This window comes from Raphanus sativus, chromosome 6 (assembly GCF_000801105.2).
Source record: "Raphanus sativus cultivar WK10039 chromosome 6, ASM80110v3, whole genome shotgun sequence".
Taxonomy (NCBI): domain Eukaryota; kingdom Viridiplantae; phylum Streptophyta; class Magnoliopsida; order Brassicales; family Brassicaceae; genus Raphanus; species Raphanus sativus.
The window spans coordinates 28,433,283-28,571,006 of record NC_079516.1 but is presented as its reverse complement, the minus strand read 5'-3'; the positions used below and the strand labels follow the sequence as shown (position 1 = coordinate 28,571,006).

The following is a 137,724-nucleotide window of genomic DNA, read 5'->3' as shown; positions in this document are numbered from 1 at the left end:
GGGATGAAGTTGTTATTTTTATTATGTTTTGGAGAATGAAACAATAGTTCGGTTTCATTTGGATTAGGGGTGTTCAATCTGGATATCGGGTTGGTTTCATTTCGGTTTGGTGTTTTCGGTATTTTGGTTAGTAAAATATAACTATTATTCTAAATCTATATTTACTTCAGTTCGATTTGGTTTATATACCGTCGGTTTTCAGTTTATTTGGATTTATATAAAAAACATAATTATTTAGTTTGAGATCATATTATATATTATACGAATTTTAGAGTCATGTTGCCAAAAAGTCATTTATTAAAAAATATTATATATTTAAATAAAAGAATAGAAAACAAAAAAATGCTTTTATCATCTAATAAAATAATCAAATCTAGAATTAATATCAAAGCTCTAAATTTTGAAAATAAAAACAAAAAAAACAAAACAGAAGCATGAAATAAAAGCTTTTCTATTCTTCCATATTTAGTGTTCATCAAATTAATATGTCTTCTATTAAACACAATTCTGTTTGATTAAAGATAAAAAAAAATTGTAAAGAATTTCAACTAATTGTTGTCCATCAAATTTATAATATTTACTTTAATTTAGCTATTGTTAAAATAAAGCAAAAATATCAAAAAAGAAAGAATAAGAAAATAAGAAGCCTCAGTTGCAGTAAATTTTTACTTAATTATAATTCAAATGATTCAAGTGATTTACAAATTATAATTATAGTTCAATACATATAACAAATAGATATTCATGCGTCGTTATAAATATATACATATTTACATGTTTCAGTTTAATCAGTTATAAATCAAACCATATCCAAATCCTACGGTTTTTATAAAATCACATCCATTTGGTTATGATGATATATACCAAGACAAAACCATATTATCTATTTATGTTCGGTTCGGTACTCTTTGGTTTTAGCATACTGAACAGCCCTAGTTTGGATATTAGTTGGTTTTGGATTGTTTTTTTATCATGTCTCAATATCCTATTGTAGAATTAGATTTTAAATTCATATTTTTTAGAACCTTACATGTGAATTTTATATTAAAAACAAAACATAAAATACATAGTTTGAACACATTTGTGTAGAGTGTGAAAACATGTATGAGAGTGTGAATGCTCATTCTCAAATCATTGTGAGACTATCATGTCCATTATAGTGTGAACACGTTTCTTAGAATGCTTCTCCTTTAATATATATAAGGGATATGTTGGGCTAAACATTTGTAATTGTAATTGTGGACCGAAATCTATTTTGAATTTATGATAAAAATTGTAATGTGGTCAATAAGTCATTTTAATTACAAAAACATGTTATGTAATTTTTTTAATATTTAACTTTCACATCATTGAGAACCATTTTAATTATTTTAGAACCATCACATTATTATTTCCAAAATTGAATTACTTTGACTTTAGTCTTCCACATAGTTTTGAAAGGTTTCAACTGAACGACTAAAATTCATGCAGCCAATTTCGTTGCTTTAAATCGTTAGTATATATATAATTTGAATATTTATTAAATAAAAATTCATATTAATACAATTTTTTGATTATTTGTATCTTATTACAACAAAACAAATTAAGTTATTGATCACAAAATTTTCAAAGTGAGATCTTCAAATTTCTAATAATCTTTAAGCGTATTAAAAAATTCAAAAAATAACATATAAGAAAATCTAAATGTTTTTATTATATAGTTAATGTGATTGTTTAATATCTTTTAATAATATAAAAAAGAACTAAGATACGAAAATTGTTATCAAATATTCATTGTTCATAATAATTAATTTTCATATATATGTTAATCATATTAGGTAATTTCATAGTTTTTATTTAAGGAAAGTGCGAGATTATTTTTTGTATATTATTTATCAATTTGATAGTTAATTTAATAAAAAGTGTAATATAAGTTAAGATGGACCAACTTACTTTTCTAAGAATAGTATATTTTTATATTATATTTTATATAGTTATTTATTAAATGAAACTTCATAATCATACGGTTCTATGATCATTCATATCGTTTTATAACAAAATATTTAAATCATTGATAACAAAATTTTCAATGTGAAAAATTTACTAAGCTTATAATTTATAAATGTTCTTGAAAATTCATTGAATTTTTTTAAATTAAAATATTTATATAATCTTATATGATATATAGTTTAATCTATATATATATATATATATATATATATATGTTTTATTATTAAATGATATTTTTTTACTCATATGGTTTTAAAATCATGTGTATCTTTTTATAATAAAAGTGTTAAACCATTGATCATTAATTTTTAACATAATAATTTTAATAGTTTTATTCATTTATTGTCATTTTTTAAAATTCAAAATATAACATATACGAAAAAATCTAAATTTCATATTATACCTAATTCAATTGTTTAAATTATTTTAATAATATAAAATTAACAAAAAATGATGGAGGAGATATAAATTGTTATCAATTTTTATTATTGGAAACATTAATTGTCATATATATATTAGTCATTTATGGTAATTCCGTAGATTTTATTTAAGGAAAGAAAAGAAAATAGTAATTATATCTAGCGGAACAATTATAAATGCTTATATATCGTAAATATCATATCATATCATCATATCATATGTTTGACCAACGAATGTATCTAGCGACATATAAAAATCAAATGTGGACCTACTTATTTTTCAATTGAATGTAATTGACTACCTAATTGAGTGACACCTAAGCATGAGATCTTTTTTAATTATTACAAAATTGAGGTTACAACTTTCAAATGTTTCTCCTTTAATATATATGAGATATTTTGGAACATAAGAAACTCCTAACACCTCTTATATAATGGGACAGAAGAAGTATTTTCCTATCCCCTAGATTACATTTGCCGAAGTGATTTTGCCATATGTCCTCTCTATAATGAATTTTTATTTTTTGCTTAAATTTTGTTTTTCCAAACTGTAGAACGTGAAATAAGTACATTTCCTCCTTTAAATTTAAACCAGATTTAGTCTACCAAAAAATAACCCATTTAAAGAAAAATCAAGCCAGCTAATAAAGAAGGTCCATCTGAAGTAATAGATATATTTTAAACATATATATTCCACATTATATTATTTAAAAACTTACACATACGTATTCTGTAATAAATGACTTTAGCAAATGACTTTAATAATATTGTTAAAGTATAGCGTGTAGTATTGTTAATAATATAAAATGTTTATTTGTCCGATTGGTGAACGAACTTAAAACAAAAATATTTAGTAATTAACGGAAGTGATAAACGGTTACAAAATAGTGTAAATCTAATTATATAAAGTGGTGTCAAAAAGCTGAGCTAGTAACTACTGTAGTGTTTGGTAACGCTATTGATAACAAAAAGATAGAACAGAGCGAATCAGTCACGGTTTAACATCTTATATTTTGGAACATAAAAAACTCCTAAAACCTCTTTTATAATGGGACAGAGGGAGTATTTTCCTATCCCCTAGACTATATTTGCCGAAGTGATTTTGACGCATGTCCTCTATATAATCAATTTTACAAAACAAATATGACATTGCTACTGAAATTAATGACATGGCTTCCGGAAAAAATGATATGGATAATTTCATTTAATGTTGATTTATATAGAATATGGAAATAATATATATTATTACATTTAATATTGATTTATATTTTAGGTAAACTTTTTAGAATATGGTAATAACTCATAAATCTTAATAAAATAAAATATTCAAATATGACACTATTGATTTCAAAACAATATTCAATTTTATTTCTATAATTATACAATTATTGTTACTAAAAGTTTCAAAATTTCTACAATTTTTTAAAACTATAAATTTTTAATCGTAATATCGTTAGTTTCTTTAGATATCTAAAAATTTTATAAATATTTTTAGCTTTAAATTTTGATAACTATACAATTTATCTAAGATTATAATTTTAAGTATATACATATATATTCTTAAATATAATTTAAAATAAACAAAAAAATAGTTTTCTTTTAGTTTTATGCTTAACTAAATCAAATTTATTTGAATATTGGTGAAAACAATAAAATATATAATATTTTTAAATATAATTTAAGTTTACAAAATTTATCGCTGCACATGGTGCAGGAAAACACCTAATACTTATAAAAATAAAATTTAGTTAGTTTAAAATTGATTTAATAATAGAAAATATAGTTGTCATATTATATATATATATATTTTACTTTTTTGATAAAATAAATATATTTATTTCTCATCAAGTAGAAGAAAATTCATCCTAATGAGTTTATTGTTTTTCTTAAAATTTCTCCTCTCCCATTTTCTGTTAAGACGTACCACCGTACGACGATAAAAAAGTTTTCTGTTTAGTTGATCCAATGTTACATAATATTTGTTGTTATTTTGAATTTTACTATTCAGTGTCTGTTTGTTTTGGTATCTATATGAAAACAATTAATAATATTTTTTTGTTAAACACCATATCAATATTTCAGATAACTAAATTAAGTTACTCAAGCAGATGAAACTACTATAGCTGGAATACATTTTTATTGCATTTAGGCTACATTTTGTAATAATCCATCTTTCATACATAGTATTCATACGTATAACACATATATATATTATATATAGGTATGTATATATTACATATATGTACGGTTTATTCAGGTTAATCGGGTATTACCTGACCCGAACCCGAATCCGACGGATAGATATAAATCATACCCGAACGAATAGATAAAAATCATACCCGAACGGGTAATTAGGATTACCAGAATTACAATAATAAGATTACCCTGATTGAACACCCCTAGTACTATTTCTAATAAGATTTGGTTAATTAGTTAGTTATAATGTGTTTACACGTGTCAAAATCTAATCAGTTGAAATATGACTGACCAACTGACATGTGTCACCATCTTAGGTTTATACTATTTTAACACTTGTCAATATCTTATCGGCAGATTGACACGTGATATTACGTGTATACGCACACCAATTAACCTAATGTGCACACTACCACAATCAAATGGTATCTTGATGTAGCACTTTAGGATCCAATCCCTAGAGACCAACGATTGCATTTTATTTCTATGGGATCAAAATCAAGCTAAGACAAATATGGGGTTTTGATTTTGAGTAGTGATGTGCAAGTAAAGTAAATGATTGCAAAGAGTAAATTCAAATTAAAGAGAAGCCAGTCTAGGGTTACGGGTGCTAATACTTGTGAGCTGAACAATTATTCAAGCGCTAATAAGAAAAGGTCCAGAACTCGGATCACTCAAGTAGAACAGTCCACTGTCGTGGTACTGCTCCGTATGCTGATCGATCTTGATACCTAAACTCTTGTTTGGATCAAGACGCGACAGCAAGCAATAGAGATCAAGTCTGACAGGTTCACTAAACACCCTAATATCTACTTTCGCTGATTAGAGATGCTGGGCTTATTCATAACATGTCTAGCAACCTATTACACGGTTAATGAATAGATTAAACCTAAGTTCATACAATAAATGGCCAGATTAATGCAAGCAGTAAGGATGGATATGAATGAAGACAATATAATGATTCACTTATCTATGTGTTAGCTCACGTGATTAACACACAAGAACCCTAGACAAGCTAGCTGACTACTCAGCCATGACACAAGAGATCAAAGACATGGATACTGAATAATACTGTATAAAAATAACAGAAACAAAGAGAGGGTTCAGGATAATCTTCTCTAGGTGAGAGAGATGGAACCTTCTCCCTTTACAAAGTAGCAAATCCTCAAATCCTAAAGTCTCCAATGGTTTCTTGTGTCTAGAATAGCGTATAATAATAATAGAAAACAGAAAAAGAAGTTATATGAAAGCCACAGGCGGCTGGGAGAAAAAGATGAGTTAATTAGGGTAAATCCCGAGTGTCTTGTAGTTTCCTTAAATATATCTGCCGCTGGAACAGACACTCGTGTGTTCCGCTCGATGTGGAACAGTCATCAGATTGTTCTGCGTGAAAATCACCAATGACTTTAATATATATTGTGAAAATCACCAGATTTGTAAAATTTATCCTAATTGTCGTATGATTTAAAAAAATTGACTCCCAATCTCAAAACAAGAGATCGCCATCTTCTCTTGTGCGTAAACGATGCTGAGGCGATACAAGGAACCTTGGATAAACCTTTATTTGCGACCCCGAGATACAATCAGTATGGCATCCAGTAATTTTAATCCAGATGTTAGCTCTTTAGAGAACCCCATGTGTAGTGTTTTTCTTTCACCCATTTACTCCTCTCCAATAACTCCTGAGAAGAATCGAAGAAATGGCAAAACTATCGCCGAAAATTGTCCATATCCATCGAACCTTAGAATATATGTATTCTTTTCAATTGTTAGACTTCAGAAATTTAAACAAATGGTACAATGGTGGGAAAAAACTTCAAGAGGGAATATTAAACTGCCACCAATATCACAAAACGATTCTTCGTAACTAATCTCATTTTACAATTGAACTTGTAAATTAATAAATTTAGTTATATTATCAACCATTGACCATCGAATACCGTTTCCCATTACGAGTATTTCTGTAAATCGAATGAAGAAACTGACTAGTAACTTCCATCAATATAAATTTAGTTTTGATTGATATGGTCAATCTCCCAAAAATAATACAAACATACGCACCAACAAAGCTTTTTCCGAAGCTTGGCTAAAAAGTAAAAGATATACATTTTCACATTATATTATTTAATAAATGACTTTAGCAAATGACTTCAAAATATATTTTTAAAGTCATGCAAAATTATTTAAATCCAAAACCAGACTGGCTAATCTTGACTTGGCTTAACGCCAGACTTGTTTTGGTCTACATTTGGTTTTTCTTTTGTATCCTATAGTGTTTTTATTTTTTGCTTAAATTATGCTTGGCTTAACCTCCTTAATTTTTATTTTTTGCTTAAATTATATTTTTCCAAACTGTAGAACGTGAAATAAGTACATTTCCTTCTTTAAATTTAAACTAGATTTAGTCTACCAAAAAATAACCCATTTAAAGAAAAATCAACCCAGCTAATAAAGAAGATCCATTTGAAGTAATAGATATACTAGATTTTGATCCGCGCTTTCAAAGCGCAGGTTTATTTTCCTTTATTTTTTTTAAATTGACAAATATTTAGTAAATGTGATATTTTCATATATTTGTTTTTTTTATAAAATACTTAAATTTTTATCTTTCTTTATCGTGTTTCATTTTAAATGAGTATAGGCCTGAGCACAATATCCGGACCCGAAGAACCAACCCGAAACCGACCCAAAAATCAGGGTACCGAACCGATCAGAATCGGGGTAAATATCCGAATGAATTCTGAATTGCTATATCCGAAGAACCGGTCCCGAACCCAACCCGAACTTATAACTGAATGAGTACCCGAAGTTATCTGAAATGTGAATATATATCTAAAAATATATGTTATAATTATATTTTGAATTATTTTTATTTTAAATTAATATTATAAGTTAACTATAGTAGTTATTTTCAGTACTTTTGAGTATTTTTGATAAAATATGATAGTTTGGATAAAAGTTTACCAAAAACACGGTATAGAATGGATATTTTTGGTTACTTTTGGTTACTTTTAAGTAATTTGGATACAAAAATTTGAACCGAATCGGATACTTTGGTTACTTTGAGTACAAATAACCGAACCCGTTTTAGATTCTTTGGTTATTTTGTTATTTGGTTATTTTTCAAGTTCTTATGCATGAGAACCGAACCCACCCGGACCCGGAAAGACCTGACTCGAACCCGACCCGAAATTTTATAATACCCGAATGAGGTTTAATTTCAAAACCCAAAAAGCCCGATACTAGAAAGAACCGATCCGTACCCGAATGAGTACCCGAACGTCCAGGTCTAATGAGTATTTTTGTTTAGAAAATTAAACTTTATTTTTAATGAATTAATTTGGTATAACTCTGATAAATTAATTTTATTATGTGGTTAATTTTTTAAATATAAAATTATATACTTTTAATAAAGATTTATACTTTTCAATGAAAAATGTAATTTTTTATGAATGTTTAAATTATATTAAAAAAAAGAAAAAACATAATAATTAAGTGATTAATTTTTGTTTATTACACAAAATATTAAAAACGGAGGAAAATAAATTATTTGAACTTGTAGAAAAAAATAAGAATTGGATCTGATTTCTTAATCGGCCCAAATAGCCCAAGAGAGATCTGATGTGGGCAGTGGGCTGTAACAAAAAACAATGACACAATGTAGAAGTGTTATTAATATTACTTGATTGCCCTTAATGAAATATGCAATGTTAGTAAAGAAAATGGTATTTTTAATAAAAAAACCAATAGGATCATGCTATAATAGTATAGATTTTAAACATATATATTATACATTATATTATTTTAAAACTTACGCATATGTATTCTGTAATAAATGACTTTAGCAAATGACTTTAATATATATTGTTAAAGTATAGCGTGTAGTATTGTTAATAATATAAAATGTTTATTTGTCCGATTGGTGAACGAATTTAAAAAAAAATTATTTAGTAATTAACGGAAGTGATAAAGGGTTATAAAATAGTGTAAATCTAATTATATAAAGTGGCGTGAAAAAGCTGAGCTAGTAACTTCTGTAGTGTTTGGTAACGCTATTAATAACAAAAAGATAGAACGGAGCGAATCTGTCACGGTTTAACATCTTATATTTTGGAACATAAAAAACTCCTAAAACCTCGTATATAATGGGACAGAGGGAGTATTTTCCTATCTCCTAGACTATATTTGCCGAAGTGATTTTGACGCATGTCCTCTCTATAATCAATTTTACAAAACAAATATGACATGACTACTGAAATTGATGACATGACTTCCGGAAAAATATGACATGGATAATTTTATTTAATGTTGATTTATATTTTTGGCAAACTTTATAGAATATGGAAATAATATATATATATATATATATATATTACATTTAATATTGATTTATATTTTAGGTAAAATTTTTAGAATATGGTAATAACTCATGAATCTTAATAAAATAAAATATTAAATATGACTATATAGATTTCAAAATAATATTCAATTTTATTTCTATAATTATAAAATTATTATGTTAAAAGTTTCAAAAATTTCTACAATTTTTTTAAACTATAAATTTTTAATCGTAATATCATTAGTTTCTTTAGATATGTAAAATATAAGATTATAAACAAAGCAAAGCGATTGACTAGACATAGTAATTGAGATAAACATTTTTGTTGCATTTAGGCTACATTTTTGTAATAATCCATCATTCATACATAGTATTTATACGTATAACGTAAATATATATATATATATATATTACATATATGTATATATTATATATAGGTATGTATATATTACATATATGTACGGTTTATTAGGGTTATTCAGGTTAATCGGGTATTACCCGACCCGAATCCGAATCCGACGGATAAATAAAATCATATCCGGACGGGTAGATAAAAATCATATCTGAACGGGTAATTAGGATAACCCGAATTACAATAACAATACTCTATTTTGGTTTGTGTCGGTTCGGATCGGTTCGGATTACCCAGATTGAACACCCCTAGTACTATTTCTAATAAGATTTGATTAATTAGTTAGTTATAATGTGTTTACACGTATAAAAATCTAATCAGTTGAAATATGCCTGACCAACTGACACTTGTCACCATCTTAGTTTTATACTATTTTAACACTTGTCAAAATCTTATTGGTAGATTGACATGTGATATTACCTGTATACGCACACCAATTAACCTAATGTGCACACTACCACAATCAAATGGTATATCCATGTAGCACCATAGGATCGAGTACACAGAGACCAACGATTACACTTTATTTCTATGGGATCAAAATCAAGCTAAGAAAAATATGGGGTTTAATTTAAGTAGTGACGTGCAAGTAAAGTAAATGATTGCAAAGAGTAAATTCAAATTAAATAGAAGCCAGTCTAGGGTTACTTCATCGGGTGTTAATACTTGTGAGCTGAACAATTATTCAAGCGCTAATAAAACAGGTCCATAACTCTGATCACTCAATTAGAACAGTCAACTGTCGTGGTACTGCTCCGTATGCTGATCGATCTTGATACCTAAACTCTTGTTTGGATCAAGACGCGACAGAAAGAAATATAGATCAAGTCCGATAGGTTCACTAAAGACCCTAATATCTACTTTTGCCGATTAGGGATGCTAGGCTTATTCATACATGTCTAGCAACCTATTACACGGTTAATGAATAGATTAAACCTAAGTTCATACAATAAATGGCCAGATTAATGCAAGCAGTAAGGATGGATATGAATGAAGACAATATAATGATTCACTTATCTATGTTTAGCTCATGTGATTAACACCCTAGAACCCTAGACAAGTTAGCGACTACTCAGCCATGACACAAGAGATCAAAGACATGGATACTGAATAATGCTGTATAAAAATAACAGAAACGAAGAGAGGGTTCAGGATAATCTTCTCTAGGTGAGAGAGATGGAGCCTTCTCCCTTTACAAAGTAGCAAATCCTCAAATCCTAAAGTATCCAATGGTTTCTTGTGTCTAGAACTATGTTGCACGGAAGCGTAGATAAGCCCACGATTCATGCACCGGAATCGGAAGCTGGGACGGAATCGTTCGGAATCGTTTGGAATCGCTAGGGAAATGTGATTCCCAAAAGCAAGCAATTGGAATCGCGAAGGGAGCGGACGATTCTGTGTTGGAACCGTGACTCGTCGTACGTCAGAACAGTCGCCATTCCGATGATACAAAAGAAATAAGACGATCATGTGTCTTAGTTTTATACCTTTTGTTTGGGCTTCTATTTCTTGCAATATTTGTTCGATAACAACCACAGCCTCTTATAATATTTTTTTTGTTAACCAGCCTCTTATAATATAGAAATGGGTCAAAAATATTAAGATATAATAAGTTCATGCATATCGATAAAAATACACAAATATTAAAACATATACTATAAACTATCTTTATGCATTGAAATTTTTATTAAAGATATAAAAGATTTCAAATATATTGTGTCAATTATTTATAAAGTATTAAAAATAATTAAAATAATAATTTCTTTTACACTTAATTTATGTGCATCTCAAAGTTTTAATATAAAACCATTTCAAAATTATTATAAAATTTAAATTACATAATTTTTTAATAAATCTTTATTTATATATATATATATATATACGAATATACGCTTCCAACACGTACCCGCTTCCTAATTTTTTTTTAAATTCTCGCTTCTGCGCTTCCATACGCTTTCACTTCCACGTACCTGCTTCCGTTTCCATGTAACATAGGTCTAGAATTGCGTAGAATAATAATAGAAAACAGAAAAATAAGTTATAAGAAAGCCACAGGCGGCTGGGAAAAAAAGATGAGTTAATTAGGGCAAATTCCGAGTGTCTTGTAGTTTCCTTAAATATCTCTGCCGCTGGAATAGACACTTGGGTGTTCCGCTCGATCGGGAACAGTCATCAGACTGTTCTGCGTGAAAATCACCAATTTGCACTCTTTTCTGCCTCTTTTGCTCCAACAGGTCCATCTCCTATCCAGTGCAACTCCAGACCTGTAATGACTCGAAAATGACTAGAAAGACTCAATAAATACTTGAAAACCAATTGGAAAACATTGTTAGAATGTGCCAAAAACACAACATATCAATTCCCCAAGACTTAGATCCTTATTTGTCCTCAAAAAATGACAAGTATCAAGAACAGGGAGAAAGTTTTGAAAGTGTGAGAACTCTCCTATCATCAGCAACTATACTTTAACAACGAATCTCTGAACCATACAAGCAGTAAAACTAGGACAACACACCCTTACCGAAACCCCACTGACTGCTGTTCAAAAATCGGCTCCATACTCTACATCTCAAACCTGAAAAAGCAACACTATCGAGATAGAACTCCCTAGATTCATTTAAGAGCAGCGTGAGCTTCTCATCACAGGCACTATTCAGGGTAAACGGGCTAGGTATGGAACAGGCTAATTTAGTGGTGGAGTTAAAAAGTGTTTAGGGGTTCCCATTTTTGTAGTGGATGCAGGATATCACGCAAAATAGCAAGAGAGGACGGATCCATTGATGTCCACAGCCCCTTACTCATTTTTACTCTCTCTGGAACGACTGTTCTTTGTTCGGGAACAGTCATCAGACTGCTCAGCTCGTTTCCCTCTACATGCTCTTCAAAAATTGGTACCAACTCCTTACTCGTCCTTCCCAGTGGCTCGTGTTCCTTTGAATTCATCTCCTTCTCCATCACTATATGATAAATAAAATGAAAGACATAGAATTTTTTTTATTCTTTTTATTTTTATAAGTACAAAAAGAGATAATTAGGTGACGAAGAAGGAGCTAACAAGTAATGTTAAGGATGCCACTGGTGAATCTGATTTGCACCATTCTGGTTCTCCACCCCTGCTCTTGCGCAATTCATTGGTTATGGAGCGGTTGCTCCCTTAATCTGCTTGTTCTCCTTTCTGACTGAATTTCTGCAGCAGTAACGAGTACGAGGCTGCGTTGATCCTTTCCTCTCCGACCTTTTTGCACATATCTCCACATATGAAACTGAAAAACAAAATGCATGAAGGTGGAATAAAGGCTTAGGTACAAAGTAGGAACTAGCTAAAGATGAGCTAGCCACTCAGAACATCAAGATTGGTAAAAAGAATAAGAAGTCCTGAGTGTAGGTCTCGTTTCCCTGATCTGGTGCCCATAACAAGAAGAATTGCAGTCATTATTATGTTGAGTTAAGTCTACCCAGTGTAACCTGATAGGCCGAGAACTTCTGGAAAGTCAAGTGAGATATGTCAGGGTGTTTCAGGTCCACATGTGTGTCTTTCGTCACTGCTAAGGTCACTGAATAAGATAACTAAAGCACGAGGTGGTTAATTGCAAAATAAGGTCCTAATTCCCACAAAGTTTTGACTAGATCCTAAAAACTGACTCAAGCTGACTCAAAAGGAAAACAAAAGAATGAAACGAGTTAGTAAACGACGAAAACCCTCCCCTAGACTTATTTCACAACGTCTCGGTGTGAAAATAAATCAGAGAGAAGGTGAAAACAAGAATAAATATTTTTTTGGTCGAGAAACTTACCTAAGTGGAGCTGGCAAGTGGAGCGGCGCTCCACAAAAATTCTGGGTGATCTGTCGTCACATTGGCGCCTGGAGCGGCTGCTCTTGACGGAGAACATGATGTTCTGTTTCTGCAACCCAGAATTTTCCGAAGCATCTCGGACTTTTCTTCTTTTTGACCTGAGACTCAATAAACCAAAACCAAAAATAAGAAAAAACGAAATCATAATGATATTTACACTCACCAGTGGGTTGCCTCCCACCAAGCGCTTGGTTTAAGTCACTAGCTTGACTTGGTGACAGGGATCAGTCAGGTTGAGCATGAGGGCTTGTTTCAAAACAAGCTCCACAATCAGACATGTTCAGCTTCAAAACTCTTCCCAACAACCCTGGTCACGAATGGTGCCATAAGGGACTGTTGTGGAAGAATTTGCAAAAGCTAGAGTCACCTGAGAAGGCTCATCATCAACAATGCCCAGCTTGTCTACAATCGCCTTTAAGACAAGATTCAGACTAGACCCGGAGTCACAAAGAGCATCCTTGAATTCCACTCCAGCAATGTAACAAGAAAAAACAAACTTCCCAGGGTCATCAATCTTAGGCAACACCTTCAGTAGGTGTAGACAGTGCTTTGGTATAGAGGACTTTAATCTCCTCTTGAGCCTCTCTGCCGAGCATCTTCGAATGCAAGATCCTTAGGAAGCCTTCTCACCATCTTGTTAAAACCTGCCAGCTGCTCTTCACTAATGGAATCCATCAGATGTCTAGGTGGAACTGGATAGGGAACCTTTGGAGCATAGACTCGCACTGGTGGAGTATCAATAGATTCGTCGGGAGCAGTCAGTTCAGATCTAGCAGGGTACTCTGCTCTTTTTCTACGCCTAGAGCAGTCTCAGAAAACGGCTGCTCCTTTTCTTTTCCCTTAGCTTTCTCATGTCTCAGCTCTGTTGCATTACAGTGCTCGGTCGTAGGATTGATCACACTCTTTTCCCGAAGAGTTTGAGCAAGCTGAACATCAATCCTCCTTATGTGGCACCACACAGTATCATATTTTGTATTCAGCTCAGTGTAAATGTTGTCCATCCTGGTGTTGATGTCTGTGTTGACCTGATTCAGTGCCTTGACCTGATTCAGTGCCTTGACCTGAATTTTCTGGCTCTGGAGCATCTGTTGCATCATGATGTTGAGGTTTTTGAGCTCATCTTGCGGAACACCCGCGGCTGGAACAGCTTGCTGAAAGTTCTTCACATACCATTGTCCTCTGATGTAGCTGATCTCTTGTTGATCGTTCCTTCTTTTCAGTCTCGGGAGCAACCTATTGGATCCTATTAGCTGAGCTGGGAGCCACGTTCTTAATCACCTCAAACGCTCCATCAGTGGTCTGAGTCATGAAGTCTCCATTGCTCGAAGAATTTAGAGCACTTTTGTACTCCCAGTCTACTCCATCATAGAACACGCCCAAGAGGTAATCATCTTCAAATCCATGGTGAGGGCACTCTCTGCGATAGTCATTGAATCGCTCCCATGCGTCGTAAAAAGGTTCATCAGTGAGCTGTCTGAAGGAGGTGACTTGTTCCTCAATGCAGCAGTTCTTGCCTTCGTGTAGAAGTTGCTCAAGAACGATGACCTGACCTACTCCCACGAAGTAAGAAAGCCAGGAGGGACCGAATTTAACCACTGTTCTGCTTTTCCATCAAGGGAGAATGGAAAGAACATGCATTTGATGTAATCTGGTGGAACACCATTCGCACGACTGAAGTTGCAGACATTTTCAAAGCTCTCAATGTGCTCTATTGGAATCTCTGCTGGGAGTCCATGGAACACTTTCCTCTGCACCAGAGCAATCCAAGCGGGCTTGATCTCAAAGTCCTGCTGAGTACAGGACGGAGGAACAATGGCAGAGCTCATAGTAGGGATGTCACACGGAAGGTTTCTCTCCCCGATCGGAACAGTCTGCGCTGCCTGTTCCTGCTGTGCGAGAGCGGCCTGTTGTTGAGCTAGGATGGTCTGCTGCATTTGATGCATCTGTTGTTGCATCAGTGCCATTGCATCAGCGAGATCATCCTGATGGCCGTGATCACTCATGGTGGTGTTAGTCGGTCTTGACTGTTGATTGTTCTGTCTTTCTAACCTTGCGAGCTCCTGGTTGCTGAGTGTAACTAAATGTACTTGTGAGTTGCTCCGAGTATGTCTACTGGTCATGCACCTGGAACATTAGCTGCAACAAAGAGAAAAGAGCAAGTTAGAGGTCTTAGACTAAATAAATAACCGAAAAATAAAGGTAAAAATATGGTCCCCGGAAATGGCGCCAAATTGATATTACGTTTGGTACTGCTCCCTATGCTGATCGATCTTGATACCTAAACTCTCGTTTGGATCAAGACGCAACAGCAAGTAATAGATGATAACCCATCTTCATGTTTGTTGTATATTAATTTGGAGACATCGGGTGTTGTGCATGTTAGTAACAAAACTAAATTTTTGGGTAATATTAGATTACCCATTATACTACTTTACTAGATGATAACCCGCGCCTTGCGCGGAATGAGTCAATTAAAGACGGGTATTTGGGTATCATTTGGTTTAGTTTGGTTATGTTCAATTTGAATTTTTGTAGAATTAGTTTCGTTGGGTTCGGATCTTTGCAGATTCGGTTTGGGTTCTGATAATCCATTTACATTTAGAAAAATAAAGTTCATATATACTTTTAGTTTCTCAAAATCTATAATAAAAATAATATGTAACATATAAATTTGAATAATGTATGCCAAAAAAACTTAAACTTAATATAAAAATTGGTTTAGTTTAAATATTTAGATATAAAAGCATTAGATATTTTAAGTATTTTTGGTATTTTAAGTATAGTTTAGGTATTTTAACAATGACTTTATTTGTATATATTTCCAAGTATTTTGGAAAACATAGAAAATCTTATATATTTTGTATATTCTTTTAGATATTAAATTTAAAAATAATTAATATATTTAAGTATATTTTGGTTCAAATACACTTGGACATCTGAAGAATTTTGATTCGGATCGTATTTGGTTTAGGTATCTAAATACCAAAAAATTTAACCAGTCTGGATATCTAACCAATTTTTGTTAAATTTCAGTACTACTTTTCATATTGGATTTGGTTCGGTTTGATGGATTCAGATTTTACCAACCATATATTTTTATTGTAACAAAATTTTAAACGAAAGTGATGATGGTAATATTCATTTTGGGTATGCAACAATTTATAAACCAAAACACATTATACTATGAACTAAAAAAATGTTACTATTTTAGATTGTCAAAATCAACACTTCTAAATTATTCTTTCTCGGTGTTGTGACGAAGAAAAAATAGGTTAGGGTTAGGAAAGCAAACTCATTGTACAATCCATGTTCTCGTTAGGTGATTTCAATAGTTTCTAAATAAATCTTCGATGTATCGATCTCTTGAATTTTTTGAAAAAATTAATTAATAAGATCTTATACCTGCCAAATTTATTGTTCTTTAAGCAGGATGAATAGTCAACTTTTGGACAGCAAAATATCTCTCTAAAGCCGGGAAAGAAGTCACGATTAAATCCGTAGCATCAGCTACTCCGACTTTTCCAATGTCGTGTTACCTCCTTCCTAAAGGACTGTGTAAAAAATATCCAGTACAAATGCAAACGTTTGGTGGAGCTCTGGCTCTAACTCAAAAGGTATGCATTGGATATCATGGGATAAATTATGTCTCTCAAAGAAGGAAGGAGGAATCGGATTCCGATCTCCCGAAGAATTTAACCTAGCCTTATTGGCTAAACAACTTTGGAGATTAGAACAGAATCCAAATTCCTTACTTACGAGAGTCCTTAGAGGAAGATATTTCAGGAACTCTGTGGGAACCGAAATTTGCACCGTCAAATTATCGTATAAATAAGGAAACTAGGAAAACCCTAATTTCCTAGAGGTCATGGATTTCTGCGGAGCCAACGACAAGTGACCAAATAGACGCAGAAAATATGAGAAGATAACAAAACGAATTTAAAAAGAACAGTAGATCTTATTTTGAATCTGCGTAAGAGCATTGCGGGCATTACAAGGGATTATAAGGGCTTTAGCCGCAAGTGCTGTCAGCGAGTTATCTACCTCTAGCGACCTAAAACCTTAAACCTAGTTGAGTCGCAGCTCGATAACAAAATACGAAAAAGATACAGAAACGGTTTTTGATTGATTTCGGACTGAACCTTATTAAAGGCTGCCTACATACCCCTTTCAAGGATCAAGCCGAACGTAGTTCAATTGATAGAGCTGGACAAGAGATCGAACTGCCTGGGCGAGTTCGTCTAGTAATTGAGCGCCAGTCATAGAAACCGAACTTGTCGAGAATAAAGCCTAAGTTTCCAAGTGCCGAGAATTATGAGTCTAAAGGAGTTGTCCCCTCTTTTTATGCCTCTCGCCTTGAACTCCTTATATACTCCCTTCTAGGTTGGTTTACGCCTTCCTCTTTTGCCCTTAAGCCGTCATAGTCCAAAAAATGGAGATATTCCATTTTTCCGATCTTCATGATTATCTGCGGAAACTTTACATTTATCCGTGGAAACTGATATTTATCCTCCAAGCATAAACCGTCGCAAGGTTTATGGGTTTTTCAAGAAATCGTAAGTGGGCCTCGAATCAAGTTTAGGACTCTTTGGGCCGTCTTTTGATTCAAGACGTTTGTCACGATTTCTCCGATAAAGTTAATTTTCCGCGGTTTTATCGTAAACCAAACTGATGATCCCATTTGATCGAGAAATCAAGAAATGGTTAGTCGTGGCTTGTTTCTGAGCTCGGTCGCTATAGCGACCGAGCTTGTGTTTGAGCTTCGTCGCTATAGCTACCGAGCCGGACGTTCCCTTGGTTGCTCTGTGATGACTGAGCTGTGTCCTCGCCGTTTATCGATCTTTCGTTATTTCAAATGATCGCGCTTTAACGAGAATACGATTTAGTCGTAGAGTTCTTCGTAAGGATTCGATCTTTACGATTTCTTTCGTAAAGAAAACAAATATGTATATTTTTATCGAATGTTTTGATATTAACTTCGTCATCAACACGAACCACTGGAGCTTGTTTCGATGCTGCGGACAAATCTTTTCAAGAATTTTATCGTAAAAGTTAGTTGAAGTAATTTTTACGAGAATTATCTTTTTCGAGAAATATTTTCGAACGTTAATTTCGTTGTGACCGTTTTCGTTCCGAGCTTGGTTGCTATAGCGACCTAGCTTGTTTCTGAGCTCGCTCGCTATAGCGACCGAGCTAGTTTCCGAGCTCGGTCGCTATAGCGACCGAGCTTTGTATGGAGCCCGGTTTCTATAGCAACCGAGCTAGTTTCCGAGCTCGGTCGCTATAGCGACCGAGCTTCGTATGGAGCCCGGTTTCTATAGCGACCGAGCTAGTTTCCGAGCTCGGTCGCTATAGCGACCGAGTTTGTTTCCAAGCTCGGTCGCTATGTGTTCGAGCTTGGTTGCTATAGCGACCGAGCCGGACGTTCCCTTGGTTGCTCTGTGATGAATGAGATGTGTCCTCGCCGTTTATCGATCTTTCGTTATTTCAAATGATCGCGTATTAACGAGAACACGATTTAGTCGTAGAGTTCTTCGTAAAGGTTCGATCTTTACGATTTCTTTCGTAAAGAAAACAAAGATGTATATTTTTATCGAATGTTTTGATACTAACTTCGTCGTCAAAATGAACCATTGGAGCTTGTTTCGATGCTGCGGACAAATCTTTTCAAGAATTTTATCGTAAAAATTAGTTTAAGTAATTTTTACGAGAAATATCTTTTTCGAGAAATATTTTCGAACGTTAATTTCGTTGTGACCGTTTTTGACCCCAACAAACTCCCATCCATTCAAAGCACCCAAAGCCTCGAGACCATCCTATGGATGGAGAAGTATTATGGCAGCAAAGGACCTAGTCAACCAAGGACTTAGACCTACAATTGGAACAGGGGAACATACACTCGTTTGGGAGGACCCGTGGTTACCAGATGAGACCGCCAGGCCCCCCGATTAGAAACTACTATTCTGTAACAAAACTCAGAGTGTCTGATCTAATCGACCCGGTCAAAAAGGAATGGGATCCTGCCAAACTCAGGAACCATCTACACCCCAATAATATCCCATTGGTTCGTAGCCTACACCTCAGCAGAAATCCCAAACCAGATGGATATTGCTGGAACCTGTCCACATCTGGGAAATACTCTGTCAAACCAGATAGTGAGACTGTATTTCGTAATCAACTTCCTTCTCTTAATCCACTGAAGCAAAAAAATCTGGAAAATTAAAACGGGGGAAAAACTCAACCATTTTCTTTGGCAGATTTTACCGGAAGCGGTTGCGGTGAACGAAAGACTCTTTAAGAGATATATTGGGAACAATCCTAGCTGTCCAAGATGTGGCCATACGGAGGAAAAAATTAATCACATGATTTTTACATGCCCTCCAGCTATGCAATGCTGGGCCCTCTCATCAGTCCCATCGGCACCAGGAATTTTCCCTTCAGAGAGCCTATACTCAAATATGAACTACCTAATTTCCAGGGCTAATATTGGCGGAGATATGGAGGAATTAATCAGAGTCTTTCCTTGGCTCATTTGGTATATATGGAAAGCACGGAATGAAAAACTTTACAATGGTAGAGAATTCTCACCAGTGGATACAACAGATTTAGCACTAAAAGAGCGTAATGCCGGGTTCCTGGCCAACGAGACCAATTATTTACTTGCCGTATAGATGGATCTTGGAAGAATGACAGTACCACAAGTGGAGTAGGATGGATTCTACAGCTCCAAGATGGTTCTATAGACCTCCTCGGCCTTCATGGCTGTCATAAACTAATTTCGCCACTACATACAGAACTAAGAAGTCTGGTATGGGCACTGAAAGGATTATCTCGTCATCAGAGATTCTATGATTACTTTGTCACTGACTCTCAAGAGTTAGTAATAATGATTGCAAACCCGGAAGATTGGCCAGCTTTTGCAGCTGAGCTCAATGAATTTCATGCCCTGTGGACGTCCTACCAGGGTGGAAGAGTGGTATACCAACCCAGATCCAGCAATACTCAAGCAGACTTCCTTGCAAGACAATCTCGAGCAAGGAACCGTGTTTTCTTGTATGTTAACACGTCGGTGCCTCATTGGATAGACACCAGAAACTCGTCCTTCGCGGATTCGTACTAAGATTATTCTTTGTACTCCTATTGTGATAAAAAAGCAGGATGAATATTATGTACAAACTATTTTACGTATTAAATGTTTTTACATATTATGAAATAATAAAAATATATTGAATAATTAAAAATTCAGTAATTGTTACATATATAATTAAATTGGTGCAAATAATAAATAAATTTATTAATTCAGACAAACACTTTTTCTATTTTTTATCAGTTGTATTTTCTTATAAAAAACATTTAGAATCACTGATAACAAAAAATATTTTGTGAGATGTTTAATAGCTCTAGTAATTTATAAATTTAAAAACATTCAATGCAATGTTTAAAATCTAAATCTTAAGTTGTCAATATTTGTTCAAACTTTTTCTCGAAAAAATTCAAAGAAAATGTTGAAATCAAAATAATTATGTATTTTTATATGGTATATAATTTATTTCAAACAATATATATATTAATATATATTAAATAAGGTTGCCTACTTACATAATTTTGTAATCATTTGTATCTTGCTATAACAGAAATTTTAGACCATTGATCACAAAAAATTCAATGTGAGATTTGTAACAACTTTAGTCATTTATAGTCGTTTTTAAAAATTCAAAATATAACATATACAGAAAAATCTAAATTTTTATTATTTAGTTTATGTGGTTGTTTAATTTATTTAATAAGTTATAATTTTAGGAAGAATAAATTATTTTAATCAAATATTTATTATTCAAAATCATAAATTGTCATATATACTTTAAGAGTTTTTAAGAGTTAGTTTAATTATCATTAACTGTCATATATATATGGGATTTTGTATGTTACATATTTAAACACCTAACATAAAAATATCATTGGATAAACTCATAAGTTCCAGCAATAATTCAAAGTACATAACAACTTCTACTTCATTATTGTAAAAATAAATAAATGAAAAAGCTTCCAATATAACAAAATTTCAATTAGTCTACAATGTATGGCGTCCCCTTTTGACCCTTTTTTTTCTTTTCGCTTATGTACTCTCATAGTCCGTCCTTTTTTCTGAACAAACTCTCATAGTCCGTCCCATTTGTTCTTTACGTCTCTCATTCATATACTTTCTAAAAAGTGCATTTGGCTTAATTTGAACAAAAATGAAAGGAATTTGTAAAATATATTGAAATCGTTTTTTTCTTCATGTAGAATTTAGTTTAAAGAAAGCTTTTGACGTATACATTCATGAAAACATTTTGAATTCGACTTCCTGCATAGAAAGAAACTGTCTTTATACGTCTACATTCATGGTGCGGGTTATTACCACTGTCCACTTCGAAAACTCCAGTCACCAGATTCAGAACTCTTTCTACTATGTCTCAATACTGTCTTCTCCGCGAAGGTACTTCTCTCTACTCATATTCATTCACCATTGTTGAAACTCACTCATCTCCATGTTCCTCATCTTCTTCAACCTCCTTTCGCTGCTCTCCGTTTAACTCCTCTCGACCGTTCCCATTCTCCACCTCTCCGGTATGCGGCCAACCAAACTTCCAGATCCAATGCTCATCTCCACCCGCAACCATCTCAATAAAAAACCTCACTTTCTCTCTCATCCATTACCCCACCCTCTCCTCCTCCCTCACCCTCTTTCCACAGCTAGAATCTCTAACCAAAACAACTGCTCCTCACTCTGGTTCTTCTCCTCCTCCTCCCCTAACCGGTTTATCAACTTAACTGGTTCTCCTTTCAGAGTCTCTGACTCTTCTTGCTCCCGTCTCTCTCTCTCTCCTCCGTCCTTGCTCCCCTCTAACGCTCCCAAACTTCAGCCGCTGTCCTCAAGACTGCAAACTACTAAAGAACCCAGGCGGATCCTCAACGGATGAGAATCAACCCACGGGTCGTTATCCTAGAAAGGCTAGCAATTCTCTTGACCTTCCTCCAAGTTTCCTCAGCAGATTCGAGTTCCAAGTCGAATGGGACGAGTCTCAAGACCCATACTTCGCTAAATGCAGAGACTGTCGGGTTGGAGTCTGCAGGTTCAACACAACCCACCCGAATCAAGACTTCATCTGTTACTCCTCTCAAAGAGAGACAACAACAACAACAACAACGACACAGTGCTATGACTCATCTTCGATTTAACATGTCTCTTCTTCGCTATCTCCGTCGAGGTAGCCATTTTCCGATCAAGAAGAGCGAGCTTTTGGGCGAAGAAGACCCAGCCGCTCTCTTCTTCCTCCCTCCTCCCCCGTCTTCACCTTCGAGGAGTTCAGTTTGTTATGTATTGAAGTTTACGTGATTTGTTTACATGATTTGTTTAAGAAGATTTTTAAGGAATGTAATGTTTGCATTACTCTCATCTCCAATTTCAGAGTTCTTCACATGAAACGAAAACGCCGATTCATCTTCCTTCTGATTACCACCCACCGATCCTCTGTAGAATCCTTCTTCTTCTTCTTCTTCCACCTCTGCTGCTTCGTCTTCACGCCCTTCTTCTACAGTCGGAGTTGGTGGAAAACAATCCCAATCCAAATTTCAGGCTCCAGGCAACGCCTCATTTCCCCTTTCTCCATCGCATAATTTTTGTGACAAACGTTCTCTGCTTGACACGTATGCAATTTCTTAAATAAAAGCTTCTCAAGAAGCCACGTCAGACGCACCGTTAAGGAAACTCTTAAAAATGCTTCTCCTTTAATATATAGGGGATACCCTTTTCAGGTAATTCGTAGAATAGGATAGTCAGTAGTTGTCGAAACGTTAAAGTCAACCAGAGTAGATTTCACACACTTTTAAAAATACCATTTTCAAGATATATATATATATATATATATATATATATATATATATATATATATATGTAAGATTTTCTCTGGTTACGGACCGTTGCAGCATGTATAAATAATTTGTGTTTTCAAACTCATTGTTGTAAAATAGATGCTGTGAAAGCTTATTATTACTCATGACCAGAGGTCTATATTTATACAAGTATTAGACCGTCATAGTTAGACCGTCATAAGATAAATGGAAAACTAGTTTTTCCTAATACAACAAGGAAAAGGTAAATACAATAATGGAAAGAACACATGAAATAGAAATATGGAAACTATCTATTTGCTGCCTCTCTCCTCTCCTTGGCGCCTAGAACAGTATCATCGGGCCTGGTATTGGATCGTCCACCAAATGATTTATAACACTCCCTCTTTGACGCCATAACCGTTCAGGATTCGTAGTATGCTTAATGGTTCCTCATTAAAACCTTACCAAGAAAACCAAGTGGGACAAAACCTGGTGAAGGAAAAAGAGTACAACACAAACTACTCCCCCTGATTTGAACATCACTTGCTGAATAGATCTTCTGAACTGTTGATGTAGGGATACCTCTTGTTGAATTGTAACTTGAGTTATCTTGTAGCTCTCATATCTTCTGGAACTTCATTGAGACATGGTCAAGACGTGCATTTTTGCTGCTGACCACTCTATGTCCTGATCGGACGGATGGTACTCGACCAGTACTCAGATGGACCTCTAATATGCGATCGAACTTTACTCGCAGGTCCTCTCATGTCCCACGGATCCTTTAATCACATGGCTTTGCCATACCGTGGACACTTTAATATATATTTAGTCATCGACCCAAACACATACGAACCACTTGGCTTCTCACGGACATGCCTTTGTCCATTCGGACATACATCACCCGTATGTGCTAATGTCTTATCCATTATAGTCGATCTTTCTTTATTTTTCGATCCATGTTGAGTTATAGACCTTGTCTATACTCGTCAATAACTCATGAGTGTATAAGGTCATGTCATTAATAATCATTGCTGCAATGAGTTTTATAATCTCATCAAACTATAGATCTGCAGTCAAATACACTCATGGACCTTATACATGGATATCGATCTTTCTTGCTTTCAGCAATGCCATATCCATTTGGCCTCGACCATACATACTTTTGGTCACCCTCTTGGGTCATTATGGTATGTGTGCTGCGATGATGTTACATGTTTTGGTGTTAACATATTAGTCATCTTTCATGGGCGATTGGGATGGATTGGAGCCGGACACAACCTTTGATTGGTATGGTCGTGAGCCTTAATGGTTTTCTTTGCCTTTTTCATATGACCATCTCCCATTACACTATGTAATTTGTGGCGTGCTGATACATACACACACACGGCTATGATCTCTACTACAAATCATTGTAGTCCCATCATATATAAAACATAGCCTGTCTAAGAATCAATCGATAACTTGTATCATTGATAACACTTAACCTTTTTTAGGTTGGTTTATTATAAACACAAGGAATTTCTTTTATAATGATATATGGGCTGATTTGGATTTTTTTTATAGAACTCCTTTACTAAGTATTACTTAGTCTATCACATTATATGCAGCTGCTTTTGTTTTAGTCCATAAGCAGCTTAGGAACGATGTTGTTCTTTTAGAACTTTCTTTCTCATCTTTCTGGTACCTTGATACGGCTCAAATTACCCTATGAGTGCCTTACTCTCTCAAATAAGAGGTTCAGCTGTAGTACTTAGGGATCAGATCACGAGGAGCTAGGGAACCAATTAAATCTAATTAATTAATCAATCCTAGGTGAAGTTGGTTATTATCATGGAAATATAAATGACAATCCTAAAATGAGCAAGGTAATTGCTCTAACTAACAATATGATAGTTGTTTAAATGATAATGAAGAGTTCTAGACTTAGGGCTATTATTTAGGAATGGAGATTATAATATCTATAAATGCCTAATAAGTTGCTTGCATGATATTAAAGAACTCAGCCGCTTAACACCCAGTGATGTCTCACTGGTTAAATAAATAGATCTCTGATCTCAACTGTCGTCTGTTGACCAGAAAAAGAGTTGATCGATGTCCTTTAGAGATATCGAGCGATACACCTTTCGCAGCGCCGATCGATTGTCCAGTTGAGATATCGATCGACGGCTTCTAGAAATGCCTAGGCGCGAGCCGATAATGAATACTACGTCTCAAGGAGGGCTGTCGCTTTTCTCAACAGTAGACAAACTAGTTCAAACAGATAATTCAAGATATAAAGATCCTAGTGATCTATGCTCTAGTTAGCTACTCTAGAACAAGCATAGGGTGCAATCCATTTGATTAATATCACAACTTAGCAAATATAGTTTGGGGCTAATCTCAAACCTATTTAAACCCTAGATCTAACAAGTAGACTACTCAGACATAGCTAAGCAATTCATAACACTAGATAGGTAAAGAAATTGCATTAGATAGAATCACAAATCTCTCAATGATCTCTCCAATCTCTCAAAACAAATAAAACTCTAGCTTTCTCTCACACTCTCTGCTTGCTTTTCTCTCTGGTTGCAAAAGCTTGCTTGCCGTCAAAAACACTTAGCAGGATATTAAAGCATTTCCATTAGGTTAAAAACTCGTTAGGGGCAATCTCGTAATTTGGTGAAGTCTTGGTGAAGTAGTCGGCTAAACCATTTCTTCCTCGCTATCGATCGACAATACTAGATGTGTATCGATTGATTATAATCTTCTAGTATGCGGATCTTCTCAGCTACATCGATCGACAACTCTGGATGAGTATTGATCGATTCTTATCTGAATGTTGACTTCCGACTTGGTCTTGAATGGTCAACTCGGGTGTATTATCTTTTGTACTCCAAAATGCTCCAAAAGTATCACTTTATCACGAAACACTCATGAACCTGAAAACATACCTAACAGGCTAGAAAACACATTAGTTATATAATAAAAATATCATTATACCATGGTAGAAAATGGGTGAAATCCATGGTATATCAACTCCCCCAGACTTACTCATTTGCTTGTCCTCAACCAAAAACTCAGTAGTCTTTGGAAAATGTTTGAAAATAGTAGGGACTCAAAGATTCAAAACATTGAAGTCATCACTCTGTGGGTTCGCAATTCATATCTAAACATCCTAATCACAGAAGTTCATTATGCATTATCTTAGCTTAGCAACCAAATTCATCTAGTCCACAACTTAGCAAATCTTATATGACATTCCCCTCTACTAACCTCATTTCTTAACATAAAATAAAAGTGCATGCTTTACCTTGGGAGTATCAATCAAAGATCACATGGATTCAACTCAAACAAGTATATGAACACACATGTAGTCTTCTCTGATCCCTTTCTCCCCTCATCTCTCTTCGCCGGATCTCTTATTAGTTTCAATTTCAATAGGTTTTGATGCCACAAAGGTCATCTAGTCTATCTCATTGACATTGCATTTGTAACTCATACATTTTTACAAAGTGTAGCGAATAATGGGGTTGCATGTAATTTACCTATCCCTCGTTTTCACAATGTGTGATCATCCCTGAGATTTAGAATAATGGGGTCGTAGGAGACACTCCTACCCCTCTGCCTCTCAAGAAATCATTTCAATCTTTTATAACATAAACTTAGATCTTTGAGATGCCGAAGAGAGAGAAAGAAGGGAACCAGAAAAACACAGACTTTTTACCTTCCAGACTTGTAAGAGGATTCCGATCCAGTAATTACCAAGCCCCAAGACAAGCAAATAAAGTCAGTATTAGTGTTGGAGGTCAGCTTTGGTTCCTTCAAACAATCTCAGCTAGTGTATATAGTTGACAGGTTGATCCACTTTAGCATCTTTAGTACTATCTGCAATCAGTAAATCTAGAATGATGCTAAAGAGTGGTTAGATAATCAAGTATAAATCAATATCAATGTCCCCATTTTAGTACTTATGCGAAAAATAATTTTGAAAACATTTTAAATAAAAACCAAAATAAAAACACATATTAGTAAACCTCCCCCCATACTTAAATTACACTGTCCCAGTGTAACACAGCCTGAGTGAAGTGAAGAAATAAATCATAATTACTTAATGTAACAAGGTAGAACGACTAAACCTGACCGCGATGGCGTCGATCGATAAGTATAGATATACATCGATCGTTAGTGATGGCCGTGTGGTGTCGAGCGATGTGAATGGATTGTGTCGGTCGACGGAATCATCATTCTACTTGGATATTTAAAATCTGCAAAAATCAATGCGAAAAATAAAAGTAAAAATGTAAAAATAACTTTAAAATAAAATAAAAGAAAACCTAATAGTGGGTTGTCTCCCACTCATCGCTTTGTTATAGTCATTTAGCTTGACTCTGGTGGTGTGTGACTCAGTTGGTGCAGAAACTGCTACTTGTTGGACAACAAGCATCAATTTCGTGTCTCCTCCTATCAAACCATGTGGCAATGAAGCTTCTTGTGGCATCATCACTTCTGAGCTGTTTCTCATCCATCTTGAGGACGGCATCTGTGAGGTTCCTCAGAGTTCTTTCGTTTGATTCGATGCTGCCAACATTCATGTAGACGGTGTTGTAGGAGTATTCTGACAGTTCCCTCAGTTCATTCTGCATTGCGTCGATCTTATCATGAATCAGCTGATCTTGGTCTGTCAAGGACTCGGTGTTGATCGATGCTACAACGTCTGCGTCGGTCGTTTCGCTGGGAGTTATGTCGGTCAATCCAGTGGTAACTGTGTCGATCGATTCTGAAAGCTGTCCTTGGTACTCAAGAATTCTCTGAATAGCGAGTATCTCATTCTTCAATAGACCAGTAGCTCTGCAAAGGTTGGTCACTCTTTCGTTGAGAGGGTCGTCAATGTCATCACATCTCCTATTGAGCCTCTCCTCCATAGCATCCATAGCTTCGTATAGCTCATGTTTGATCTGATCAACTTCTGCTGCTGTGCATGTTGTCTGCGCTGGTGGTTGCTCGATGTCGATCGATGTGGGTCTAGGCCCGTCGATCGATATCACGTTATGACTTTTAGGTTGATCCTTCTGGCGAATTTTTTCCAAATCTTGCTGCAGAAGATCAATCCTTTTGCTTAACCATTTGACATTGTTGTTGGGAGGGCTGTAGACGTCTCCAATCCGTGTATTAATGTAAGCAATCTCCCATTCATATCGTTTAGGTGATGAACATTCTGGTTGGTCATTGGATGTAGTCTTGCCAATATCGATCGATGGCGATGGTGCTGTGTCGATTGATACTGGTGGCGTAGCTTCCTTCTCAAGCATGGTTCTAATGCTCTCAATCTCCATCATTAGCACTGCCATATCACTTTGAAGAGCCTCATAGCTGCGATCCAATGGCTGGTAGGTGTCTTCCACCAATGTGTGAAATTCTTCCTCCAGGTGTGCCTGAGCTCCCCACACATCAGTCACCATATCATCTATCTCCTCCTTGCTGTAGGGTACTGGTGCTGGTCTGTATGCATGGTAAGGGTGTGCATGTTCTGGAAGGCGTAAGCAACTATTCTGAAAAAGAGATGCTCTCTCCAGTATTCTTCTTATGTGCTATTTGGTGACAGGGATGATTTCACCATCAACGCCCCTAGCATGTTCAAATTCATCTCTGTGGACACCAAATTCGTCCCTCTCTTCCCATTTGAATCTTCTAGACCCATTGGCATCAAAGGCACGTCGTCCAAACTCAAGACGTCTGTCAGTCGATCTGGATCTTGTGATGTCGATCGATCTGGGTATCTCGCCGTCGATCGATGGTGAGTTTCCATGTTGACCGAAACATTAAGGAACTGTATCCTCTGCCATGGTGATGTGGTGGTTGTCTTGGACGTGAGTTAGGATGTCTGGATGGCCACGTTGCTGTGTGAACAGGTTGTCTGGTCCATTGGCAACTTGAAGGATGTCTGCTATGGCCTCTCTGGATATGTGCAGAACCCTTCCATCCATGGCTCTTGCAAAGCCATATATGTCCCTGAAAATACCAAATTCATCAGGTGTTAGTGAAGCATTCCTGATATCATATGAATTATGAAATCGAGATTGAGCTCTGGTAAAGGAATCGATCGACGGTGCAGTGGTGATGGCGATCGATGATGATCGTCTAGCTGCACGGTTGGATCGATTGTTCTTGGTGTTGCAGGTCTCCATGGTGGTGTTTCTAGTTGCTGGAGGCTGCTGGGTATGTGTTGTTAAAGTTTGAAATTTTGTGGTTGATGTTGACAACTTTATATACCCATTTGTTGCCCTAATCGGTGAAATTCCGATTTTTTCCTTTAAGTCGTCTGACTCAATATCGATCAATGTGATGCTGGCGATGTCGATCGATGGACGATGTTGTTTTGCTGGATGAGGTAGATAATTGATCGATGGTGGGCGGTGGATGTCGATCGATTTGGAGCAGGTTGTTCTTGGGAAACGATTTGCAAATCTGTCATTCTCCATGTAGTGTTCCCAAGTTCTTTTTTCCCAATAATCTTCATCATATTCTTCGATGTGGTCTCCACTGTGGGAAGATCTAGCTGTATCTACTGCAAAACATTCATGAAATCCGCTATCTGCCCAACTCCTTACTGAGTAATCATCTTCTTTGATGTTGGGTTGGATGGTGAAATTCGGTTAGCAATGATCTGGTAGATCGAGTTCATCATCTGGTGTATCTCTGTCGATCGATATACCACGGTTGGTGTCGATCTCTTCTGACTCGCTGGTGGCGATCGATGAAGTAGTGATGTTGTCGATCGATCCCGAGTACTCTGTTTCGTACTCAACTTCACAATGACAAACTGCAATGATACAAAGATCATCTTCTTTTTCCACGGTTTTGGCTGGTGGTTTGCCAAGTTTGACAGGGTCGTAGTGGATATCTGGATCTATCATAGTCAAGCACATCCTGTTGGTGTTCATGTCACATACAACTCCTACTGTAGCCAGAAATGCTCTTCCAAGTAGAAGAGAAGAGTTCCAATTTAACTTGATATCTAGGACATGAAAATCCACAGGGACAATGGCATTACCAATCTGCACTTCCAGGTCTCTGATCAAGCCTCCAAAATTTTTCTTAGTGTAATCCACAAATGTGAAGATCTCTGGTGAAGGCTCTACTTTCAGACCCAGATGGTTTGCCATAACATTTGGTAAGATGCTGACTGAAGAACCAGTGTCACATAGTGCATGAGGAAACTCAATTCCCTTTACTACACAGGGTATTGCAAACTTCCCAGGATCACTCTTCTTCTTCAATGTGATCCTCTTCCTCATATCTTCTCTGACATTATCAAACATTCTCCTAATGTCATTTTCAGTCTCCCTTGTTTCTCTGAAGAACATCCACAATCTACTTGTGAAGTAAACCTCCTCAACGGGTTTTTCTAGTGGGATTCTGATAACTCTCTTAGTGAAACCATCTATATCCTTCTCATTATCTTCCCTCTTAAGGTTCTTAGGAGTTTTCTCCTTCCTACTCCTTAACCTTCTTCCTTTAGTTCCCTCTGATATTGGTGTAGTGTCCGATGAGTTACTAGTAGTCTTTGCAGGGTCAGCTGGTGGTTTCGGTGTGGGTCGGAGTGCATTGATTCGGTTGCTGTCAATTTCTGTAATTGCACTCGGTATGTGAGAGGTGCGTGTCGATCGATAGGTGGAGAAAAGGGTCGATCGATGTGTATCTCATCTTTATGTTGATCGATGAGTGGCTCATCTCGTCGGTCGATATTTTCGTAGGTGGGGGTGGGTAGATGTGGATGCGAAGCCGTGAATTCAGCATGTGTCAAGATCCTAACCGTGTTGCAATCTGCAGTCGTATCTGGAAGTGTCATCGATTGTGTCGATCGATATGGACTAACTGGTGTCGATCGACACCATTGCGATCCACCAAAACTTAGTGAACTTTCTACTTCGAAATCTCCTTCTTGAAGCTTTTCATGCTTCACCACTTTCCAGAATTCATCATCTATGATGGCATTCACGTGGTGTTTCATGCTTCCTTCTCCTACTTCCTTAGAAGTTCCAATTATCCTGATAGAGTCTTCAGTTTGGAAAATTTGTGTCTCAAGCTTCCTAACTTGAGTACAAATGGTGTTTATCCTTGTGTTCAAATTGTTGAAGACAGAGTCAATCTTTCCATTGAAGTCCACTGTAAGCTTCTGCTGTCCTTCAAGAACTCTATCAATCATGGCATCAAACTTACTCTCCTGGGTGGGTGGTGGTGGGTTTTGGTAAGATGAGTTGCCATAGTTCCTGGTGTTGGTGAAAGGTTTCTGATACTGTGAACTCTGGTTGTAGTTACTCTTCTGACCACTGCCAAAAAAGTTTATGTTGCCACTCTGGTTTCCATACCTCTGAAATCTAGTACCTCCAATGTAGTTCACATCTTCCTCTGTATCATCTTCTCTAGCCTCTCCTTCTTCAGCTGAGCAGACTGGCTTCCCCAGAAATGCATGTAAAGCATCTATCTTAGCTCTGATTTCACTCATCTGGTCCTCCCTGATGGCTGCAACAGATTTCTTCTTATCAGAGTCAGTGTTCTTGGTGCTGCTGCTGTTGGCTAGGTTCTCAATAAGTCTCACAGCCTCTATTGGATTCCTGGTTTTGAAGGTCCCCTCGCTAGCAGTATCAAGAGCCATCTGATACCTCAAGTCGATACCTCTGTATAAAGTGCTTACCAGCTGCACTTCATTGAATCCATGGTGTTGACAGTCTCGCTGGAAGAACTTAAATCTGATCCATGCGTCTTTAAAAGTCTCACCAGGCTTTTGCGCGAAAGTGGCGATTTTGCTCCTTAAGTCTTCCGCACGTGTCTCATTAAAGAAATTACGCAGGAAGGCATTTTTGATGTCGGCCCAGGATGTCAGTGATCCTGTAGGTAGCTGCTTGAGCCAGTGTGAAGCTTCTCCAATCAGTGAGTATTTGAAGAGCTTGCAGAGTAGGTAGTCCTCAGGGACTCCATCCATGCGAATAGCACCTATAAGATCCTCGAACCTCTCCAGATGGTCCATAGGATGCTCGTGTGATAACCCAGCGTAGGGTATCTGTGAGACGAGAGAGTAGTACTGAGGCTTGAGCTCGAAGTTCGGCTTCTGAATTTCTGGAAGTCGAATAGCTGATATGTTGGTGTAGTACTCATCAGGACGATTGTAGTAGTATGCCAACGATCGTGTTTGAGCTTCCTTCTGTAGCCTCAGCTTCTGGCTCAGGGATTATGTTTCCCTGTGCATCTAGCTTCTGGCATGTTGCATTACGCAGATGAAAATCCTGGTCATACAGGTTTCCATTCTCGCCCCGCGTGAGAATAACAATTGCAACCATGCCTCACGGGTTAGTATCGATCGATGTACGGTGGGTAGTGTCGAACGATGTGGAGCGGCGAAGAGTATCGGTCGACGGTGGTGTCTGAGTATCGGTCGATGGTTGAACGTGAATATCAGTCGACGGTATTGCGGTTCTATCGATCGATGCAGAGCGTAGGTCTTTGCGGATTAAACGTTCCAAGTGTGCAGGATCTTCTGAGATTAGTAGTTGATTTCCCTTATTGCTTCTAGTACTGCTGGGCATATACCTGAAAAGACAAGAAAATTTTTAATCAGAAAAAGAAAAGAAAAACCTAAGATTGATAAAATTATATCTAATGGCAATCAAAGCTCTCCGGCAACGGCGCCAAATTTGATACGGCTCAAATTACCCTATGAGTGCCTTACTCTCTCAAATAAGAGGTTCAGCTGTAGTACTTAGGGATCGAATCACGAGGAGCTAGGGAACGAATTAAATCTAATCAATTAATCAATCCTGGGTGAATTTGGTTTTTTTATGATGGAGATATAAATGACAATCCTAAAATGAGCAAGGTAGTTGCTCTAACTACAATATGATGGTTGTTTAAATGATAATGAAGAGTGTTAGACTTAGGGCTATTATTCAGGAATGGAGATTATAATATCTATAAATGCCTAATAAGTTGCTTGCATGATATTAAAGAACTCAGCCGCTTAACACTCAGTGATGTCTCACTGGTTAAATAACTAGATCTTTGATCTCAACTGTCGTCTGTTGACCAGAAAAAGAGTCGATCGATATCCTTTAGAGATATCGAGCGATACACCTTTCGCAGCGCCAATCGATTGTCCAGTTGGGATATCGATCGACGGCTTCTAGAAATGCCTAGGCGCGAGCCGATAATGAACACTAGGTCTCAAGGAGGGCTGTCGTTCTTCTCAATAGGAGACAAACTAGTTCAAACAGATAATTCAAGATATAAGGATCCTAGTGATATATGCTCTAGTTAGCTACTCTAGAACAAGCATAGGGTGCAATACATTTGATGAATATCACAACTTAGCAAATATAGTTTGGGGCTAATCACACAAACCTATTTAAACCCTAGATCTAACAAGTAGACTACTCAGACATAGCTAAGCAATTCATAACACTAGATAGGTAAAGAAATTGCATTAGATAGAGAATAGAAAACAAATGGAGTTCAATCACAAATGTCTCAATGATCTCTCCAATCTCTCAAAACAAATAAAACTCTAGCTTTCTCTCACACTCTCTGTTTGCTTTTCTCTCTGGTTGCAAAAGCTTGTTTGCCGTCAAAAACACTTAGCAGGGTATTTAAGCATTTCCATTAGGTTAAAAACTCGTCAGGGGCAATCTAGTAATTTGGTGAAGTAGTCGGCTAAACCATTTCGTCCTCGCTATTGATCGACAACACTAGCCTTCTAAAAATCTCCTTCCACTTTCATTGTTTTTTCTTTAATACTATATGTGCAGCACCCCCGAACCCGGCTATGATCTGCTGTCGGCCAAAAGTTGACAAGAATATGACCGTCGGTTTCACCTAGCCTGTGGCTCGTGAGTGATACATTTTTAGTTTATACCCTGCACCTTAGCATATAGCTTAATTTGCATCCAGCACCGCGAATGCATAATGGAGTTAAAGGATTAAGATACGATATTATTTAACATCACGAAAATTTTAAGAAAACATTCGAATTACTATATATAATAGTATGAGTGTTATAAATCATTTGGTGGACGATCCATAACCAGGCCCGATGATACTGATCCAGGCGCCAAGGAGAGGAGAGAGACAACAAATTAGATAGTTTCCATATTTCTATTTCATGTGTTCTTTCCATTATTGTATTTACCTTTTCCTTGTTGTATTAGGAAAAACTAGTTTCCCATTTATCTTATGACGGTCTAACTATGACGGTCTAATACTTGTATAAATATAGACATCTGGTCATGAGTAATAATAAGCTTTCACAACATCTATTTTACAACACGTTATCAGCATGAGCTTGCTTTCTCAAATCCCTAAGCTAAAATCGTGAAACCTAAAACCTTAACCCTCTCTCTCTCTCTCTCATCCGTGTGAAACCTAAAACCCTAATCTCTCTCAACCCGACTTCAATCCCTCATTCAGATCAGAGATCAATCTGATCAGTTCATCCGATCATACAGAAGCAGACGATAGCTTCTGATCAACCCGATACATCCATACTGCCCGATAGCTGCTCATCCCGATCGTGAACTCAGCTCGCCTCGATCCTTAGCTCGTTAGCGACCTGCGATAGAAGCTCCTCCACGCCTCAACAACCCGACGATCTCTCTCTCTCTCTCATCCCAACCTCAGCTCGCGACCCGACAGCAAGAGGATATCTGTTCCAGCCCTTTCCGGTCAATCCAGTTCGCGATCTGAATCGTTCCAGCTCTCGGTGGTCCGATTCTACACATCAAAATTTTAGATAATTAAAACTCTAAACCCTAAAAGAACCCATAAATCGAATACTGATTGATTGATAAAGGTTTAGGACCATTAAAATTTACAAAACCCCAAACCCCTAAGATAATAGATCCCAAAACCCTATGAGTAAGTTGGAGCTCTTATGTCCAAGAGATTGTTTCTAACAATTAAAATCAAAAATACAATGGTTTTGAATCTCACAGCCTGATCTATTGATCTATAAGTAACTATAAACCCTAAATATGACCTAATATTTACAATGGTCTAAAAAATAATTAGAATTCATGATAATCTCCTAAAAATCCCCAAAGTTAGTTTTCTATCATCAGAATCAGACCCATTGGTCTGGAACTATGTGGAAACCGATTTTTCGGACTCAGATCAGAAATTGACCTCTTCAAATAAATTCCCAAAAATTAATTAAAATTCACTAAAACTCATGATAAATCCTAACTAAGAAACCCTATAAGTAGTTTTCTCAAATTAGTTTTTAATCACATAGTCATAGTGTAAATTTTCATACCGAAAAAACTGCCTAAAAAGTATGTGATTGTTTGAAGTGTTTGAATCACCTAGAAACGATTGTTAGGATCTTACTCTGAACTTGGTTGATTAAATTGAACTGTTTGCTTGATTTTTCTGATTCATAAAACATCTAGAAACTGATTGCTAAGTTGCTTAAAATCGGATGCATTAGAATCAGATTGTTCATATCATTGTAGCCGTGTGGCTTGATTTAAAACTGATCTAGGATTTGCTAGTATTTTCCAAAACCTTAACCTGTCCAGCTTTGGAATTTTCCTTTTTACAGAAATAGAAAATTTCCTTTTCTAGAAATTTCATTTTCTTGAAAATTTCCTTTTCTGAAAATTTCCTTTTTACATGATTGCTGGAAAATTTTCCTGATTAGGGTTGCTAGAATCAGTAAGGGCTTTGAAACCCTAATATGATCCGATTTTCTTGGTCACATGAGTCGACTTGTATAGGTTGCTTGATTGAATGAAATCAAATCGGATTGCATTGCATAATTGAAAGGTTGAAAGAAACCGAATTGCATTGCATAATTGAAAGGTTGAAAGAAATCGAATTGGATTGCTTACTTGATTGAAACCGATTGATATATAAGTCGACTAATGAGTCTATAAAATCTATGATTTCAGATGTCGAGGTTCGAACCCTCGGATTATACTGCTCTAAATCTCTCTGGAGATAATTATCAAGAATGGGAAATGAACACTTTAATTGCCCTGAAGTCTAGAGGACTCGGGAAATGCATCATTGATCGCAATAATGCAATTGAAAGTGAAAAGAATAGAGCCATAACAATTATGCGCTATCATCTCACTGAGGATCTGAGAGATCAATACTTAAATACTGAGGATCCTTGTGACCTTTGGATAAGACTAAAATCCAGATACTCAATGACATTATGGCAAAAAGCCATGAATGAATGGAAGATTCTCAGGTTCCAGGATTTTGAATCCGTGGACGAATATAATTATGCTCTGATGAAATCGCATATAGTCTTGAACTATGTGGTGAAGTGGTAACAGATGAGGACTTACTATATAAGACCTATTCCACATTCCATCCAAAGGATCTGTTGTTATCACATAAGGCTAAGGGTTTCACCACCTATAATGACCTATTGTCATGCCTATTAACAACTGAGCAAAGAAAGCAGAAAGTTGTAGATACCATCAGCAGATTTGAGAAACTTCAGAAAAGATACAGTGAGCAACGAAACAGTGAGATGAGATCTCCTGAAGCCAATGAGGCTAAAAATGATAAGGAGGAATCCAGGGAAGCCATGTGCCAATATATGGATTGTGAGGCCGGGTTATACATTGACTAAAGAAACAAGATTTCGACATTCTGATTTTATGTTTTGATTTGATTTGCTTGTCATTTACAATTTTATAGCAATAATAAGAGTTGTTTTCAGTTTTATATTATCTTGTTTGATTTGCTTGATGATTTCTTGATTGATAATGACAATGAAAACTTAATAAAAAGGATAGTCAGTCAATTATAGATCACGACCAAAGGCATTGCCTAAAGGGGCACAAATTTATTCACCCAATAAAAAATCCATTGAGCTATAAAGACTTGAGCATGAATGGTTTCTGCATTGAACCAATGGGCAAAGGAAACAAAAGTTCCTTTCAGATTATAAAGAAAATGGTCGAGACTATACTCCCTACTGAGTATTAAAGAAAAAACAATGAAAGTGGAAGGAGATTTTAGAAGGAAAAAAATGTGAGAAATGTTAAAATAAAAGTTGCTTGTCTTTATTTTTTTTTAGCGGAGAAAAAAAAAAGAAAAACCACTTTTTCAACCATACTATAACTTAAAAGACATCCGGATTGGAATGAGTTGAGTGAGCAAGAGAGTTTTCTTTGGTATTAGAAGAAAGGAGAACTAGGAATAGATGAAAGAACGGCAGGTGAACGCGTAACTCGAGAAATTGGTTGTTAGATTGGAGATTGTCAACCGCTCTTCCGGAAGGTGCACAATCTGGACTAACTCCAAATAATCCATCTCAAAGAAATCTTTGATCCCGAAAAGCCGAAATCCGAATAGATCCGAATCGAATCCAAATGGATACCCGAACGCCCACGCCTAGAAATGATATTCAATGCACTTATCAATAATGCACTTCGTAGTCACAACCATTTTTAACTACTATGTTTTTTAGTGATATTTTAATAGTTTAAAATTTGCAAAGAGATTGTAACATCTTTTTTTAAAAAAAAAACTATTTTGTTAATAATATTTCCGAGGAGTTTAAGTATATAATATTTAGGACCATTTTTTCATATTTGTTCTTCGAATTAACTATTCCTTTTTTCGTCGAATTAACTACTCTTACTTATTTTTAAGAGGCGTATTGAACCAATGATTTTTAGAAAAATTAAAAAATGTCGAAGTAACTACTCTTACCCTTATTAAAAAATAATTAAAAAATGACTCAACTTGCAATTATGTTTACCAGCTTAAAAAGAAGAACAAAACTTAGGTTCACCTCCTAGGGTGAACATCTATATTCATCCACCAGTAGGATTTAGTTATTTGAGATTTGATATTTCTTCATAAAAGGAAACCAAATATTAAGAATTAAATTAAATAAAATTATGTTTTTAGATAAATAAAAAATAGTAGCAATTATCAAAAAAAATTAATATTGATAAATCCGTCGGCAAATACTAAACCCTAAACCCTTGGGAAAATTATATACCCTAAACCGTTAATCCTAAGCCCTAAAAGAACCCCTAAACCATTAATCATAAACCATAATATTAAACTCTAAATTCTAAACATGAAACCCCAAACCCTAAATCATGGACAAATATTAAATCCTAAACCATAAACCATTTTGGAATTTATGATTTAGGGTTTAGTATTAGAGGTCATGATTTATGGTTTAGGGTTTAGGATTCAGTTTATGATTTAGGGTTTGGTTTAAATTTAAGGGTTTAGAGTATATGATTTTCCCAAGGGTTCAAGATTTTCCCAAGGGTTTAGGGTTTAGTATTTAGAATTTAGGGTTTAGGGTTTAGTATTTGCCAACAGATTTATCAATATTAAAAAAAATCTTTTTTTATAATTACTACTATTTTTTATCTAAAACATAATTTTGTTTCACTAAATCGTTATAATTTAGTTTCCTTTTTTAAGAGATATCAAATCTCAAATAACTAAATCTTATTGGTGGGTGAATGTAGAGGTGTTCACTCTAGAGGGTGAACCTAAGTTTTGTTCTAAAAAGAATCTTCTATAAAAAAGACCAAACTCACAAATTAATTTTTGAGAAATTCTTGGGTTCACCCCTAGAGTGAACCTTTAAGTTCACCCAACCAATAGAATTTCGTTATTTCATATTCAGTATCTTTTAAAAAAGAAAACAAAATATTGCCAAATTATATAAATATTTTTAAACTAAAAAATAAAAATTAATATTAATTGCAAACTAAAATACGTTTTAGATAATATATTTTTAATACTGTCAACCAAACACTAAACCCTAAACCTTAAATCCTAAACTCTAAACCCTTGGGTAAACCCTAAACCCTTGGTAAATCCAAAATGGTTGGATAAATTCTAAATCCTATGGTTTAGGATTTATCCAAGAGTTTATGATTTATCCAAGGGTTTAGGGTTTAAGGTTTAGTGTTTTGCTGATTGTGTTAAAAATATTTTTTTTTTTAAATCCAAAGATTTAGGATTTATCCAAGGGTTTACCATGGATTTAAGGTTTATGATTTAGGGTTTAGAGTTTATGGTTTAGTATTTTGCTGACGGTATTTTAAATATAAAATCTTTTTTCTGCGACTACTATTATTTTATATTTATTTTTTTATTTTAAAAACATAATAAAAATTGACAATATTTTATTTCCTTCTTTAAAAGATATTGAATATGAAATAACAAAATCCTATTGGTTGGATGAACCTAAAGGTTCACTCTAGGGGTGAACTCAAGTATTTCTCTTAATTTTTATTAGGAATGAGCCAACTTAATTAATTCTATGAAGAACGAGCCAAACTAATTTTAATATAAGAACTAGATTTTGACCCGCGCTTTTGAAGCGCAGAATATTTTACGATGAAAAATTTCACTAATAATTTAACAAATATTTTGGTAAATTTTAAAGAGTGTGTATTTAAAATATTTTTGCATTTAAAATCAGTATTTTTAAATTCAACCCGATTGTGATTATACCGGTTAATCCGGAGATCTGACAATTCAATTTATGTTTTTAAAATATTCATATTAAAAAATCACTAAAATCCGAGATTAACCGATTGAACTGATGGATGACCGATATGTAATCTAATTGGATTTAAATTGTAATAGCTTCATAATTTGTAATCTTATAATCGAAATTTTAAAGTTCACTATTTTGCAATTTATGATAGTGAACTTTAAAATTATGACGGTTATACAAAATTTTAAAGAGAAAATGATAGATATAAAATAACTAAAATTAATTATTGTATTATTTGGAAACATTGATAGTAGTATAAAAATATATTGTTTGGAAACATTGATAATAATATAAAGAAACAAATATATTGTTTGGAAACATTGATAGTAGTATAAAGAAATAAGTATATTGTTTGGAAACATGGATAGTAGTATAAAGAAAGGAACATAAAGTGATTTAATGTATGTTTAACTATAAAATATAATGTGTATTTAATTTAAAAACTTACAAAATAAATGTTAGGTCCAACAGAATGTTTCTGTTTTAATAAGATAGATGACTCAGAAATTATCTTTATGAGAAAAGACCAACTTGATTATTTTTATTAAGAATGACGACACAACTTTAATTTTAAATAAGAACTAGATCTTGAGCCGCGTAACCGCACGGATGTTTGTTTTCTTTTATAGTTATATAAACATTTTGTTTTCATTTCTAAATTGGTATTTATTATAGTAATTACATATATGAAATGTGTATATTTAAGATTACTCAAACATAATAATATTTGAGAAATTGCCAAAAATACCATTTTCATAGTACCATTTTTCATGTTTACACTAACCACTTCTACCACCACTTTTAATGAAGGATTTAGATTTGAAGATTTAGGATTTAGGGTTTAGATTTGATGTTTTAGGGTTTAGAGTATATAGTTTAGGGTTTAGAGTTGAGGATTTAGGGTTTATTGTTGAAATTTTAGGGTTTAGGGTTTAGAATTGGGGTTTAGGATTTAGAGTTTGAAGTTAGAATTTTGAAAAACATATATAAAGAAGGATATAAGAGTTTTTAACCCTTTAATAAATAAGGTATTTTTCAAAATGTGTTTTTAGTGGTGTAAAGATGATTAATGGTACACTAGATCATGATCCGCGCGACCGCGCGGATTTTATTTTTTTATTTTTAACATATAACATATATTCTATAATAGTTGATACAATTTGGAATTTGTCCTTTTTACATAATGTGGTTTTATATAATTTTGAGTTTGTCTAAAACATATTGTTTAAGAACAATGTTAAAACTGTTTTTCCTATTAATAAATTTTCATTGGTGTATTAGAGATATAAAGTGAAACCTCTATAAATTAATAATGTTGGGACTATACCAAAACTATAATTTTTTTATTAATTTATAGAGATTATTAATTTATCGAGATACTAATTGAACCAAAAACTCAATTTGAGACTATGAAATTATACTAATTTATAGAGATATTAATTTATAGATTATTAATTTAAAGATGTTATACTGTAACTGTATAGTGAAAACACTAATATAATATCAACCAATACGATTTGGTTTTGACATTGTGCTTTTTGGGATTTTTTCTAAAAGTTTTATGAATGTCCAATGATGAATACGAAGACAAGTACTTGTACACACATTTTAGTGGGAGAAAATGAATATTTTCTAACCTATTAAGTCAGATATAATAAATACAAAATCTCTTGACATCGAGATTTTATGTATAGTAGAATAAACTTGGAGAAGAGGGTTTTCCATATTCATGATTTTTCAAATCTGACAATTTGATTGTGAATATTTGATTGTAACCGAGATTTTAGGCATAGTAGACTCAACTTGGTGAAAAGGTTTTCCAATAATCGTTTTTTTTTAAATATAAATTGATGTTTCTGTTATTTAAGTAAGAATATACGTTAGTATATTCTATTTAGTGTATATTCAAAGCAAACCTCGATTATTTGAACATCTAAGAAAATGTGTTCTGATATCTTTATTATTGAGTTTCAAAAGTTCTGTATCAAGCTATTTAAAATTTTAAGATTCATTAGTATTTGATTCCAAATAATTGTTTTTTTAATTAAAAGGGGTTTTGTGTTTAAGATAATTGTAGTTTAATGATGGGAGGAAACATGTTCTTAAGTTATTTGGTTAATTGAATCAATTGTTTAGGAAATAACCAGACCAAAAAAGTCAAAATTGTATAATGACTGGCTAAGGATTCGTGTAAAAAAAAGGATTCATGTAATATTTGTATCTTTTTGTCAACCTACTCAGTTTAAGTTTGTATAAGTTGATGACAAAAAAAAAGATTAGCATAATATTTGTATTTTTTTGTCAACCTACTCGTGTAATATTTATATTTTTAATAACATGTGTAATATTTATTTTTGTTTCTATCTATTTATATTTTTATTTTTAAGAACTTAGACTCGTGTTATATTTATATTGGAGACATTTATTGTATTCATTTGACTATAATAAAGGAGAGGGATTATTATATTTTTACTATGATATAATATAAATATGATAATGTGAGTATACTCTAACGAAAAGAACATATATTTGTTTAATAGATGCATAGACATAGATCTTATAGTATAGTTAAATGATAGATAGTTGATATTAAACTCTTTAAGGAAATATTTAAATGAAAGGTTAGACTAAGAATAATAATGTGATGTCCAATTTAAAAATCCACCTAGAAGAAGTTATAATGTTTCTGTTTTAATAAGATAGATTTAAAGTGGTATTTTTTGAAAGTTCTCCATAATATTTAGAGTATACTTGTTTTTCATCAAATAAATTGTTCAAACTGTCACATGTATTTATTTCTTTTTCTATATTTTTTGTTTGTTGGATTACTTGTTTAAGAAAAAAATTTAATTTCGAATCTGATAACAAGTTTATGATCAATTCATTTGTAATATGTTATAAGTTTGGTTTAGTTAAGTTCAAGCCAAAATATAAATTAAAACGTTTATGGTAAAATCATATATATAATGAAGGTCGAAAGTGGCAAAAACCCATATCCGAAGAATATAACTTGATTCGAAAAAATAGTATCAAATCTGAATTTAAATTGATTAAATATACGAATGGATTCAAATTTTGGTATATATAGAACCGAAACCAAATCTGATCCGAACCGAAATATTTCGGATATCCGAATATATCTGAAATATAATTATATACATATATATATATATATAATTTAAAGTATATAATCATTTTTTAAATCAAAATGGGTTATCCAAATCTGAACCGAACCCGCAAAAATCTGAAACGGAACCCAACTATAATTTAAAAATACCGGAATGGAGCTGAAACCTTTGAACTCTAAAATCCTAATTCCGAATAGACGCGAACCGAACTCTAAATGGGTACCCAAACATCCACCTCTATTGAATCAATACTAGGTCAAGATTTTTCTATAAAATGTAAAAAACCAAATCGGTGGTATAATTTTATATTAAACTTTTAGAACAAATAGGTGCTATAATTTTATAATGTTACGTTCAACTGCTGTATATTTAGTGGTCAAGTAAATTTAATGAGCATTGCAATTCAATAGGTACGAAGATAATTTGTGCTGGTTATCCTAACTGGATTTTTTGCCGTATGTTTCATTATAGTTTTGATTAAAAGAAAATATTCTGTAAGGTATAATAACAATAATATATTTATAAATGTAACCTTATTGTTTAGAAATAGGTCCAACTTTAAAGAAATCACAAATAAATTGAAGTTGTAACTTCTGTTTTAATATTATAGACTAGATTCTGGCAGGTATATTTTTGTTTTAATGGTTTTTAGAAGTTTATTTTTCATATTTATGTTTTCGTTGTAATCATATTTGTGTTTTCTATAATCATTTTTTATAAATTTTAATCAAATCTATTTTATTAATATATCAATTTTAAAAGTTGATCCGACATACGCTCAGTTTTTTGTAATCATATTCTCATTTTTTGTAATCATATTTGTTTGTTATAGATCTTGACCCGTGAGTATAATGTTGATTTGTAGTTTTTTTGTTTCTATAAATATGTAACATTTCTGTAATTTTTTAATATGTTAAAGAAAATTTAATTTATATACCGTTATATAACATAAGTTATCCTAACATAGTGGTTAGTGTATATTTACAGAAAAATGTATGGTTATATAACATATATTAATGTATGGTTAATTTTTTCTTACTTGTTGATAATCGCCTAACGTAGTGGTTAGTGTTTAAACAAAATTATATACACTTACATAAAAAGAATAAGGGGGATTTTCAAGAATAATAAGTGGCTCCTTAATGAAAGAAATAAATAGCTGGACATAACATTTATCAATATGTCATGTATTAATAGAATATATAAAAATATTAATTTTTTATATTAATAACCTATTATAAATTTATATTTCTATTTATTTAATATTTAAAATTTAATTTTATAATATTATTTAAAATATTTTTGAACACTCAAAATCTGTATATATTTACAATGAAGCGGCAAGCACTTATACATTGGTATTATTGTTGTAATGAACTGGTTAATTTTTCTGGACCATGAACTGATGTTTTAGTATATATAAATCCACATGTAAACTTGATTCGCATTTTTAAAGCGTAAAATTATTTTCGAAGTAAACCAAATTTATATTTGTGATTTGTATTTATATTTAAATATTACACATGAAGCATTATATTCAGTGTTCTGAAACATGATCCGGATCCGCGGTTAAACTGGCAAAACCGGTGACCTTTTATGTAATCCGGTTTGATTGTCAAAAAAGTATCATTACTGAAAAGTCTATAAAACCCGCAAAATTCGTTAAAACCTGAAAATTAGATATCTTATACATATGTATTTTTTTACCCCAATAAGATTTTATATAGTTCAGCTCGTATCAATTTTACATATACTTTTATAACTTTAAATTATAGTACAGTTTTATTTATTTTCTTATATTGGTAAAATTTTATTTTATTATTATATTTTTTCTCAGCGTTATTATATAAATAAAATATTGTCTCTCATTCCGTCTAATATAAATCAAATATTTTTTTTAATATTATAATATATATAATAAAATTGTTTATTAGTTTATATAATTTACTTTAATATTTGTTTTAGTAAGTTGAAGTATATTGTAAAATTCATGTTTATGTTTTATTCTTTTATAATTCATAAAAATAGTTAATAAATGGATTAAGTTACTTTATATTTATTAATTGGTGTAGTTATTTAATTATGGATATAAGTTATGTATATATACATATTATAGAAATTCTATGGATTACAATATTTTTTACTATGAAAGCTGTTCGATTCAGATAGGATCACAGAAGATAAGATCAAGTCTTGACTTTTGGATGTTTAGATTTGTTATTTTTATGAGTTGTATCCGCAACTTATATACGTTTTAACATAGGTAAATGATTAGGATGATAAAAAAAAATAGTTTCTCATGAGGAATATTCTTAGGATAACAAATATTTTAGATCTATTAAGTTACAAAAATCAGTGATCACGACCTATTATACTATGAAAGTTGTTTCAATTCAGATAGGATCATACAATATAGTTGCGATTTTATACCATTGTGATTAGATAATAAATTGTTTCAACTACTTCACAATATTCTTCTGTTTTCAAAATCTTATAGCTTTCGTTAGGTTTTTTTGTAACAGCGATATTTGTTTAGAATTATTTTTCAAGTTTCTGTGTATTTGAACATCAATAAATTGTTCTAAGCTTCGAAGAGACCTTGAATCTGAACTGACTATCAATAATGTGGGATCACCTGAATCAACTTTGAATTTGAGAATCCGTCTGAGATTGATACAAAGCTAAAGCTATATATTGATGATTGAGAACTCAACATTTAAATATGCAGGCTTTGAGAAAGCCTCTAAACACACACCTTTCTCACTATGCTTCAAAATTTAGAACATGATATATCCAGAATCTTGTTAATTGATTAGAACATAGAATGGTTGTATAATATTGATAACTGACACGAGTATTAGGTATAATTTTTGGTATCATTATGAATATACAATATGCAGAACTCAAGAAAGGTGACAGAATTTTGATCATTGATCAGAACACATAATGGTTGTATAATATTGATGATTGACACGAGAACTGTTTTTTTACATTTTGTTAACAGTATGAAGATATAATATGCAGAACTCAAGAAAGGTGACGAAGCTTTGATTCATCACACACAATACACACGTTGTATTATAACAATGATGTTTGAGTTGATTTGATTATGTGTCGATGTTGTTATAAATTTCATGAGATCTGTTAATATTTTTTTTAGGGTGATTTTGATGAATATTCATAAGAAGCAAGGAAATGAAGAATATGGCCATAGCTACAGTAGATGCTGTTCGATGGGACAATTAGCGTCCAATATTTCCCAATTTCTCCCCATCGGCGAGTGAGAGAGGGAAGAGTTTGAGAGGTTAAAAGTACATGGGTAATTCCTTTCTATCTAATTTATATCATAGACTCCTATTATCACATTTCTATCTTCCGAATATTAAGGAATTACAGCTCATATATTTTGTTGTTCATCAGTGCTAGATGATCTGTAGAGCCATCGGTTCAAACACCTTTTTACAAAAAAATTAAATCACTTATACCTTTCACTAATCTCAACACCTTTTACTAAAATAATCAAAATATAAAAACTCCAAATCAAATTCTCTCTTCTCATCAAAACTAAACTCTAACCCCCCTTATGGATTAGTGAACCCATTGGTAAATATTTAACTTCTATACTTTTCAAATTTGGAAAAAAATATTTCAAAATCGTTTTTAATCATATTTTGATGATTTTCGTGAAAATATCAAAGACACAGTTTTCGATTATTGAAATATTTTTATAAAATTCTAAAAATCAAACAAAAAATATTAACTTTTCCAGTTTAATTTTATGATTTTTAGTTTGACAAATAAAATTAAAAGAAAAAGTCGGAGAGATTTGAGCTTTAAATTTTTGAGCTAAGGGCATGTGAGACAATTATAGGTTCTTTTGTATAAGTAAAAAAGTTTATACCCTGTTATAATTGTAAAACTATTTTATACAAAACATGTAGAACATATTGAAAATGAAAAGACAATATTGTTGACATTTATATAGCAGTCTAGTTTGGTTGCTAAAAAACATAAGCTAGACACACAATGAGAGGATGATAAAACACTGTTATAAATGAATGGGAGCTGATAAATAAGTCTTTAGCGTTGTACTAAACTATACATAAATTCCGAAGTAGTATACAAATTTAGATACCCAAGAGAATATTAGTCGCAAAGCTTAGTAAAACTGAAAATTTATAAATGCAAATGAGTAGAGAAAAGCACAACTGCAAGTGAGTCACGGTTTAAGGTCGAGAAGGCTGCAACTGCAAGTGACTCACTTGTGAGTTTTCTAAATATCCAACACAATCATGGAAACACATGTATATAAATCACACTATACTTGTTGCCAAAAAAAACCACACTATACTATCAGATCAGGTGGTATAGTACATGGATGATTCCAACAAAATGAGCAACACAACTATGCCATTACAGATTTAGAATAGACATCAATGAACAAACCATGTCAACATATGGTCATTTGAACAAAACATAGCAACAAAACTATTCATGTTATACAATTTAGGCAAAACATTCAAGACTTACATAACAACATGCACAGACACATGCATACAGAGATAGGATGCTGTTGCATATTGTTTCGGTTCTCATAATCGGGTACTATACTATTAATGTGTATAATATAGAATTGAATACCAGAAAATACATATATCTGTTCCCACTTCCATGCAATCCATAATTACCCAGTTAAAACCTCGGAGAACAACTATACTATTATACTGTAGTGCGAAATTTACTGTCTATTCTATTAAGGTGATTAGTATAGTATAGTCGTACCAATAACAAAATACATATGCTCACACTTCCCCCGAATCCAGAAATCAGGTTGGAAAATTACAGAAACACATTCTGAATCTCTCGCTTCCGTCGAATGCAAAATGGATAAAACGAAAAAAAAAAATTTGGTTGCAAGAAGAAAAAGAAAAAGACACCGTTCACCTTTCACGCGCACTCAGGGTTATTATTGTCCAATTTCATCGTAATATATATTATATCATAGCCTACACTTTGTTATGTGCATATTCCTAATTGTTGGTGTACTATGGATATGGCCTCCAATTTCCCTTTTTTTTAACCGTAGTCTAAATGATTTGTAGGGTCATAGTTTAGTTGAAATATATATAATAGGTTAAGTTAATTAAATTATTTGGGGATGACCAACATAGACACTTGGAAATTGATAAAAAGTTCTCCTATTTTAATAGTATTGATAGATGACTTTCAAAATTACATTTCTTAAGAATGACCAACTTGATAATTATATGTATTAATGACTTACAATTATCTTTATAAAATTGATGAGAAATTGGTTGGGATTGTTCCTTTGTTAATGAGTACTCTAGGCTCTCCAATGAAAGTGTCTTAGATTTTTTAACAATTAACAATTAGTTTTTTTTTTCATCTCTTTGATGAATCGTGAAACGGAAGAAGAGTTGCAATTTTTTATTATATGTCGACTATTTCCTAAGAATTGCATACGTTCAGAACGTATTTTCAGAGAATTTAAGGAACGTCATTTCGTTGTGGAGCTTAACCAAAATAATTCGGTTCTGTTTTCTTATTCACCGAACTGAATATGTAGTGACACCTGGTGACCAAATTTTCAGAAAAAAAAACAAAAGAACCAAACCGAATCGCAGATTCGAACATCCATACCCAGCTGACGAGATCCAGCAGCTTTACAACCAGGTTAATATTTTATTATTGTTGATATTTTATTCACAAATTTATAATTTTATTTTATTTTTTTATTTTTTATTTTTATAATTTTATTTTCACTTTGTTAATAGTTTTCAATAAATATTGCAGACAGCCCCGATTCTTAAGATATTTAAACACAGATATGGTTCGTCAGCATATGAAAAAATCATTTTCTCTTTTCAGACTCAGTGTCCTATACGATATGTCCTCGAATAAATATTGCTGACGAGGCATAAGACCAATTCCAATGGGAGTTCTTAACCCAAAAATCCTTTAAAAAAAAGTAATAATAATAATAATAGTAATAATAAATGGGTCTCACAAATAGTTAAGAATCAATTCATTTTTTTTTGTTAGCAACATTACAGACTCATATAGACTCTGTGAACTAAATCGGAGGATCTGCATCCATGTGAACGACATAAGACGATTGCTTTCTTGCAATGCGTGCTAGACTGTCCGCCTTTTTATTATTCGTCCTGGGTACATGGATCACCTCTGAAGCAGTGAAACTGCTCCTCAGACTTTGTATGTCTTCTAGATAATTTACAAAGGCTGGCCACTCTTCTGGTTCCGAAACCATCTTCACCAACTGCAACCAATCCGTTGCAAAAGTAACGTTGAACTGTCTTAAATTCCTCATACATTCCATTGACCAAATAAGAGCCTCTATCTCCGAGTGTAGGGGGGACTGACACGCCCTTGTATTCTTTCCGCCCATCAAACCCTCAAAACCTGCCAAAGTACTATACCACCCCTGACCCGAAAACTTATCATTTTCCTTCCATGATCCGTCCGAGAAACACCACCGACCTGGAATAGCTGAAATTTGTGGTACCGCTACACCAGGAGATGTTTCCACTTTGTGAATAATGGAATCATGCGCTTCTTTCCACAATCTGGATTCAGTTTTGGCTAACTTTAGTGTCTCTCGTGGATCATTATCCAAATTGCTAAAAACTTTATTATTTTGTGCCTTCCAAATATACCATAATATCCATACAAAATGATGATCATCAATTACTGGTGGGATCCTCCAAAATAAGTAATCCATATTTGCAAATAATGAGTTGCATGGAAAAGTCATTGGATTCGTTGGAATCCTCGAGAGTGCCCAAACTTGGGCTGCTGGTGGACATTCAAATAAAACATGATTGATAGATTCTTCATGGTCTCCACATCTAGTACACATACACATAGTATCGCCTTTAATTCCTCTTGCTACCAGATTCTTCATTACTGGTATACAACCAGATAACATTTGCCATAGAAAGTGCCTTATTTTTTGTGGGCATCGTATTTTCCAACAATAAGCCTTTAAGGGAGTGATAGATGGGCCTAACTGGGGTAAGACTCGTTCCTTATCAGGATACACTCGTTCAATCTGATAGCCCGATTTAACAGTGTATCTCCCATTCTTAGTAAAGTGTTAGCCATCCCGATCCGTTACCAGCGTTCTGCTCAGTGGGATACTGAGAATTGTCTCGACATCTTCAGGGTCAACCAAACTCTGAAATGCTTGAATATTCCATGTTAAGAACCAACTCCTTAAAATTCTTATATAAGAATCGGTCTTAGTTGTTTCTTGCACTGTTTGTGGGCTCCGCTGACACGTGGCGATTCGCGATTGGTTCGCCTTTTTAAATTTTTTGTTATCATAAAACAAGAAAATAATAATAAAAAAAAAGTTGCCTATAAAACCGTACCGGAGACACAAGTGTTGGCGATGCTCTAAGAAACTCGGGAGGGCTTCTCTCGTATCCATGGAACTAGCTCGATAAAGAGTGATCCTTAAAGCCAAGGACCCTCAAAATTTCTCGGACGAAGATGGCGAACCTCAAGAGCCGAATCTTTGCGTTTCTTTTAGATTTGTTCTTATCCACTTTTCGTTTATGGAATTCCAGACTATTTTTTGTTTATTTTAAAACGAAATTTTTATTTTTGTTTTTTTTTTTCAAAATTTGAAAACAAAAATTTATAGGTTTTATAAAAAAATATTAAATTTTTGTGGGAACTTATTGAAAAAAACCACAAAAATTCTTTCGAAACTCGTCAGAAAATCCAAACGGAAGAATCTTTAGGACTTCATGGAAAAATTGACATGGAATATTCGTTTGAAACTCCAACGGAAGTCTCGTTGGAATTTCGGATTTCCAACGATATATTCCAACAAACTTTTCACGAAATATCTACCGTCTCTGTTCATTTGAAATTTGTTGGAAAATTTCTAGGGTATAACGAGTTTTCATCTACTGCATTCCAAAAACTATATTTCGATGAAAATCAACTTTCTGTTGGAAAACATAGTGTGTTGTAGTGTTTCCCATGACACACCAATCCTAAACGATTAAATCTGAGACAATTCCACATTACATTTTAAATGCTTATACATTAGTTTCCACAATTTTCTTTATCTTTATTAAATAAATGACTTAAGCAAACTTCAAAATATATTTTTAAAGTCATGCATATTTATTTAAATTCAAAACAAGCCTGACCAATCTTGATTTGGCTTAACGCCAGACTTGGTTTGGTCTACATCTGGGTGATTTTGTTTTACTTCTTTATCCATAGAGTATAACCCCCTAACCTACTGTAACATATCCGACGATCTCGTAATCTGATCATTCAAACAAATAAATCCGTCAGAAAATCTATCCCAAAAGTGGAGGAAGCCACTTCTCAAAATATGGTTCCAACTAACTAACATGGATAGAATCATACGCAAACATATGACGACTCAATATAAATCATAAGATTCAACATAATGATTTTTCATAGCATGGTCGAAAAATATGTGCATCTAAGCTAGTGGTCTTTTTAAACTTTAAACCATTCGTAGTGGTAATTGCTGGATCCACTCAATTAGTAGGGGGCACGATGTATTTGTCATAAATTTTTATGTCAACTTTTATTTCATTTGTTTCTTTAATTCCACTTTGTAGTGTTTCCAAGTTTATTTTAAAATTTACTTATAGAAACAAAAATATTTGCCCTTTTTACTAATAAGAACACAAGATTAACATTTTCAATACGCAAGTCCTTAATATCTAGGTTGCATGGAATCTCTGTTAGAGCACGTTTCACGTTTCAGAATCGCTTCGGAATCGGAATTTTTTTTAAGCACGAAGAAGCACCGCGGAAACACAATTCATAAACAAGTCACTGGAAGAATTTTGGAAGCGCGATTCCAAATTTGGAAGTCCCGCGAAATCATCAATTTCAATTTCTGAATTGTTATGGAATTTTGTTTAAAATAAAAAAATATATGGACTTATTTTTCTCTTAATTTGGTAAAAAATACTAACAAATTAAAGCCTCTAAAAATATAAAACATGGTCTCAATCATATGTGAGATGTTGTTTGTGACCAATTGATTTATTGAACGAGATCAATTATCTGAGACTTGGGTTTGATGATTTTGCCTTTATACAATGTTTTATTTTCAATTTACAATGGAGTGTCAAATTTGTTTTAAAATTTAGTTATAGCAACCGAAAATTTCTTATTATTTGCTTTAACACTAGTAAGAACACAAGAACAATGTTTTAATTTCAATTGATAATATGGAGTCACAACTTCTACACACTTAGAAGTACAAAGTAAAAAAAGAAGGGAAAAGTGGGTTTGTCCGCAAAGATAAGAACATAAAACAACTAGTTTATTATTTGGGGAAAAATATAGAAACTCTCCTCCTCATCAACATCCACGTCCTCCACCACCACCACCTCCTCCTCCTCCTCCACCGCCACCACCACACCCTCCTCCTCCTCCACCACCACCACCACCAATACCGCCTCCTCCTCCTCCTCTTGCTGCCATTGATAGTGTATACTAATGAACCTTTTGTATGTTTTGAATATTTTGAGTGTCAAACTTCCGAGATATTTTGGAAAAATAAAATGGTATCGGATAACTTGAATATAAAAAAATTATTGACTAATAAATAAGGTTACATCATCAATCATTTTCCCATTATGAATACTAGGGGCATGGCCCCCGTGCAAGCGCGGGGCCGGGAACATGATTGTTGCTTCGACTTCGTATACGTTACATATGGGCAGGTGATGTTGTTGCTTGTTTTGGTGTATGATTTATTAAAGTTGTATTGTAATAAATTAGAGCTCTGGGGAGGTAAGGAGTTCTTTTGTTGTTGTTATTGTTCTTTGTATACATTAATACGGGGTTATCTCTATCGCTGAATGAGTAAATGATGATTCGTGGCTCAGCTTACAAATTATGAGCCAACTTGTGAATTTTTTCTTTTTAATAAATGACTTTAGCAAATGACTTTAAATATATTTTTAAAATCATGCATCTTTATTTAAATCCAATACCAGCCTAGCCAATCTTGATTTGGCTTAACGCTAGACTTGGTTTAGTCTTTGGGTTATTTGGTTTTTCTCCTGTATCTCAGAGTGTATAACCTCCTTAATTTTATTTTTGCTTAGATTCTGGTTTTCCAAATAGTAGAAGGTGTAATAAGCACATCTCCTTCTCTAAATCCAAATCAAACTTAGTCCACAAAAAAATAATCCATTTAAAGAAAAATCAAGTCAGCTAAGTGGGTCCATTTTAAGATGCATAATCAACAAATTTCAGAAGTCAAACACGAAAAGTTGATCTCCGAACTGTTCATCTGACACTACATATAACATGTCGGCCTGAATAGAGCAGTTAGTAATGATGACATACTAAATCTGTCATGTGAACAAACCCTAAATTGGAAGCAGAAGCAGGTGAAAGGATTGCCTACTATAGGACATGGGTACGGACACCTGCTCCCGAGTTACAGTAAGAAGATCCATCCACTACAAATACGGAGGCAACTCCCCAGCAAAGACACACACAGCGATCGGGGGAGAGAAAGATTACCGACCTAGATTTACTCTGAGAGAGAAATAGTCGTAAATCGAGCTTAGTATTCCTTTAACATCATCATTGATTGTTAATCCTGATCTTTGGACAATAATTTATCGTCTGAGACCAATATATTGCCGAAATTTTTCCTTTCTTATACTTTCGATCTCCAATCTCAACCATTCTCCTTACTATTTGTATTCCTATCTTCGACCTTAAACATTAATAAAAAAACTAAATATCGTAGGTTCTGGTTGTGAAGTGCATATGAATATGTCTCGCATTATCTACACCGTCCAAAATGACTTTACAGGTCAGGCCTATGTCTCCCTCGGATCAGTCACAAAGCAAGGAGTTTGCTCCTCATTATATTACCGACCGAGGTCCATAGTTCAGATTGGTTCGGCATTGCCCTATGTCGGGTCCATGCCTAAATCTTCCTCATGAAAATGGGCTAAGCTTAGGCTAGTACCCAGATAATCCTCTCGAGAAAGATCAATATCGAATTATTAAGATATGTCGACTTATGGGTACAAACGTAAACACAATCACGGGCTTTGTTGAGCTCAGGTCGGTATCAAAGAGCACTCTCAGCCGACCTTCTTCATTAGCTTTGACCAGTGCTTCTTCAAATCTGGATTTCATGGCTCCCTCTTCCAAATCACGATAGGTGATTTGGTCATTTACTTCTCTTTGGAGATGATCCACCTCAGCTTATAATTCGGAATTCTCCTTGAAGAAAGGACGACATTATCGCCAAGATTCTTGATTTTCTTAAAAGTCAGCTCTAGGCCGGCTATATGTATTAAGAATGACCTGAATTAATAACTTTTATTAAGAATGTTCGAATATAAAAGTTTATAAGTTGCTTTCCATCAAATCATATTAAAATTAGGGAATTTAGGAGAAATGAGATGGTATAGGATAACTTGAATATTAAAAAAATTTATTGACTAATAAATAAAGTTACATCATCAATCATTTTCTACCGAAAATCGTTTCCCCATTACGAATATTTCTATATATCAAATGAAGAAACTGACTAGTAATTTCCGTCGATATAAATTTGGTCTCGATTGATATGGTCAATCTTCCAACAATAATAATACAAAAAATATGCACCAAGAAAATATTTTCCTGAGGCTTAGCTAAGAAGTACTATAATAGATACTAGATTTTGGACCCGAGAGCCCGCTCAGGTGAATGTTCTAAATGATTATATGTTAAAGATTACTATTCATAGTTAGTTTATTTTGAGATTGATTTATCTTGGTCAGTTTGTTCAGTGTGCATTATTTAACAATGAGAATGTATTATTTTGTTTTTATATAACTTTTCATTTGACTTGCTAACCTAAACGTTAATATGTGTAAATAATCTACTTTTAACAGAAAAATAGGTTGGTAGTTACTTTGTAAAATGAGACTAATTTTTTTTTTGGGATTTTATTTACATTTTAAAGTTATAAATGTAAAGTTTTTAAACAGTAATTACAGAAACAAACAAAAATTCAGAAAAAACAAAAAAAAACATAAATTGCCAGCAAGCCCATAAGATATATACGTTTGGACCAGATCTTGGCCAATCTATAATATTATTTGTCAAAGAAGCACCATCAGAAATTCAAGAGAAAGGCGATTAAAAGTGCGATTTCAAGAACTTTGATACCGGCTTGCATGCATCTCTGCTCGCGACGGTTTTGAAGTCTGAAGTTTAATTAGCGATTGCCAGGTGAGGGTTTAAGTTTCCTCTTCTTCAAAAGTGGAGATCGGTCTTTTAGAAGAAGGGTCTAGTCTCAGAAATCAAGACTATTCAGAAGTTGCAGTCTCAATTGAAGATGTCGGCGGCTATGGACAAGGCCCTGATGGCCATGTCGTTGGAAGAAGAAGATACCCCTTTTGTGATGCCGGATCTTCCTGAATATCGATCAACGGAGAGAAACAACAGAAGTTTGATAGGGCGTCTTCTGAACCCTGCATGTCAGAAGATGGCAAAATTGATCTTAGAAATGCCCCGGAAATGGCAAAAGCAAGGCAGAGTCCGCGGCATAGCATTGTCGAGGGAGCGTTTCCAATTCATCTTCGATCATGAACACGATCTGTTAGATGTAATTGATAAGGGAGTTCACACCCACAATGAATGGCCTATCGCTCTGGAGAGATGGTCGGAAAATCCACCCCCGGATTCTCTTCAATTTGTTCCCCTCTGGGTTCAAATTCGCAACATCCCACCGATCTACTACAACGAGCGTGCAATCGAAGCCCTTGGAGACATCGTGGGTGATGTCACCGTAGTAGCTTTTGATCCCAACAAAGCTCAATGTCAGGAGTTTGTAAGAGTTAAAGTGAGGTTTGATGTCTCGAGACCTCTCAGAAAAGACAAGGTTCTCGATCTACCTAAAGGAGAAAAGACAAAGATCTTCTTTCACTATGAAAGAATTCAGAAGCGATGCTACACTTGTCAACACATGACACACGACCAATCAGTTTGCCCTTTGGAGATACAGCGAAGACAAAATGAAGCAGCGTCGCGCAGAGCAGGTATCCCAGTTGTGAAGAAGAAACCTCTTATACTGCAGGAATCTGATCCTCTGTTTGGAGTTTTATCTGAAAGTCAAGTTGGCCTTAATCCAAACACTGGCAGACCAAAGATTGCAGAAGAAGTCTTAGAAGGTATGCGGCAATACCTCTTACTAGCTACTGATGAAGACAGTAAAATCAGAGAGGAACGAGTCAAGAAGTCTGTAGCTGAAGCAGAGAAGGATCCAATCCTTAAGAAGACTGCGTTAAGTCTTGAACCAGTACCTATGGTCACGACGGACTTACTGAAAGGGAAAGGCATTGTGTTCGATTATTCAAGTGTCCAGAAGAAGTCTATAGTGGAGGTATCTAAGCCATCAGATCAGAAGCTGATGGCGGCTTCCATAAAGGCTAATAGGGGTACAGTCTGGGGAGCAGATCATGTAAGGTTGATTGAGGGTTATACCTCTGAATCAAAATCAACTGGTTCTTCATCCTCTCGAAGTAGCTCAACGGGTTGTAGATTGGGCTCTCGTAAGTCCAATCTTCCCGGAGTCACATCTGCAAACCTAAAGACAAGGAAACGTCCGGGTAAAAACAAAAGGAAGTCCAAAGCTTCACCGGCGGTGGAAGATCAAATCCAGTTATCTCTCAAGGATGGTGTGCTCATTGGATGCTTGGAAAAACGGAAAACGCAAGAAGAGATGGGAGGAGTGCCCAAAGCTGCGAAGCAAACAACTCGTGAGGTTGTCCCGCATGAGGGACGGCCCAACGCATAATGAGCCTATTATCTTGGAATTGTCGAGGACTGGGACGGTCCCAGGACTTGACAATTACGAGGCTCATGGAAATGCGTAAAAAACATTTCCCTGAGTTGTTATTTCTTATGGAAACAATGCATCAGAGGAACGTTCTTGTAGATATCCAAGTTTGGCTGGGGTATGATCATGTACATACGGTGAACCCCATAGGTAGAAGTGGTGGATTAGCTATTTTTTGGAAGCGTTCGGGGCTTGTAAATATTATCTCTTCGAACAAGAATTTAGTGGATCTTCATGTCCAGTTTGGTGATCAGAAGTTTTTTGTCTCATGTATTTATGGGGAGCCTAGAGAAGATAACAGGCAATGGCTCTGGGAGAAGGTCTCCCGTTTAGGAACCAGTAGGAGACATCCATGGTGTTTACTTGGTGACTTCAACGCAATCTGTAGCAATGAAGAAAAGCTGGGTGGCCCCATGAGAGGTGATGACTACTTTGCTGATTTTAACAGTATGCTCAATGTGTGCCGAATGAAAGAGCTGGCTAGTCAAGGTGATCCTTTTACTTGGGCTGGCCAAAGAGGGAAGCATTGGATTAGATGCAAATTAGACAGATGTTTTGGTAACCAGGATTGGCTGAATCTGTTTCCTGCGGCGTCTCAGGTCTTCTTAGACAAGCGTGGCTCAGATCACCGTCCTGTCTTAGTGAATCTATTCAAGGTGGATGAACAAAGGAAAGGCAGGTTTAGATTTGATAAAGCCTTGCTGCGGCTCCCTCAAGTCAAGCGAGTGGTGGAAGATGCATGGAATGGGCTTGTTGACTAACACTGCCCTAGGATTTTCGAAAGAATTAAACGCTGCCGTCAGGAACTTTGCCGTTGGAAGAAGACCGTCGACTTGAATGCTAAGGACAAAATCCTTAGGCTACAAGCTCAACTGGAGGCATAAGAATCTTGTGATCTCCCGTCTCGTGATCGGGTGCGTCATCTCAAGATGGAATTAATGAAAGCTAACAAAGAAGAGGAATCTTTCTGGAGCCAAAGGAGCAAAGACAAATGGCTAAGATGTGGAGATTCAAACTCAAAATTTTTTCATGAATCGGTGAAAATGTCTAGAGGAAAAAATGGAGTTGATGTGCTTGAAGATAAGAATGGCATGGAACATCGGTCTGAAGATTCCAAAGGTGAAATAGCAGAAACTTACGTCAGAGAATTATTCTCCTCTTCTACTCCAACGGAGTTTGAGAGAATCTTTCTTGGCTTCACACCTAAAGTTACTACTCAGATGAACAACGAGTTATTGGCTCCAGTCACAGATGATGAGATCAGAGAGGCTGTCTTTTCCATCAAACCTTCAGGAGCACCGGGTCCTGATGGAATGACCGGACTATTCTTCTAGCGCTTTTGGGACGTTATAGGAGCACAAGTTTCTTTGGAATTCAAGGATTTCTTTACCGTGGGACGATTTGCAAAGGAATGGAACCGGACTCATCTTTGTTTGATTCCTAAGATCGTGAAGCCGCAGAAGATGACCGATCTACGTCCAATAAGTCTATGCTCAGTCTTCTATAAAATAATCTCTAAGATTATGGTGAGACGACTACAGCCCATTCTCCCTCTTATTGTCTCCCCGACGCAGTCAGCCTTCGTGCCCGAGAGAAATATTGCAGATAATATCCTCGTGGCTCATGAAGTGGTGCATAGTCTTCGGACTTATGAACCAGTGGCCTCGCAATTCATGGCGTTGAAGTCTGATATGTCGAAGGCCTTTGATCGGGTTGAATGGCGCTATCTTCGGTGTCTCCTCACAGCTCTGGGTTTCCATTCAAAGTGGGTGGACTTGACGATGTATTGTGTTTACACAGTCTCCTATGCGGTGCTGATCAACAATCAAGAGCATGGTCTCATTATACCTCAGCGTGGTTTGCGACAGGGAGACCCGATGTCGCCTGCGTTGTTTGCTCTGTGCACTGAAGGACTTTCCCACCTGCTGGGAAGAGCTGAACGAGAAGGAAGAATCAATGGTGTCCAATTCTCAACGGAGGGTCCATCGATAAGTCATCTGCTATTTGCGGATGACAGTTTATTCATGTGTCAAGCGAACCTCAACCAGGCATTGGCTCTCCAAGAAGTCCTCAAGCGATACGGTGAGGCGACGGGTCAGGTTATTAACTTGCAAAAGTCCTCCATCACTTTTGGGAGAAATGTGGATAAAAACCTCCAAGCGAACATCAGAGCTAGTTTTGGAATCTTTAATGAGGGAGGAGCTGGCACCTATTTAGGTCTCCATGAATGCTTCAGTGGATCTAAAGTGGAGATGTTCAATTACCTTAAGCTCAAATTGAAGAATAGGCTCTCCGGGTGGTTTGCTCGCTACCTGTCTCTTGGTGGGAAAGAAGTTCTCCTCAAAGCGGTGGCTCTGGCTTTTCCGGTGTATGCAATGAGTTGTTTCAGGCTTCCAAAAACAACCATTGCGAACCTCACTAGTGCTTTGTCAAATTTCTGGTGGCATTCAGTGGAGCACAAGAGGAAAATACACTGGATGTGTTGGGAGAAAATGTGCTTACCGAAAGATCTGGGTGGGTTGGGTTTCAAACACCTAGAAAGCTTCAACCAAGCTCTTTTGGCAAAGCAAGGGTGGAAAGTTCTTCAAAATCCAGGATCTTTGTTAGCCCGCTTGTTGAAAAGTAGATACTTTGCGGACTGTTCCTTCTTAGAAGCTTCGATAGGTAATCGACCCTCCTATGGCTGGCGAAGTATGATCTATGGTAGAGAGCTGTTGTTGAAAGGATTACGAAAGGAAGTTGGAAATGGCAGAACTCTCAACGTCTGGACTGATCCATGATGTGATTTTGGAGGTAGATGGAATCCTTGGATGAAGAACCCGCTCATTGATCTTGAGATGAAAGTTAGTGACCTTTTAGATCATGAGACGGGAGATTGGAACAGAGAGGCTCTGGATGAGAATTTCTTCCCTGGAGACGTGGAAATAATCCTCAAAAAGAAACCGGTACCTTCTGTGGAAGACTTCTGGTGTTGGAAGCATAACCGTAGCGGTGAATACACAGTCAGATCTGGGAACTGGCTAGCGTTGCATTCAATGTTGAAAGAGGAGTTTCAAGAAGCACAAATGCAACCTTCAATCAACTGTCTTAAAGACTCAGCATGGCACACGTTGACTTCGCCCAAGATCAAGATGTTTTTGTGGCGAACCTTGTCACAAATAATTCCGGTGGCGAATACTTTAAAGGCTCGTGGAATGAAGGTGGATCAACTATGTCAACACTGTGGCCTTCAAGACGAAACACTAAACCACCTCTTGTTTACCTGTGACGTCGCTCGTCAGGTGTGGGCCCTCTCAAACTTCCCATCTCCCATGAATGGCTTTCACCCTGAATCGATCTTTGTAAACTTCCATTACCTATTTCAAATGAGTACGAATATTCGAGTTCCCAAGGATATCAGATGTTGCTTCCCTTGGATACTCTGGTTTCTTTGGAAAAACCGAAATAAATTGCTCTTTGAAGGATCTGAGTTCAAGGCAGAAGACATAGTTCATAAAGCTTATGATGAAGCTGCTGTGTGGTTTGAAGCTCAAAAACTTGATAGGGAAGGAGAAAAATGTGATAATGAGCCAGTATCCTCTGCTCTCCGACGGTGGAGCAAACCTCCTCGTCATTGGGTGAAGTGTAACTATGGATACGTGTGGAACAAACCGGCAAAAATGCTAGGAGCGGCCTGGATTGTTCGTGACCACCACGGTGATACTATTTTACACAGTCGCAGGTCCTTCGCTGATGTGAATAGTAAACAGGAGGCTCAGTTGGTTGCTCTCCGCTGGTCGCTTGACTCCTTAGCTGCTCATCGCCTTGATAGAATCATCATAGCAGGAGAGGACGCTACTCTTTTAAAGGTTATTGGACGTCCAAAAGCTTGGCCTTCCTTTACTTCAGAGTTCATAACCCTTAGAAGCTGTTTAAACCATTTTACTTCCTGGAAGTCGAAGGTGGAATCCAGATTTGCTAACAGATGCGCCTTTTCCATTGCCAAAAGCGCACATCAACTTCAGTGGGGTCAATCTTATGTCGCCCGTGGATGTCCGCAGTGGTTGTCTAGTTTGTTTTTGGATGACAAAGGCTAGTTCTGTGTGGCTTAGATGTTAGTCGCCTGCTGTTTGCAGGATGTGATTTTTTGGTCAGTTTTTACAAGATCCTTGTATAGCTTTCGGTTAGTACTGGTTTGTTTTACCAGTTTGTAGGTTTGGATCTTGTTAATCCTGCTTCTTTTGGCTGTAATGCCTTAATATATTATTCTTTTGAGGAAAAAAAAAGGTTTAGTAATCACGCAGGTTCAATAGATTAGTTCTCGATTTTTTTTTTAGAATGACAAAACACTGTGTTTTAAACTCAGTGGCATATATTGATAAATTTTGAGAAAAAGTAAGGGTTATTTTATTTTTGTACACCTGTTTTAATAGATTAGATATTTTAAACATACATACATATTCCACAGTATCTAAATTTTAAAAACTTTACACGTTTCCACAATTTATGTGATTCGGCTTACAACTTATCTATTTTTTTAATAAATGACTTTAAAACATATTCTTAAAGTCTCGCACTCTAATTCCTTTACTATTCATCGTTTCTGCAAAGAGTTTTGGTTCTCGGTTGAGTCGTTGTGTCGACTTCGTGTTTCTGAGTGCGCTTTCAGGTGCCTATATCCCGAGCTTGGTCTCGCGTCTCCTGTGTTGTTTCTTCAGATGGTGCTTTCAAGATTATGGCTTTCTCCAATTGGTTCTTGTTTGGTGCGGAAGGGTATGTTTCTTTGAGGTTTTTTCTGCAACGGTGAAGCGTCTCGAGGATACCTGGAGTGCTATTGGCTTCTCTCCGGTGAAAAGGTCTGATTTGAGGTGTGTGGTACTTCGTCCTGCTGTGTGTCGGCGGGTGGACCTGTTTCTGTTCTGTGGTTTGGTTGTCAAGCTCTCTTGTGTTGGTAGTCTGTCCTTATTGGAGGCTCATTCTCGTTTTGCTTGGCTGTCTCCGCGTAAGCCTCCGGTGGATCTAATGGTCATGGTTACTATTTCTTCCGTCCTCTCTTTTGAGCTCTCAGTACTGTGGGATTTAAGTTTCAAATTTTATACCTTAGTTTGGTTGTTTATGTGTCCCGTGTGTGGGTTTAAGGATCCCTTCTTATGGGATTTAGTTTCCCTTCTTATGGGAGTTAGTTTCTGAGGATATATCTTTCTTCCTTCAGCTTGTGAAATAGATCTTGTATTACACTTTGCTGATCTAATATAATTCAATTTGGGAAAAAAAAAAAAAAGTCTTGCACAGAAATTTAAATCTAAATCCTGAGCTTAGCCTGGCCAATAATGATTTGGTTTGGTCAACATTTTTTATATATATATATAAACAATGATATAATAATTTAATTTTTAATTTAGTGTTTTCATACGAAATATCAAAAATAAAAGACACAAAAATAGAGGCTTTCATTTGAAGCCTAAGAAAAATCAAATTATGTTGTAAATGGAAGTGATTTCGTGTTATTAATCTTGAGGACCGAAGGTCCATATTTATACAAGTTACAAATGAGATAAATATAAATCCCAAAACATAAGGGAATATAAATCCTAATCTATCTATGATTATGATAATCACTAATTGCATATGGATAAACATGAATCTTCTTGATGTTTATCTTCTTAGACTTGTCTCTATCTCTCTATCTTCTTCTTGGATCGCCAGCTTATGGTCTCCTTGAGCTGGGATTGAGTCGGGCCTGATCATGTCTGGTACAACATAGACTTGGTCTGGTCCGGTCCGGTTCGGTTCGGTTCGTCCGGTTCGTCCAGAAATGGTTTGGTCCGGTTTGTCCAGTTGGGACAGAAATGGGTCGATCACATAATATATTCACAACACTCCCCCTTGATCGACAAATACGTTAGGGTCAGTAACATGCTCCTATGTTGCCTCGTTAAAACCTTTCTAGGAAAACCCAGTGGGATAAAACCATAGATAAGGAAAAAGAGTACAACGCATGAACTTATTAATAGATGTCATAGACATGCGGACCTTGTGGATACATTTTTCCAAACTTAGAGTTTTGGTGTTGCCTCATTAAAACCTTACCGGTAAAACCCAATTGGGACAAAAACCAGGTGAAGGGAAAAGAGTACAACCTGTACCACTCCCCCTAAATTGTACCTCCGTGCAATGTCTTTCAATTGCTGTATAATTCATCTGAACTTGTTTCAGTGATCATGAGGTATATGTACTTATTAGTACTTCGTCCATTTCATAAATATGGTCAGATATGTTCTATGGTTCTTGACCAGAACATATGGACTTTCTATGAGAGTATATATCCATCTTGAAATGAATCTTGAACATAAATATTTTCGGTTCATCCTTGGTCCATACGAATTTATAAAATTCGTCCATGAGTATCATTAGTGTACCCACGATTTGTTTGGATCATACTATTGTCCATTCCGTACTTAGAGGTTAACCAAAATTCTTCATGAAATTTATATATGTAGCATATGCCAATAAAGTTTTCATGGCCGGATGGAAGCCTTCCTTTGGGTTAACATGCCGTTCCACCTTGCTTGGTGTCTCATGGTCGGATCATGACCTATTGAACGGGTCGGAATTGCCTAGGACCAAGGTGGTTTAAGGTCAGACTTGGATATGGATTCTTATGGTCGTGAATCTGGTGGATTCATCACTTTATTACTTTGACCATATCATATCCAGTTCTTGGTATGTTAGATCATGGATCGTAATACATGTATGCGGCTGTGATCTTCATTCTAGATCATTATATTTCATTACAGCCTGTCCAAGAATCAAATGGACTTAATCATTCTTTCTTAAGTTATAAACACAAGGAGTTTATTTCATATTTATGGACTAATCTGAAATGTTCTTATAGAACTTTCTTACTAAGTTTCTCTTAGTCTTATTATATGTGTATACACGCAGACAGCTGCTTCTGTGATAGTCCATGAACAACGCAGGAACGATGTTGTTCTATGAGATTCATACTTCTCATCTTTAGATCTCTTGATCTCTTAAATCTCAGGTCATATGTACCTTTATATATCCAGGGATTTATATATTTCCTACTGCGATTTTCTTATATGTTTCCAGACATTAATTATATTGTGCAGTAGCTATCACCACATAGGAATTTTATTTCCTTGTAATCTGTTCCTTAGTCTCTGTGGATAACCTTGTGTAATAAAGCCATTCCTTGAATGCTCTATGCTTGGATATGGACGACCTCTACATGGTCATGTCCTTGATCTCACGGTTTCATTCATCACAAGACTCTTATGTCCCTTGGTTAGATGGTCTCCGCATCTCTTATTCTTTACTTGGAACCCCACGTTCATTTCTTTATTTATTTTACGAGTACTCACATGTGTGGGTTCGAGATCCTCTCTTATTTCTTATTCTCAAGTGCTTTCTCATATGCATCTTATCACTTATGTGTGTGTATGTGTCGACACTTATATATTGTTCCATCGCGTTCTATCGCGTTCCAGACATGTTTAAATCGATTTAGAGATTTCATTATCCAGGACCTTTGCTACCTTGTATCTTGGCGTCCCAAGCTACATGGTTTGGTACCTTAGATGTTCAGCTGGCCAGCATTTTTCTCTATGTCTGGGCTGGTTTCTTTCAGTGAACTCAGATATGTCATTTCTATGCACCTTTACTTTCATTTCCGAGGTTCCTTATCTTTTGGAACATACAGGTCTATCTTTATAGACTCACTTATAGCAACTTGAATATGTCTCTACTAGGACATTCATTTTCGTGGTGCTAAGCTGGTTATGACATAGTCATTCGGGTCTAATCTGTCTGGCTATCATCTTGTATGATTTTCTTTCTTTGTATGGACGTCCAAGATTATATTCTATGGTCCGAGGATCTTGCCAAGACAATGGTGGTTCATACCAATCCATTTCTCTTATTCTTTCCAGCTTATTGTTTTCTCATTTTTAATGAATGTTGGATAGACGGATTCATCTTGTATAAATCCATGTACCTTGGCCACAAACTAGTCACTCATTTTGGCTCATGGTTTATTTAAAATCGTGGGAGAAAACATATTATTTATCCAACATATATTCCCAATCTTATCTCATCTTCTATGAGGTTCCATCCTAGACGGCACACATGTTTGTGGTGTTCTATTTATAATATCTTAGGATGGTGTCTGGATCATGACCCGTAATCATATTGAGATGGAAATATCTATGCTTTACTTTAATGGCCTGATGCTTATACTTTAACTTGTATGAATAATTTGTTTATGTCCCATGTCTTGGACTATAATTTCGAATTTCTTACTCTGCTCCCAAGGCTCGGATCTATGGCCAATAGCTCATTTAGATTCATAAAAGAATTCTGTCCGAGTAGATCTATAGTATGGACATGTGCGGATTTGTCCTCACTTCCATTTCATGGGCATACTATAATCTGTTAAAAATCTTGGTAATTAATCCATGTCCTTAACCAGATATCTTTGTGACCTCTGTATGGGGAGTCAGTGAACTATAAGTTCATACTTGGTCGAGTTTTGTATCCGGCCAGAAATATTACTGTGGGCTAGTTCTCGACCACGACCATGGTAGGAACCATGACCACAGTTATTGTGGTTTCCATTTCCATGGTTGTCGAGTTTTATTGTGGTTTAAAAGGACAATATGTCTGAGCTCTTATATCCAAAAGATTATGGTGTGTTCATGTATCATAGGGTTATCCTCTCTCCCCCTCATGAACATACTTTAATCTGTGGATGCTCAAGACTTTTTCATTATTTTATAGTCTAAACCGTATAGGTTGTAATTCGAAATTTATTCAGCCAGGTTATCAGGAACATGTTATAAAATCATTTCTGTAAGAACACAAAATTATTGTGCCATTTCCGTGATACCTTGTGGACAATGAAGCCTCATGAGTTTCCCTTGTGTTCATACGACACACGTGAGATTTATGGGAGAACTCTTTTGTGCCTTTAAATCTTTGCATCAGATTTTAAATTTAAATCCGGATGGCTAATCCGGTCGTACCATTAAGTATAATTTCGTGGTCAACCTTACTGGTTACCAAATGCCATTGTTCCTTATCATATTGATCATTTGGCATAGTCTAGATCAACATGGAGAATTTATTCTCGATCATTTATACCTTTGGCAATTTTATTTTTTTTATATAACCAGAAAGAACATTTCTGTCCTTAGCCCATTCGAAACCATTCAAAATAAATTAATGGGGCTTTCATTTTGAGTGAATAAAATCGTTCCCCCTTAGGGTAATGCCATAGGTGTGGTCTCTTTTAGACACACTGATTTTCGAAATTTACTTGTCATTTTTCAATCAAAGATTGTAAGCAAATCATAAATAAAAAAATTCAGAATGTCAAAACCGGCCTGTCCATTTTAACACCTTGGACATGGCTTACATTGATTCTCATTCAATGAATAGACCAAGCTCACAATTCATGTGAGTCCACCCGGATTCTTCATCATCTTCAGGACATATTTCAAGTGCTCGGTTCTCATGGTATATCTCCATAACTTCATCAAGTTTGTTGAGGTTATCTATCCTGTTCTGCTTCTTTTGCTCAAGAGCTAAAAGATATGAGAGAAGGTCGTAATAGGTTGTGAAACCTTTAGCCTTATGTGATAACAACACTTCCTTTGAATGGAATGTGTCACGATTTTTGTTTAACATATGCTTGTTTGTTATCACTTCACCACATAGTCTAAGACTATAGGTGATTCTCATAAGATCAGAGTGATAGTCATCCACGGATTCATAATCCTGGAACCTCAGAGCATTCCATTCTTTCGTGGACTTATATAATAATGGCTCTGAGAATTGGATATTCAAATTTGACCAGAGAACATGAGGATCGTTGACATAGCTGTACTCATTTCTTAGATCCTCAACGAGATGATTTCGCATAATCATAATGGCTCTATGCCTTTCACACGCAAGGGTGTCATTTCCATATTTGATACACTTCCCGAGTCCTTTAGACTTTAAGTCGGCAGAAGTGTTCATAGCCCAATCAAGATAATTGTCTCCATTGAGATCAAGGGCATCATAATCCGAGTGTTGGAATCTCGACATCTGAATCATATCAAAACAATGATCAGTTAGTTTCTCATGCCATTTGGCTATATAAGGAAACAATGTCATGCGCCCATTTAGGCTGCCAAGACCATCCGGTCATCAAATAAAATCAAGAAGCCATACGGCTATGTTGTTCAACAATATCAGTTTCATACTAATATAAACCTCAAGCCACACGGCTTTGGTTAAAACAAAACAAGACCTGGTCGGTTTTAAAACCGATATAATATAAGTGCATGGTCGATGTTTGTAGATTAGTATGAACAAGAACACAACCGGTTTTAAGGTTGGTTTAGCACTGTCCGGTTTTCAAAACCGGATAAGGATTATCAAATCCTAGATTCAAGGGTTTGCTAAAGATTATAATCCTATCAATCGATTTCTAATTCATGGAATTCTAATCCGATATCCTAGCAATTTGTTTCTATCAGGATGTTCAATCAAACATTATGATCTCATGATTAGGGTTACCTTAACTTCTTATTGGGTTGAATGGTATTATGAATCAGGAGCTTGATCTTGGTTAAACCTTAAACACAAGAGTCAAAACGAGTTAGCATGAGATCAATACAAATCGTTTGAACGAAACTTTAAGCTAGAGAGATGATATCTTAGCTTTGGGTTAGGGAGCAGCTCGTGGATTAGGGTTTGGATTATGATAAGGTCATGAATCAAGGCTGCTCTTGGGTTAGATACCTTAAACACAAACGCAAATCAAGTTAGTTTAAGAATCAAACACAAATCGCATAACAATTAAAAAAGGATTAGGGTTTGCGGCTTTGGGTTGGAATCAATGGAGTTGATTTGCAAGCAAGGAGATTGTGGCTTCATGACTTGGATCTCCATCAGGTCGTGTCTTCACATCAATCTTAAAACAAAAGATCATAAAGATCAAAAACGAATCAGTATGATGAATTAAGCAAATCGGCTATCAAGTAAACAAGAAAAAGAAGTTGACAGCCTTAGGTTTTCTGATGTTGACGGCGTGGCTTGTAGCTGACGTAGAGAACGCTTCTGATCACGGATTTAGGTAAGGTCTGCGGCGTTGGATTCCCCTCGTCAATAGCTTCAAATGGATATGTCACACGTCGTCTGGATCGTTATGGTTTGGGAGAACGATCGATTTGAAATTGAGTCTTTTAGAGAGAGAGAAATCAGGCAGATTAGGGTTTCCCTGTCCGATTGACTTGTAACGACGATTGCGGGCTCGTCCGATCTCGGATTGCGTCAAGGTCTTCGGCGTTGGATTGCGTCAAGGTCTGCGGGTTTTAGTAATCACGCAGGTTCAATAGATTAGTTCTCGATTTTTTTTAGAAAGACAAAACACTGTGTTTTAAACTCAGTGGCGTATATTGGTAAATTTTGAGAAAAAGTAAGGGTTATTTTATTTTTGTACTCTTTTTTTAATAGATTAGATATTTTAAACATACATACATATTCCACAGTATCTAAATTTTAAAAACTTTACACGTTTCCACAATTTATGTGATTCGGCTTACAACTTATCTATTTTTTTAATAAATGACTTTAAAACATATTCTTAAAGTCTTGCACAGAAATTTAAATCTAAATCCTGAGCTTAGCCTGGCCAATAATGACTTGGTTTGGTCAACATTTTATATATATATATATATATATATAAACAATGATATAATAATTTAATTTTTAATTTAGTGTTTTTATACGAAATATCAAAAATAAAAGACACAAAAATAGAGGCTTTCATTTGAAGCCTAAGAAAAATCAAACTCTGTTGTAAATGGAATTGATTTCGTGTTATTAATCTTGAGGACCGAAGGTCCATATTTATACAAGTTACAAATGAGATAAATATAAATCCCAAAACATAAGGGAATATAAATCCTAATCTATCTATGATTATGATAATCACTAATTGCATATGGATAAACATGAATCTTCTTGATGTTTATCTTCTTAGACTTGTCTCTATCTCTCTATCTTCTTCTTGGGTCGCCAGCTTATGGTCTCCTTGAGCTGGGCTTGAGTCGGGCCTGATCATGTCTGGTACAACATAGACTTGGTATGGTCCGGTCCGGTTCGGTTCGGTTCGTCCGGTTCGTCCAGAAATGGTTTGGTCCAGTTGGGACAGACTTTTAAAATATCTAATGAATTTTGTAATTATAACTAAACTCATGTACAATTTTGTATTAAACTGTGATATCAATTTAATATAATACTTTTCAATAAAAAAAATATTTTTAACCAATAATATTTTTCATTTTAAAATTTTGTATTACATGATTTATAATATGATATCGCTGAAAATCTAAAATAATAAATTAAATTATTGCATGTGAACTATAAAGTTATTATGTTTTAAAATATTATATTAAAAATTAGTAATATGATAAATAAAAAATAATAATTATGTAAAAATAATTATATGTGTAAAAATAAGATAATCACCCGCACGGTTGTGCGGATCAAGATCTAGTTTAATATTAAACTAGATATTAATTTCCTTAAGATTGTACTTGTAATTTAGGTTTTGGTCATACATATATGTTAACCGAATTACTTGTATAAATTAAATTTTTGACTGAATAACATATACTAAGTGTAATTTATAGAACGTCTGCTTCATTTAAATTATTAAACCGGAAATTGTAATGCATTTTGTTTTTTTGTCCTTTAAAACCTAATTTTCTCTTTATTATCTATGTTTTTGAGGTTTCTTATATTGTCTATTGGTGTTCTAAAATTTTCTACCCAAAAATCTTGGATTATTTATAATGAATTTTTCAATGTTAAAATTTTTATTTGCAATTCTTCATCTATCATACATCATATTATATAATCTATTATATTAAAACAGAAGTCATGACTTCTAATTCATGTGTGATTTTTTAAAAAATGGACTACTTACTAGACTTGGTCACACTGCATTTTTATCTATTAATAATCTTCATATTAAATAATATCATTTAATATCTTCATTTTTATTTAAGATAAAATAAATATTAATTTAAAAAAAAATCTAACAAAATCTTTGAAGAAGCTTTTCAGAATCCTTTTAAAATTTATTTTTGAAAATTGATTAATTTAAATTTTAGTTGTCATAAAATATAATCAGAAATTTAAATTAAATTTAGTTTTGATTTATAAACAAAAACAAAATTATATAAAATATTGTAATGATAATAATAGCCACTTAAAATGATTATTTTTCAAAAATACATTTTACAAAGATTTTAAAAAGATTTTGTTGGAAAGCAATATCCATTTCTGTTTAATTATATAACATGTATAAAAAATTAACTTATCTTAAAATTTTATATATACAATGATCTATTATTTAAACTGAATAAACAAAACAAATTACTAAAAGAAATCTAGCACTGTGAATTACGGGTCGGGATTATAGTAAATTAAATACAAAATAATTCTGAAGTATGTAATTATTAACAAATCTAACATTTTAATTAAAATTAATATATTGAACTAAATATGATAAAATTATTTTAAATTGATAAGTTAGTATATTTTATTTTCATAAATATAAAACATTTATTCTAAAAATATAATATGTTGGTAGAATGATTTAACATTAATAAACTATATAATACATGTATAAAAAGTTAACTTTTTTTAAACTTTTATATATACAATAATTTATTATATAAACTGAATAAAAAAACAAAATTTTCAAGGAAATCTAGCACTTTGAATTACGGATCAGGATCATAGTAAATTAAATATAAAATAAATACATATATATATATATATATATATATATATGTTATCATTTGAAATAGTTAGTTAATTAACAGCATGAAAACTATAAAATTATTGTAGTTGAAATAGTGATTTAAACATTTAAATATATGAATAATTTTAAAATATATAGTAATTAAATAAACCAAATATATATATATATAACATTAAAAGAAATACCCGCACGGTTGTGTGGGTCAAAATCTAGTTATTACTTAAACCTACAATTACATTTGATAATAAACACACTGGAAATAAAAATATTCACATGAATTATATTTTTTTCAATCATTCATCTGTCATTTTTGTTAATGACATTAATTGGTACAATACTTATTGCACTTTCAAAATTGCACATGATAAAATAAGCAAACAAAATTACATTAATGAGTAATATATGAATATGGTCTATATAAAAATGATCTTCATTATCTTTTTGTAAAATAAAGCAGTCCTATATTTCTGTTATTGAAATATAAAATTAAACATACTACTAAATCTAATAACAGAAACTAAATGCATTTTCAAAATAACATTTGTAGACCGATCATTCATATTGATAACATATTTTCAACAGCGTGGTACAAAATTCTGAATTAACAAATCTTAAATTTTAAAGATCAAAGAGTTAATTGAAAATATTAGTTAAATTAATATCGCAAATTTAATACAAAATAGTACATGTGTTTAAAATAATTACATAATTAATTAGATACTTAAAGGTTTATTTTAGTTCAAATGAAATATATATTTATATTTTAAATAATTACAAAATTAATTAAATATTTAAAAGGTTTGTTTAAGTAAAAACGAAATATGCATTTATATTTTAAATAAATACGAAATATACATTTATATTGTAAAAAAGATATGAAAAGATATTGTTAAGATGTTCAGAGAAAATATAGGAGTATTTATTTGATTTCTTTTAGAATAACTAAAAATATTTCAAATATGTATTAAAAAAATCATTTAAGTAATTTTCTAAGGAATTGTCCAAATTGAAAAATCACACATGAAATAAGTCATGACTTCTTTCTTTTTTTTTTTTTTAACGTCTAGTTTGATTCATCATCAAGAATAGGGCAATGCCCAAGTAACAACACCTTGTAAGTCAAGGTAAAAAGGAAATGACAAACGACAACATTCTAAATAAGAATCAAACGTCGTTTCCATTGTGTTCTCTCGCAATCCTCTCGCTAAGCCAGGAAGGGCCTCCTAGCGCTAGATATGACTGAAATCTTCCATCACGTAATACGCTCTTTGCTAGGTCTCGAGCAATAGCATTAGCCGTAGTCTTTTCTCCTTCAAAGATTACTGCAGAGAAACCTTCCTTAAGCCTTCTGATTTCTTCTAATAAGCTTCGAAACTTAGGCCATTGTTGCGGAGCTTTGATGGCATCTATCACCTCTTGATAGTCTGAAGCGATAATAATTTTAGAAGCTCCAAGATCATGTAAGCTCTGTAGTGCCCATATTACACAACGGAGCTCTGCAGTGAAACGGTTAGGTGCAAAGGTGATCGCATCCCGAGCATGATGAGCTACATTGCCTTGGTGATCTCTTGTGATCCAAGCTAACCCACTGTGTAAGTGAGCATTCCGCCAGTTTGCATGTAAGTTGCACTTCATGAACTCAGGCTCAGGCGGGAGCCATCTGTCACAATGCAGAGCTCTGTTACTGACCTGCTGCTCCTGTGTGGTGGGTTTGTTAACCGTGAACCATTGCTCCACCTCATCCTCAACATCAGATAGCAGCTGCCCTATGGATCTCTGCGTTTTGCCATAAATAATGGAGTTCCTTTTTTTCCATATGAGCCATAAGACCCAAGGGATTTTTCGTCGAGACACTTGAGCTATCCTAGTATCCTCCATTGCATCAAAGATATACTTGAGGTTATCTTCTAACTGAAGGCTCAAGGCATCTGGATGAATTACTATTGCTGCATCTCTCCATATCTGTGTCGCCATTGAACATTGAAACAAGACGTGGTTGATGGATTCAGAACCTCCATTACATAATTTGCACCTTGTCTCCACATTTAGCCCTCTAGAATTCAGCCGTTCAGCCACCGCTACCGCTCCAGAAATCACTCTCCAAAGAAACATTCTAATCTTAGGCAAGGTAGGTATTTTCCAGACTCTTTTCTTCAGAGAAATTTGCGCCTGTTCTCGAGGAGGGATCATGTTCACCGGTTTAGATTTAGCTTTAACTAGCACATTGAAACCCGTTTTGACCGTGTACGCTCCATGATTTGAGAAAGCCCATGTGTAGTAGTCACTAATGTCCCCTGGAATCATCTGTTTGATTCGAACTACTTCATTAGGAGGGAATAGTTCAATCAACATATCAGAGTTCCACTGTCCAGAGTTGTCTAACAAAGAAGAGACCTTGAGGTTGACATCGATGAGGCTTTGTCTGTTAACTGGACGTCTTGGGACTTCATCGAGAATCCATTTGTCTCCCCAAACCGTTGTAGACCTACCATTACCAATGGATTTGATCAGGCCCTGCTGCAGGAGTTCTCGGCCAAAAAGAATGCTTCGCCAAGCATAGTCATGACTTCTTTCTAAAATAGATATTTAAAATTTATTTTTAATTAAATTTATGCTAAATTCTGATCCACCTTCAAAACTGGATTTATTTTTACCAATATTATTTTATGCTTATACATTTTAGATATTATTTTGTATTAAATTTATGCTAAATTCTGATACACCATCAAAAATGAATTTATTTTTGCCAATATTTTTTATGCTTATACATTTTAGATAATATATTATTATATATAAAAATTCTAAGATATGTTAATGTTTAGATATGTATTATATAATTTTCCTAATATGATTATGATTATAAAGAAGAATAAAATATGATATAATTTTAATTTTTCATTTTATAAACAATAAATTAATATATTAATGTATAATAATATTTTAAATTTCAAAATTAATGAAAATATTTAGATATAATACAAAATTAATTAGTTACATAAATATTAATAGGAAAGAAGCTAGTATTACCTAGATTCTAGGAATAATTTAAAATTTAATGGCAACCTATTTAATAAATATTTAAATGAATGGTCCAATTTTAAAAAATCATACATGAAATGAGTTGTGACTTCTGTTTTAATATATAAGACTAGAACTTGACCCGTGCGACCGCACGGATATTAATTTTCACTTTTAATTTTTATTTATTTATACTAAATAGAATAATTATAATAGTTGATCGTTTTATATTGACTAAGTTAGAGGTGAATATTTGGGTACCTATTCGAATTCGGTTAAAATCTATTCGGGTTTGAGATTTTTCGAGTTTAAAGATTATAGCTCTATTCGTGTATTTATAAATTTTGGTTCCGGTTTGATTCGGATCTTTGCGGGTTTGATAACCCGCTTAAACTATTTTAAATTTTCAAAATTTATATATCTTTAAATATCCCTAAATCTAAAAATAAAAATAATATAACATGTAAATTTGAGTAATGTAAGCCAAATTACCTAAATTTTAAAATTTAAAATAGGTTTAACTTGAATATTTGGATGGAGAATAAATATATATTTTAAGTATTTTTGGTGTTTTGATTATTGTTTATCTTTTTTAGATGTTTACTTTTGACTATTTTTTATATTTCAAATATTTTAAACAACTTTAAAATAGTTTATATCTTGGATATTAACTCTAAAAATAGCTAACGTATTGAAGTATATAAATATGATCTAAATACATTTGAATATCCGAAATATTTTGTTTGGATCAGGTTTGGTTATGGTTCTTTAGATACCAAAATGGTAAATCCGTTGGATATTATCTAGTTTCTGTTCAAATTTGGTAATATTTTTTTTTCGTTCAGATTCGTTAAATGAAAAGTTTATATTATAATTTATATGAATTGTTTGTCTAATAAAAATGTAATTCTTTTTGAATTTGACATTGATTTAATGGAGAAATTAATGAAATGTATTTAATTCAAATTTAATTTTAGAAAACACATTAATCTAAGTGGAAAAGACAAAGCATTAAAATAGGAAGCTTCATTAATATTACAGTGGCATGAAGCGTAAATAAAAGTGAAAACTAAAGGTATTTTTAAATGTGTATTTCTCTTTTAATAAGATAGATTTTTAAATGTGTATTTCTCTTTTAATAAGATAGATTTGATAAGCACCAACATAGCATTTTACAGGCTTAGCTAAGGCTGTTCAATATGGCAAAACCGAACCGTACCAAACCGAACCGAACCGAAATAGACAATGTGGTTTGGATTTGGTATATACCATACAAACCGAATGGATGTAATTTTCTAAAAACCGTAGGATTTGGATATGGTTTGGTATATAACCGATAAAACCGAATAAACCGAATAAAACCGATCAAAAATAGAAACATGTAAATATGTATATATTTTATAACCACGTATGAAAATCATAAGTTAATTTGTTTGCTAATAACTATTACCATATTTTTTACAGTAATAAAGAAATCATGGTTTGTAAAACGTTTGAAGTATAATTAAATAACAATTCATCGGAACCGATGCTTCTTATTTTTTAGTCTTCTTTTTGATCTTTTTGCTTTATTTTAGTATTGACTAAATTGAAATAAAGATTATAAATTTGATGGATAATAATTAGTAGAAATTCTTCACAATCTTTTTAATCTATAAATGAATAGAGATTCATGTTCAATCGAAGAAACATGAATTTGATGAACGCTAAATATGGAAGAATAGAAAAACTTTCTTTTGTGCTTCGTGCTTCTGTTTTGTTTTTATTTTTTTAATTTTATTTAAAATTTTGAGCTTTGATTTTAATTCTAGATTTGATTATTTTATTAGATGGTATACGCGTTTTTTATTTTTTTGTTCTTTTATTTAAACATATAATATTTTTTAATAAATGACAGTGTTGACAAAATGACTCTAAAATTCATATAATATGATCACAAAATAAAAAATTATGTTTTTTGGTATAAGACCGAATAAACCGAAAACCAACAATATATAAACCGAACCGAACCGAAGTAAATATGGATTTAGAATGGTACTTATATTTTACTAACCAAAATACCGAAAAACCGAAAAAACCGAACCGAAACCGAACCAATATCCAGATTGAACACCCCTAGGCTTAGCTACAAAATAATTGATATATTTTAAAACAAACATATTCCACACTATATCTTTTCAAAACTTACACATTTCAACGGTTTTTCCATAAATTATGACCCAACTTGTGAATATATATATAATAAATGACTTTAAATATATTGTTAAAGTCATGCATGTTTATTTAAATCCAAAGCCAGCCTCGCCAATCTTGACTTTGCTTAACACAGACTTGGTTTGGTCTATACGTGGGTGATAAGTTTTTTCTCCTTTATCTTTTGATTTTTTTATCTTTTGCCCAAATTCTTGCTTTCCAAACTATCTATTTCTTACCTTTATATTTTTATTCAGACAAAACTGAGTTCGACATGTGAGTAAATTATTTGTGTCTTTAATTCCATTTTCTGGTTTTGTGAAAATTTTGTTTTTTTTCTTTAATTCCATTTTCTGGTTTTGTGAAGGGTCGGATGCTCAATAGTCATCTTTTGTTTTTGGATTTGCAAGGTCGGATGCTCAATAGTCATCTTTTGTATCAAATTCTTTCATTTTCATTGTCTTAAACAGAAAATCAAAATATCTAAATTTCATAACACCGAGATTTGCTATGAACACGGAGAGTTCTGGCTTTGACAAAAAAGTATTTCATTAGCCGATGTGTGGCGCACATATTTTAAGTACGTGCTTTGAATATAAAATGTGAAATCTATCTTATTAAAACAGAAACATTCGGTTGGACCTAACATTTATTTTGTAAGTTTTTAAATTAAATACACTTTTATACTTTATAGTTAAATCTACATTAATTTATGGAAAAACTGCCAATAGAGAACAAAAAAACAAGGGTGTTGTCCCTTTGGTATAAATCTTTTTTTTTGTCCAATTTTTCTCCTTTTTACCTTTTGTATTTCTGAAAACCAATGAAATAAATACTTTTGTGTATCAAAAAAAAATTTAAAATATAAAGAATTAATAAAACATCTATATACACATGCTGGTATTTTTATTTTTTTTCAAAAAGTTGATAAATTAAAATTTGAAAATATGTTCTACTAAAGGTAGAATGTGCCTTCTACGGAAAATGGTATAGTCGAAAGCGATTTCTAAAATAAACACGTTCATCTACTATTTTTAGAACGTACATTCTACTATTTACTAATTTTCTAAGAAAGTAGAATGCGCATTCTACTAATCCTAAAGCTATCTACTTTTCGTCCGGAAGCATCTTCTACTTTTATTAAGTATTCTAAATTTTGCGGAATGTGTTTTCTAAAATGTACTCTTCCGTCTACTAAAAGTGAAAGCGTGTTCTAGATTTTTGTCAATGTTCTAAACTTTTAGAAGGCGCCTTCTACTGATAAGATTACCTGATTGTTGCGAAAATTAATGAAAAATTCAGTTAAGGAAATATTCTAAAAATCTTCTAAAAATATTCTAACTTCCTAAAACGTGTTATTTTCGATTTTACTTGTCAAAAACTTTTTAAAAATGATTCTCCCTTGTCTTATTCATTAATCTATGGTTTTTCTATAGTTTTTCTTTTGATTTTTTTTCACAAACTCTTATTCTCTATGATACATATCTATACAACATGTGGTGTTTTGAAATTAGGTGTAATTTTTTGTAAAGTTTAATTTTTATTTTATAAAGTTTACTAATTTTATTTTTATTAAAAGTTTTATTAAAAACATTTTTAAAAGTTTTATTTTTATTAAAAAGTTCGATAAAATTCAAAACGTTACAAACATTTTAAATTTTTTATAAAAATAAAACTTTGTAAAATTTTTTTTATAAAGTTAGTTTAAAGTTTTTATTAAAAAATTGTAAAGTTATATTTTTATTTTTATAAAGTTTAAAATTTTTATTTAATTAAAGTTTTATTAAAAACATTTTAAACTTTTTATAAAAATAAAACTTTGTAAAATGTTTTTTAATAAGTTTATTTAACGTTTTATTAAAAAACTTGTAAATTATTTTTATTTTTACAAAGTTTATTTTTATTAAAAAAAATTAAAAGTTTTATTTTATTTTCCCTTTTTAAACGTTTTTAATTATTTTTTTTAAATTCTTTTAGTTTATTGTGTTTAATAAAAACTTTAAACAAAATTTATAAAATTAATAAAATTTTTTAAAAATAAAATAAAACTTTACAAAAAGTTTTTAATAAAAAGTTTAAACAAACTTTAGAAAAATACATTTTAATTTTTTTATTTTTATTAAAATTTTTGATAAAATTAAAAAGTTTACAAAAATTTTAAACTTCTTATAAAAAATAAAACTTTGTAAACTGTTTTTTTATTAAAAAAATTGTAAATCATTTTTATTTTATTAAGTTTTACAAAGTTTATTTTTATTAAAAAAATTTAATTTTTTTATTTTCCCTTTTTAAACGTTTTTAATTATTATTATTTTAAATTCTATTAGTTTAATGTGTTTAATTAGAGGGTTAGTTTTGGGATTATGAAAGAAATTATACTAAAAAAGGACAACTAAATGATGGTTTTATACTATAGGGACAACCACGCTGAATTTTTGTTCCGTTTATGGCAATTTTCCCTTAATTTATTAATGTTCATTTCTTTATACTATTATCTATGTTTCCAAACAATATATTTATTTTTTTATACTACTATCAATGCTTCTAAAAAATATATTTTTATACTAATATCAATGTTTCCAAACAATATAATAATTAATCTTAGTTATTTTATATCTATCATTTTCTCTTTAAAATTTTGTAGAAACGTCATAATTTCATAAATTGCAAAATAATAAACTTTAAAATTTGGATTATAAGATTACAAATTATGAAACTATTATAATTTAAATCAAATTAGATTACATATCGGTCATCCAACAGTTCAATCGGTTAGTCTCGGATTTTAATGATTTTTTTTAATTTGAATATTTTAAAAACTTAAATTGAATTGTTAGATCTCCGGATTAACCGGTATAATCACAATCGGGTTGAATTAAAAAACACTGATTTAAATGCAAAAATATTTTAAATATACTCTTTAAAATTACCAAAATATTTGTTATATTATTAGTGAAATTTTTCATCGTAAAATATTCCGCGCTTCCAAGCGCGGTCAAAATCTAGTATAGTTTAAAGTGAAAGAGACAAAATGAGCTTAAACTTAATTTGAAAAAATGTGAATATATTTAGGTGAGACTAACATCTTTTCATCATTAAAAAATAAAACATTTAAATAGTGAATACTTATTAAATAGATTTTGATTGTTATGAAAATATCTTTTAAATAATTTTTTCATTGATTAATATTTCCTCCGTTTCTAATTATATGATTTTTAAGTTTTCACACAAATTAATTTAGAAATTTTTTACAATTACAAATATATACATTTCTTCAATAATTACTATTATTTTTTAAAAAATAATTAAGTTGATAGACATAAACAAAGAAAAATAAGCAATAACTACACTTTGAAATATAAAACATATAACTTTTTGAAACAAATTTTGTTTCTAAAACTTTTATTATTATAAAACAAAAGGAGTATACAATATCATCTTGTGTATAAATTAATTTTCTATTTTAATATGATAGAAATGAGTGTTGTAAGTATTCTATTACAATAATACGCGCTAACCCCTTTTATCATAAGTTTCTCCATTTGGTCTTTATACTGAATAGTCTATTTAAGAAGATGGTTTCCTTCAATTAGTTTCTCATACCGAAAATATTGGAAGGTAAATAAAGATAACTTGCAATTCTAAAGATTATCGATCAGGTGACAAGATTATTGTTGCAACAGATGTACAGAGGCGACGAGGAGGTGAATTGGGGGGATGGGGAGGACTGGCTGGAGGATGATCCACAGCCGAAACGATTCGGGAATAGGGTGGAACAGAAGGAGGAGGTGAATTGGGGGTATGGGGAGGATCCACGACAGAAGCGATTCGGGAATAGGGTGGAACAGAAGGAGGAGGAGGTGAATTGGGGGGATGGGGAGGAATGGCTGGAGGAGTATCCACGACAGAAGAAATTCGGGGATAGGGTAGAACGGAAGGAGAAGGAGGTGAATTGGGGGGGATGGGGAGGAGTGGCTGGAGAAGGATCCACAGGATGGCAGAAGGACAAGGAGGAGAAGAAGAAGATTTTTAAGAAGGTTAAAGGAGGAGGAGGGGGAGGAGGTGGAGGAGGGGGAGGAGGGGGAGGAGGTGGAGGAGGAGGAGGAGGAGGGGGAGGAGGAGGAGGAGGTGGAGGAGGGGAGGAGGAGGAGGAGGAGGAGGAAGAGGAGGAGACGTCATTCATGTCACTTATAATATTAAAAATATATATCGTTGATCAAGACAAACCTACTTTTTCCCTTCATCTTTTTGCTTTGTGCTTCCAAGTGTGTAATAGTTGTGTGACTCCATTTTGTAAGTTGAAAAAAAATAACATTGGTTTTGATTGGTGACCTTATTAGCATCGGCAAAATAACAAAAAAAAAAACCCTAGAGCCACCGCAAGAGAAAAAAAGAGCGTTCCTTGATCTTACCTTCTCCGTTATCCGGCGTCCTCCGTCGGTGCTGTGGGAAGGTCTTTAGTGTAGTGTAGTGTCGTTTGTAGGCTTTCGTGAGACGGGAGAGTCGTGGATTAGGGTCTCTCTGCTGATCTCATCCTGTCGATTGCTTAGGCTGCCTGACTAGATCCAAAGCTTTTTCTGGTGTGCGGTGCAGGTTATGCGGGCTCTGATGTGGAGTGGTACTTCTTCCAACGGTTCAGGTGAGGCAAAGCCTAAGCCTTTCTATGGTGGTCGGTCGTGTTTCTCCTGATGTATTGAGGTTCTCTGTTTCAGATATGATTTATGTTTAGTTCTGTCTTACCCTATCTCCAAGTTCAAAACCTCTCGATATAAGTTCGGTTCTGCGTCTGAGGTCGCTGATGATGCTGCGGATAAGAGCCTTTCCAAGAGAAGTCCAATAGAGAAGGCTGATATTGGAGACAATTTTGGTTCTAGCCAAAATCACGAGAAACCAGATCAAGTGGCTGGTGGAGCTAAATCTAAAAAGGAGAAGAAGGGGCTTCATCTTCATCCAAGCGGTTCCTCTAATTGTTCATTGAGCTCACTGAAACGGAAGGATAAAAAAGTATAGCTCAACAACCAGCTAGTTCAAGTACAGATCATTTGCAGTCATGGGTTCCAAATAAGACGTCTGATGTCTGCGCAGGGAACAATCTGGACGGAGGAACAAATAAGTAAGTGACTTGTTAGTGGTATCATTTAGGAAACATAAATAAGCTACAAAAACTAAATATATCACAGACATCTCAAGAAAAAAAAAAGTCAAAAAAAAGTCGAGAGCAAAAGGGAAAAAAAGAGAGGCGTCGTCTATCCATCTTTTCCGGCCGGCGGCTTGCCGCTGTTACCGTGGGAAGATGGATTCCTTTTATTGCTTGTTTTAGTCTCCTTTCTTGCCTAGATGGATTCGAATCTGGTCCTAGGTTTCAGTTTGTCGGATTGAAGCCGGAAGTTTCAGATCGGACACCATAGAACCGGATCTCATCAGATCTGTGATATATGGTGGTTGATTTATAGTGACCGGCTGTGTTGAGTTCGATTGTGTTAGGTGCTGTTTGTTTTTGTTTGCTATGGTGAAGAAGCGTCTAGAAGAGCGTGGGGAGTCCGTTCAGAGTCTAATGGCAAGTCTCAATTAGAACTGGAAGGAGTCGACGGAGTGCAAGCGTTTAGAAGGTGCAAGGTGAGCCTTTTACAGAGTCCGGTGGCGAGTTAAAGCTGGATCTAGAGAAGGAAGTGGATGATTGGCGCGTATAAGGCGCGTGGTGGTCCCTGTCAAAGACCAATGGCAAGTTGGTTTGATTTTGAAGGGCGTCAATAAAGCATAAGCACAAAGCATAAGCACGTAGAAAGCTTAACACAGCAACGGTTAATTGTAAGTTGACGGGCTGATCTTGGTTCTTTTGACTAGTTTTTCATTTAAGGTAGTTAAAGCTTTTGTATAAGATCTTTTGGCTCTGGGATTAGAGTATCTTCTAATCGCCGGCTTGTTTGTTTCACTTTCTGGGTTTTAACTTGTGTGTTTAAGGTCTGTAACCTCAGTTATGTTTGAATAATAAAACATCAGATGACAAAAAAAAAAAAAACTAAATATATTATGTCTTGTGAACAGGTTTTCAGGGAGCCTATAAGATAATATTCTGAGAATATCAAGCAGTTACAAGAAGGCTTTAATTAGAGCTCAGTCACAACCGTAGATTGCATTCCTTCTTACCTATTTATTATATTTGTCTGGTTTAGTGCTGACTAAAAACCCGATAATCTAAACCATTAAAACTGAAGTACAAAAATTAATTAACCCAGACTTTTCCACAATATTACTAAACAATGCCACTGCCTTAAACTATGTCGTTTTATTTAATTTCGACACCCACACTAACCAAAAACTGTGTCGTTTCTTTTATGACTTGCGTACTAAGTGCTAATCATTTATTACCAACGAGCTGTTACCAACGATACGATCTTATCACCATATATTTTTGGGATTTCTAAATCATAACTAATTATTTATTACTCTCCTTAACAAAATTATCTTCCTATATTCTCGCTATTCACATTATCATTTTCGCATCCATTAGTTACCACAGTCTACATTCTAGTCTTGCTAATCAAGCATAATATATAACTATTAATAACCTACATTCCTAAAGAGTCGTGAATAGTTAATAAAGTAATCATTTTTAGGAAGATAATTATATATGTATATTCGGTTTTAATGATAACATCACAACTAAAAATATCTTTATAAAATTTTCTCGCGTTAACCCTACTTTCTCATCGCTAACTATATATACATCTTCCCCTACACCTACAAACAATATCGTTCAAAGCTGAAACCTCCCAAAAATGTCTCTCATGACTACTTTTGTTCCTCTCACGAAACTCAGGCCGTTTAAAGATAACTGGCGAGTCCAAGTTAAATGCCTTCATTCATGGAGATCCATCACACCTTATTCAGATACTTTTGAATTGGTTTTAGCAGATGAATGGGTAAACTATCTTACTCGACCTTTTTAGACTTATATTTTAAAGAGTTTTTATCCTTTACCAATATACTAATATAACTTTGTTCATTTGTTAGGGAAACAAAATCCAAGCAACTTGCAAAAAGACACTCATGTCCTGTGTTCAACGTAATATACCTATAGGAAAATGGGTGGTTATTGAAAAAGTTCATATGACAACAGCTGGTGGCCAGTATAAAACAACACACCATCCATACAAGATGAATATCTCAGATGAGACTGTTGTTAGAGGTTCTGATTTATCTGATGATCGTATTTTTCTTAATCTTTCCGATTATTCTCAAATTGGAAATGACCCTAAAGAGCTATCCTTCCTCATAGGTACTGTGTTTTGCAGCTATTATCTTATCATCCTTAATATTTCTTATTATTTTGAATATTATCATCTACACACTGACCTATTTAATTTTTTAACAGATGTGATGGGGAAAATTCATGACCTTGGTGATGTTCTAACCGTCAGAGCACAAGGAGAAGACAGAAAGAGGGTTCAATTTCGCTTAATGAACACACGGTTTGATCTTATAACCTCTCTTTGTGCAAGTTAATTTACCTATTTTGTCCCTAATTAACTTTCTAAATTTAACAGAGGAAACAGTCTTGTGTGTTGTCTATGGGGTACTTATGCTGAGCAAATTGAAGCTTTTCGCGATGAATACCAAGATCGATCTATTGTTGCTTTGATTAGGTTTGCTAAAATCAATTTCTTTAGAGGTATTTCACTTGGTTCTTCATATTTTTACGTTGATTTTTCCCTATATGATTTTAAATAAACGTCCTCTGTTATAGGAGAGGTTCAAATTACTAATGCATTTGGTGCATCACTTCTGTACCTCAATCCAACTCTTCCAGAAGTTTTAGAGTTGTCAGAAAGGTGGTCTACTTTGCTATATTTGTACTTTTTTAAAAAATATGTCCTTAATGGATTGATTATTAAATAAATTTTCTTTTCTAGGTTTTCAGATGAGCAACTACAGCTTGCCCTGCCTGATAATGGAAAAAAGGATGGTAAACGCATAAAATATGATTGGAATGATGCTGAGATCAAACCGATTTCTGAAGTTCTTTCCGCAAATCAGGTTACACCAAATTGTTCCGAGGTTATGTGTTTAATGGTTTAGATGACCATGGTTTTTTTTTAAGATGAGCTTTAATAATATATATGCAGGTGGAGATTTGTAAAATCATATGCAGTGTTGAAGCAATCGACACTGACTGGACATGGTTTTATTTTGGCTGTAACCGCCATCAGAAACGTGCCAATAAACTACCCAAGATTGATTATGAAAATATGAGAAGAGGTGATAAACCAATGTTTCATTGTGAACTTTGTAATGCCAATATCACTAACGTGTTACCAAAGTAAGTTGTTTCAATTTTTTTTTTTTACTTACAATTTAAAGTTTGGACATCATACTTATTTTTACAAACGTTTTTGGTGTTGTCTACTAGATTCAAACTACATCTGGTAGTTAAAGATGACACAGACACTTGCAATGTAATGTTACTAGGATCAGTTGCAAAGTCCATCATTGGACATAAAGCTGAGGACTTGTGGGATGGTTCTTATGCAGAGGTTAGTATAATGATGTTTGTTCTGTGTCGTTTGATGATTATTCATTTTTGTGAAACTAAAACAATTTTGTGGATCGACTTTGACACCTAGATTGAAGATCCAGAGATACTTCCTGCGCCTATTCAAGATTTGGTGGGGAAGTCATTCTGTTTTGGGCTATCTATAACTTCTGATAACGTCACAAATGGATCAGGAAACTATATCGTCTTAGAGGTTTGTTCTGGAGATAAAGTGTTAAGTATTGAAACTGTCTCCGAGGCTATTTCTGATATAGGAACAACTTCTTCTACCATGTCATCTGCTCCTGCAAGTTTATTAGAAACTGGGGTTTTTATTTACTATTACAATATTACTAAGTCTTTTCTTTTATAGACTGATATAAATTTTTATTTCATCATTTTAGTGCATGCTGTTGGATACAAACTCATCAGAAGATCCTAAAACTCCCTTTTCGAAGCGCAAGGACGAGAAGGATGATCTACCCGACATAACATCATCCTCGAAGAAAATGTGCACTAAATTGATCAAGGAGGAAAAGCATAAATCAGATTAATTAGATTATATTCTATTCAGTTCCTTCCCTTTTATGATGAGTTATTGTTTTAGTTTTTGATGTTTTTGCTACTTTGATTTGATTTTGTTACTTTGTTTTTTTCTCCATTGCTTTCTATTGGTTTTTATTTTCATAATAATACCTACATTTAATAGTTTGATGTATTGCAACTTTGGTTTGTTTCTGTCTTATTTTCAATAGAATTTTTTCTCATGTTTAAGATAATTTGTGTATTTTTAAGGAGTTGCAACTTTGGTTTGTTTGCATTGCTAGCAGACATATATTTGAATAATAAATGTTAAAACTTAACATCCTAATTCCCAGTATACGCCAACACACCTAACTAACCATGGAAACATCCTAATTGTCTAAACCAGGCACTTAATTCAATCTAGCCTAAAATACCCGTTATGAAAAAGAATACATACCCGTGTTGATTAAAAGTAGCCGAATATATTGCAGGTGTTTGTCGTAGACTGGTCCTTAAGACAACCTTCTCATCCATCTCTTTGATTATAATAATTTCTGTGTTTGCTTATTAAGCATAAAATATAAAAATGAGAAAAAATTGTATTAGTTTTTCAAATAAGGTATGAATCAATAAATTATATCGATAAACAATGGAAACTGTATCACTAAAACCTAGATTTCAGCAATAAGCACAACCATTTCACTATATTTAAGGTAACCATATATTTTCCTCAATAAATGTTTTTCCCTAAATCCAAAGATTAGAGATTACCTGAGAGAAGTAATTTATTTTCGCCACATATCTCCTTCTTCTACTTATTGCTCAACGTTTTCTTCTGCATCATTATCTAAGATGTCTTAATGGAAAAAAGTTGACGACGGAATAAGCGTTGGCACTCCCACCATCTCCACAACACCGATCAGAGAATTGCAGCGCGACTTTCCTGTGGATTACAGTATACAGAATAACATTGAGTTTAAGGATGTTCCACTCAGTTCTATATATTACAGACTGTTTGAAACAATTGAAAATCACAAAGTTCCACTCAATACAACCTTACCATATCAACAAATAAGTATGCTTTCACCACAAACTCCTAGAAACAAAAGAAGATGTGTCCTTGGTAAGTATTTCTCATGACAAATAAATCTGTTTATATAAAATGTTAAGTCAAACTACTTATTATAAAAATGTGTTCAATGTGTAAATCTTTGCAGGTTTGGATTCGTGGAAAGACCAGGTAGAAGACACACCAATGCCGACCAGTTGTTTAACCTCATTAGCAAGTAAAATTTACACACAGAGCATATTAATTTCGTAAGTTTGTTCATTTCTTATTGGGTGCATTCTTAATGTTTTCTTTTTACAGAGGATTTACATCAGAAGAGCTTAAAATCTATCAAATCTAAGGCGCTTCCTCCACGCAGAAAATCACGTTCTGTACTTAAAGACATAACTAATATAGTCCATTTGCGTAAAACAAACTCACATTCACCATCAAAGAGTGCATTTGATGCATCAACTCATAGCATGGGCGAAGGATATTATTGATGTTTTGATGAAGATGTTAAATGAAGTGAATCCATATGTCAAGAAGTATAGATCAGCAAGAGATCGTTTTAACACTAATCCTGAAGATTCTTTTCATATGAGGATTGTTAGTGAGAGGGTAAAGGATGGAAAGACATATAACACCCCCACGGCTGCAGAAGTTGCTGCCCTTATTCCTGGAGATTTTAGTCTTGATATGGACAGACGAGATATTGTTCTACAACAAAAGTCAGGGAAACTGCTGAGAATAAGTGAGATTCATGCTTCCTACCTTGCACTTCAATATCCTCTATTGTTTACCTATGGTGATGATGGATTCAGACTCGGTATTAAGAAGGGAGCAACCAAAAGTACCAAAAAACAGAAGAAGCCTAACATAAGTATGCGGCAATATTTTGCTTTTCGCCTGCATGAACGTAAGAATGAGTCTCATTCCCTTCTACATTCTAGAAGATTGTTTCAGCAGTTTGTGGTTGATGCCTTCACAACCATTGAGTCTAACCGCCTCAGATATCTACGGCAGAACCAGCCATCTTTGCGATCTGACAGTTACGACTCCATTAAAGAGTTTGAGAATGCAGGCAAGGTTGATATGAATGACCAAGGATCGGAGTTTACCCTACCAGCTTCTTACGTGGGGAGTCCTAGATATATGAAGAACATGTACTTGGATGCTATGGCGATTTGTAAGCATTTTGGATTTCCAGACTATTTCATCACTTTTACATGTAATCCAAAATGGCCGGAGATCACTAGATATGTTAAAGCGAGGAAGCTGAAGGCAGAAGATAGATCAGATATTGTCTGTAGGATTTTCAAGATGAAGCTTGATTCATTGATGGATACTTTAACCAAGAAGAATATTTTGGGAGAAACATCTTCATGTAAGTTCAAGGCGTTTTGCATGTGTTTTTACTAGATCTATATTTCTTTGAACTAATGATGTTTTAATTATTTTTTTTATTGATTGAAACAGCTATGTACACTATTGAGTTCCAGAAGCGTGGTTTACCACATGCTCACATTCTCTTATTCATGAAAAAGACTAAGCCTACTACAACAGATGACATTGACAACATAATTTCTGCAGAGATTCCTAATAAGAAGGAAGAACCTGAGCTTTACGAGGTCATTAAAGACATGATGATTCATGGTCCTTGTGGAGCAGCGAATAAGTATTCACCATGAATGGAGAATGGGAGATGCTCTAAGTCCTATCCTAAATCATTTGTTGAGAACACCTTTATTAATAAAGAAGGATTTCCGGTTTACAGAAGGCGTCAACAGTCCGACAACTTTGTTCTGAAAAATGGGGTGAAATGCGACAATCGGTATGTTATTTCTTATAACCGGAAATTATCTCTTCTTTACAGAGCTCATATTAACGTGGAGTGGTGCAACCAATCCGGCTCTATAAAGTACTTATTCAAGTACATTAACAAAGGTCAAGATCGAGTTACAGTTGCCGTTGAACCACCAGAACACATTGTTGCAAATGAGCTAGGAGATGTCGAGATTACTAAGGAAAAACTTGACAAGAAAAGGGATGAACTCAAAGAATTCTTTGATTGCAGGTATTAAACTGTTACGGTTTAATTAGAAAGAAAGTTATATTGGACGTGCAATTTTGCTAATTATTTTGTCTTTTTTTTTTTGGCAAACAGATACGTCTCTACATGTGAAGGAAACTGGAGAATATTCAAATTCCCTATTCACTATCGATCAACTGCAGTAGAGAAGCTTAGTTTTCATCTCCCCGGAAAACAACTTATTACTTACAAAGGAAAAGATAAACTGATAGCAGTTGTGAGCAGGAAGCTTATTGAGAATACAATGTTTCTAGCTTGGTTTGAGTTGAACAAAATCGACTCCTTTGCAAGAACATTGACATTTTCTCAGATTCCTAACTTCTATACTTACGATAAAAGTAAAAAGAAGTTCAAGAGGCGTAAGAGAGGATTTAAGCTAGGGAGAATTAATTATGCTCCACGTAACCAGGAAGATGCTTACTTCTTGCGTGTGCTGTTGAACGTTGTCCGAGGACCGACCAGTTATGAGGACATCAAAACTTATGATGGTGTTCTCTATCCGAGCTACAAGGAAGCATGTTATGCCCGTGGGTTATTAGATGATGACCAAGAGTACATTGATGATATAATGAGAAGAGCTTATGACAGTACAGCAAGTGAGCTACGTAAAGTATTTGTTATGATGCTTATGAGTAACACTTTATCTTCCCCAGAGGTAGTCTGGAAAAGCACTTGGGAGGTATTGTCTGAAGATATTGAACACTATAGGAGGAAATATTTCAATCGACCAGGTTAGTAATTTATTTTATGATGTGCAATATTCGATTTGTGATCATATCTTTTATTTATTTTGAAGATTTTTTTTTCCTTCAAGGTCTACAGCTGAGTGATGATGACAAGAAAAGGTTTGCTTTATTAGAGATAGAATCACTACTGAGGCGCAGTGGTACTTCATTGGCAAGATTTAACAGTATGCCTAAATTACCAAAGTGATAGAACCCTGGTTGTAATATGGTTCACTTTCCCTGATCTTTGAAGGTTGGATCAATGGTTTGATGGTTTGATGGGTGTTTGCGGAATGGTAAAAGGGTGATGATAGATGGTTTTGTGGATGGGAACTCGCGGATGGATGATTGATGGATAGATGAGTCTTTGATCAAGAGAATGAACTCAGGTAAGGATCAAAGACAAATTGCAATTGGAGAATGAACTCCTCAGCAGTTCGATGTTCAAAGATGAACAAAGGATTCACAAGTTTAGAAAGATTTTTATTAAAAACGTGAATGGATCTTATTCAAATCGATGACAATGTATTTGTAGAAAAGAAACAACATTGAGAAAGAAAGAAACAAAGACTAAGACTTGTAGTTTACGAGAAAGAAAAGGAAAAACTAGGCAAGACCAAAGACTGAATGATTAAAGAGCTTGACTTGGTCCTGGTCATCGATTTGGTTTGGTTTGGAGTAAACCAACATCGAGATTGAATTCCTCAATCTTCTGGTTTGAGATCTTGTGACTGGGCCTTGAGGAAAAGAGAAAGAATCATGGGCTTGATCAGATGGGTTTGAGAGAGATGTCACTTCTTTGTTCCGAGCTGCTCCTTCCTCATCTTCAGTGTCACTGCTACTTAGCTCCAGTTCAGCTCCAATACTCTCTTCAGCTCCATCACTCTTTTCTAGCTCAACCATGGGTGCATCATCCCCTCCTCCTTTAAAAGGATTTGTCCTCAAATCTAGATCATCATAAGAAACCAACTCGTCAGCATGATAAGGAATCAGATCAGAAACATTGAAAGTAGAGCTAACAGTGTACTTCCCTTCAAGATCAATCTTATAAGCATTGTTGTTGATCCGTTCAAGCACTTTGAAAGGTCCATCTGTCCTTGGTAGAAGTTTAGACTTCCTTTCAGCAGGGAATCTATCTTTCCTCAAGTAAATTGACACCAAGTCTCCTGGTTCTAGAATCAGCTCACGCCTCTTTTTGTTAGCTTGCTTTGCATAAGCCTTAGTTCTTTCTTCAATGTTCTTCTTAACCTGCTCATGCAAAAAAACAACATACTCGGCCTTGGCCTTTCCATCAAGGTTAGTTTGTTCATTAATGGGCAAAGGCAAAAGATCCAGCGGAGTCAAAGGACTAAAACCACACACAATCTGGAAAGGAGAATGCTTAGTGGTTCTATGAACTGAATGATTGTAAGCAAACTCAACATGAGGTAAACAATCTTCCCAAGACTTAATGTTTTTCTTAACCACAGTACGCAAGCGAGATGACAAAGTTCTATTAACTACTTCAGTTTGTCCATCAGTCTGAGGGTGACAAGTAGTAGAAAACAAAAGCTTAGTTCCCAACCTAGACCAAAGAGTTTTCCAGAAATAACTAAGGAACTTAGTATCCCTATCAGACACAATGGTTCTAGGCATTCCATGCAAACGCACAACTTCTCTAAAGAAAAGATCAGCAACATTAACAGCACTATCAGTCTTGTTGCAAGCAATAAAATGTGCCATTTTTGAAAACCTGTCTACTACCACAAAAATCGAATCTCTGCCTCTCTTAGTTCTAGGCAATCCAAGCACAAAATCCATTGATAAGTCTACCCAAGGTGCATCAGGAATAGGGAGAGGAGTATACAAACCTTGAGGTCGGTTCTTAGCTTTAGCTTGAGTGCAAACTATGCATCAGCTGCAGTGTTTCTCAACATCTTTCCTCATGCTTGGCCAGTAGAAATGTTCCTTCAAGGTGCTGAGTGTCTTATCAACGCCAAAGTGTCCCATTAGTCCACCTCCATGAGACTCCCTAAGGTACAACTCTCTCAAAGAACACTGAGGTAAGCATAGATGAGTCTCAAAGAAAAGAAACCCATCGGACCTAAAGTACTTCCCACTAGCATGCTTTTCACAATCTTTGAACACTACTTTGAAATCAGGATCATCAGCATAATAAGTCTTAATCTGATCAAATCCTAACAGTTTTGTTTCCATGGCAGCAAGCAAAACATACCTCCTAGACAAAGCATCAGCTACCACATTTTCTTTTCCTTGTTTGTAATGAATCACATAAGGAAAAGTTTCAAGGAATTCTACCCATTTGGCGTGCCTCTTGTTAAGCTTGTGCTGCCCTTTGAGATGTTTGAGTGATTCATGATCAGTGTGGATCACGAATTCTTTTGGCCAAAGGTAGTGTTGCCAAGTCTCTAGGGCCCTGATCAAAGCGTATAGCTCCTTGTCATAGGTGGGATAATTCGCCATGGCCCCTCCTAGCTTCTCACTGAAATAAGCAATTGGTCTCTTCTCCTGCATCAGTACAGCCCCAATTCCTACACCAGAAGCATCACATTATATTTCAAAAGTTTTAGAAAAATCAGGTAAAGCAAGTAAAGGTGCTTCAGTCAACTTCCCTTTCAAGGTTTTGAAAGCTTCCTCTTGTGCTTCTTCCCACTTAAAGCCCACATTCTTCTTGATCACTTCAGTAAGTGGTGCGGCAATAGTGCTGAAATCTTTTACAAATTTTCTGTAGAAACCTGCCAAACCATGAAAGCTCCGGACTTCACTCACATTCTTAGGAATAGGCCACTCTCGGATTGCTTTGATCTTTTCTTCATCCACTCTGATTCCTTGAGCTGTAACAACAAAGCCTAAAAACACAAGGTGATCTGCTCCAAAAGTACATTTCTTGAAGTTAGCAAAAAGAGACTCCTTCCTAAGCACTTCTAAAACAATTTTCAAATGATTAACATGTTCATTCATACTTTTGCTGTAGATCAGGATATCATCAAAGTAAACTACAACAAAATGACCTATGAAAGCTCTTAGAACATGATTCATCAATCTCATGAAAGTGCTAGGTGCATTTGTAAGTCCAAATGGCATAACAAGCCACTCATACAACCCATGTTTTGTTTTGAAAGCAGTTTTCCATTCATCCCCTTCCCTCATCCTAATTTGATGATAACCACTTTTCAAATCTATCTTAGAGAACACACATGAACCGTGCAATTCATCTAACATATCATCGAGTCTAGGGATAGGATACCTGTACTTAACAGTAATGTTGTTAATGGCTCTGCAGTCAACACACATGCGCCAGCTTCCATCTTTCTTGGGCACTAAAAGCACTGGCACAGCACATGGACTCATGCTCTCTCGGATGTGTCCTTTCTCCATCAGTTCATCCACTTGTCTTTGCAGCTCCTTGGTCTCACCTGGATTGGTCCTATAAGCAGGCCGGTTAGGAAGAGAGGCGCCTGGACCCAGATCTATTTGGTGTTCAATACCACGGAAAGGAGGCAGACCTGCTGGACTATCTTCTGGGAACACATCACCATAATCCTGCAAGATGAATTGAAGATCTTTCGGAAGCTCCGGTGCAAGGTTAGAAGCAGTTAGCGCACCTTTAAAAACAAAGAGAAGTAAAGGTTGTTTAAGAAAGAGAGCTTTCTTAACCTCACTGTTTTTGGCCATAAGATTAGACCCCATCTTTTGTGATTTAATTGATTCTTTCTTGGCTTCTTGGCGTCGGAGTTTCAGCTGCAGTTGATCCTCATGCACTTCTTGTGGAGATAAGGGAGCTAGAACAATCTTCTTGTCTCGGTGGGTGAAAGAATGGCGGTTTGTAAAACCATCATGGATTGCTCTTTTATCAAATTGCCAGGGTCTTCCTAAGAGGATGTGGCTGGAATCCATAGGTAGAACGTCACACACTATCTCATCTTGGTATCTCCCAATGGTTATAGGAACCATTACTTGTTCAGTGACCATCAACTCGCCTCCTTCATTCAACCATTGAAGTGGGTAAGGTTTAGGATGCTTTCCTGTTTTCAATCCAAGCTTTGCTACAAGAGATTCACTAGCAACATTAGTACAACTCCACCATCTATGATTAAGCTACAAACTTTATCATAAACAGTACAACGAGTATGAAAGAGATTCTCCCTTTGATCAATGTCTTCTGGTTTGGATTGGACCTGAAGGGATCTTCTTGTAACCAGGAGTTGTCCATGAACTGGATAGTCCACTTGTTCTTCTTCAGATGTCGCCACTTTCTCTTCTTCAGAAACGATATCTCCATTATCCAAGAGTAGCATGACTTTCTTGTTGGTACATTCATTGGCATAATGCCCAAATCCATGACACTTGAAACACTTGACGTCTCTGGCCCTTGTGGTTGATGCTTTCCCTTTGTCATCATGCTGAAAGGTCTTAGATTCCTCCTTTGGTTTAGCTAGACTCTTGTCATCCTTGCTGGTTCTGTAGTTGTTACCGTAAGAACCCTTGGAGCTAACCTTTCTCTTCTGTTGTTGCTCAATGAGGATAGCTTTGTGAAGAAGCTCATAAATGTCCTCATAATCCTGTAGCTCCAATCGATCTTGTAGTTCTCTGTTGAGACCAGCTTGGAACCGAGCCATAGTTGCATTAGAATCCTCAACAACAGAAGCCTTGATCATGAGAGTCTCCATCTCTTGGTAGTAATCCTCCACGCGTTTAGCTCCTTGAGTGAGCCTCCTTAGTTTCTGATGAACATCCTTGTGGTAATGACTTGGAACAAACCTTTTCCTCATGAGAGTCTTGAGTTCAAACCAACCTGACACTGCTGCTTCTCCGGTTCTTCTTCTTGTTGAAGTAATCTGATCCCACCAGTGAAGAGCATAACCATTGAACTCAGTTGCTGCAAGTCTAACCTTCTTTAACTCTGAGTAGTTGTGACATTCAAAGATCAACTCTATCTTCTTTTCCCAATCAAGGTAATCGTCTGGATTGCTGGTACCACTGAAGACTGGTACTCTGAGCTTAATGTTACCAAGACTATCATCTGGCCTGCGACGATCTGTTCTGTGTGATCTGCCCTGAGACAAGGTCCTTATTGATCGGTTTTCATCAGAACTCCTACCAGAAGAGGAAAGATCTTCAACATCAGCTCCAGTATCAACTCGTTTTCCTCTTCTTTTCTCCCTAGCAGCTTTCCTGACCTGAGAAGAAGAGCCTAAAACATTGTTAGTAGCAGAGTGGTTTCTTTCAGTTTCAAATTTCTTTTCTACGACATTCAACAAAGTGGCCATCAAGGATTCCATCTGTAACTTATCAATCCTACGAGTAGGAGATTCTTCTCGTTCATGATCTTCATCAGACATGGTTTCCTGATAAGAAGCTCAACAAGAAAACTTAGTACACAAGGAAGATAACCGAAGCCTCACAAGTGTTTCTCTCAAGTGTTTCTCTCAACTTTGTGGTGAGTTTTCTTGTGAATCCAAAAGCTCAGCAGCCAACAAAGATCAATGCCTCAAAGAACAAAACCCCAACCCCAACTAAAGAAAGAGATAGACAGTATTAAGGGATTTAATGGGCAGGGAGCTTTACCACCAGAGACTGGATTTCTCTTTAGTCTAGCTGGATTTCTCTTCAGCTTTCTCAGATACTTTGATCTTTTTTTTTTTTTTTTTTTTTTAACTGGTTGCCCCCCCCCCCCCCCCCCCGCAATATTAGATAGATAGATAAGAGAATGAAGTTTCACAGACAAACAGAGATCAATCGAGGTTCCCAAAAGAAAGAAGAATTTAAAGAGTTTTTGTGAAACAAACCCTAGATCACGAGCCTTCAATCTGCTCTGATACCACCTGATAGAACCCTGGTTGTAATATGGTTCACTTTCCCTGATCTTTAAAGGTTGGATCAATGGTTTGATGGTTTGATGGGTGTTTGCGGAATGGTAAAAGGGTGATGATAGATGGTTTTGTGGATGGGAACTCGCGGATGGATGATTGATGGATAGATGAGTCTTTGATCAAGAGAATGAACTCAGGTAAGGATCAAAGACAAGTTGTAATTGGAGAATGAACTCCTCAGCAGTTCGATGTTCAAAGATGAACAAAGGATTCACAAGTTTAGAAAGATTTTGATTAAAAACGTGAATGGATCTTATTCAAATCGATGACAATGTATTTGTAGAAAAGAAACAACATTGAGAAAGAAAGAAACAAAGACTAAGACTTGTAGTTTACGAGAAAGAAAAGGAAAAACTAGGCAAGACCAAAGACTGAATGATTAAAGAGCTTGACTTGGTCTTGGTCATCGATTTGGTTTGGTTTGGAGTAAACCAACATCGAGATTGAATTCCTCAATCTTCTGGTTTGAGATCTTGTGACTGGGCCTTGAGGAAAAGAGAAAGAATCATGGGCTTGATCAGATGGGTTTGAGAGAGATGTCACTTCTTTGTTCCGAGCTGCTCCTTCCTCATCTTCAGTGTCACTGCTACTTAGCTCCAGTTCAGCTCCAATACTCTCTATAGCTCCATCACTCTTTTCTAGCTCAACCATGGGTGCATCACAAAGAGAAGTAGTCGTGATTCTAATGTCTTGGCAGTGGACGAACTGAGCTACTGTCGTTCTTCTTTGTTGGAAACTCTTGAAAGAGATATTCCAAAGATGACTTTGGAGCAAAGGGAAATATATGACCAGATTCTTGGAGCTGTTAGTAAAGCTGATGGTGGAATGTTTTTTGTGAGTGGTTTTGGTGGAACTGGTAAAACTTTCCTTTGGAAATTACTTTCTGCATCTATCAGGTCTAGAGGAGAGATTGTTCTAAATGTGGCTTCGAGTGGCATCGCATCTTTGTTGTTGCAAGGCGGTCGAACAGCTCATTCCAGATTTGGTATTCCACTCAGTCCAGACGATTTTTCTAGGTGTACGATGAGACATGGAACAGACCAATCTAATTTAGTGAAAGCATCATCACTGATTATCTGGGATGAAGCTCCAATGATGAGCAAACATTGTTTTGAGGCTTTGGATAGAACATTATCTGATATTCTTGGGAAGCATGACACACAACCATTTGGTGGAAAGGTAATTGTTTTTGGAGGTGATTTTAGACAAGTCTTGCCTGTTATTAATGGAGCTGGTAGAGCTGAGATTGTGTTGGCTGCATTGAACTCATCCTATCTTTGGAACCACTGCAAAGTTCTTAAGCTCACCCAAAATATGTGATTGCACAAAGGCGGATTGTCAATTGAAGATGCAACCGAGCTCAAGGAGTTTTCGGAGTGGATATTAAAAGTTGGTGATGGTACACTTAATGAACCTAATGATGGTGTTGCAGAGATTGAAATCCCCGAAGAATTTTTGATAACTGACTTCAATGATCCTATAGAAGCTATCAGCTCAGCTATTTATGGTGATTCAAGCTCATTGCATGAAAACAAAGAGGCTAAATTCTTTCAAGAGAGAGCTATCCTTTGTCCAACTAACGAGGATGTTCATACAGTTAATGAATATATGTTGGATAAGCTACAAGGTAAAATTTTATCGCCATTAAGAACTAAAAGTGATGCCTACTTTATGTTTGTTTCTTTCTCTCCTAATATATGTTTTCTGTTTCAGGTGAGGAAAAAATTTACACAAGTGCTGATAGCATTTGTCCTTCTGATACGAGTTCTGTAAACGACGAAGCTCTTTCTCCTGATTTTCTAAACACGATTAAGGTGCCTGGTTTACCAAACCATTGTCTTAGACTAAAGGTTGGTTGTCCTGTTATGATACTGAGAAACATAGCGCCTACTGATGGTTTAATGAATGGGACAAGACTTCAGATCACTGAGCTCATGGATTTTATGGTTCGAGCAAGGATTCTTACAGGAGAAAGCGTTGGGAAAATTATTGATATTCCTAGATTGTTGATAACTCCATCAGACACCAGGTTGCCTTTTAAAATGAGGAGGAGGCAACTGCCTCTGGCTCTGGCATTTGCGATGACAATCAACAAAAGCCAAGGGCAATCGCTTTCTCAAGTATGTCTCTACCTACCTAGACCAGTCTTCTCACATGGGCAGCTATATGTTGCTGTTTCTAGGGTGACTTCCAAAAAAGGTTTGAAGATTTTGATTTTAGACAAAGATGGCAAACCTCAGAAAAAAACTACGAATGTTGTTTTCAAACAAATATTCACCAACCTTTAAATGTTGACTTCATAAGGTAAATTTTTTTTTTAAAGTTTATCTATGTTATTCAGATTTTGTTGAAGATTCATCAAAGAATAATAATTTTGAGTGCATTTATTCTTTTGTTTTTTGCAGATTTCAGTTGTTGACATTTTATCTCGGGTGGAAGTGTGCTTGCTGGTTCAGAAAGTTTTTCTAAACTAAAATATTATTTGGATCTAGATTGTTATTCTTTATCTTTCGACAAACCTACCTATTCTACTACAGTTTATAACAGAAACGATTTTTATTGGTTCTTATCTAAGACTATAAGTAACATAGAATGCAAGTAACATCAAACTATTATCAATATCTAAAACTAATGCAAGTACGAAATCAATATCAAACTGTAAATATCTAAGTTTTTCTCAGGAAATAAACTATTTCTATACTATCTTAAATTTGAAACACCTAACAAATTAGTGTGAGTAGATACGTGATTACTAACCATTTTATAAGTCTGGTGTCACGTGAAGGTCTTATTCTTTTTATGCAGCTTCTTTCTCATGTCCTTCTGTTACTCCGCAGACAGTCAACTTTTTTCCAGTCCCTTTTGCTGTCTTCATATGCAGTTGAATTCCCTCAATCATTAGAGAACATCCAAGATCATGTAATATATAAAAAATAATTAGAGAATGACAGTATGATTGTATAAAATATTTAAAAATAGTTCTCCAATGATCAACATTTGTTGGATCTAGACTAAAATTTTATCCTTTAAGATTGTTATTCTTTATCTTTCGACAAACCTACCAATTCTACTACAGTTTATAACAGAAACTATTTTTATCTAAGACAATCAGTAACATCAAATGCAAGTAACATCAAACTATTATCATAGCTTAACTAATGCAAGTACAATTTGTATCAAACTTTAACTTAAGGCAGTGTTTCTCAGGAAATAAACTACTAACCGACTATCTTAAATTCAAAACACCTATCAAATTATTAAGAGATATAAGTGATTATTCAATTCAAAATTAAAAAAGATATAAGTGATTACTAACCATTTAAAAGTCTGCTGTCATGTGAAGGTTGTATTCTTCTTTTCAGCTTCTGTCTCATGTCCCTCTCTTACTCCGCAGAGAGTACTCTGTTTTCCAGTCCTTTTTGCTGTCTTCGTATGCAGTTGAATTCCCTAAATCATTGGAGAACATCCAATATCATGTAATATATTAAAAGAAGTTTAGAGAATGACATTATGATTGTATAAAAGATAAAAGAAAAAAATAATTTTCCAACAATCATATACAGCTCTGAAGACTTACAGAGAACTGAGAACTAACTGATTATCGTGTCTTCCCTTTCCTCATCACTATGTTGAAACATGAAACTCTTGATCTATAAGTTTAGTCGCTTCTGTCTCATGTCCCTCTGTTACTCCCCAACGAGTACTCTGTCTCTAAAACTAATATATGTCAGACCAATAGCAAAACAGATACTAGACAAGTGACTCAGACTTCAAAATTTTATAATAGCAAAACAGAAAAACTGCAGCATCCTTAACCGGATTCTCTAAAGCAAACCTTTTTGTGCAAGTAGACTGCCAACTATATCAGATATCCATTTAAATTGTGTTGCGCAATTAAACCCGAGCTAAGGATGGTGCGACTAATAAACTTATCAAGCGAAACTTGCTCTAAAGGAAGAAGTTATTATACCTTTCATTTTTTAAAATTTTGAAACTTCATCAGTTATGACTCCCAGCTTCCTCATTTATGACTCCCGACTTCGCTTCTGTTAAAACCGTACCTCATGCAAGTATCAGACTTTCCACACTTAATACAGATTGACCAGCCTAATGAAACATCATTAAACGGCAGAAGAAGAATGAACAAACAATGTTACTTCGAACTGGTAATTTGATAATCACTAATCATACGGTAAATGATAAAATTAAAAAAAAACGTTTTATACAGAATCAAGGACAAACCATTCAACATTCCTTGTAGATCTTGAGCTCCAGATTGATGTCTTCTTTGAATGACATGTTTTTGACTTTTTAAAGCATAAGACGAAACTTGAAGCGCGGATCTACTGCATGCAAATGACAAAACTGTTGAAATTAAAAATATGTAGGGCTTCGAAACAATTTCGTTAATCTCATAAAAATATGTAACTAACCTTAAATCAACTTGATTGATTCCACCAGTTGAACGTAAAAAGAATGACTGTTTGGTTTGATTCTTGATTCAACAGTTTTTGTTTTGATTGATGAGAATCCGATGAACATCGAGAAGAGATAAGAGAGATAGAATGAAAGAGAGAGAGAGAGAACAAAAGTAGATCCGAGCGAGAGAGGAGGAGAGAGAGGGGTTAGTTGACCGACAAGAAAAAAACATTAAGTACATCTTTCTGTTTTTTTCCCGGAATAAATTTCTGTTGGGCTTTGATTTTTCATCATGGTTCAAACATGTATCATATCACGGTCCAATATCATATTTTGTCATTGTCAAATTGATTATCACGGTCTAATATCATATTTTCGGCCATTTTGGAGTTGATGTCACATGAAAAATCAATTTTTGGGTTACATGTCCCTTAACTTTTATTATGAAAAAGGCCCATAATTAGATATAGTATTAACAGAAAAAATACAATTTTTTTATATCATATAATAAAAATACACACAATGTAATATTCAAAATAATATAGATTCATAAGTTGTAAAACATAGTACTGTTTAATAATACCCTAAACAAACAAAACAAAATACACAAAATTCAATTTTTCAAACATTCACCCGCCCGGACGGGCGGGTCCAAAATCTAGTGATGTTTAAAAGTGATGTCTTATATTAAAAGTCACCACAAGGGTCCACAACATTAGCTTGATTTTATGTCTTATATTTTTTCCTCATTGCCTCTTTTTCAAGTTCGTTTCACTTTGTAAATGGATCATATCATGTCTCACTACTCTTTGTGATGCAGCGGCATCATGCTTGACCGACAAGTAACGTGGTTATTGTTATGACTTAGGATTTTCCTATTTTATATTAATTCTTTTTAATTATGATAATCCTTTGGGTTTTAGGTATTTTATTCTAAGTATGTTTATCTTAGGGTTTGCTGTTTAGTTTTGGCTTATATATAGCCTTCCTTATCGTTGTTCAGAGATTAGACTTTTGATAATAAAAACAGAGCTTTTGCTTATTCCTTGTGAGATTTGATTAAATTCATCTATCAAGAAGTTGGTCTCAAAGAAGCTATCGCAAGAAACTCTTTGATCGATCCAAGAACAGGTCTCTAGAATCCTAAAGGTTTCTCGATCGACCGTTCAACAGTTTGTACACTGCGCCAGGTTGGTATCAGAGTTTCGCTATGCTCCTACGATTCAATGGTGAGGTTAAAGAAAGTTGTTCCTCCAACAGCGACTGGAATCACGCGACGAGCTGTCGCAGATCTTCAAGCTCAAATCGAGGATCTTACAGCTGCAGTGGCTGCCTTGAATACACAGCACGCGACTACGGTATTTCATCATGAACGCAACAACCAAGCTGCTATCAACGACGAATTTGAGGAGGATGATCATCCTTTGTCTCGCCTTCGTCGTCAACCCTCTATCCGCAACAATAACAACAACGATTCATACTTTGTTAATAAGTATGAAGACTTGGATACAAAAGTTATGACACAAGAGACAATGAGAAATCTTATGTTGTTCAACTTGGAGGTCCAATTTTTGACGTTTCCGATACAGAAGAAGGAGAAATTTTTTTGGAGCAAAATTTTGATCCAAAACTTGACGTATTTGATCATGACGATACAGAAAGTTTTTCCACCCATGACGTGGTTGATGAAGACGTTACAGAAATTGCTCCAATCTATGACATGTTCAAAGAAGACGAAATGAACCCAGTCATATGATACAGCCTGGAAATCAGACTATATGAATTGATGAACTGAGGTTCAACCTGAAAACAAAAGATAGATTTTTATGAATTTTTATGAGTTTTTATGAAGCAAAACAAAAACAAATGAAATATGAATGAGATGCTAATGATATGAAGAATAAATCAGAGTAAATAAACAAGAGATATGATGAAATTAGGCTGCTGGATGTGTATCACTCTCATCCTAATCAGTTGATGATTGAAGTGGATTGAGATGGTTCTTTGCTTGCTGGTTGTGTAACTCTCTCAAGCTTGGCAAATGAATGGGATGGAAGGAAGGGTGGATTGAGGACGCCACAAGACACTATGGAAAGGAGTCTTGATAAGTTAAGGTGCTCTGGAGCTGCTTCTCACAAACTCTAAAGACTTGAAACAATAGTTTTAAGAAAACTAGAAAACTGAATAATTCATATTACTTTCAAAGATGGGTGTTTTACAAAGACAAACTAGATGAGCTTATATAGGCTCGACCTTAGGACATTCTAACAGTCTAAAATTGACTAATGGAAACAAATAAAATCGAAATAAAACTCTTGGAAGCAAAGGTTTTGATGGCTCCAAAGAAATATCATTTAGCTTGATTTATGCTCTCTTCAAAGAGGAAACTTGATCTGATCTTGTATCTGGACAGCTTCTGGATGTAGCCACGGTCAAGGAGTCTTCCTGAGATGCTCTGAGTTGCCAGGATGAAGAATATGGCCGTTGGTCTTGAGCAAAAATCAGTAGAAACTCATTTAAGGCATTTAGTGTTCATGCTGCCAAAAATGGAAGGTTTGTGCAAATAAAGATCCTCCTGATCTCCTGGGTGCTAGTGCAGCTGATGACGTCTTGGATGTCTTCTGGATGGTTAAGATGATCTCCTGGCTTCCATAGATAAGTCTGGTTTGGACCAAATCGAATTGGTTGGCAATTTTCCCAAATTGATGTCGGTTTGACCGGTTTTGGGAAATTGATTGTATCTTGGTTTTCCCTTGACCAATTCGCCTGATTATGGACTTCCTGAATAGCTGACAAATCCTTCTTGAAGCCCATGATTAATTCTGGAGAAGGCAGCCTCGTGTTTGGACTGAAATCCACTTCTAAAGCCTGATACTCGTAACTGGATGGACTGGAGAACCTCCAGTTTGAAAAATTCATAACTTCTTCCTCCGTGAAGATTTTCTTGTAATTCCAAGCCTCAGTGTATCCTTCATGCGTTGGCCTTCTAGGACAATTGAATTCATGACAAAATACATTCTGGTTGTTGAGATATTCGCCTGGGACTGGACCTCTGTTGCTAGTACCTCCAAAGTGGCCGGTTTGGGCAGGTTGGTTGACCTCTGGTTCGACCACTGGTTTGATGGCCGCATCATTCCCTCCCCCTTTTGAAGGTTTGACCTCAAAACTGGATAACCTGATACACCACAATAGAGCAAGTCAGGTTTCATTCTCTTTTGGGAGTTTAAAACCTTACCTTGATACAATTTTGGCTTGATAATGGATTGTGCATCTGGTGGCTCTTCTTTAAAAAGATGGGAAATGATCACGCCTCTGGTCTGGACATTGTCATTTCTTCTCTTCTGGAGCTGACGGTGCTCCACACTTTTGGAGTTGATGGTCCTGACCATCTTTGGGACTGATTCTCCAAGCAATAAAAGAGTATCCGGTGGGATATTTTTAAAGCTTTCTTCTTTGCAACCTGAAAAATTCTCAACATTCTTGACAAAGACAAAGTGAATTATATCTGATATTGGAGTTTCATAAATAGAATGTGATATGGTCGAATTTACCATGGGTGCATCAGCATGATGAAGAATTAAATTCTTCTTTGGACAGCTTTGAATTGATGGCTGCCTCTTTTGCACCCTCTTATCTTGGTTGGTGTGATCTTCTTCTTGTCTTGTATCTGAAAAACAATTTCTTGGCAAAGACAAATGCATTATATCTGTGGTTGAAGATTTAAAAACAGAATATTTAAAATTCATACTTACTTTGATTGCATCAAAAAGTTGAAGTATGATTTTCTCTTTGTTGCCAGCTTCTCCTTCATTCTGTTTTGCACATGTAATGCTGATGGTGTGCCTTTCTAGGGACGTGGGATCTCTTCCTCTAGGCTCTCTTTCTTTTGTTATTCCTGGATCAAAATTCCTTGGCAAAAAACAAGTGCATTATACCAGAATTTTGAACCAATAAATCAGATTGAATAAAACTATCACTTTATAGATAAATCTGTTTTCTTTTCTAGTGATGTTTCTATCAATGCTTGCTTAGTGGGGCAAGTCACAGAAAAATGTCCTCTTTTATGACATCTATAACATGTCTGATCTTTTAAATTTTTAAAGTTAGAAGACTTACCTTGGGTTGATGCCTCTTCTTTCTTTTGGTTTGGAATCTCCATTTTTCTTGGAAATAAATCATGGAAACCTCTTGATTCCAACAAGGGTGTGGGGGTCATGTCTTTCTGGACCTCAAGACCTGTCTTAATATCCTTGGACAAAGACAAGTGACTCATACCAGTGGGAGATGATATATAAACCAATTTATCAAGTATAAGACTTACCATAGCCTTTGCTTGAAGTACTGGTTTGTTTAGCTCTTCTTTGGGTCTGCTCAAGGTGTCTTGGCTGACGTTTTTACTCACCTCCATGATCTTTAGGATGTCACTTTTCTGGCCTAAGCAATGGAAAATGGCGTGCCCATGGTTTGGCTGAAAGTTGGTTTGTTGAGGTAAGCTTCTTTGACCCTCTTTGTGGACAGCTTCTCTTGCTTCTTGGGAACCATGAGTTGGATACCTCCTTGGGTACTGCTCCTTGATCTGAGATCTTGTATAACCTGGTGCAAACTCATACCTCATGGCTTTCTTAAGTGTTCCCCACGTTTTGATAGTTGGCTCCTTGTAAAACCATCTATCATCTACTTCTTGAACCCACCATTTAAAGGCATCTCCTTTTAGATGATCAATGGCATAAGCTAGCCTTTCTTCCTTCAAGATGTTTTTGTAGTGAAACCATTCATCAAGGTTCCTCTCTCATCTAAGATAACCTCTTTTTCCTGAAAATTTAAAGAGTTCAACTTTATTAGCAAAAGAGTTATAATCAAAATGAGAATTAACAACATTAAGTTTGGGGGTTTTAGAATTTGGATTTTTATTGATCCTTGAAGGATCTGGTGGCTTGGGATCGACATAGACAGTCTCTGGTGCATCTCCAAATCTTCTTTCTCCTGGCTGTGGACGTTGGCCTTGTGCCTTAGTTCTTTTCCTCAACTTAGCAATCCGATCATTGACCTCTTGCAAAGCTGTCAACTCTTGGCTCAGCTTGGCCCTTTGGTTTTGGCCGTGTCTCTCCTCTACCTTGCTCCCTGAAAACAATCTCAAAGATCAAGTGAAGGTATGGAAAGCTTTGGTCTAACCAAAATAAATCAAATGCAAAATGCAATTTACACTAAACCGAGAATTATGCAAACAATGAACCAAAATGAAATAAACTAAGATGCAATAAAAACTTTTTTTTTCTTTTCTGATGCAATCACGAAATGGACAAGTAGAAATGGTATGAAACAATAACTAGGATGATTTCTTTTGGCTTTTGAATTTATGAATGCAAATGAAAAGGATCAAATTCAAAATTTTTTTATGGGATTTTCTTTTATGGGAACTAATGAATGCAAACAATTTTTTTATATGAATGCAAATATCAAAATGATGAAACAATTATGATATGCACGAAATTGAAATGACATGCTCTTTTTTTTTAGAACTTTTCAATGCAAGAATCAAAAATTGCAAAATGCAGATTTTTTTTCCTTTTTTTTTGAAATGAATGCACAAAATATAAGTATGGCAAGTGGAGCTGGGAAATGAATGCAAACAAGCTAATGAATATAATTTGAATCCTAGATGATCTACACGAAATTAAACTTGTCTTCCTCTTTTTATAAATTTTTTTTTTGAATGCAACAAGAATACAAAAAAATGCAGAAACTGTTTTTATGGCTTTTTGATTTATAAAGACAAAACAAATGCAAGCAAATATGAAATGCAAGGATAGATATCACCTTAGTCAGGAGCTTGGGCTCTGATACCAAATGATACAGCCTGGAAATCAGACTATATGAATTGATGAACTGAGGTTCAACCTGAAAACAAAGAAGATAGATTTTTATGAGTTTTTAAAAAGCAAAACAAAAACAAATGAAATATGAATGAGATGCTAATGATATGAAGAATAAATCAGAGTAAATAAACAAGGGATAGGATGAAATTAGGCTGCTGGATGTGTATCACTCTCAGCCTAATCAGTTGATGATTGAAGTGGATTGAGATGGTTCTTTGCTTGCTGGTTGTGTAACTCTCTCAAGCTTGCAAATGAATGGGATGGAAAGAAGAGTGGATTGAGGACGCCACAAGACACTATGGAAATGAGTCTTGATAAGTCAAGGTTCTCTGGAGCTGATTCTCACAAACTCTAAAGACTTGAAACAATAGTTTTAAGAAAACTAGAAAACTGAATAATTCATATGAAAGATGGGTGTTTTACAAAGACAAACTAGATGAGCTTATATAGGCTCGACCTTGGGACATTCTAACAGTCTAAAATTGACTAAAGAAAACAAATAAAATCGAAATAAAACTCTTGGAAGCAAAGGCTTTGATGGCTCCAAAGAAATAGCCTTTAGCTTGATTTATGCTCTCTTCAAAGGGGAAACTTGATCTGATCTTGTATCTGGACAGCTTCTGGATGTATCCACGGTCAAGGAGTCTTCCTGAGATGTATCTGAGTTGCCATTATGAAAAATATGGCCATTGGTCTTGAGTAAAAATCAGTAGAAACTCATTTAAGGCATTTAGTGTTCATGCTGCCAAAAATGGAAGGTTTGTGCAAATGAAGATCCTCATGATCTCCTGGGTGCTGGTGCAGCTTAGGACGTCTTGGATGCCTTATGGATGGTTAAGATGATCTCCTGGCTTCCATAGATAAGTCTGGTTTGGACCAAATCGAATTGGTTGGCAATTTTCCCAAATTGATGTCGGTTTCACCGGTTTTGGGAAATTGATTGTATCTTGGTTTTCCCTTGACCAATTCGCCTGATTCTGGACTTCCTGAATAGCTGACAAATCCCTCTTGAAGCCCATGATTAATTATGGAGAAGGACGCCTCGTGTTTGGACTGAAATCCACTTCTAAAGCCTGATACTCGCAACTGGATTGGCTGGAGAACCTCAAGTTTGTAAAATTCATAACTTCTTCCTCCGTGAAGATTTTCTTGTAATTCCAAGCCTCAGTGAATCCTGCATGAGTTGGCCTTCTAAGAAAATTGGATTCATGACAAAATACCCTCTGGTTATTGAGATATTCGCCTGGGACTGGACCTCTGTCGCTGGTACCTCCAAAGTGGCCGGTTTGGGCAGGTTGGTTGACCTCTGGTTCGACCACTGGTTTGATGGCGGCATCATCATAGTAGAAAAATTTGATGATGAAAACCTAAATTATATTGACACAGTTTTTGCTCCCGTAACTCCAACGTTCTCTCATGATGACTTTGCAACAAGTCATGGAGTTATAGGCGATTTAAGTCCCAAGGATAGATCTCCTGCCTTTCAAACGATGCTTGCAATAGGTGGCTGGGACGAGAATATCTTTTTGAGGAGAATTATGGCCAACAACGGAGAATATCACATTGACGATCTAAAACCAGAACATGTTCAAGTTTACGAACAGAGTGACTACAATACTCTTGTGGATTTGCAGAGGGACCATATCAATTATGGTGTGTGTAAAAAAAATTCTACCCGACAAATCAATCATGAGCCACCAGATCGTGTTCGACGTCAAGGTCGTGAAGCTGAACAAATGGATACATATTTATTGAATGCAATGATTACTACACTTCAAGAGGCTCTTCTGTTGGAACAAAAGAAAAACCGAACTATGGAGCATGAGTTGAGTGAAATACGCAGGAATATACGGATGCTAAACACTGGATCCAAAACTTTAGACAAGATTTTACGTTTGGGTAGAAAAGAGAAGACAACAGCTGGTCTTGGTATCCAGGAGGTCCATCAAGTTCACAGACTGTCTTTGTTCGAGGTAATTCTGTGGAACCCAACAAAACTGATGCTGTTTCAGAATCTGCTATGAATCCACCTATGGAGCTTCCTACTGCCTCAAATGTTCATACTTTCTATTGCAAGACAAGTCTCTTGAAACATCAAGACTGTGTACGTCATGGCGACTTGCTTTGTGAAGAATTTGTTAGAATTTTGCGCCAAACACAAAGCAGTACTCAGTACTGGAACCTACATCAAGCTCACATGAGAGTTGTCACAAAAGAAGAAGTGGAGGATTGCAATGACGAGAAGTTGAGGGAAGCTATTTATACCATACCTGTTGCAGCTAGTAGTGAGCAAACAATAATCTCTGTTGGGTTAGAGATCCTCCATCATCAGTCTTTAGAAAGCACGTTCATCCTTAACAAGGTGTTCTTAGCGTCAATCCTTGTCAAAGGTCATAAGAAACTCTATATGGTGACATTTGTCAGTGGGCAATCCTTACAAGCCGGTGAAAGTCATACTTACGTGGACGTATTCCTCGAGAGAAACACAACCTCTATTGCGTGTTGGAAGAACGTGATAATGGTAAACTGGAACATCAACGAGAGTAGTGATAGTTTCTCAATGAATCTTATCAAAAAGAATCATGCGGCAGTCATAACTGTTACATATGATGTTTATTTTCCGCGACGGTTGCTGTCTCCACTTGGCTCCTTCCTGGTTTATGTGTTCTATGGCGGAGAGGCTATGATTTTGTGGTCAATATTAGCTCCTACGGCGTTGATGAGAATATTTGGATCCTCTTCCAATATCACAATAATTTTCACTAAGGAGATTTTGCAGAGTCCCGAAGATATAGGGATCACAAAGATTTCGAGTTTCATACGAATGCACTTATTGTCGTTACGGTTCAGAAAAGGGAGTGTGGAGTCAGTTGTTTATTGGAAAGTGCTGCATTCTGGAGTTTATAAGTTGAGAATATGGGATGTTCATAATCCACAAATGTGAAAAACCTTGAGCACAGATATATGGAAACCGAACTTCAAAACAAATCCTTTATTAAAAGTTCTTTAAACAAATTACACCTAATCTGTTTAATCAGCTTTACTTGACTTAACAACCTGTGAATCAACACTGAACAACTTCTAAATCGCACAAGAAATAAGATCGACTCAATCTTTCTCTTGCCGTCACAACACTTTTATCACAAAACGCTTAACCTAATCAAGACTCAGACTCGTCCATTATATACTTGGACAATCTAATCTTGTTACAAGATAACTATCAATCTAATACTCTACACCGAGAATATCTCGACTTGATGTGTATCCTCTCACAATAACTCTTCCTAATGCCACGTCATCTCGAGTTATCAAATGACTCCCGCCATAAACGCATACTTGCTCAATCATTGTTTCGGCTGAACACTTCGACCGTTTTCACGACTCAACAATCTCCTCCTTTTTTAGTGTCTGTGATCACCAATCACCTGCAATCAACCAACCACAAGAACTACCACAAACACAACACAAACAGCACATCTACAGAGACCAATAGAAATTTCAGAGTGACTGAAATAGCATTGCATAATAACAAGAAGAGTTTTAGTACATAACCGAAGTGCATTAGAACATAACCGAAGTTCAAAAACCTACACAACTGAAGACCTAAAAACCAACTCCCCTTAGATTCTCCCCCTGGATACATGCACCACTAAAACTCCCCCACGTCTGAACCCCAGCCTAGAACTCATCACTCTGACTTCCACTTCCAGCATCGTCACCGTCCTCGTCACCACTGCTGTCACCTAGATTGGACAAATCTCCATATGCTGCCTCTGCTTGGTGCATAGACACTCAAAAAATTCACAGTACATATATCAAGACAAATGATATTAGCATAGGGAGAGGTCACACTTACGAGCCGCTCTGGAAATGATTGTGTCAACCATTCGATACACTCGCCCCAAGTTCTTGGTTAGTGAATGACGACTTGAAGTCCCAGTCCCTGGTGGCTTCTTTGCAACACCTTGCTTCTTATCCAAGACCATCTTCCCAGGATCCTGAGGAACAGAGTCACCATCACGTGCAGGAACTGAGTGTTGAGAATCCAACAGATGCTGAATGAGATTCGGAAAGAGCAGTTTGCCCGAGATTTCCTGCTGACCCAACTCAAATATCTGATCAAACACCATAACTCCAAAGTCAAATGGTCTGCCCTCCGTGATCATGTGCAGGAACTTGAGCCGATCTATGGTCAGAGTAGATCTGTTTGCAGTTGGAATCCAATTGAACACACAGAATTTGAACAAGATGTTTATCGTGGGTGTAACATCAAGCATCCTCAGATTGCCCCACTTCTTCTTCTTTCCACCAGTAACAGTAACAACTGCATCATCAAGATTCTCATTTGTCCATGGCTTTCGAGGAGAGTCAACATCTTGACTTGGAGTCTTGAAGATAGTGTTTATCACACTTGGCGAGAACTCATACATGTGTGACCGAACATACACCCATGTGGTGCCTCCACGCTTGATCATGTTTTTGAGATTGGCATAGAACTCTAGCACCACCTCCTTAATATAACTCGGAACATCCAACACCGTGTACATCAACTGAGCCTTCTCAATAATCGCCCTAGCTTCTAGCAACTCATGATCATTTTCAGGCAAGTACTTCTGAACCAGAACCGTTCTAGAAGTCAAATGTTCATACCTAGTGGAAGCAGCAGCAGATCGAAAGGTATCACTGAGATGGCGTCTTTTCAAACGTCGGAGTGAAGCAGTTGCAGCAACCGTAGCGAGATGCTGAGATCGAAGACTCTCAATTCTTGATTCCAACGGTTCATAGACAAAGCAGGGTTCCTCATCTTCCTCTGTATGTTCATCTTCCTCTGCATACTCAGTCTCTTCCTCCTCACTATCCTCAGCGACTTGTTCTTGATCCTGCTCCATAAGCTCAGTTTCATCTTCTTCACTATCAGCCACGGTTTCTCCGTGATTCTCAGCATCGGAGAGTTCTTGCATGTCGTTCCCTTGACTCAGATTCTCAACCGTGCAGTTTCCATCCTCCCTTGGATCGGTGAATATCTCATCAATAGTCATCTGCTTTGACTTCCCACTTGATTTGGATCGTCGCGACTTGCGTGAAGACGGCTCCTCCAGATCCACAATCTCTGACGCAGTGATCTTCTCTGGTGATGGATGTAGCGGATTTCGAGCTAGCTTGCGAAGTAACGCCGCTGAGGTTTGCCCTCGAGTTCTTGGTCTAGGTTCATCGCTCATGGTGAAAACGAGGATTGATTTTTGACAGCGCCGTCAAGAAGTGTTACTCCTTTTCTCCCTTCTCTTCTCAATTTAACCTAGAGCTTGTCATTAAACACATGGGCCTTTTTCAAACGGGCCGTTAGTCCTAACACAAAAAGGTCCAACAATAGCAAAATGTGACACAATGAGCAATGTAAGAATTATCCAATTTCTTATTTAAACCACCAGTCTTACACTTGTTGGAGTCTCATCGAAACCAAACAGTTAACAGATCAGCCACATTAGCAGACTTTGACTTAACCTTACCATACACATTATTTACAGTATGCTTTCATGGCTAGCGGAGAGTTGATCATTCACTGCAGCACCAAAAATAAAGGGACACTTGAGAGGGTTATGAGATTTTGAAAACAAAACATCAACCAGATGACTCGCCGTGATGGCTCAAACTCAGCTTTCATCACTACGATCATGATGTACTAGTCTTCACATCATCATATTCACGAAACTATTACTTCTGACTGAGATAAGCTAGAATAGACTTGCTCAGTAGTCCCAATCCAGACAGTGATCTACATTAGACACTAAGTACAGTGATACCCAAGTCCAAAGAGATTGTCTTTCACACTAGGCATGCTCAATCCAGACAGTGATCTCTCCCAAATTTAAGTATGGTAATACCCAAATTCAAGTGAGAGTGTCTTTCATACTGAGTGATTCCCCCTGTCACTTCCATTTTCCTTTTTCTTTTGCTTTTGTTGTCTTTTACCTTCGTTTCTTGTTCAACCTGTACTTTCTTTTCATTTTTGGGGAATCGTTTTCTACCAGCACGTCTATTTATAACCCATAAGTCAGGACAGAGATCAAAATCAAACATAAAATTTGCTGCTTCCATGTTCAATCAGCTTGTCCTTCATTCTCAAACACGAGAGATCCTCATCATAACTTAAACTATAAATGGGGTAACATCCATATTCAAGCTGAGCATCTGTCATGTCTCTCAGTCTAAACTCCCAAAGTAATCTTTGCTTACTAGCCCATGATGAGTAGCCCTCTTTACACATGATTTGCCAAAAAGAGGTTTTATGGAATTTACAAATGAAAAACTCTCAAGCATCCGATCTTCTTAATGACTAATGTACCTGATCAACCCTCATAGCCAAAGCTGTTCAAGCTTCGCATACACCAATTGCCTTTCGCAAATTAAGAAACGTGTTCAGATCAAGGGCTTTGGTGAAAATATCTGCTAATTGTCTTGCTGATGAGACATACTCTATCACAACTATCTTAGCCTCGACCAGATCTCTAACAAAGTGGTATCTAATGGCAATGTGTTTCGTTTTCGAATGCATCACTGGATTTTTCGAAATGTTTATAGCACTTTGATTGTCACAGTTTACCATAAGGGGACTAGAATTCATACCATAGTCAGCCAGCATGTGTTTCATCCACAGCAACTGAGTGCAACAGCTCCCAAGAGCAATGTACTCAGCTTCAGCTGTTGATAGAGATACACAATTCTGCTTCTTACTGTGCCATGACACCATGTTATTCCCTAGGAAGAAACATCCTCCCGAAGTGCTTCTACGATCATCCAAGCTCCCAGCCCAATCTGCATCCAAAAACCAGCTAAACTTGTGTTAGTATCTTTTGTGTAATACATGCCCAAATTTACAGTACCCTTCACATATTTAATGATCCTTTTGAGAGCATTCATATGTGATTCGCGTGGACTTGCTTGATACCGTGCGCACACTCCAACACTATAGCTGAGATCAGGTCTACTAGCAGTGAGATACAACAGACTCCCAATCATTGCTCGGTACAACTTCTCATCCACTTTCACTCCATTCTCATCCTTGAACATTTTGCAGGTTGTGCTCATAGGAGTTCTTGCTTCCTTGGACAAGTGCATTCCAAACCTCGAAACCAGATTTCTTGCGTATCTGCTTTGAGACACAAAGATGCCATCTTCCAATTGTTTGATCTACAGTCCCAAGAAGTAATTTAGTTCTCCTACCATGCTCATTTCAAACTCTCTTGTCATAGTCAGGACAAACTCTTTCACCAAGTCCTCATTTGTTCCACCAAAAATTATGTCGTCGACATATCTGCATGATAAGCATCTCCTGACCTTTTTCCAAGATAAACAAAGTACGATCCACACTTCCTCTTTTGAAGTCAGCATTGATCAAAAACTGTGTCAATCGTTCATACCAAGCTCTAGGCGCTTGTTTCAAGCCATACAAGGCTCTTTTTAGCTTGTAGACATGGTTAGGAAATTTTGGATCCTCAAAACCCTTAGGCTGAGCAACATAGACTTCTTCCTGGAGAAGACCATTCAGGAAGGCACTCTTCACATCCATCTGATACAACCTGATGTTCAACTTGCATGCTATACCAAGTAACAACCGTATAGACTCAAGTCTAGCCACTGGTGCAAACGTCTCATCAAAGTCAACCCCTTATATCTGACAGTAACCCTGAGCCACGAGTCTAGACTTGTTTCGGAACACATTGCCATCTTCATCTATCTTGTTTTTGAAGATCCATTTGGTGCCAATAACATTCACTCCATCGGGTCTAGGCACAAGATCCCACACCTCGTGTCTGGCAAACTGTTCAAGTTCTTCATGACATGCTTCAGTCCAGAATTCATCTTCTAATGCTTCATACACGTCTCTGGGTTCAATGAGTGAGATAAAGCACGCCAGTTTGACCATCTCTTTGAAGTTGATTTGAATCTTCCATGTTTGTCTTTCGGCGTTCAGTTCACCAATTACATCGTCAGCTGAGTGGTTCTTTGGAACTTGCTGTGTGCATGATTTTCTCTTACTTGTTGAACACTTGTCAATGCTGTTAGACACTCGTGTATCTGGAGAGTCAGTCTCGCTTCCATCATGACTTACTATATCCAAGCTACGTCTACTTCTATCATCGAAAACTACATTCACTGCATCAGTTACTGTTCTAGTGGTTTTGTTGTACACTCTGTAAGCCATACTTTGAGTGGAATACCCAAGGAAGACTCCCTCATCGCTTCTGGAGTCGAACTTGCCCAGATGTTCACGATCATTGAGTATGTAGCAAGTACATCCAAATATGTGCAGATGACTCAGGTTCGGTGTCTTTCCCCTCCAGATTTCATACGGCGTAGTCTTTGTTCCTGGTTTGACATAGACTCTGTTGATTATGTAGCAAGCAGTACTGACTGCTTCAGCCCAAAATCTGGTCTCCACATTGTTGTAATGCATCATTGCTCTAGCCGTCTCTTGTAGAGTCCTGTTCTTTCTTTCGACAATACCATTCTCTTGAGGAGTTCTCGGGGCTGCGAACTGACGTCTGATTCCTTGTTCCTGAAGAAACTGATCAAAAGCTTGATTTTCAAATTCTCCTCCATGATCGCTTCGTACTTGAGTGATGCTACCCTTCTCATTGGACAATTCAAGGGCCAACATCTTGAAGCTTTGAAACGTTTCTGATTTTTCTCTTAGAAATCTTACCCATGTGAACCGGGAGAAATCATCAACCAATACATAAATGTATCTACGTCCTCCAATACTTTCTGTCTGAATCGGTCCCATTAAGTCCATGTGGATCAATTCTAACACTCGCTTAGATGTGATCTCTTTCACTTGCTTGTGTTGAACCTTAATTTGTTTCCCTTGGCAACACGCCTTGCAAATAGAACCTGAGGATTCTTCCAGCTTAGGTACTCCTCGTACCACATTAGCTTTAACAATTCTTTGCAATCCATTGACATTCATGTGTCCCATGCGTTTATGCCAAAGATCCAACTGTGATTGTGATGCAGACATACACTTGTTCGGAGGCTTCCACATGTAACAGTTGTTTCCAGACCGAATTCCCTCAAGTATCACATTCCCCACACTGTCAATAGCTTGGCAATCTGTCTTCGTGAATATGACTTTGAGCCCCTCATCGCACAATTGACTTATGCTTATCAAATTTGCTTTCAACCCCTCAACATAGTAGACATTTACCAAATCAGGCTGCTCTGGGTCCGCCACATGTCCTATTCCACGTACATTTCCTTTTCCACCATCACCAAATGTTACTTTTCCACCGTTTATCTCATTGTACGTAGTAAGAACTTGTTTAGCTCCAGTCATATGTCTTGAACACCCACTGTCAAAGTACCATGGTGTCACCTCTGAATTTCCCGAAGACATGTAGGCAACCAAACTGTTCACAAACTCAGATGCTTCTCTTTCTGGTTCAAAACAAGACAGATTGCAAGTAAGGTTTATCTCATCGTTCATTTCTTTGATCTTGTTTGACTGTGTCCACTCACTTTCACCAATTTGTACTTGTGTTATGTCACATAGTACATCAAACTCATCATCAGAATAATCTTTACTTTTCCTGGCATATAACACTGACTTTGGTACCCAGACACAACCATAAGTCCTTGGTTCAGGAAAGCTTTGACCAATTTTCCAGGCCCTTCGGATGTTAGCAATTCGGGCATAACAGAACCTTGCTATGTGACCTGGTTGTCCACATGAGTTACATCCTCGTTTGAAGGTTTGTCTCTTATTGATAACTGATGCAGCATTCGGCTTCTCTGTTATAGAGGTAGGTTGCTTTTCTGGTGCACTGACAGTCACTAGTTCAGGACGTACGAAGACAACTGAACTCGATGTTCCGGTAATATCCTGGTTCTTTTTCACTTCAAACCCAGTGTATCTGAGTCCACGACAAACACTTGGTGACTGACCTACTCCAAGAATCTTATCCAGTTCCTTTGTCCCGGTGTTCAGCATTCGAATTCTCTTGTAGTTCTCACTGAGGTTGAACTCCAGATTTCGATTTTTTCTTCTTCTAGACTTAACAGCTCACTCAATCTAGCAACTTTTGATTCCAACTCACTGACTTTACTTTCCTCCACAGTTTCTTGGTGCATCAGTCTTTTTCCTTTCAGTGATTTAGACAGCAGACAATAAATTGATTTCTCCATCTCCAGTATGTTCACTTGAGCTTCTAACATAGCCTTCTCCTTAAGTAACTTGAGATTGTCATTGCTCATGTCAACCCAGTTATCATACAGTTTCCGATACTCAACTTTTAGGATCAATGTCTTCATCATCCATTTATGAGTCTTCACCAAGTTTACTGTCTTCTGTTTCAGTAACAAACGCTACCAGGTTCATCATCCTCTCATCATCATCATCATCATCCTCAGACTCAGTATCACTGAAACTCAGCAATGATCGTTCACCCTTTTTGGTGAGATTTGGACATTCAGTCTTGATGTGACCAAAACCTTTGCATTCAAAACATTTCAGTTCTCTCCGTTTAGCGAGTGGACATTCAGCTCTAATGTGTCCATACCCTTCACACTCATGACACTGCAGATGTCGTTTCCTTGTTGACTGATTCCCATCAACTCTTGAGTTTCTAGCATTAGACCGATCTTTATCACGACGCCAATCTTGATTTGATTCTGAAGTCTGTTGAAATCCCTGGTTCCTTCCTTGTCCTTTTTCGATCTTCCTTAAGGCCTTTTTGAAATTCCATGCTAACAGAATCATACTTTCCTCCAACTTCTGATTCAAGGTATCATGTAGAACTTGAATTTTATACTCCTCCTTCTCAGCAGCAAAGGCAATACTCTTTCCTTTCTTAGGTGGTTCACTTTCTGAATCCATCTCTTCTGCTTTAAGTATCCCCACCAGTTGTGAGAATTTCATGTCATCGGTGTTCATTCCGACTTTCAGCAAAGGTTTGTAGTTGGCAAATTTATCTGGAAGACATCGTATCATTTTTTCACCAGCTTCTTGTCTTTGTATTCTTTACCCAACACGGTAGCCTCATGAGCAATTGAACTTAACTTGGCACTGAAGTCGGTGATTGATTCATCTTCAGTCATTCGCAAGTTCTCAAATTGTGCTGCTAGATGATCAAAGTCTGGTTCGTTTAACCGTCGAAGTTCCCTCATAGTAATCCACCAGAGTATCCCATGCATCTTTAGCCGAGGAACACCCTTGAACAAGCTTGAATTGTTCAGGATTGATAGCATTGAAGATTTCAGAAATAGCTTTAGAGTTGTATTTCGACTTCAACTTGTCCGATTCAGTCCAGGTCTCCTTAGGTTTTGGAATAGCCACACCATCCTCTGTCTTAACCTCTGGTTCTGTCTATCCTGTCTCTACAGCCGTCCACACATCCTCTTCAATGCCTTTCAGCTTCTGTCTCATCCTCACTTTCCAATGTCCGAAGTTGTTTTCATCAAGCATGAAGGTTCTCTGAACCGCAACAAGCTCCTTTGATGAATCCATGCTCGTCGCAGGATCTCTACCTGTTATAGATCGTTAGATCTAGATAGATTCCCGCTCTGATACCAAATGAAAAACCTTGAGCTCAGATATATGGAAACCGAACTTCAAAACAAATCCTTTATTAAAAGTTCTTTAAACAAATTACACCTAATCTGTTTAATCAGCTTTACTTGATTTCACAACCTGTGAATCAACACTGAACAACTTTTAAATCGCACAAGAAATAAGATCGACTCAATCTTTCTCTTGCCGTCACAACACTTTTATCACAAAACGCTTAACCTAAGACTCAGACTCGTCCATTATATACTTGGACAATCTAATCTTGTTACAAGATAACTATCAATCTAATACTCTACACCCAGAATATCTCGACTTGATGTTTATCCTCTCACAATAACTCTTCCTAATGCCACGTCATCTCGAGTTATCAAATGACTCCCGCCATAAACGCATACTTGCTCAATCATTGTTTCGGCTGAACACTTCGACCGTTTTCACGACTCAACAAAATGAATTCGCATGAAAAAGCCACGATAGAAACATGGGGGAGTTCCATTACTTGCATGTCAAGTCAGTACTTGTGGGAGGCCTACAGCTGTGAGTTTTGTCTTCGTGTACTTCCTTTTCAAGATCCATGGAATAAGGTGTTCAAGCTCTTGGTAAGTTACGATCTGTTTCATGTTAAGCTTGGTGCACATGTTCAGCCAACACATATTGTTGTGTGTTCTCTTTTGAGGACGGCGGTGAGATCAATGAATGGTGAACTTGCTTCTGGTGCCGTGCCGGTTATTTTAAGCTATCAGCACTACCAATTCCCTGCCTTTAGAACTCGTGAACAACATTTTGAAGATGTAAAGAGATACACATGTGTTGTTGAGTGGGATTTGCCTTATACAAAGATGGATTCTTCTGATCTTCTTTCATTCAACATGCTGCTTGGAATAGTCCAAAGTTCTCATTGCTTTGTTATTTCTTGTCAACATCTTGTGAATCAAGTGGGTTATTCCCTGGTCTATATAATCGTTAACCAAGAAGAGTTTACATGGCAGCATCTGTTGTGGAGAATGACAGTGTTCTTTCCTCTTAATTTTTTACTACTTGGGTTCTGCTTTGACGTGACTTGGAGAAAGCTTGGAGTTATGCGTACAACGACATTCCGTTTCTCTTATGACGACTTGATGAGTTTGTGGAAAGAAGAGACCCTGCTTATGAGATTAAACTCTGGTTTTCTCGTTGATTTGCACTTCTCTGTTTTTCCTCCATCATCAATCACTTGCTTCTTGATTCTCGCGTGGATAATGACTGAAGTAATTGTTGTTTGGCGTTGTGCACCACATATAAATATTTTGGTGTGGTTCTTTCTATGGGTGCGACCACCTAGTTATCTTCGTGGGCTTGTTCTGATAAGGATAGTAGATATTTCTGGTGCCATACTTACTACTGGAGCTTTTTCTAAGAAAATAATTATTCAGGAATATTTGCAGTTTGGTAACCGTTTGCACTTCGTTGTGTTGTTTCCAAGAGAAAAAAACAATGATGTGTTTCGTCAATCAATTTGATGGGGTGTTAGCAGCTACAGTGTTAGAACAGTTTGAGTTTTCTGTGGGTGTCCATGATCTCCACAGCACATGGCGAACAAGATTTCTCCATGGCACAAGCTACGTCCATTGGCTGGAACAAGATGAGTGTAAGTGTAATCAAGCACCATTCACTTTGTACTTGAAGGTTAAAGGTACAAATGAGATTGAGGGTGGTTCAGAAGAGAAGGACAAGAACGCAAGACAGATGGTTATCTTGAAGGTTTGGGAGCAGCGATTTCCGTTTCGATTCGAGGTCGAATCTTTCAAACCCAGTGGGACCTGATGCAGCAGCATCATGCTTGACCAACAAGTAACGTGGTTATTGTTATGACTTAGGATTTTCCTATTTTATATTAATTCTTTTAATTATGATAATCCTTTGGGTTTTAGGTCTTTTATTCTAAGTATGATTATCTTAGGGTTTGCTGTTTAGTTTCGGCTTATATATAGCCTTCCTTGTCGTTGTTCAGAGATTAGACTTTTGATAATAAAAACAGAGTTTTTGCTTATTCCTTGTGAGATTTGATTGAATTCATCTATCAAGAAGTTGGTCTCAAAGAAGCTAGCGCAAGAAACTTTTTGATCGATCCAAGAACAGGTTTCTAGAACCCTAAAGGTTTCTCGATCGACCGTTCAACAGTTTGTACGGTGCGCCACTTTGCTTGCTTGGTTTCAAAGCCAATACAAGTTTATCTTTTAGTTCCTCAGACTACATGGTTCGAAGAACTGAAACACAAACTTGGAATGACTCTGAAATCGATCAAGCAGTGATGAGATGATAAAAGTATGCAGCAAAGGTTGTGGTGCTATCTATTATATTAATTGAGAGTCCTGTTTTTATCTACTTAAAAAGTTGTCATTTAAATTTTGGACCTATTCCCATTTTATTAGAAAAAAATCTATCAATTTATTTAAAGTCTTATTTTCGATATAATCCCTCATATATAGAAATAGATATATATAATATATATATATATATATTATATATATATATATATATATATATATATGATCATTAATTTATCATCTTTGATACTCAAAAAATCTTAACTATAATCTTATATATTTAAACAACTACTGATAATACGTACCTGGCATATATTGTTCGACCATTGCATATTTTCCTGCTGATTCAGAATCTAATATACTAATGTAGTTCTGTTTTTGACCTAACTTACTAACCATGTATAATATCTAACTTTTGGACTTCAGTTAAATAAAGGGGATAATTTTGTTCAAAACCAAGGAAAACATGGTAACTAGCGATTTTGCCAAAAACGGCAAAACAGTGAAGGATAATGTGTAAGTGGGAAGTGGTGAGAAGTCGGGAGTACCCTTTCAATGAGTTGATCACGTAGACTTGTAGGTTATAGGGAAAGTACAATTATAAATATAATACAATCTAATCAAGTACAACAATATCTAAAAGAAGATTTCTAAGATATACCTCGTTGAGTGTACACAAACAGTTAACTGATGCAGGTGTAAGCATCTCGGACGTCTACCTGACACATTCGGCGTCCAGAAGAAAAAGAAGGGATACAGCAAGGAGATTTACCTCGATAACACAGAAAGCTTGGGTAATGTGAAACTTGTACTGTTCATAAATCTTTGGGCGTCTATAAAATATGGTATCTGGTAAGTAAAAGGCAGAGAAACTCAGAGAAAGTTGTAGAGATAAGCTCGGCAGAGAAAAGTTTGCTTCTGTTTCTATTAGTTATTTCTGTTAGTATTAATTAGGTCGGTTAATGTTCTCAGATTGTCTACGATCTTTGTCTATCATCAAGTATTTAATGTTTTGATCCATTAAATGTTAAGAAGTATAAAACGATTCCAAAATCCATGTTTTACAGCCAATAACTTATCATTAGCCATGTTCTAAAAATAATACATTTAGCTCCATGTTAAAGGTTCTGTTATTTTTTGACTTCAAACGCAGGAAAAATGGGGAGGATGTTGCGTCTGTGGCTTGGCGAGTGGAGGAAGAACGATTCCCAGTACTGGCATTTCCTTCCGGAACCAACGGACACCGGGATGACTTTGTACATGGAGGGTGGTGAGAGCTTCGCTACAGTTGAGAGTATTGTGAGAGGCCACTATGGGGTTCGTGAGACCAAACCGATGGTTATCACCTATGGTTTGCCGGACTGGATGGTTGTCCCAAGTGGCCATACTCCACCACTTACCATAGGGAGTACTAGCGAGCTACTGGAACTGATGACGTCGAAGGCCTTGGATGGTGGAGTTCACTTTGTTGGTCACCATGGGGGCGAAGAATGTGGCGCGCTATCATTTCAACCGCCGGTCGCCGTTCTACATCGGTTCAACATCTTACGTTGTTGATAACAATCAGACAGTGTGCGCAAAAGCAGCTTACGAAAGTAAGTATACCAAATAAAATCCATTCCATTTCGTATATTTCTGAAAGAAAAACTAGCTGGCTAACATTTTGTACTTTTTGTTTATTTTTGTATGGGAAATTAAATGTCTCAGAGTTGGTTTTTGGCAAGAGGATGATAGCCAGTGAAGAAGTCATGAACGAAATATTTGGTGAGGAAGAAATGGCTTTGTTTTACAGAGTCGCAATGGAAATGGAGAAAGCTGACAATGAGAAGAGTCGCGACAAGTATGACATTCGAGGCCCTGGCACTGAGATAATTAGGATTGACGAAGACTCAGAGATGGAAGACACCAGCAGAGTTGTTGTGCGTATGGATTCAACTAGGGGAGTTATTCAGAGTAAGTTTCTTATCCAATGATATTGTTGTAGCCGGTTATTTAAAATATTATTACATAGATACAATAATTTATATTTGGCTAATTATTGTTAAAAACATATATGTATCTAGTTAATCATTTTGCTAATTTATATTTTGCTAATTAATGTGATAGCCGGATAATGATTTTGTTTTATGTAAAACCTAAAATTTAATTAGCTACAACTCAGTATTGTAGGGGTATTATATTAGTAGGCATGTTCAGAGATATCATTGGTCCTCTTTAGATGATGGTTTCAATATATCAAAGCGGTACATTTATAGTTAAATTTAGACAGCTAAAATTGATGTATTGAACATAACCTTTATATATTGGCTGGAACATTAAAATAAGAAGTGTAGAACATATAAAAAAAGGTTATCGCGTCCTTCTTATCCTAATAGTTACTTGATTTTTAATCTTATGAACAGGGGGAGAAGGCTCGACTGATAAAGGGAAGGGCATATCTCTGGACTCTATGGTTCAGAACAAAGGACCAGCTGTGCTTTGGGATGTTGGGATAGATTTCATGGGTTACCCAGAGATTAGCCTCCGCGAGCGCGCAGCTGCATTGGAGGCTAGTGAAAATGCCTTTTGGGAGGGGGTTCTGCATGAGCAAACAATGTCGACGGGTGAAGCTACTGACAGCGATGATGATATTGATGTTCTTACAGGAACCACAAAGACTATCCCTCTCATGAAGGAGGGAGGTGTTGCATTGGTTGAGGACGATGGGTCATCTTCAACAAACAACAATGCTCTGAATCCCGTACAGAGTGTTGCTAAGAACACATCAGCATGCATGGAAGCGGGAGTGGTGATCAGAGCTGCTTTGGGTATTGGATCGGTTGCTGTGGTCCCAAATGAGAAGACAGGTAAAGATAAAGTTATCTTCTAAAAAAGCAAATAAATCATGTAGGGGTAATGTATTGATACATTTGATGGACTATTGCATTTGCAGGTGGGATCAACGCAGAGGAAGAAACAGCTAAAGGTGATACCTAATGCTGCGACTCAGGGACCTCCACCAGAGGCACTAGCGCTAACCTTGGCCTGCGGGGGAGGAGGTCCAAGTGTGGAGAGTTTCCCTACTAAGAAAATCGAAGGATCAGCTTCTGCAACTGATAAGGATGGTGGGTCTGGAAAAGCTTAGTAACATCACCAACTGAAATTATCAACTTTTATATTGCTATGTCTAATGTTTTAAGTATTTCAATCTGGGCTAAGTATTTTGGGTTACGGTTAACACAAAGTTTAACCAGATGGGTTGGCTTTTGTTGGGGTAAACTTTTGAGTAACCGTTTATGTTAAATATGAACATGTGTAAGCTATGATGTCCCTTTAAATAATGCATGAGTGGAAATGCAAAATATTATGTTTAATTAATCTTTGTGTAACTTTTATTTTATATGTCTTACTTTAACCTTAGCGATCTAAAAAAGAATCATGTTATACCTTTCTAAGAAATAAACTTGGAAGCTAAGTAGGATAAAACATATTTTTGACTATTTCTTTATGATGTTATGTTGTAAAAAAGATGGAGACTGGATTATACAGATAATATAACTTGAAAAATATGTCCGGTAAAATTAAGGGAAAATTAACTTCTTTTGGCTCTTATGAATTAAATGTCAACTTGTTAGGCATGAGCAATATATGCCACTAAATTGACTAACTTAAATATGATAATCAACTAATGCTAAATCCATATGTTTTCAGGAGACAGTCGTGATGATGAGGAGAAGTTGCAAGTTGGGATGATTTTCAAAACAAGGAATGTTTTCAAACAGCAAATGGCTTTGCATGCAATCACAAAAAAGTTTCGTTTCAGGAATGCAAAGTCAGACCCCACCATGATGATCCTGAAGTGTTGTGGAACGGGATGCCCATGGCGCGTGTATGCGGTTAAGTTAAAGGATTCAGACGTCTTCCAGATAAGAACCTACGAAGGTAAACACACATGTACAATAGACGTCCGTGGCGGTTACCAGCAGCAAGCAACAGCTTCTGTTATTGGGGAGCTGATGCGGACAAAGTTGGCTGGGGTCGGGGCTGGACCGAGACCAGGAAAAATAAGACAGATGATGCGGGGAGATCATGGCGTTAATATCTCTTATTGGAAGGCTTGGAGATCGAGAGATATGGCAATAGATAATGTACAAGGGTCGTGCAACACTTCGTACGTTGATCTTCCGTCATATTTAAACAAGCTTGTGACTGTCAACCCAGGAACAATAGCTAATCTATGCACAGAGTCGACAGATGATGGAGGACAACGGTTCAAATACATGTTCGTGGCGTTAGGTGCTTCCATTAAGGGTTATCAATATATGAGGAGGGTGGTTGTTATTGATGGGACACACTTGAAAGGGAAGTACGCAGGTTGCTTGTTAACAGCCTCGGCCCAAGACGCTAATTACCAAATTTTCCCGCTGGCTATCGCGGTGGTTGACAGCGAAAACGATGCATCATGGGAATGGTTTTTCCAACAGCTAACAGCTTTTGTCCCAGACGAGGACGATCTAGTTTTTGTGTCTGACAGGAATTCATCCATTTACAAGGGGCTCGGCAAGGTAATGTTAGGACCATTAGCCTTGTATAAATCCAATTTCTCGGTATCATCTATTATTATACCGTTTTCTAATAGTTTAGAGATAAAAAGTATATGAGAGAAGTTGAGATAGTTTGGTTATAATTTCATTTGGAGGGGTTTTACCTGCTTATTCATTGTTCGACTACAATAGATTTATAAACAAAATGATATGGAAACTTAATGTAGTCCACTTTAGCAGGTTATATATATATGTTTGGTCGGTTCCTAATTTTAATGGCAGGTTAATTAACCGTATAGCCGTGTTTAGAAATATATATCAGTTTAGAGTATTAGATTGGTCGGTTTCTAGATTTAATGACAGGTTAATAAAACGTATAGCCGTGCTAGGAAATTTATAACAGTTTAGAGAATTATCGATGGAAGTTCAATTTCGTATGTAAAGATTTAACTTGATTTTATGGGTTCCATCTATAGGTTTATGGAGGTGCAGCACACTGTATATGCATCGTCCACCTGAAGAGAAACATCAGAACGAATTTCAAGGGTAGTCACCTCACTTACTTGGTTGCGAAAGCAGCAAGGTCTTACCGGATAGAGGACTTCTACAAAACATTCAACGAGATCAAAGACATGGATGCGAGCTGCGCAAAATACCTATTGGATATAGGATTTGAGCAGTGGGCAAGATCCCATTTTCCGGGGAATAGATATGACATAATGACAAGCAATTTGGCAGAGTCTTGGAATGCTGTCTTGAACGAGGCGAGGGAATTCCCGGTTATCCGTTTGGTTGATTACATACGAGGGAAGCTGACTGAGTGGTTTGCAACCAGGAGAGCTTCTGCAAATTCAAATACCAACGTGTTGTCTCCCCGTGTGCTGAAGATTGTGACAAGAAACTTTGAGAAGACAGGGGGGTACAGTGTCAATATCATAGGTGACGGCGAGTTCGAGGTGCAAGATAAAAACGGGGATAGCTACCATGTGTTTCAGATGCTATGTATCCCATGTCCCCATGCAATATCTGCGGCTTTGCATTCGGGTGTATTGGTTGATACTCTAGTTCTGGAAGCTTACAATGTAAGTATGCTAAGGGGTGCTTATAAGGAAATGATAATACCTGTTGGTGACTACAAGGGGTACCCAGCTAATGATGCTATCTTCAATGGCCACCGCTTAAGTCCGCCAGCTACGAGGCGCCCGCCAGGAAGGCCAAAGAAACAACGGTTCTTCTCACGTGGTGAAAAACTGGTAATAACTAACATCCTAATTCCCCTTATTACATACATAAACAAGTAAGCTGTAAACATGTGACCGTCTTGATTGACCTGACAGATGAAAAGCATCCGTAGAAGGATTGTATGCAGCAGATGCAAGGGTCTGAACCATAACAAGGCCACCTGCAAAAGACCAATATGAAAAAAATGGGGATGGGAGTGAGAGGATTGAGTGCGTGGGAGTGATGTACGGAAAGAGGATGGTGTAAGAGCAGGGCTACAATAACAAAATATTGTTATGTATAATAATCTAGCTTACTGCTTTCTTTGGGCTGTGGGATTAGTGGTAATATCGCAATGTTATGATAAATAAAGGTTCTCTCCAAATAAAAGATGTATGCAAATGTTTGGTGATTGAGCGTGATAGTGTATGGTCCTGATAGTTGTTTGTGTGAAAACTAGATATTACGGACCCAAATTAGTGAGACCTGCGAATATTATGTTTTCATATTAGGAAGAAAATATTAACAGTTTAATTAAGTATTTAGACGAGTAAATTGAAGCTTGGTTTAGCTGAAGTGTTAACTAACTGTGGTGCATTTGAAACCACAAAATGTGTGGACTTAAAGTAGTTTAATAGAAGAAAAACACAATTTCGTGTGGGTCGTTGCTCTCAAATGTTGACTGACCAATGCGGATGGTACTGAGCAACAACAAAAAATATAATTTGGTTAGATCGAACCTTTCGACAATAAACTTATGATTAAACATAATACAGTTAGAGGTATAACAATACATTTAGGGCTACAAATAATAAACATAAAGCTACAAAGGCAAAACTTAAAGCTTGAACAATACACTGATCTCTATATCAATATACTTTATTTGTTTTATCTATAACAAAAGAGTTATTCCTATAATATTTATCTTAGACGGCTAACTTTGCAACATACTAATATAACAATTTCCTTAGCGCTATATCAATACACTTATGCTTACACTTAATACACTTAGCTCTAAGACAAAACATTTATGCCAAAAAATATACACTTTCAGCTATGACAGGCCCTAATAGCTATAACCATACACGAATATCTCTAACAACAAACTAAATATGTAGGAGCTTTAAAAATACACTTACTGTTATAACTTCCATTAGTCTAAAAGACAACGAAATACAACAACATTACTAAACAATAGACTCCGAACACATTCACAAAACCAAAAAATAGAGTTGCAATAAAATTCAGTTCCTCGTTAGACATAGAACTCCCATCAAACCAACCAGGGTCAAGCTTCCGATCACCACCGCAATCATAGTGTGCTTCATGTTTGCATTTTGTGCTGTCAATGCATCTTCAACCCTCGACATTATGTTTGTTTCAGACCCCTCATTTTCAATATTTGATGAAATAGAATTAATCACTTCTTCGAGTCTTCCATTTTGAAGTGAAAGAGTCTCAACCTCGTTCAATAAAGCCTCATCCACCCACTTAAAGATGTGATTGTCATTTTCAAGCTAGAAATTTTTATTTTTCCAAAATGAGAAGTAAATAAGAGAACCACAAAAACAATCAGAAAAAATTGAATTACCTTCTTCTCGGCCGCAAATGAACACCTCAAGTATCTCCGGTATGGATTCTGGTCGGAATTGGAGGTCAACGTCACCATCAGCTCACCACACCAACATTTCTTGGGAACACCGAAAAATCTACCAGCACCTCTTGAGGGTCGACGGCCGGCCGACGATGATCCCCTAGACTGTCCAGACGTTGTGATCCGACCTCCAGCCATCAAAATTTAGGGATTTGGAAGATTTTCACGATTTGGGGATTTTGGAGAGAGAGCTTAAACGTTTAAATGGGTCGGGTTCTGGTTAATGAGTTATACTGTATTTTGGTTTATCTAGGATCTGGTAAATATAACAGATCGGGTTTACAAATTAAACCGTCTAATTCGATGAGAGTAGCCTACTGACCGGTTCAACTCGAATTAGCACGGCTAATAGCGAATATACGGCTACTATTGAAAGTAAATATGTAAGTTAATATGTTAGCTGGTTAACTGTATCACCATTATTAACACACCAGATGACAGGGTTAATGGTAATAAGATTCATCGGAAGAGAGAATGTATTCAAAGCAAAAAATTCAACATTTTTAAATTGGGAAAAGCAAGGATGATGAGTTGTGGAATTCCCTAAAAAGTACAAGACACCGGTAGGTTGTTAAGTTTAGATAGGTAAAAAAGACGACCAACAACAAATGCCCCTAACCATGAAACAAAAGATTGACGGTCCGGCCAGTTAGAGCATTCCAACTGTGGCTTCGTAGAACATAACTGCAAGCCTCTCAACTTCGCTACCCATGACATCAGGGGTAATACATTGGCAAACGTCGACACCTGCAACGGCGTGGGCTTGGATGAGAAGAACTGCAGAGACAGCTGATTCATGAAGGCAGGGGTTTTGCGGGATGCTACGAGGTCTGACAATGGACAATGCTCTCCCGTCTTTGTGAACAAGCTGCTTACGGCATAGTTTGAGAAGGTACGGAAACATTTCTGCGAGGGGGCTAAGCTCTTTCGTCATCATGTTGTCATTCCTCAGTGCTATGTTGCAGTCCATGACTACCATAGTCCAGCTTGTAGAGTCAACGCATACACCGACCCAGTGTAACTTGTCGAGATTGAAAGGAAAATAGAAACGCTCTGCCTGTGAATTACTGCTGAATCGATCCATTATGTTGGTGGGAAAACGGAATGTTTCTTTCTTGGACCACTTGCAAAACTTGGGGAACAGTTTTGTGAGGTCTGACACAAACTGTGTGTCCAAGAACAGAGGTTGGTTAGACTGGTCTACGGGTGTGTTGAGCGTGAACTGAGATCTGATGTGGCCCATGAGAACATCAACAACCTGATTTTGGAAAAATGAAATTATTACTACATGTCACTAAGATGGAAATTTGATGGGAATTAAGGAGCAGACATCCAAACCTTTGGTTGCAGGGGATTTGATCTAAGCACAATTTCATGTAGGTCGTTGCTCTCAAATGTTGACTGACCAATGCGGATGGTACTGAGCAACAACAAAAAAAAAAAATAATAATTTGGTTAGATCGAACCATTGGACAATAGACTTATGATTAAACAAATACACTTAGAGGTATAACAATACATTTAGGACTACAAATAATAAACATAAAGCTACAAAGGCAAAACTTAAAGCTTGAACAATACACTGATCTCTATATCAATATACTTTATTTGTTTTATCTATAACAAAAGAGTTATTCCTATAATATTTATGTTAGACGGCTAACTTTGCAACATACTTATATAATATCAAAATCATTTGGTTAAAAGGCTTATTATACTGCTGGATCGACAACAATTTCCTTAGCGCTATATCAATACACTTAGCTTACACCTAATACACTTAGCTCTAAGACAAAACATTTATGCCAAAAAAATATACACTTCCAGCTATGACAGGCCCTAATAGCTGTAACCATACACGAATATCTCTAACAACAAACTAAATATGTTGGAGCTTTAAAAATACACTTACTGATATAATCATTTCGTAATACGGCTAAGTTTTTGTACTTACAATGGGGACTTCAGTTTATCAATAAGGGCAGAGAACTTGGCTGAATAGTCAATGCTTCCGGCTGTGTTGTTGGGATCTACGAGTGCTACACGAGCGCGATTAAAAAGACGCTTGTCGCATTCATACTGTCCCACCAGTGATTTAGGTAATGTTTTGTGTCTCTTGCTTTTCCGGCAAGCGAACATCTGATCATCCTGCTCGCAATCTTGGTTGCCAGTCACGAGTTCAGACTCACGGGCCACTTCAGAGACATCTTGTTTTGGAAGCGGCGGTTCCTCTTGTGTAAGTCCGAGGGAGAATGTGGGTTTAGGGAAAAGCAATGCAGGGTCGAGCTCCTAGAAATAAAAAGAAAGAAAATAAATAACATCTCACCATGTAAAGCTTATTACAACATTACCGTATCTGCTGCTGCTTCGCTTTGAGTAGGAATTGGAGTAGCAGGTGGGGTACTTGAAACCTATAGAGAAGAAAGATATGAGTTAAAACATTTAAAAATGGGTAATATATAGACATTTGACAGTTAAAATTACCATTTCTTCCACACCAGTATCAGTATCCATTTCCTCACGGGCAATGTTCAGTGTCTGACCTTGGTAATCTATAGGTGAGTCGATGTGTTGTTCTCCATTTCGTGCCTGCGTGGAATCATTGATTTTTGTAGACGTCATGTAAATAGCAGGTAAAAATAAAATTTGGCAAGGTATAACTGAACTTACATCGTCGCAATATGTCTTTTCTTGATTCATGACAACGGTGGAGTTAATGGTGTCATCAATTACCATCTCGTCGGAGAGCTCAGTTGCGGTCTGACCTTCAGACTGAGCAGGTGGCTGATGGTCTTGGGGCCCATTTAGTGGCTAGATCTCAGCAATAAAAAAGTGGTGTTAATAAGAGGTTATCATATAAAGTGGTGTTCTTTCGCAACTAACATTATCTGCATCTGAACTGGCTTTCTTTGAAGGTGGAATAAAGTCTGAGAGGTCATCGGGAACAAACTCGGCGTCTCTAACAGGTGGTACCTCCCTCTGGGTGTGAACCCTCTGCTGATTGACAGGTTCTCCATTATAAACCTGCGGATGAAAAAGTGACATGAATCTGTATTATGGAAATAGAAACAAGAAGTGGCGAAGGTGTAGATTGAAAGGTTATAGACACTATACATCATCCTTGTGTTTTGTTGTTTGGTTAGGAAGTATAGTAACCTCGTCAACGGGACAGGGAGTCTCTGCTTCTGCAGGTAACCCCACATTGAGTCCCTGCATTTTTTTAACTGGATTTTGTAAGCAATATAATTATCCGGCTAAACTTATTATGTGCAGATGTAAAGGAAGACTTACACCAATGGTTGAAGTTGTTGACTGGTCAGCGAATCTGATAGCCTCCAATATTATATCATTTTCTGAAGGGTTTGGCGGCTAATTTCTGCCTGCTGAAAATCTGCGTGGCCATTGTTACAAGTTTGAGTCTGCGCAGATGAGGGAGCTCCAGACCTCAAATTAGAATCCTCTATTTTGCGAAGCAAAATCTCGAACTTGTCTAGGACGTTGTTCTGGAAATTAAGAAATGTTTCTGAAAGCGTTGTTATTTGCCTCTCAATCCGGGAGAAGTCGGCTGACATTTTTTCTTTCACCACTGCAGCTACAGATTCGAAATCGATGACATCTGATGTTGCTTTTTGTTTTGTCTGCTTCGGCTTCACTTTCTTACGGTTATTTGCCTCTGTTTTTTCCTCCTCGCGCATCTTGATGACGTCGAGCGTTGTTGCTCCTCCCACGAAACTACCATTCTTAAAAGGATACTTCTGCTGAACAAGAGTCAACAAATTTTCAACGACAAGAACATCTTCATCGTCTGACCATGAGAATTCAGGAGAATCATGAAAGTGTTCTTTCTCTTCCACTATAACGGCGCGAACTTCAACCTTGCAATAAGAAAATGACATACAAAAACATGTCAACATTGATTAGAAAATAATATTGTGTACATAAATAAGTCGTGTAGTGTAGGTACCAAATCCAAATATAACCTATCACCAATTTGTCTAGTTTATACCTTTCCTGAGGCGTCTGAGTCGCGAGCATGTCCTGGGCTGATAGTTCTCCTTCCGTTTTTGTCTTCATCTGCTATATCATCATCCTCCCCGCCTTCGCCTTCTGAGCCGGATGATGACCCGTCGTTTGCAACCTCTGTTAGCGCGGGAATGGCTTCAACCATGACAAGTTGGAGTGAAAGAACAAATCCTTTCAAGGCAATGGTGTTTTGGGACAGTGAGACCTCATTCCTCTCTTTGATACTACTCATGAGCATATCAAATGATAGCCTGCCCCAAGGATATGAGAAGAATTCATCCAGATTTTTTATACGCTCCGCGAAAACTTGTGATATGCGTGGTGTGTGAGTGGTCGGTAAAATGACAGCAGATAGTAGAGCCAGAAGTGCATATTTTAGGCGAATGTCTTTGTCCGTGACAGTTCTCCTTTTGAGCATTCTCACTACTGAAGTAACTGGGACCTCTTTCATTGTGCCGAACAGCTCCCCCCAGTAAGGTTTTTCCGAAAGGAATTTCTCCGAATTTTTTTTTTGATGTTTGGGAAGCTTGCCGCAGTTGAGACCGGTGACGTAGGCAAATTCTCGGAGAGAGAATCTAACAGGTTTGCCGGAGAAAATGAACCAAGCTTCGTGTTTCTTCTCGATTCTAAGCTGTCGGGATATGATGAAACGACCAAAACGCCCAGAAAAAGAAGGTTTGTCGGCGATCTCAACGAGTTTTCCGAACGGAGATTTTCTGATAGTATCGACTTCATCGAGGTATAGAGCATTCAGGATTTGACGGATTGCATGTGGTTTGTGGTAAGGCGTGACTCTAACTCCGACAGGTTCACTACCGATGGCGAATATTCTTTCTGGAAGGGTAAGCGGCGGAACAGCATTGTCTTCTCCGTCCATTCGATCAAGGGATTTACAGACGGCGATTTTAAGTTTCGATGAATATGATGAAACGAGATGAGAGAGAGACAGATAAGGATACTTTGGTATAAAGTGGTTCTCGATTTAAACAATATTTGGAAGATCTAATAGGATATCTTTAGATTTTCGACCTGACAAAATCTGTACTTCGTATCTTTTGAATTATTTTCTAGACATGAAACGAATGAAACGAGTTAGGGATATAATCGTCCAACAACATGATGTACAGTGTGCAAAAAGTAGGCATTTGGTATGGCGTGAAATATAGCATAATGTGTTGGTAGGAGTTCAAATTTCCCTAAATAAAGAGTGCATGCGATTGTTGTATATAAAAATATGGAATCAATACGACCCACAAAACTCATCATCATTACGTCTCTGGACATCAAATTGACCAATAATAACCTACAGTGACAAACCGATTAGTTATACAAACAATATAATTAATCTACAATTTTGTATCATATCAACCATATAACATATTACATATATATACCATATATTAGACACTAATACATTTAATATTAATGAAAAATATTATACACAAATATCATAAATTCTAACTTGAAGAACACCAAAGTTGATCATTTTTACAAACCGTTCCGTAAGAAAACCGGTTTGCAAACCGGTTGTCCAGTTATACATATTTTTCATGATACTGGTTATATAGTAAAAAGATGCATTGCACAAGACACGTGAAAAACTAGTTTAGCTGTTTTTATTTCCGAATCTTAACTATATACTAGATTTCGATCCGCACAACTATGCGGGTATTAATTTTTATTTTATATACATAAATATATGGATTGATGGTAAGGTAAAGAAAATCAAATGTTTAGAATTAAAATAATAAGATTACATGTAATAAAGAATCAAATAATAATAAAAAATCAAATATTTTTTTTTGCAAATTTTAGTTTTTATATTTGATTTTTTTTGTAATTTCATTTTGTGTAGTACTAATTTAATTTGATAGAATAATCTTTTAAATAAATTAAATATATAGTTATTTAAACTTAACATTTATCAATAGGTCATGTTCAATTTTTAATAGAATGGATACACATATTTAAATTTAATAGATGCCAAAATTATATTCATATTTACTGTTGATATTAACTATTAAGCATAAACAAAAAATACAAAAAATTAATTTCGTTCATTTTGCCAACCATCAAACTAATTAATTTTTCTAATGATGTACTATATAATTTAAAACATAATTATTTTTATAATCTAGTAATATTTGTAATGTTGGTACCACGAAATTTATTTATAAAGTAACTAAACTCTGTTATCAGTCCAATAATTTTATAATGAAATGTTGTAAGATCGTCTATAAAACTATCAAACAACTCTTTATTAAGAAAATAAATAGCAAACAGTTATACATGAATTAATAAATTAATATATAATATATTAATATATAATAATATTTCATAACTAATTTCGAAATTAGTGAATATATTTACATATCATTTTTGAAAATTAAGATCTTGTTAAAATCTTTTAAAAATATTTTTAGAATTTAATATATATATATATATATATATTTATATTTAAAATGAAAAGATATCAAAAGATATTATGATTAAAGTAGTTGAAAGATTCTATATATTATTAGTTTTAGTAAAATACATTTAATAAAAATTAAAAGATGGTCCAAACTAAAAAAAATCACACATAAAAGAAGTCATGACTTCTGTTTTAATATATAAGATTTAAAAATAATAATCAGATAGATTAATTATAATATCTTACCAGCTTTGGTTCAGTATAACTTTTTGACTGGGTTCAAAAATTTAGCCAACCCTAAAGTTTTGATAAAGTTTTTTATAATTTATATTATTTTATTTATTAATTTTAACAAATATGAAATATTATCCTCGTTTTAAAGTGGGTAGAAATCTAGTTTATCTTTTAAGTTTGTCTTTATGTCAAATATGAGACTCTTGATACAGTAAACCCATGAGCTATATACCTCTGTTATATGATACACTTTGGATGTATCAAACTTGTAAAAGAACAGAGAAAATGATGTAAAAGACGATTGTATTAATCAAATAGATAAGTACAGCGAGTTTTTTTTAGGAGTTGCTCCTCTTTTTTCTTTTTTTTTTTTGAAACAAGGAGTTGCTCCTCTCTTCCATGAAAATACTGATCAAAAAATTGATAAAAGATTTACTTATGTCCTCTTTCTTATAACCTTCACTTGCTTGTTGCCAACGCTTTCATGCCTTCTACGTGACCAACAATTCACGTGCTTTTGTCGATGACTCAGCACACAAACCTTTATTCCTTTATTCCTTAAACTTCTAGAACTATGCCCTCCAGTACCTACACTCTTGAGCCAGACTTATTCCTCCTTGCTTACTCTACTTCTGGGCCTTACGCTTGTAGTGAAACAAGATTGGCAGGTGAACTGCATCATACGTATCAGTGAACCCATGAGCTATATCGTCTGTTATATTCCAAACTTTTTATTATATTTGATCTTTGCTCGATTATTTAGTCAGAAACATAAACAGTACAAAAATATCAAACTTGTAAGAGATATCAAGAACAGAGTGAAGAACTCCTGAGAGTAAAGAGAGAGAGATTGGCAAGTGAGAGAGAAAGAGAGAGAAAAATGAAAGGAGAACTATTTCTTTTGATTGATTCTGAAGTTGGCAACATACATAAATAGCAAAGGAAAATATCCTAGGAAACTATTAAACAAGTAAACCCCAAACAAATAATAAACAAAGCCAGAATAGTCCAACTGCTGTAGATCTGTGCCAGACTGAAAGTGACAGGTCCTAACAGCTAGGAGGACCACTTGCAAGTTGCTCTACATGCCTCTCTCTCCCTGTTGGCGACCTGTGCTCTCTTTCTTTACTTAACCAAGCTATCCTCTTATTTAAACACTCTCCTTTCCCTCTCTTGCATCCAATAGCAGCTAAGTGTAGTGAAGTGCAGTCAAGTGCAGTCAAGTGCAGTGAAGATTTTCAACACTTATTGCTTCATCTCAACATCCACTTGCCCGGATGCATTTCCTTTATGTATCTCTTCTCTTTGTCTTTTTATTATGTCTTCATGTCAATACTCCCCCTCAAGTTTAGCCATAAGATATGGTTAAGCTTGGAACCCATGAAAACTTCCCTCATTAAAACCTTTTGTATGAAAAACCCAACGGGATAAAAACACACAAAGGAAAAAGAGTAGATGCTTCATGGCTTAAGGGGATCATGATCTACCCAAGTTTATGAGTCCCAATCTTGGATGAATGAACTCACAGACCTTGGTGCTTGCTCCTTTGGTGAAGATATCAGCTAGCTGGTCTTCACTTCTAGTGTAGTAAGGTAGGATGATCTTCTGCTCCACTGCTTGTCTAACCTTGTGACAATCCACCTCAATATGCTCTGTCCTCTCATGAAACACTGAGTTTGAAGCTATATGAATGGCTGCCTGGTTATCACATTGCATTGTGATTGGTGTTGTTGTCTCAATGCCCAAGTCTCTTAGCAGGTTTCTGATCCAAATAAGCTCACTAGTAAGCTTCCTCATTGCTATATATTCTGCCTCAGCACTTGAACATGATACCACCTTCTGCTTCTTGCTTTTCCAAGTGACCAGATTGCCCCCTATGAAGGTGCAATAGCCAGTAGTAGACCTCCTGTCCACTCTATCACAAGCCCAATCTGCATCACAATATCCTACAATCTCGGTGCTCTTGTTGCAACCCATCCAAACACCTTGACCAAGAGACTCCCTTAGATATCTCAAGATCCTCTCCACCATATTCCAATGATGAACCTTTGGTAATTGCATATACTGGCTAACTTGGTTCACAGCAAAACATATGTCTGGTCTTGTAATGATGAGATAGATTAGCTTCCCAACCATCATTCTATAGAATTTGAAATCACCAAATGGAGTATCCTCAATCTCCCCCTCACGCAAGACTTTATAACCTTTTTCAAGTGGAGTTTTGGCTACTCTCCCACAAAGCTGTCATGCCTCATTTAAAAGATCAAGTGTGTACTTCCTTTGAGATAAGAAGAGCCCCTCTTTAGAGCGGCATATTTCTATCCCAAGGAAGTACTTAAAAGCTCACCCAAATCTTTAATATCAAATGAGGATTTAAGAAAAGCTTTAGTTGAAATGATACCTTCCTTGTAGCTTCATGTGATGATGATATCATCCACATAGATCAGTATCACCACAATTCCTTGCTTGCTTGTGAGAGTGAAGAGTGTATGATCAGCTTCTGATTTCACAAACCCTCTTCCATTAAGGGTTGTGCTAAGCTTGTGATACCAAGCTCTTGGTGACTGCTTTAGATTATAGATTGCCTTCTTTAGTCTAAGTACATTCCCTGCCTTGACCATGTCTTCCATTCCAGGAGGTGGTCTCATGTAGACTTCATCTTCTAACTCTCCTTGAAGGAAAGCATTCTTGACATCCATTTGCCATAAATCCCATTCCAAGTTCACTGCCAAGGAGAGTACAATCCTTATGGTGTGGAGCTTAGCTACTGGTGCAAAAGTATCCAAATAGTCTTCTCCATACACTTGAGTGTATCCTCTTGCAACAAGCCTTGTCTTTCTCCTCTCTGGCTTTCCATTTGCCAAGTACTTGATGGTGAAGAGTAGGCGACTGATGACTGATTTCTTTCCTTTTGGAAGTTCAGTTTCATACCAAGTATCATTCTTGATCATGGCTCCCACCTCATCTCCAACAGACTCTCTCCACTCATCATGCTCCATAGCTTCTTCATAAGTCTTTGGAACATACTCTTGATCTAGATTGCTGATGAAAACCACATGATCTTGAGGATAACTCGCAAAAGAACAGGTTGTTTGGATAGGGTGAGCCACTACATTGTTGTTGAAGTACACTCTGGTGTCGACCCACTTGGATGGTTTCTTCACTCTTATACTCCTTCTCAATGATTGAGTCTGTTGCTCTTCTACCACTGCTTCTTCATGTCCTTGATCACCATCACACGGATCTTCACTAGAATGGTTAGATTCTGCTCCATCTTGATCAAGTGCTGATATTGAATCATTTTCTGGTGTTGATTCATGCTCATTGCCTCCCTCATGATCAGGATGGACTGGCTCAACAACTGGTACTGTTCCTTCATTATGCTCAGCAGCTGGTGTAGATGGTGATGGTGTTGGTGCTGGCGCCACACTAGTGTGAGGTTGGTTGATCCCCAAACTCTCCAAAATAGTTCTCAGATTGTTTGCTCTATCAGAAGGTCCTTGTGAGAGATCTCTAAGGTTTTCCCAGCTCTTCTCATCATAGTATCCCTTTGATTCCACAAATTTGACATCCCTTGAGACCATAACCCTTCTTGAATCTGGAATATAGCACTTGTACCCTTTCTGTGTGTGAGTGTAGCCTATGAACATCCCCTTGACACTCTTGGCTTCTAGCTTATTTCTCTGCTCTCCTGGTGTCAAGACATAGCACACACAACCAAACACACGCAAATGGTCTAATGGAGGCGTGATCTTGTTTAATACCTGAAAGGGAGAGACATCTTTGAGGACTTTGGTGGGGATCATGTTGATCAGATAGCAAGCTGTGATCACAGCATCTCCCCAAAACCTCTTTGGAACATTTGTGTGAAACATCATGCTCTTTGCAACCTCCATAAGATGCATATTCTTCCTCTCAGCAACTCCATTTTGTTGTGGTGTGTATGGGCAGCTTGTTTGATAGATAATGCCATGTTTTGCTAGGTATTGCTTAAAGGCATTTGATCTTGGAAATGAAATGGTTAGTTACATAGTTTTGGAAGTTAATAAAAGCTTCTAAAACTCTATCTTTCCTTTTAATTAGTGTGAGCCAAGTACACTTTGATTTCTCATCTATGAATGTCACAAAATATTTATGGTTTTCTCTGGATGCACAAGGGGCAGTCCACACATCAGAATGCACTAGATCAAAACAATTCTCATAAAGAGTCATAGATTGAGGAAAAACAGATTTGCAATGTTTACCAAGAATACAAGCCTCACAAGATTCATTCTGAAAAGATAAATTAGGTAACATTAAGCTCAAAGCTCTAGAGTGAGGATGGCCTAATCTAGCATGCCATAATACATTACTAGCTAAAACAGAATTAAAAGCAGTATATAAATCTGATAGATTTGTATCTTCAAGCAAGTAAAACTCTCCCTTGCTCACACATTTTCCCAGGATCTTACTGGTCTTAATATCCTAAAAACAAACCTCATTAGGACTGAAAATAACATTGCAATTCAGGTCATTAGTAACTCTTTTAACAGATAATAAATTTGATGTGAAGGCAGGCATATAAAAAGCTTGAGATTCTTTGTTAAACAAGTTCATATTTCCTACTCCCTCAATTAGATATCTATCACCATTTGCAATCACAACACTGCTTAGAGCTAGTTTAATATCACTAATCAGTCTAGCATCCCTAATCATATGGTGAGAGGCTCCTGAATCAATGATTAAAGGTCTAGCAGTGTGAGAAGCATTGTGTATAGAATTTAAAGCATTAATACGTTGGTTACCAGAGTTTGCATTGAGGGCTTTGATCAAGGCCTCAATGTCTGACTTCCTGATATATGGTGTTTTTCACATCATTGTATATATGTTTTCATTTGTTTCAAGTCACTAATTCGTGTCAGTCTAGTCCTTTTTGACCTTTTACAGGTCTGGAGTTAGTAGAAGAGAGAAGAGAAGGTGCCTGATGAAAAGATGTCCTTTTGGAGCAATCCTGTGGAGAACACTCAAGTAGAACAGTCC

General features: G+C 35.7%; 10 protein-coding genes, 1 non-coding gene and 1 pseudogene across 16 annotated transcripts; 8 read left to right on the top strand and 4 right to left on the bottom strand.

Moving 5' to 3' along the window:
* The first annotated feature begins 14,605 nt into the window (after positions 1–14,605).
* On the top strand, positions 14,606–14,711 carry LOC130497233 (small nucleolar RNA R71). Its single transcript, XR_008936242.1, has one exon. It is a non-coding gene; the product is annotated as a small nucleolar RNA R71 (small nucleolar RNA).
* Positions 14,712–55,138: 40,427 nt separating this feature from the next.
* Positions 55,139–56,599, top strand: LOC108834662 (uncharacterized). The gene has a single exon (XM_018607990.1). The coding sequence runs from the start codon at positions 55,139–55,141 to the stop codon at positions 56,597–56,599; it is 1,461 nt and encodes a 486-aa protein (XP_018463492.1).
* A 2,852-nt stretch (positions 56,600–59,451) lies between these two features.
* On the top strand, positions 59,452–60,717 carry LOC108834669 (uncharacterized). Its single transcript, XM_018607998.1, has one exon. The coding sequence runs from the start codon at positions 59,452–59,454 to the stop codon at positions 60,715–60,717; it is 1,266 nt and encodes a 421-aa protein (XP_018463500.1).
* Positions 60,718–71,627: 10,910 nt separating this feature from the next.
* On the bottom strand, positions 71,628–72,815 carry LOC108834687 (uncharacterized). The gene has a single exon (XM_018608016.1). It carries the CDS (start codon positions 72,813–72,815, stop codon positions 71,628–71,630), a length of 1,188 nt encoding a protein of 395 aa, XP_018463518.1.
* Positions 72,816–79,119: 6,304 nt separating this feature from the next.
* LOC130496503 (uncharacterized) lies at positions 79,120–80,010 on the top strand. Its single transcript, XM_056988614.1, has 2 exons — positions 79,120–79,292; positions 79,358–80,010. The coding sequence occupies exon 2, from the start codon at positions 79,358–79,360 to the stop codon at positions 80,003–80,005; it is 648 nt and encodes a 215-aa protein (XP_056844594.1). The 5' UTR covers positions 79,120–79,292; the 3' UTR covers positions 80,006–80,010.
* Positions 80,011–80,152: 142 nt separating this feature from the next.
* Positions 80,153–84,902, top strand: LOC108834696 (uncharacterized). 2 transcript variants are annotated; one of them, XM_056988612.1, is made up of 11 exons: positions 80,153–80,313; positions 80,387–80,787; positions 82,495–82,597; positions 82,689–82,953; positions 83,050–83,146; positions 83,222–83,346; positions 83,422–83,506; positions 83,588–83,711; positions 83,801–83,994; positions 84,085–84,208; positions 84,299–84,902. In XM_056988612.1, the coding sequence occupies exons 4-11, from the start codon at positions 82,725–82,727 to the stop codon at positions 84,578–84,580; spliced, it is 1,260 nt and encodes a 419-aa protein (XP_056844592.1). In that variant the 5' UTR covers positions 80,153–80,313; positions 80,387–80,787; positions 82,495–82,597; positions 82,689–82,724; the 3' UTR covers positions 84,581–84,902. The 2 variants fall into 2 exon arrangements, with proteins under 2 accessions (XP_056844592.1, XP_056844593.1); XM_056988613.1 differs by lacking the exon at positions 80,387–80,787.
* A 1,478-nt stretch (positions 84,903–86,380) lies between these two features.
* LOC108834706 (uncharacterized) lies at positions 86,381–97,186 on the top strand (annotated as a pseudogene).
* LOC108825597 (uncharacterized) lies at positions 92,579–99,092 on the bottom strand. Of its 5 annotated transcripts, none has more exons than XM_056988639.1 (7): positions 98,904–99,092; positions 98,713–98,816; positions 98,441–98,577; positions 98,048–98,181; positions 97,787–97,917; positions 97,228–97,339; positions 92,579–93,777 (listed from the first exon to the last, which is right to left on the bottom strand). In XM_056988639.1, the coding sequence occupies exons 6-7, from the start codon at positions 97,228–97,230 to the stop codon at positions 92,644–92,646; spliced, it is 1,137 nt and encodes a 378-aa protein (XP_056844619.1). In that variant the 5' UTR covers positions 97,231–97,339; positions 97,787–97,917; positions 98,048–98,181; positions 98,441–98,577; positions 98,713–98,816; positions 98,904–99,092; the 3' UTR covers positions 92,579–92,643. The 5 variants fall into 5 exon arrangements, with proteins under 5 accessions (XP_056844619.1, XP_056844618.1, XP_056844621.1 ...); XM_056988638.1 differs by having other exon boundaries at positions 98,066–98,181; positions 98,441–98,531; XM_056988641.1 differs by having other exon boundaries at positions 98,713–98,813.
* Positions 99,093–119,165: 20,073 nt separating this feature from the next.
* Positions 119,166–121,964, top strand: LOC130496380 (uncharacterized). The gene is made up of 4 exons (XM_056988406.1): positions 119,166–120,232; positions 120,345–120,590; positions 121,040–121,483; positions 121,570–121,964. The coding sequence occupies exons 1-4, from the start codon at positions 120,088–120,090 to the stop codon at positions 121,611–121,613; spliced, it is 879 nt and encodes a 292-aa protein (XP_056844386.1). The 5' UTR covers positions 119,166–120,087; the 3' UTR covers positions 121,614–121,964.
* Positions 121,965–122,184: 220 nt separating this feature from the next.
* On the top strand, positions 122,185–124,581 carry LOC108835172 (uncharacterized). Its single transcript, XM_018608458.1, has 4 exons — positions 122,185–122,191; positions 122,328–123,181; positions 123,637–124,413; positions 124,498–124,581. Exons 1-4 carry the CDS (start codon positions 122,185–122,187, stop codon positions 124,579–124,581), a joined length of 1,722 nt encoding a protein of 573 aa, XP_018463960.1.
* Positions 124,582–125,625: 1,044 nt separating this feature from the next.
* LOC108835171 (uncharacterized protein At4g04775-like) lies at positions 125,626–126,173 on the bottom strand. Its single transcript, XM_018608457.1, has 2 exons — positions 125,973–126,173; positions 125,626–125,898 (listed from the first exon to the last, which is right to left on the bottom strand). The coding sequence occupies exons 1-2, from the start codon at positions 126,171–126,173 to the stop codon at positions 125,626–125,628; spliced, it is 474 nt and encodes a 157-aa protein (XP_018463959.1).
* Positions 126,174–126,684: 511 nt separating this feature from the next.
* On the bottom strand, positions 126,685–130,935 carry LOC108825055 (uncharacterized). Its single transcript, XM_056987174.1, has 10 exons — positions 130,042–130,935; positions 129,416–129,910; positions 129,192–129,245; positions 128,919–129,059; positions 128,706–128,846; positions 128,520–128,624; positions 128,387–128,446; positions 127,990–128,324; positions 127,374–127,455; positions 126,685–127,293 (listed from the first exon to the last, which is right to left on the bottom strand). Exons 1-10 carry the CDS (start codon positions 130,933–130,935, stop codon positions 126,685–126,687), a joined length of 2,916 nt encoding a protein of 971 aa, XP_056843154.1.
* Positions 130,936–137,724: the final 6,789 nt, after the last annotated feature.

Coding starts and splice junctions, on each gene's coding strand:
- LOC108834662 (XM_018607990.1), top strand. CDS start 55,139: ATGTCGGCGGCTATGGACAAGGCCCTGATGGCCATGTCGTTGGAAGAA.
- LOC108834669 (XM_018607998.1), top strand. CDS start 59,452: ATGAAGAACCCGCTCATTGATCTTGAGATGAAAGTTAGTGACCTTTTA.
- LOC108834687 (XM_018608016.1), bottom strand. CDS start 72,815: ATGTTGATTGAACTATTCCCTCCTAATGAAGTAGTTCGAATCAAACAG.
- LOC130496503 (XM_056988614.1), top strand. CDS start 79,358: ATGTACAGAGGCGACGAGGAGGTGAATTGGGGGGATGGGGAGGACTGG.
- LOC108834696 (XM_056988613.1), top strand. CDS start 82,725: ATGTCCTGTGTTCAACGTAATATACCTATAGGAAAATGGGTGGTTATT. Junction 83,147..83,221: donor TTTCGCTTAATGAACACACG/GTTTGATCTTAT, acceptor TAAATTTAACAG/AGGAAACAGTCTTGTGTGTT. Junction 83,507..83,587: donor GTTTTAGAGTTGTCAGAAAG/GTGGTCTACTTT, acceptor TTTCTTTTCTAG/GTTTTCAGATGAGCAACTAC.
- LOC130496380 (XM_056988406.1), top strand. CDS start 120,088: ATGGTGGAGTTCACTTTGTTGGTCACCATGGGGGCGAAGAATGTGGCG. Junction 120,233..120,344: donor CGCAAAAGCAGCTTACGAAA/GTAAGTATACCA, acceptor TAAATGTCTCAG/AGTTGGTTTTTGGCAAGAGG. Junction 121,484..121,569: donor GGTCCCAAATGAGAAGACAG/GTAAAGATAAAG, acceptor TTGCATTTGCAG/GTGGGATCAACGCAGAGGAA.
- LOC108835172 (XM_018608458.1), top strand. Junction 123,182..123,636: donor TTTACAAGGGGCTCGGCAAG/GTAATGTTAGGA, acceptor TTCCATCTATAG/GTTTATGGAGGTGCAGCACA. Junction 124,414..124,497: donor TCTCACGTGGTGAAAAACTG/GTAATAACTAAC, acceptor TTGACCTGACAG/ATGAAAAGCATCCGTAGAAG.
- LOC108835171 (XM_018608457.1), bottom strand. CDS start 126,173: ATGGCTGGAGGTCGGATCACAACGTCTGGACAGTCTAGGGGATCATCG. Junction 125,899..125,972: donor CATTTGCGGCCGAGAAGAAG/GTAATTCAATTT, acceptor AAAAATTTCTAG/CTTGAAAATGACAATCACAT.
- LOC108825055 (XM_056987174.1), bottom strand. CDS start 130,935: ATGGACGGAGAAGACAATGCTGTTCCGCCGCTTACCCTTCCAGAAAGA. Junction 129,246..129,415: donor GCCACGCAGATTTTCAGCAG/GCAGAAATTAGC, acceptor AAAAAAATGCAG/GGACTCAATGTGGGGTTACC. Junction 128,325..128,386: donor GCGAAGCAGCAGCAGATACG/GTAATGTTGTAA, acceptor TTTTATTTCTAG/GAGCTCGACCCTGCATTGCT.